The sequence below is a fragment of the Lampris incognitus genome, chromosome 2 (assembly GCF_029633865.1).
Source record: "Lampris incognitus isolate fLamInc1 chromosome 2, fLamInc1.hap2, whole genome shotgun sequence".
NCBI lineage: Eukaryota > Metazoa > Chordata > Actinopteri > Lampriformes > Lampridae > Lampris > Lampris incognitus.
In genome coordinates, this window is record NC_079212.1 from 18,000,333 (window position 1) to 18,142,890 (window position 142,558).

The window sequence follows — 142,558 nt, forward strand, 5'->3', positions numbered from 1 at the left end:
ACTGCACAGAATATTTGGTGGGTCCTGGGCCAAGAAGTGTCATCACGGGTCCCGGCATGAAAAAAAAAAGGGATCCACTATTTTAAGGTATTCTCATCGATACGTAAGTGGTTTTCACAGTATCGCTAGACAGTTGTTTCCCTGTTGCAGCTTTTTTTAAAATCCATTTTACTGCAATGGCAGTTACACATCTATAATCGCATTAATGTACAACTTATTTAATGCACAAATCTCCTTTCGAAGTTTTGTTGTCTTGGTATTACATGTAGCACTGATATTGGTGGATTAATGAAAGTGTAGAAGTGTAAGCCCTAATACAACAGGGCAAAATGACCAGTGCCCTCTCACCAGAGAAATAATTTCAAGAAGTCCTCCCGCAGTACAAAGACATGTGGGTCAGGTGAATCGGTCGTACTAAATTTTCCCTAGGTGTGAATGTGTGTGTGTGTGTGTGTGTGTGTGTGTGTGTGGGCCCTGTGAGGGTCTGCTGTGACTGCTGGGATATATAGGCTCCAGCATCCCTGCGACCCTGAGTAAGGCTAAGCGGTTTGGATAATGGATGGATGGATATTTAATGCACAGCATGCAAAAAAGGTTGATCCGTCAGCATGAGATACATTAAACTACAGATTATAGTAGGATATATGCAATAGCAAAATATTAGTCTTTTTTTCTCCCCAATTGTACCTGGCCAATCACCCCACTCTTCCGAGCCTTCCCGGTCGCTGCTCCACCCCCTCTGCCGATCCAGGGAGGGCTGCAGACTACCACATGCCTCCTCCGATAAATGTGGAGTTGCCAGCCGCTTTTCACCTGACAGTGAGAAGTTTCACCAGGGGGTCGTAGTGTGCGGGAGGATCACGCTATCCCCTCCAGTTCCCCCTCCCCCCTGAACAGGCGCCCTGACCGACCAGAGGAGGCGCTAGTGCAGTGACCAGGACACATACCCACATCCGGCTTCCCACTTGCAGACACAGCCAATTGAGTCTGTAGGGACGCCCAAACCAAGCCGGAGGTAACACGGGGATTTGAACCAGGATCTCCGTGTTGGCAGGCAGAGGAATAACCACTACGCTATGCGGACATCCCACATTAGTCTTTTTTTCTTTGCATTAAAATCAAACTTAAAAGCGAAAAAAACCCCCATCACATAAACAAAGAATACTCTACTAGATGTGGTTTTTATTCAACTCACAGTACATTCTACAGATGCACACGTGTTACATCACCTTGATACAACATAGTCTTGTAATACCTCCTCTTAAAAATGATAAATTGGTCCTAAAAATATAGAAAGGAACAAATTTAAAGTCACCAAAACTGTACATTATTAAAAATTCACTTAACACCACATTTGGTTTTATTTTGTTTTTTTTTTTGTTGCTTTTTTTGTTTTTGTTTTTTTTAAAAAACAAGAGTTGTCCCTTTTAAGCGTAACAAGGAACATCAAAAGGTATTTCCTATCAACCAATTGGGAGTTCAGTGTAAGAAACTAGTTTAAATAAACCCAGGTTGTGGAGAGTCTTCCTGTCGCCTTCATAAACACGCCAACCGTGCCGTAGAAAGTGTACATTGGCCCTTGTACAGCACAAAAGAAAAAAAACCCCTCAAATTTAAAAACGGAATGTAAAGCAGAACAAAAACGGGCATAATTTGATGCATGTACTTCAGTGTGAGACGCTCTTTGCAAGTCGAGCCTTTAACGTCACAGAGGATTTTCTTCTCTGACATAACCACCTTCAGATCTTGTCCACCAAGTAGGAAAACTTCCATACGGACTGAGAATTGACAAGTGGAAGAGGTCTACCCCGCGAGAGAGAGAGAGAGAGAGAAAAAAAAATCAATTTGTCCAATTTGCCCTGGAAAATGGAAATTCAAATGCTGAAACTTGAGGCTGCATACACACCTTGCCAGATTATCATGAGGTGCATTTCCCATGAACTTCATGTTCATTTGCAGACCCGAATTCATTTGCAGACCCTTCTTACTAAAAATTACAGTAACAGTTCAGTATTTGAAACACAGAATATACATAAATTATCAAGGGTTACAATTGTGGTAACGTCATTTCAGTCTGTGACGCATGTGTAATTACCTAATACTACGAGATTGGTTGTGATTACGTACTCTTTAACAAGGGGAACAGTCAAGTACAAGATAGAAACCCAGTCTGATTTTGACAAACACTAAATCCTCCAGTTTCAGAAACCAGTGTCTTTCACACAGCAGCAGAGGGTGTGTGTGTGTGTGTGTGTGTGTGTGTGTGTGTGTGTGTGCACGCGCGCGCGCATGTGAAAGCATGTGTATGTGCATGCGTGCAAATGAGTTTAAGTGGAGGTTATACAATGTCTACTCATGTGACAGTCCAAGAAGAAACACGTTCCTTTTTAAGTTTGTTGAACTGGCCTTTTCATAGATCATCTAGACATCTCTATTATGTAGTCTGTACACATTCACTACAAGCTATTGCTATTAAATAATCCCAGCTATTGTAATCTTTATATATATAGAATATATAATAAAAATATATTGAGCAAAAAAATTACTTCTAGGCATAAGACCACATTACATTACACTTCCATTGAACAGGTAAGATAGGGCCCAGACTCAAAGGCTGTAAAGAGTTTTGATCCTTTTGTGGCCGAGGGATGCCAAGCAGGTCCAGTACGCAGCAATAAAGCTGCAAAAGTGTGATCATCCCCCTACCCTTTAGACAAGACAGTCTAAGAGCCAAAATACCCAGGGTCTGACACACTGTGACTACCCCATGGAAGGGCTAGGCCAACGGTCTTGGTATGACATGAGACTTATGAGCAGACATGACAGGAGAATTCCATTCAGATGATGGGTAGCCAAGCTGAGGGTGAATAGAGACAAAGGAAAGGGAGAGAGCCAAGAGATACTCTCCCTCTCTGAAGGAGGGATGAGGGAGAGGTTCACACAAGTGGTGCTTTGGGCCTTAGAAAGGTGAGGCCAATAGAGGAAAAAGTAACAGACAAATAACCAAATCTATACATATATACCTATACATGTAAGAATACAAGTGGCTGGAGGGGGGCTCCAGACAGTCTTAGCAGTAATGGAGTGTTTATCTGATGATGGGGTGCAGGCACCAACAGTCTATGCCCCCTACACTAGGCAGTGAGGGGGTGGGGTGGAGGTGGGGTACAGACTCTTCATTTGTCCTTGTTCTCGTAGAACTCCGCCCAGCGGCTCTCGAAAAAACGTCTCATGGAGTGTCCAGCCATGCCCACCTCTGATGTGTCCTCATTGAAGAGCTCGCAGTTGTTGAACACCAGATGAGCATCTGCTGCAAATTCCTCACAGCTGCAGTACCTGTCATGGGGGGGACAATTTTGCTTAATCCCAATTCCGCTGAAGCGCTCAAGTTTATCATCCTGCATGAAAAATTATAAAACAAGACCGAGATGCGAGTGAGGCTTACCCCCCCTGCAGGAGCCGCTCTCTCATTGTTAGGAAGTCCATGGGGTTCTTGATGATGCGGCGGTAGCCAGGAACCAGGCGGGGGTTCACAGGTTCCAGGAAAGGCCAGGCGTCTGCATGTGCTTCCATCTCCATCAGGATGATCCTGCCAGGGTACAGGTGGAGACAGGGTGAGAGGTTAAGCTGATTTCATCGTCAGCATGACAGAGAAAACAAGCCTTTGTCAGAGTACCACAGACATATTATGTATGAACATTTAATGAGTATTTGTACTTGAGAAAAGTATTTTCAAATTTAAGTATCTTGTGGCTGCAACAAAGTGCAAGCTGCGTCAAATTAAATCTTTCAATACATGAATTATTTCACAATTTAAATATTACTATCCTGATGATTTACAGGGAATAACATTCATTTTGATACTTTCTATTGCAAGTGAATGTCAGATGGTAGGTAATGCACTAAGAGCCAAATCACAAAGGCTTTTGTACTTGCTCATTTTAGAGTTTCCTGTCAGGTAAAACCTTTCTGGGAAAATGATGTGGCATCTTACATGTTCAACATATCAGCCAAATGTCGAAAAATTAGGCACGTTTGAAGTAGAACCAAAGTTGTGGCTAACAAGCAGATTGAGCTCATCAACAAAATCAATAGCTAAACCTGAGGTTCAACTATATTTTCATTTGTTCAGAGATGGGGAAGGTGTTGAACCAAGAGCAGTGGCGAGTGATCCATTTTAAATTAAGCTCTGGGATTTAGAGTGATCAAACACTAATGCAATTAATGTGCATTAAGATAGGTCTCCTCAAGTCAAAACAAAATTGACAATCTCAAGGATCGTAGCTCTTAATAAATGTGAAAATGAAACCAATCGTCCTCCTGTATGACCAGGTGGATTTCTCACTTGACAAACAACAAATCCAAAGTCTGCAACTTAAAGTTTTATGCAAACTAAATGTGAAACTACATTTTATATTCCACTACATTAAAGAATCTAATTGATGTTGGGCGGGACTCACTCGCAGTAGGTGAGGTCAGGCTGGTTGCGTGTGGTCATACGACGACGTTTTGCTGGTGAGTATCCAGCGCCCCCACCATCTCCAGAGTAACGGGAGGACGAGGAGGATGCTGGTGCGTCCTTAAGCCGCGTCGTCATGCCAACAACCCGCCGCGGAGTGGTGTCTTCATCAGAGCTGTCGTCTTCGTATCTCCTCTTTTTCACTCTGGTCCTCTTTACGGACAAACGCTGGGTCTGCATTGAATCACTTTCCTCCTGGTGAAGCAAGAAAATAACAGATTAGAGACAGAGGCCAAGGAGGAACACTGGAACAATTAAGGCGCAATTGCAGCAGTAGAGAACATTTCCCAGAGGGAAAAAAAACGACAGGAAATTGCTCACAGATTTCAAACTCCTCCCTCCTTACCTGCACGACATTTACAATTGTCGTTCAGTGTTGTTAAAAGAGGTGGAAGAGGGGCTACTGACCGTGGAAACACAAGTGGGACAGAACCAGTCTCCCTCAGGCACCTTGGTGACCTTGGGCCTCAGGCAGTACATATGGCAGCCACGATCACAGCCATCACACAGAAGCAGGTACTCATCATTGTCTCCCTTCCTGCACACCTGACAAGTCTGAGAATACACATGCAGAAACCACAGGAAAAAGGAATACTTGAATAAAAGGCAAAAAGGGCACTTCTTTTTTGGCACTGTCCACCTTTATTTGATAACGATAGTTGAGAGAGAGACAGGAAAGGCAGGGGGGAGAGAGGGAATGACATGCAGCAAAGGGCCCAGGCTGGATTCAAACCCAGGCCGCTGCAGTAAGGACTCAGCCTTATGTGGTACGTGGGGCACCCCAGGGTAGCACATTTTTTACTCGTGTTTTATATTTCTCTCAGCAGCGTGTTCACACACACACCTGAGTGCAGGCAGATTATCCTCAGAGACAAAACAAGTAGTATCGAGGCCCTTACCACTTTGACCACGGATCTTTCCCAGGCGATGGCCCTCTCAAGTTGCAGAAGACACAGACAAAGCTGAGGGGCGCTACGGCAGCGATCCAGAGCCTGCCTCCATGTCCGCAGTCGAGGGGTGATCTCACTTTCTAGACTGGAGTGAAACAGGAGGGACACAGGAACCAGGTTAAAAAAATAAATAAATAAAATTACAAAACAAAAACCACAAAATTCATGCATGTATAGTTCATGCTCAACTTTATTATTATGTGCCTTGGAATAAAAAGAAATTCTTGTGCTCTGGCTCTCTCTGCCTTAACACAAAGGACACAAGGACAAAGGACACAAGGACACCCCCCCTCCAAAAATCAAAACACTAACACTACAAACCTACATAGACTATGTACACAATGAATTCATACATAATATACACAGTATACAGTACACAACAACACCTAACAAAAGTAGAGTTGACAGATTTCATCCCTGTAGTCCAGTTCTACTGTGTGTCGCTCACCTCATGACATCCATTGGATGCTCCTCCCCAGGCGTTGGGGTGAGAGGTGCAAGACGCATCACCTCGGTTGTGTTCCAGAGGGGCTCCTTTAGGTAGCGCCTCTCAATATTTCTCTCAAGATTGGCCAGGCGCAACACGCCCAGGTCCAGTGGGTGGGTGGCAATACGTGGCAGGTCAGACCATTCCTTCTTAGTTCGTACAATCCAGTCATCGCGGGGATCCGCGTCATGTTCATAGTACTGGAGGTCATCGCGAGTGGAGTCTGGCTCTGGAACGGTGTAAGGCTAAAGGGGTGATGGGGAGGTTGAGGCCAAAGGGGAACAAGAAAAAGGCAACAAGAGAGACTCTAAATAGAAGATGGATGACTTTGACAGTCAACTAGAAGTAATCATGTGTTATTTTCTAAAACAAAGAAACGGTGAATGCTCAAGTAGCACTGTAAGGGGTAATAAGTTTTGACAAGTGTCATCAAAATGGTTACTTTACCTGAAATTCTGCCACTGGAGTCTCGCAGTTAGCATCAGCATCACTCTTTAAACTCTGAGGGGCCACCTAGGGGAAAATGTATATCGAATGCTTTTTCTGTAATGCTGTTTGCACTTACTATGTTTTTGTTGTTATGTGACATCACTCCTCTAAAATACTGGTTGAAATCCATGTGCCATTAAAAGATGCGTCTATGCTGGTTTTTATTCCAACTAATACTTCATAAGGACAACTTTAAAAGCTGATTTGACTCGTAAATATTTTAAATTTGTTTTCAACCCTCTCTGGCGGAGGGAGCGACAACAATGAAATAAGCTGGTTTGGTGTTTGTTTGGAGAGAAAACATAGATATACATATGTCTTTATGCATGCTCAAAAATCCAGGTAAGGAAATCACAGACATTTCAATCAGTTCATCTAAACACATTTATTGGGAGAAATGTTTCATCACTCATCCAAGTGACCTCTTCAGTCTCAACTGACTGCAGGTATCCCCATCCTTATAAAAAGCACAGTGGCATAACAACTGAAAACAATGACCGGTTTCATATGCAACCTGCTGTGACCATTAACTAGAGTTACAATGGCCATGTGTACTATAGGTTGTTTGCATATGACGTCACGAACTACAGATGGAGGGCAGGAAGTGATTTTCTACATAGGAAGCACCATCACAAACTTTCGAAATGCCTGTTTGGTGTCATTAACTGAGAAACCACAAGGAGTTTTTACTGAGTACCAAAAGTTGTTTATGAGGGGGGGGGGGGGAAATGCAAGAAATTGACCGAAACGGTGGAAAAAAAATGGCTTGTGAACTGTCGTCTGCAGTCGGGAGGAGTGGAGTCGGATAACGCACGTGTGCAGTGACAACTTCGTCAAAAAAAAAAAAAATTAAAAAAAAATCACTCTACACAACATAAGGATCATGTCCAACATATCTTACTTTCTGTTTATACCGTTCTCTCATAATATTGTCTAAACTAGCACAGTTCGGGCTAAACTAGCTCCATCTCGTCCATTCTGCTTTTCACTTCCTGCCCTCCATCTGAATCTCACGCATCATCAGAATCACGTGACTGCAAACAAGCTATTCACAGAGGATTGGGGAATAGTTGCAATCACAGCATTATAAGATGGTGACAGATGTACTCTTAACCCCCCCTCGGTTCAGGGACTGTCGTTCCCTCTTCACATAGATTGCAGTAGATGGAATAGTAGACATGGTCATTGTAACTCTAGGCAACAGTGACGACAATTTGCATACGAAACAGAGTGTTGTTTTCGGTCGTTATGCCATTGTATTGTTCATAAGCGTGGGGATACCTGCAGTCAGTTGAGACTGAAGAGGTCATTTGGATGGGTCATGAAACGTTTCTCCCAATAAATATGTCCAGATGAACTGACTCAATTTTCTGTGGTAGATATACCTAGCTCTTAAATTCACCTGGTTGGACACCACTGCTTCGAATGGGCAACAGAAGCATAAGCCACCTTTGCCACCCTTTGGACATTTTCTGCAACTGCAACCTTGGATACATGGCCAACTAATGTTTTCTCCAACACGTTACTGCCCCTTTCAAAGACTGCATCCAGTTATTCCAGACCTACTGCTCCTCTCCTTATTGCTTGCTGCCATAATCTATAAATACTAACTCAAAGTGTTGATTCAGTATTTTTGAGCTGCCATTGAGGTCTCAAATTGAATTGACAATTTGAAGTGTCACTAAAACCTATAAACTTGACAGAGACGAGTTGTTCACCTTTAGATGAAGATCAGCAGCAATAACCCGTTCTTCCAGGTCCTCAACCCACTGGAGAGCACTGATGTCAGTCTCCATGGCTCTCTCCTGCACCTGCCAGGGCTGCTGCAGAGCCTCCACCAGAGTGTCTCTTTCCTCTGTCTTCAGCTTGAATATAGGATCTAGAGGAAGAGAACAGAAGGGAACAAATATAAGGCACAAAAATAATTAGGACATTTAGAGGCTTAGGGTTGAAAAATAAAATCAGGAAGTAGATGGGCTTGGAATAAAACACTCCATTTGATTCACCTGGTTCTGCTCAGTTGAGAGGGTCACGTCAAAATTATTTGTATAGCCCTAAATCACAATTCAGTCCCAGATGGCTTTACAATCACAATTACATTCTGGGCAAAGTATGACAGTCCCTATCCTTTGACCCTCGATTTGAAGGGTCCAACACTCACCATTGATGGGTTTGGTGCAAATCTCAGCCAGGCTCTCCATGTGTTTGGCCAAGTGCTTGTGGAGTACCTTCTCCCTGATGCCTCTTGGATGAAGGGCCTGAAGGGTGGCATAGAGCTCCTCTGGATCCTTGATCCACCACCAACCACGCACCATTGCTAGAAAACAAACAAATAAATATATTATAGACCACAATCACCAGACAGTCCTGAGCAAATAAAAAACATTAGCCAAGCTAGGACCATAAAATCCACTAGCTACACATCATGATTTGTGTTTCCCGTCTTTTTTTGTAAATGAGAGGTATGGAATGTTGTAAACCCGAATAACAAGATGGGATACTAAATTCCATTATATTAGCATTCTGTAACTATGACAGGCCAACACAGATTCATGAAAAGAAAACACTACCACATACACTACATTGCAAATCAGTCCCATAACCACCCCACTTAACCAGGGTAGAACTGCTTGAAGCTTACATGCCGGAATGGGCTTCACCACCATCTGTGTGAAGTACTGTTGCTCCAGCTCCTGGAACACAGTGTTGGGAGGGCGGCCTCGCCGTTTGGCTGCAGCACCACGTGCCCCTCTCCGGGCGGGACTACTACCTCTGCTGCCTCTCCTCCGCCTCCGACCTGGCCTGGCAGGGGTTGTAGGAGCTGGTGTGGCAATGGGAACAGGGACAGGAGCAGCAAGAACAGGAAGAGGAGGAAGAGCAGCAGCAGCAACAGCAGGTGGTGCAATAGCAGTATCCTGTGATTGCTCTGGGGTCAGCAGATTGACTGGAGACAGGCCAGGCAGAGGTGGTTCCGACTGGGGTGTGGTATTGTTGTTAACACAGAAAAGCACACAAATTTAAAATACAAGAGGTTTTAGGTTGCAGTTAATCTAGTTTATTTTTGGAGTGGACATACCTTCAGGAGTGGAGTGGTGAGTGCTGGCAGAGTACTCTGTGTCTGGGGCAGGAGCTTGGGTGGCTCGCTGGGTGAGGTAGGGATCTGAGGCTCGGTCAAAGAGTCGGAGTCACATGGCTCCTTTGGGAGCAGGTTAAACCACTGTCCCCGTTTCTCTGCCATCTCCTTCACGCTGTCCTCTGGTTGACTGCCATCTGGAGCATCACCTGTTGCTGAATTTGTGGTGCTAAGCTTAGTCACTGCATCCTGTGACTGGCTGAGCCAGCTCTGGAAGGCAGCCTGTGTGAGATCCTGAATGCCATTTGCCGGTGAGCCAGGCCCTTCTTCACCACCAGACCTGATACTACTTCGACGCCTGCGGCGGATCTTGGCCGTTCGGAGGTGAAGCTCCACTTCTGGTTTAATTTTGCGGGGGCGACCACGGCCTCGTGGCCTGCTCATGAGAGATGCTGTCCCAGGGAGGGGGTCTTCCTCTGAAGAGAAGGCCTGGGATGGTGCAGGGGGGGTAGCAGAAGTGGGAGAGGGGTTCATGGGGGTGTGTGTGGTGGGAGTTGGAATTTCCTCCACTTTGGGCTCTTTCTTGAGGAGGGTGATAGGCACCTCTGCCACAAGGATATCTCCTGAAGCTGTAAGATGAAAACATTAAGAAATGGCTTGCTGCCATCCTGTATCTACACAATAAGCACAGAGTAAAAAAATAAAATACAGTCTCAAAGTTTCACAGAAAGTTGAATCAGTTAATCTGGACACAAAGTTTATTGAGAGAGAAATGTTTCATCGCCCATCTAAGTGACCTCTTCAGTCTCAACTGACTGCAGGTATCCCCACCCTTATAAACAATATAGTGGCATAATGGCCGTAAACAATGATTGGTATCATATGCAAATTGTCATTGACTATTAATTAGAGTTACAATGGCAATGTGTACTATTCAGAGGATTGGAGAATGGTTGCAATCACAGCACTGTAAAATGGCGACAGATGTACCAAATTGCAATTGGTGATGGGGGACATTTGATTGTTGATGTTTACCATACGTACTGATCAGTACTGAAGGTTTGACTCGCATCATTCTCTGGAGCACCAACTATGAGTCATCAGGACACTGTACCACTGAGCTGACAACATCCCCACCAACACAGTGGGAAGGGGAGAAATCCAATATTAAACAAGGCCCTGTGGTTATCCTAATTGGGCGTTTGTCAAAGTCAGGAAGACGCCCAAACAGTGCACCAGCTGATCGAAGAGAGGAGAAGGACAACAGCTGCCTACAGGACAGTGGCCACTCTTTCAAGGATGAGGATGTGCACATCCATGATAGGGAGGAATGCTGGTTTGAATGGGGAGTCAAAGAGGCCACCTATGTTAAGAGGGAATGACCATCCCTGAACCGGGGGTGGGGGCTAAGAGTACATCTGTTGCCATCTTACAATTCTGTGATTACATTCATTCATTCATTTGCCTTCAGCCGCTTCTCCGGGGTAGGGTCGCCATTGCAGCAAGCTAGGTAGGGCACTCCAGACGTCTCTCTCCCCAGCAACGCCCTCCAGCTCCTGGGGGGATCCCAAGGCGTCCCCCGGCCAGATTGGACATGTAATTCCTCCAGCGAGTTCTGGGTCTATTCCGCAGTCTCCTCCCTGTTGGCCATGCCCAGAAAACCTCCAAAGGAAGGCACCCAGGGGGCATCCTAATCAGATGCCCGAACCACCTCAACTGGTTCCTTTAGACACGAAGGAGCAGCGGCTCTACTCCGAGCTCCCTCCGGATGTCCGAGCCCCTCACCCTATCTCTAAGGCTGAGAGCTCAGACACCCTACGGAGAAAACTCATTTCAGCCACTTGTATCCGCGATCTCACCCTTTCGGTCACTACCCAAAGCTCATGACCATACGTGAGGGTTGGAATGAAGGCTGACTGGTAACTTGAGAGCTTTGCCTTCCGGCTCAGCTCCCTCTTCACCACAACGGTCTGGTACAACATCCGCATTACTGCGGATGCTGAACCAATCCACCTGTCAATCTCCTGCACCATCCTATCCTCACTTGTGAACAAGGCCCTGAGATACTTGAACTCCTTTCACTTGAGGCTCATCCCCAACCCGGAGGAAGCAATCCACCATTTTCCGGTAGAGAACTATGGCCTCAGACTTGGAGGTGCCGAGTCTCATCCCAGCCATTTCACACTCAGCTGCAAACCGCCCCAGTGAGCGCTGGAGGTTGTGTTCTGATGAAGCCAACAAAACCACATCATCTGTGAAGAGCAGAGATGCAATTCTGAGGTTCCCAAAAAGGACACACTCCCCACCTTGGCTGCGCCTTGAGATCCTGTCCATGAATATCACAAACATAATCGGAGACAAGGGACAACCTTGGCAGAGTCCGACACCCACCGAAAACATGTTTGACATTGTTCCAAGAATGCAGACACAGCTCTCACTTAGGTTATACAAGGACCGGATGGCTTGTAACAACTGCCCCGGTACCCTATACTCCCGTAGTACCCCCCACCGAGTGCCCCAGGGTACATGGTCGTAAGCCTTCTCCAAGTCCAGAAAACACATGTAGACTGGCTGGTCAAACTCCCATGCCCCCCTCAGAACCTCTGCAAGGGTAAAGAGTTGGTCTGTTGTTCCACGGCCAGGACGGAATCCGCATTGTTCCTCCTGGATCCGAGGTTTGACAATCAGTCGGAGTCTCCTTTCCAGAACCCTAGAGTAGACTTTCCAGGGAGGCTGAGCAATGTGATGCCCCGATAATTGGAGCACACCCTCTGGTCCCCCTTTTGAAATATGGGAACCACCACCCCAGTCTGCCACTCCACAGGTACTTTCCCTGACATCCACGCGACACTGAAGAGGCGTGTCAACCAAGACAGCCCAACAATGTCCAGAGCCTTCAGCATCTCAGGGCAAATCTCATCCACACCCGGCGCCTTGCCACCGTGGAGCTTTTTAACTACCTCAGAGACCTCTGCCAGGGATATGGGTGGGGCTCCCCCTGAGTCTTCAGACTACCTCCTCCACTGAGGATGAGTTAGCTGGGTTCAGGAGCTCCTCAAAGTGTTCTTTCCACCGCTCGACAACATCTCCAGTCCGCGTCAACAGTTCCCCTCCCCGGCTGAACACAGCTTGAGTCAAGCCCTGCTTCCCCTTCCCGAGTCGCCGGATGGTTTGGCAGAACTTCTTTGAGGCCAACTGAAAGTTCTCCTCCATAGCCTCGCTGAACTCCTCCCACACCCAAGTTTTTGCTTCCGCAACCGCTGAAGCCGCAGCCCTTCTGGCCTCCCGGTACCTGTCTGCTGCTTCAGGGGACCCCTGGACCAACCAAGCCCGAAAGGCCTCCTTCTTCAGCTTGATGGCTTCCCTCACTGCCAGTGTCCACCAGCGGGTTCTTAGGTTGCCGCCTAGATAGGCACCGATGACCCTATGACCCGTGATTACAAACATTCCCAAATCCTCTGTGAATAGTACAGGTGGCCATTGAAACTCTAGTTTATGTTCCCACCCATATTTGCATATGAAACTGGTCGTTGGTTTCGGTCGTTATGCAACTGTATTGTTTAAAGGGGTGGGGATACCTGCAGTCAGTTTAGACTGAAGATGTCACTTAGTTGAGTGATGAAATGCATCAGTCAATAAATGTGGTATCCAGATGAACAGATTCAACCTTCTTTGATTTTCTTACCTGAATTATTGAGCATGCATCAAGACAACAAAGGCCTAAGCGTAAACCAGTGGTGATTCCGTTTGTGGCAAGAGTTTCGGAACAGTTGAGACGCGTATTTTCCAAACACCGTGTCTCAGTTGCTTTCAAACCCCAAAACACAATGCGCCAGAAAATGGTCCACCCCAAGGATCAGGTCCCCCAGCACAAACAAAGCAATGTAGTGTACGTTGTTAAGTGCCGGGAGGATTGCCGTGATTTGTACATCGGGGAAACCAAACAGACGCTGGCGAAGAAGATGGCACAACACAGAAGAGCTAACGTGTCAGGCCAGGACTCCACAGTCTACACCCAACTACAGGACAGTGGCCACTCTTTCAAGGATGAGGATGCGTACATCCTTGATGGGGAGGATCACTGGTTTGAACAGGGAGTCAAAGAGGCCACCTATGTGAAGAAGGAACGACCATCCCTGAAACGAGAGGGGGGCCTAACAGTACATCTGTCGCCATCTTACAACGCTGTGATTGCAACCATTTCCCAATCCTCTGTGAATAAATAGTACACATGGCCATTGTAACTCTAGTTAATGTCACGGCAATTTGTATATGAAACCGATCGTTGTTTTCGGTCATTATGCCACTGTATTGTTTATAAGGGTGGGGATACCTGCAGTCAGTTGAGACTAAAGAGGTCAGTTAGATGAGTGATGAAACATTTCTCTCTCAATAAATGTGTCCAGATGAAACTGATTCAACTTTCTGTGATTTTCTTACCTGGATTATTGAACATGCATTAAGACAGTCCCAAGGTTTATAACGCAAGAAATCCAACATGAGAAGTTAACATGTATTGTCAGACTCACTTAAAATCTCTTCTGGTCCCTCGACTAGAATTGCTCCAAGGTGAGGCAGAGCCATATATCTACGCCGGAACCGGTCCTGGCCCAAAGATATAGACCGCATGGAATGGGAAGATTGCAGAAGCTTCTTGCGGAAAAATGCTTGGCGCTGTGCAGAAGCAATGGAACACTCATAATTAAATGTAATAAATCGAAATATATAAAACTGAGTGTCTCTGTTAATCAGCTTTACCTTGGTAAGCTTATCTATCTGCCTTTCAAGTTCTGGAATGCTGGCGTTGGTTGGACTTTCACTCTGCAGACGAGAAGATAAAATGTTTACGGCTATACTACAGAAATTACTTACGACAGTTCACAACAACATTCATTAATACAGGCACACACATCACTGAGTTTAGGCTCCTCTTTTCGTGCACGGCGGGCCCCTCTCTCCAGGAGCAGGCCATTCTCCTCCAGGCTAATGTTCTCCTCCTCAGCCACCCTTGCACTGCGCCTCCTCTCCTCAAAACACAGTTCCTCCTCTGATCGTCCTGTACGACGCGCTAATGCTGCCTTCATCCTATGAAGAAAAAATAAAACAAATAAGGACCAATGTTTCACATGTATTCTTCTTTGATTAGACAGCAGCCATGCCATTACCAATTAGTTCTCACTGACATTTAAAAAGGAATACCAATTGGTCTTACTTGCGCAACTTCCCCTCAATGATCCACTTGTTCTTCCTGTAGGTCGCCATGTTCTCCAGTGTATTGTCAATGTCACTGAAACATAAATGTACACAGAGTGACTAAGTGATATTGTGGTAGTCACAACATTAAAAGTTCAGGTGCTCTCTTGCAGGATTCAAATACAAGCTCTTATTCAAACCTGGTGACAATACTGCTGCCATTGAGTTCTTCCACCAAGAAACCCAGGATGGCTGCCTTGGTGTCTGGGGGCAGGGCATGAAACGTTTTGGTCCGTAGTATGTTGCACACTTCAGTCTCGTAACCATGGGACTCCAGAAAAATCCGTAGTCCTTCTGAAACTGTACTGCGGGTCAGCTCCAGGTCTACTAGCTTCTCCCCCAGGATCTTTACAGACTGGAGGTGTGGATGGAAGGATGGAGTGGATAAGCAGGGGGAAACAAATAAGTTGCATTCTTTTCTGGAACAGAGTGTATGTTCAAATTCATTTGTATATACCTGGTAATAAGAGGGTAAGCCTGGGTCATGCAGTGCGGCCCCCAGCAACCTAAGCAGCAGGTCTTGGACTTCTCTTTGGCTTTCACCAAGGCCCAGGAGGCCCTCCTGCAGGGTGGTGAGGCTGGGCACGTCCTTAGGGATGTTGAAGCCCAGCAGCTTGCCATAACCATGAAGGAACTCAACCACAGCCAGGCAGTGTGCAAAGGCTGAGCCTGAGACAACCACACCAGGGATTCGAGACAGCTCTGGTAGATGCTGGGAGAGTTCAAAGGTCATGATCATCATTTCAAAGTCCCTGTAACCACAGTGATAATAAACCAGAGTAAAAAAACAGAACAGACTTAAAAAAAGATTTCCCCACTTACCTTGTGGTCAGTGAGGCACATGTCCTCGGTGGGCTTTTTCAGCTCTTCAACAATCATCTGCTGTCTCTTCCTCTCCTCCAGACGTCTCTGGGCCTGGGCTCTTCTCTCTGCAGCCCTCTTAGCTGCCAGTGCAGCCTGGGCTGCAGCCTCTGCCTCTGCTTGGGCCTTAGCTAGGGCCTTGGCTTTACTCCGAGCCCCAAGAACCCTCTTACCCTGGGCTATCCTCTCTTCATCTGTCTGCTGCACTGGGGGAGGAACCTCAGCTTTCACCCTTTTTCTACGTCCAGGCTTCTTGGCCTCTGTGGCAGATTCTGGGGCTGGCTGTGGGGTCTGAAGGGCCGCCTCATCCTTCGGCTCAGGTTTCACCTCTTGGTCCTTGGTCTCTTGATCCTTTGCAAGCTGAAAGCAAGGAGGAAAGAAAACAGGTGGTGGTGAGGGAGAAGTTGTAATGAAGACCTCAGGCAGATTAGTAATTTTGTTATGTTGACTGTTGCATTTTTTGCCTACATTGGATTTCTTTTTCTCCAGTCTGGCTTTCTTATTTTTGGCATCCTCCTTCCTTTTCAGCTTTGCCTATACAAGGATGACGGAATTGATGAGTTAAACATTTCTTATGCAAAACCTTAAAATGACTGAAGTAATGTATCAACATACCTTCCTCTTCATTTTCTTCTTAATTTTTGCAAGTTTCTCCTTATCCTCCTCTGTAAGTGCTTCTAAAACAAAAGGGGACATGACTTGATGCATGATCAATAATCCAGCTAAGGAAATCCCAGAAAGTTGAATCAGTTAATCTGAACACCAAGTATCGTGACTTCGTCAGTCTATACTGACTGCAGGTATCCCCAACCTTATAAAAAGTAGAGCTGCATAAGATTAACTGGCGATCGGTTTCATACGCAAATGCCATGACCATTAATTTGAGTTATAATGGCCACGTGTACTATTCACAGAGGATTGGGGGATAGCTGCAATCACAGTGCGATTCTGGCGAAGCGGATGGCACAGCACTGAAGAGCTACCTCATCAGGGCAGGACTCCGCAGTCTACACTCATCTACAGGTCAGTGGCCACTCTTTCAAGGATGAGAATGTGCACATCCTTGATAGGGAGGAAAGCTGGTTTGAACAAGGAGTCCGTCAAAGAGACCATCTATGTGAAAGGGAACAACCCTGAACCAAGGAGGGGGGCTAAGAGTAAATCAACATCTTACAACGCTGTGGCTGCAGCTATTCCCCGATCCTCTGAATAGTACATGTGGCTATTGCAACTCTTATTAATGGTCAAGGTATTTGCATATGAAACTGATCGCTGTTTTGGTCGTTATGCAACTGTTTTATTTACAAGGTTTGGGATATTCGCAGTCAGCTGAGACTGACAACATCACTTAGATGAATGATGCGACGTTTCTCACACTAAACTTTGTATCTAGATGAACTGATTCAACTTTCTGTGAAATGGGGACATGATTGGCGGCATTACAAAACTATTATAGACCAAGCTGCCTGTTCATGGATATCTATGTAGCATTATGAATAACACCATATGCAGCAATATACACTCTTTTATTTTCTCTGTCTCCTTCCACTCACCCTTGGCCTCTAGTCTCTTCAACAGCTTGGCATCAACCTTGCTAAGCAGGTCAGTCATCTTGGGTTTGGGCGGCCTGCCAGGGCGTCGAACCTGTCCTCCTCTTGGGCCTCGGCGAAGTTTCTCTTTGTCTGGATTTGGAGGGCGACCTCGCCGACCAGTTATGGCCATTATCATAGAGGGAACCTCCTCATTAGCCAAGAGCACCCACTTCATGCCCTGCAATCCACCAAAAGGGAATAATGAGTAATTTCTGCTCTTTTCCGATATGTGCATCATGTTGTAGAATAGTATGAATCCAAACTATCCTCTTTGAGGATAATTTAATGAAAATGTTGCACAGTTCAGACAGACCTCAGGGGTTTCTCTCTCCTCATAAAAGTCTCCAACAGGCATGCGTGGGCTGAAGCTAAAGTGCTCCCTAGTGACAATACTGTCCTGGTGTCTCTTCAAATACTGAGAAAGGTTATTAAGAGGGGAAGTGACAGAACAGGGAAGAAACAAAGTTATGATCATTGTATTAAACATGTCAACCTTTGAACGGTGATGAGAAGCACTAATGGTTTCAGTGATCCAGAAAATCTTACCTTGATGATTTCTGGGAACTGCTTCATCCTCCTACCACAAGGAGTGTAGTACCAAGTCTCGCCCTTCATGCGGTTCTCTATCCTCTTCACACGGATCTCTCTCTTCCAACTACAGTTAGAACCAGGAGTGTTCATGAACATTACCAGCAACCACCAATGAGACCAGTGTCACTAATTTCATTACAAAAAAAGGCGGGATTGAATATTTATGGATTAACTATGACAGAAGCAAGCTACAGGGATTTATTAGTCCATGACTGAATAATGAAAAGACATAATTACCCATGTAGTAGAGGGAACTGGACCTGCTCTTCTGTTGCAACCCTCCGTCTGTGAGCCTCTCCTGTTCCAAGGAAGCACACAAAAATGAAGACTTATTATATGTATCCTGATGCTATTTTAAGACCCATCGAAATCTCCATTTGTTCTTTGTTACCTGCTGTAGAACTGTCATCTCCATCATTGTCATTCTCATCATCATTAGCGGTCGTCTCAGCCTCCAATTTTGCTGCATTTCCTTCTTGGCCTTGTTTCTTGACTTTTTTGGGCTTCTTGGTTTTGTCAGCTGCCATGCTGGTACCTGAAGTACTGGCCAAAACTGCTTCAATGATTGCAGTGATCGAATCATCCTCCTCTGTAGGAGCCCCAGCCTCTCCACAGACACCTGATGTTTCTTTAATGTCAACTTTAATAGACTTCTTTCTCTTTCTGCCTGCTCCTTTCATCTTGGCCTCCTCTTGCTCTCCCCTGTTTTTTTCTCCTTCAGTATTTTCCATCTTCTCCACCTTTGGCGTTCTAACCCTGGGTTTTCTGGTTTGTGCCTGCTCAGAGCCCAAGGATACTAGAGAAAGGAAGAAGGGAAACTTTATCACAACATAAAACTAAACACCCCTAAAAATGTGATGTCTTTTGGAGCTTGTGGAATGTTGCCTACCTGGCGTAGAGGCCTTAGGAGCTCTGGGTTTCCGGGTCTTCCCAGGAGTTTTCATCCTTCCTCCAGCAGCCACCAATTCATTGTCAGTTGCTAGTGGTAGCAGGTATACAGCCTGGCTCTCGGCAGGGGTGCTGAGGGATATGATGTTTTCTTCTCTCATCTTGAAACCATGGGGAATCTCTGTCTCATTAGGAGTAGTCTTTATGGTGATAGGTCTTGCAGAGTCTGGTATGTCCTGTCCCTTGGGCTCCCACTCTGCTTCAGACTCTGTTCATAAAACCAGAGACAATGCTAGTGTTCACACTATGCAGATGTATAATGAGGATATGGATAAACAAGGAAGAACAGGAATCTACATTGAGATTAGGATCATCTCCATTTGGTAACAAAAATGGCAAGGACTAAAAATTAATATCTTTAAACGAGGGTTGGGAAGGGGTAAGAAAATGAGAAATAGTGAATTAGATATTGTGTTAAATATCTCTAATAAATGCATTTTCAATCCTTTTCACAATATCAGCCTTCAAAGGTTACCTTGATAAGATAACTGAGATGGCCCAGGTGAGTGAGAGACGGAGCCATCATTCTGAGACAGTTCCACAATGGATTCTTCTGCTCGAGAGGTGTTCAAGGAAGACTCCAACATCGACTCTCTGGTGCTTAAGAAACTATCCATGGTCTCTTCTGCCCGAGAGCTTTCCTGTGTCTGGGTGTCACTGAATGTGTCATTCATGGTGTCTACCAATGAGGAGTCAATGTGTGTTGGATCACACACATTGGATGATTCATCTTCAGTGTGTGAGGGATCATCAAATTGAAAAGCGTCTTCTTCCATGCGAGAGATAGTATCAAAGCCAGTAGATTCATCCATGTATGAGCAGTCATCCTCCACACGAGTGGTGTCCTCTATGCCAGAGCTGATATCAACTCTAGGGGTGCTGTCAAGTGTTGAATTACCTTCAAATGTTGAAGTTTTACTGAGTGACAGGTCACTGAATGACTTTTCAGTCATGCTGGTGTGTTCTGTCCCATGGCTGTGGAGCTGTGAGGATGCTGCAAGAGAAATCTGCTCTGCCATGGAGTCCTTGGCCTCAGAGGTGTCACCAGATCTGCTTTTCTCTGATGGCTTTTTGGCATCTGCCATTTTTTTATTTGTATTTTGATGAGCCGAAACAATGGTCTTCATGGATTTCTCCAGCAAAGTCCCTGCCGATTCAGTCAAGGATTTGTGCGAGTGTATTTCAGGTTCATGAGTCTGTGTCTGAGGAGCTCCAACACTGGGAAGTGTCTGAATTGTGCCCAATTCAGGCTGAGACAGATGTTCCTCTAGTTTCCCAAAAGAAGCCTTACAAGACTCTTTCCTATCCCAGTCATCACTGTGATGCTGTGGCTTAAGAGACAACTGTTGCAGCGCTTGAGGAGGAGAGGTGTTGGGAAGTAAAAGCTTGGCCAAAGGAGAGGCTTGGACCGCTGGTGCAACAGTCACTGCTGCAGGGGATGCAGATACCAAAGCAGGGGGTGCAGATACAAGTGGAATCCTTGAAGCTTGTGTGGCTGAAGGAGGTAGGGCAGACACAGGCTTGGCTGTGGAATCTTGATGGGCTGTTAGGGAGAGTGAATTCACCTCATCTCTCACTGGGGACACTGCAGATGAAGAAGTAAAAGGAGGACCAGAGTTCAGTGAGGGAGGAGTAGATGATATTTGAGGCTGGGGTGTGGGCACAGGCTCAAAAGATGTACCACCAATTGAGGGAGACTTTGACTCTAATGTGGGCATTGCAGATATCAATGAGCAAGCGTCAGGTGGTGCTGGGGTTGGAGGTCCAGATGGCAACATTAGTGGCGGGCTTGTAGTAACTAGTGAAGAACTTGTAGTTGGTGAAGTTACAGACACTGAAGGATTGCCAGATGCAATATGCAATGATGGATGTCCAGACATGTCACGTTGAGTTACAGATGTATTTGGAAGGCTAGATGTCAAAGGAGGTGGCCTGGACCCTTGGACCATCTGCTCAAGAGCAGATATGGGTGCAGAAACAGAGTAAGAGGGGGCAAATGGGAGAGCAGGAGCAGAGGCTGTGGGTGACAATGATGGCTTGGTCTGAGGAGTCATGGACACTCGAGGAAGAGCAGTGACTGAGGGGACTGAAGGCCTAGACAGCAGGGGTGGAGGTACAGATGACTTGAGAGGTGATACAGAAACAGAAGTGGGGGATTCCACAGAAGTATGTGTGCATTCAGCAGAGGAAATCTTAGAGGGTGGCGGAGGCCTGAGGCCCTGTACCATTAGCGGAGGTGAGGAAAGTCTGGGAGGAGCAGCGACAGAGGGAGAAGATGACAAACTGGGAGGTGTTGAGATCCGAGGTGGAGTCGATTCAATGGCAGGAGATGAAGCAATGGGAGGCCCTGGCACTGATAAGGGAGAAACAGATGCTGAGGAAGCTGTGGAGACCCGAGGAGGGGTTGATGCTAGCGGAGATGTTGAGACTGCTGCAGGAGATGTAGAGGCAGAGAGAGGAGACGACATGGAATTCGGAGGTGCATTCATTGTTGGCTCCCTTGCTTGGGTAGCCACTTCTGAGTGCGGGGCTGTTGGTTGCTCAGCATGCTGACGATAGTCACTAGTTGACCTCATGTGAGGTACAGGGGGTTTGGGTTGGTAACTGTCGCTTTTAGGCAATCTCTGGGCAGGAGGTGTCCTTTCCATTCCATTATAGCTTGTATCCACCTCCTTATAAGCTTCACTCATAGACCCTATGAAAAGAGAAGAACATAACGATACAAGATATCACAACATAACAGCAGGAATACAGGTATGATGAGGTTAGACAGGAGATATATATTCAGGCACCCCATGGTCTTGCAAATAGAGGATATGAATACTAACTGTCCTATTTCTCAGAAATGTTTGTTTGCCAAAAAGCGTCAGGTCCACAAGAAACAGACAACATAATATAGCCTGAGACAATCACTTGAGCTATAACATGCAGAGAACAATACAGCATGAACAGTGCAACCTACTGGTTAAATCTTGGTAGTACCACTACATAGATAGGCTTTACATACTAATGACTTTTATGGAGACTATAACTAACACGATATGCCTTGGTATTAACTTCATTATATATAATACCAAACTGTAGCTCTGTTCTAGTAACAAAGAAGGAAAATCATATTTTTGGAGTTGGGCTTGGTGATAACTTTAGGATATTCATATATGATTTTGACCATTTGATTGGATTAGCCTTGTCCCGATTAAGAGAGAAGTTTTAAGCTAAAAGTGGATTTGACTTCTAATGATAGGAACATTATAAGTCTGGGATAGTTTCACAGCTTGCCCACTCAAATTTGACCAATTTAATCTGCATATTGCTTGGAAAGAAGGGTAAAATTTAGACGGATTTTGTTAACATTGCTTTTAATTTACATTTGATATAACCTTGTTTTTTTGTTGTATTATGAGGTACATGCTACTGTTTGACCAGCTTCCTTGAATATAACTGACAATTTTTATTACTGGATGCAAGACTGGTCAAAGTCTGTGCTTTCCTTCATGTCTTCCATTCTAGTCTTTTGTGAACGTTAAGTTCAACTAGAATGGAATATGAATATATTTCTAACCATGCAAGATAATTGAACCAAGTTATCTGGTACAGAAGGTAAACTTTTTATAGAAAATATTTGATCATATTCAAAATAACCCTTAGATAGGATGAGTATGCTATGAATGGCCATAGTGGGCGATGACAGTGGCTATCTGAGCGACACCCTGAAAGTGACACTAAATAAAGGGAGAATACGTTGGAGAACAAGCAATTTCATTTTTATGAGGACATGTAAAGTACAAACAAGGAAGCCAGCAAAGTGTCATGACAGAAAAACCGACCATTAGCAGTACAGAATACTAGTGGCAACACCTAGATCAACTTTGACTTTTGTTTAGCCTTTTTGTATACAATTACAATAATAATAAAAAAAAAGTCGCACAAGGCTAAGTTTCAACATAAAGTCAGAACAGTTTTTGGCTACACAGGAGCTGTGCCAAAAAGCTTAAACACCTGAATTAGAAAATGATGCGAAAAAAATCTGCACATGTAAAATACTCACCTTGTATGACAGAGGATATCCCCATATTGCCAGCCTGAGGGCTTCTTTCCCTGCTGTTGCCCTGGGGTGACCCACTATCCTGCACTTTTGATGGGGACATCATTGGTACTGAAGACATCCCTATAGGGAGAGGACTGCCGGTGCCTGCTCTGCCCATATTGTGATGCTGTGGGCTACCACGTGGGGGTGTAAAATTCTGGCTAGTTGGTGGCATCATTTGACTTTGGCCTTGGGCCTGCGACTGTGGTGGAGGCTGGGGTTGGGCAGAAGGCAGAGGAGGGTGCTGGGGCTGGTAATAGGGCATCCCATTTGGCATCATGCCATAATGCTGCGGTTGCTGGTGCTGCTGATGGTGATGGTGGTGGTGGGAGTGGAGGTGTGGCTGTGACTGTTGGTGTGGGGGTGGTTGTAAAGACTGTTGCTGGTGATGCTGTGACGGTGCAATCCCAGAGTGCACCTGACTCTGATAGCCTCCATACATGCTGTGGGAATTATAGCCCATCTGCTGTGGGCCAGGATTGCTCCTGTTCCAGTACTGACCTCCAGTCAGAGACATGTTGGGTGGGCCCGCCACAGGGGTCTGGTGGGAGCTTCCCATGCCTCCATTTAATTGGTATTGTCCATGACCCTGGTAGTGGTGCTGAGACTGAGGCTGCATCATCCCAGGCGGAGGCTGCTTCTGGTGCCTCCCATGCCCTGGAGAGGGAGCCACTGCTGGACCATACTGAGCCTGTCCTCCCCACAGGTAGTCATAGCCCATGCTGCTCTGGTGGTGGTTGCTCATGTGGGGGTAAGGAGCTGTTGGCGGATGGGAACCAGACACACTGGACCCAAGTACAGTAGTGACGCCATTCACATTCATTTCGCCATTCATATCTGTCAAAGAGAAATCTGTTAAGGTGACTGTGACTTGCAATAGTAAACCACGATGGTGTTGAGAAAGAATTTGATATAAATGCCAACGGTGAATAGAAAATGAATGGGAAAAAAATAAAGTGAGAAAACAAACCAAAAATTACTTTCAACACAGGATTCATTTTTAGTTTTGGTTTTAGTTCAATAACAAAAGCCGAAAAAACTCACTTTTCCCCTGTTGAGGGAAACTCATGGAGGACCCGTTAGTATAGAGAGAATCCCCTGAGGAGAGTTTCAGTCCTGAGTTTGCCGACACTGGGGAATGGGTGCCATAGTTGAAATGGTTATTCGCCTCCATCTAGAAAGAGAAAAAAAACAACCCGCAAATAATTAATAAAAGTAAACTCAATCTTTCAACATCCGTGTTTAGTTAAAATAAAACAGATACTACCAAACAAAACCTTACAACCCATTTAATGAACACACCGATGCTGTGTATACACTTTGGACTGTTCTAAAGTAAAACTATTCATTAGTGTATTTTTTAAATTTAAGTTTATATAGATCATCGTTTTGCTATGACTACAACACAATTCGTGACATTAGATGTCTCATCGGACATGGTTTTAGCAATAGGTGGCTTGACAGAAAGCATCACTTGATCATAACATTACATTAAAAATGTCGCAGCTGGCTGGAGCAGATGCCCGGCCCGCACCTCCACAGTCCCGGCAAAGCCACTACGGACAATGGTGCGATAGAAAGCCCGTCTGTACCGTTGACGGGGCGCAGCTAACGAGGAGCAGCTCTCCCCCACCTCCCGTGATGAGCACACGGACAAGGCAGGGCCACAGAGACGGATCAAGCCGCTCTCTGCGAAAATACGCAAGCAAAGGTGCTGCCAGTGAGATTGGTATAGATCAGTCTCGAACTTTATCGGGTTATATAGCGACTCAGTCCCGCTGCCTCGTTATGAGATAACGAATGAGCTTCCGCCGACACAAATGTATTTCCACAATTTCAATAAGGCCTCGTTAACGACGCAGACTTAAGCTTAGCGCCGCGTTGCTAGCTAGCTAGCTAGCTGCGTTCTCCCAACACCAATTCACATATAGACTCGCCAATAAACTGTGGTGACAACTTCATACACGATACCTAAGCAGGGCTTGTACACTAAATGGATCGATGTTTATCTAATTCCCACGGCAAACACCAGCCCAAATGATGCCAGGCGTTAGCTTCAAGGTTATTTGGCTACAATCAACACATCACAACTTGGCTAGCAGACATTAGCAAGCCAGCTAACTGATAGTGACCTGATAGCGAAAGCCGAGACGCAAGCACTACCGGGCTAACTAACGAGAGCCAGGTCTGCAGGTACTGCAGATGTGGTTGTTTGAATCCGTATTTGCACATCATGAGAGCTGTCTAGAAACAAGAATGTAAAGAAACTCTTCTCGATCGAGACTTTTATTTAGGCTCGCTTGTTACGGCGTGCTCCTTTTGTTCACACGCTAGCTAACATAGCGGCCAGATGAACTTACATTGTTTACGCTACACGAGCAAAAGAGCATTTTTTGCAGAGCATCATACCCTCCGATAACACAGTCCAAACTTTCGCTGTTACTTCAGTTAAAACTGTCTAACCTTTAAGTCCGGGAATTGTAAAAGGCGCCCCTTGCCTTCAAACCTTCGACTCGGCGGATATGTGACTCAAGATGGCACGGCGATTAAATAATAAACAAGTAGTCGCTAACCTTTGGGTTTTAAATTAGCAAACATGGCTGGTGTGGTCCAGTCAGTGCAGCCATGATCGTGGAACAGAATGAGCAGTGTGAATTTTCCTGAAAATAAATATACATCCGGTGAAGTTAACTTTCACCAAAAAAGTCCTCATGCTGGAACAGTTAATAAAAATATCTGGCATTATTATTATCATCATCATTATTATGTTGTAATTAAAGCTATTTTTTTGGCTTTGCTTGACCAAGTGCTGTGAATTAAAACACGCACGTTGTTGTTATTGACCATTGTACTACAGAAAATGCAAGCAAAGATGATCGCCCAAAACCATTAAGACGTGGAAGCAGTTGTACTTCAGTTTTCAACTGGAAATAAAATGCAAGAATCCATACCGCATGCATGGTGTATGTTACGGAAACTCGGCGATGACCAAATATAATTTCTCCCATCCACTTTATCTTTTTATTTAGTGTGTTGTCTCAAAACGGATTTAGCCGGACCGATTTCAACACACGTTGACACCACTAACCCAAAGCTAGACAGATCTGATAGATCTACATGATCATTGAAAAAGAAAACTGCCACTAATGTATGTTAGCTTCTGGGAAAACGCAGTAAGAAAGTGGGCCTTAAGACCAACAAAACATGTAATACTTAATAGTTCAAAAGGACTGATGTAAATGTGCACTTAAAAATTACTTACTTTTACCCAATCAGCAAGTTCTCATGGAGACCTCAAAAGCACCCCCCCCCCCAATATGTTGAGAATCAAATAATATTAAGGTGGTGGTTGCTGTGGATAAAGCCTGATAAATTGCGATTCGCTGGAAAGCTGACACAACAGGTTTCAATGTTGTGGTGGTGGCCTTTGAAGGGACAAGTCAACAAAAGACCTTTAAAACTTCATACTTTTATTTTGATGTACCTCAGCAGCAAAACAGGATACCGTAATGCGGATTGTGAATAGCTTGTCAGAGACAACAGTAGGAAATTGGGCCCGAAGAGGAAGTCTGCTGTGTAACTCTCTGGTGACCACGGTGCAGTCAGGGTCCTAGCGTCATCTCAACAAAACCAGACTAGGGGCCCCGTTACTGCTCCCGCATATATCCATGGCCAACGTCTCCCTAATAGCAGGTAATGTCCCACGTCCAACTTTCAAAAATCAATACGCAACCAATTCCCAAGGAAGAATCAGCACATACATTTTACCACTACAGGTGATATCAAATACCTGTTAAGTATCAGTGCTAACACTGAGCAAATTTTTCATATTGAAATATAACTATAGTATTTATTCAAACCACCTATCAAAATAAGTATAAAAAGACGACATTTAAAATAATGAGTCTTAGACAGTTTATTAGAAAGATGTAGACAATAAAAAAAAAATCCACTGCAATTCAACATTAATTGAAGTTATTCTGCCTGTGATAGCCGGTCACGTTGAAATACACAAAAACCATGCTCTTACTTCTCTCCCCTAACATTTTATTTCAACAGTGCAAATATAATTTGGTCATTACACGTTGCCATAATGATTCCCTGACACTCCCGTTCCAACAAGACCAAAAAGGGAGGATCTTATTTTCTATTCACAAACCTTAAGGGTAGCAATGAACCAACCAGACATTTTTGAAGCCCAACTGAGCCTTAAGCCTCTTAAGTTTGTTGAAAAACGTTGTACCTAATCTCTGGAGTCAGATGTGGAAAACTGTTGGGTGGATATGGAGTTACTGCTGTTAGGATACGGAATTCGTTCAAATAATGAAAAATCAAGGATGTCAAGAAGTTGATGGCAGTGAGGATACAATTTGATATTTCTGCATGAATTCTAGATTACTCCAATTTTACAGACACCATTTAACGGTTAACAACAAAGGAAAAAGTGTAAGCCAGAAGGCTAAACTACAGAAACAATAACTTGTTTCCCGGATATCATATACACACACCATGGAAGGCTTAAGAGGAACATTGTCAGAAAATGCATCCAATTCGGAGGTTCACAGCTAATGTCTTCTTAAATCATAAAAATAACTTTATGAAGATAAACCACACTGACCATCTCACTTAAAACCACCACATAGGGTGGAACAGGTGGGAAAAAAGACATTTTTATATCATTTTTCATTTGCAATTTGTTTTTCTCTTAACATGTATTGCTCAGTTGAGGACAACTGTACAGTTTTTTTTTAAACAAATAATGTGTGCTTAGTTGAAGTAATCAACCGTAACAAAGGATACCCAAAAGGTGCAGTGCTGCAAATGGAAGTGGAGATAGCTGCTCTGTACAATACTATGCATATCAACCTTCAGTGGACTGATTGGTAGTTTTGGAAATGAGGCTATGGATTTAAATATGGCTACCAACTCATATGTACAGTTTTCACTGCCTTCAATTTCAAGATGTACAGTTTTTTTTTCTTTAATTAATCCTCCTGCCCTCTGTTGTTGCACCTCATTCTTGCTTTTGGAGTCTTCTATTCCAAATCTGGCATTTCTAAAATTGTGAAAAACAGGAGAAATATTAATGGTCACAAGCACAGTAGTTACAATCAACAGAAATTTCCTTTAAAATCTAAATTTAGCCATCAAGCAGTAATTGAAATTTGTGCTGATGCAAGGCCTCATCTTTGTTTTAATTAAAAAACACTTACTCTCATCATCACTATCTGCAGACTCATCCTAAAAAAGAAAGAAAAAAAGCAAAGCACATAGTTGATAAGTACGAGGTGTTGTACAAGTTTCTCTTTGATCTGTTTGTTTAGACAGGAGTACCCTAAACCACAGCCTTGATCTCAGACAGACAGGAAAACATAAATTTAAAGCAACACTGTGTAATTTTTCTATTAATTTAGCGAACGAGACGTGATAATTTCTTCGTAGACAGGAAGTGACACTCTCTACGGGGCATAATAAAATAAACAGGATTTTAGCTGAAGAATTTTTTTTTTGAAAATTCCATGTTCATTTTTATCATGTCTCGTAGATGGCATCATTTCCTGTGGACAAATAAAGGATTAATGTCTAATTTGCTAGTATTGCGACAATACTGCCCATGCTTGTCACACCAGACCATTTGAGGCAATAGTAGCTGAATTAAGCAGTGTATTGAATTGCCAGAGGTCTCAATTTGTTTTGTAGACATTCCAGATCTTAATGAATTGTCTTTCAATTCATTATGTATACTCAATAAGCCAGGTAGGAAAATCACAGAAAGTTGAATCAGTTCATCTGGACACGTTTATTTGGGAGAAACATTCCATCACTCATCACAGTGACTTCTTCAATCTCAACTGACTGCAGGTATCCCCACCCTTACAAAACAGCAGAGTGACATAATGCTCAAAAACGATTGGCTTCATATGCAAATTACCATGAGCATTAAGGGACGCTTCGATCAGGGTTTTTGGGGCCGATCACCGGAATCAGAATCGGCCGATACCGATCGCCGATCACAGGGTGGGTGGGTGGGTGGGGAGCTTCCATTTAAAGTGTTCTATTAATTGTGTAGCATTATTTATTATTCATAGCAATAAAAGTAACTATTCTTAACAGCATTGCAGAAATATAATTAAGAGCTGAGAAAGTATCATAAATTGACAACTGTTTATTTATTGGAAGACAACATCTCTTATTAGGTCATGTAGATTATGAAGAAACTGAAACCGATATAATAGCCTATGCTCAGTTAAAGAGCAGTATAGCAAATATTTTAGCCTTTCTATGGAATAAAAGCTAAATATGCTCAATACTATGCATCTCTTATTAGGTCATGTAGATTATGAAGAAACAAACCAATATAATAGCCTATGCTCAGCTAAAGAGCAGTATAGCAAATATTTTAGCCTTTCTGTGGAATAAAAGCTAAATATGCTCAACACTATGTACCATGTTTCAAAGCATAAGAAAGCATAAAAACCATTGTAGCCTATATAAGGCAATAAAAATCACTTCTGATAGACGGAACAAAATACAGGGCCTTTCTAAATTTAGGCCTATTACAATTTTAGACAATATCCACTTGTTTCTTAAGAAGCCAATGGGTGCTGACTTGACAGTTGACTACTTCCGCTTACCGGTTTTCTGTTTCTGGTTGAGTACCTCTTGCGCGAGTCACAGCTAAGATCATAACTGTGAGTCTACTGTGGCTAAAAAATCTCATTATCAACTGCACTGTTTTGTTCTGCTGATGGTGAGGCATCACTTTTCAAGTAAGGTGTTCTTCAGGACAATAAGTGGTTGGACAGGGGCTTTGTCCACACTGTCTCTGAAGTCTTTGTTTGACAGATGATGTGGAGTATTTGGGAGTGTTTGAGTCACTACAGCCCTACAGTTCACATTGTATTGCTGTTCTGCCTTGTGGTGCCTGAAGTTAATCTGAACCAAGGCGTTTAGGCTCAAGGTTCTTTGATGTCCCTGCATTCCACCTGCACTGTTCATCTGTACATACAAGTCCTGTCTTTCCACCGACCACTGCCTTCAGCATCTAAAATAATGACATCAATAGTATCTTCATAATTTCTCCACATACCATTAGGCATGAACATAAGTATATTAGATTACATTCAACTTTGTCATTGCACGTAATACAAGTACTGAGACAACGAAATGCAGTTTAGCACCTAACCAGACGTGCAAAAGAAGCAGTAAAGTGCATACCATATGTATGATATATTTTAGAATAAACAGTAAAGGTAGGTATGAATGTGCTAAGATATATATAGTCAGTGGTGGAGAGTAACCAAGTATATTTACTCAAGTACTGTGTTTAAATACAATTTCGCTTTCTTATGAAGTCATATATACTTACATTTGAGTCAGAGGGACCAAACCACTACTTTTACTGCAATATGTTAACTACATCAACCTCATAATACTTATGGACTTTTACTGTAGTAGATTTTTCATGCAGGACTTTTACTTGTAATGGAGTATTTCTACATTGTTGTATTTGTACAGTAAAGGATCTGAATACTTCTTCTACCACTGGTTTACAGTATCGTAACATATATATAACAGAATGGACAGTATGATCAGATTGATTTGAATTCAAAAATAGAACGGAGTTATTTGGATTTATGAATGCCTTCCACAGAATAGCGGCTGCATGACTTCCCTAACCCAGCAATGCAGGAACAGCCAACTGTCTCCATGACTCCACTTTCCTTCAGCATGACCCATGCTATATGTTTAGCTTTGGCTGGGCTCTACCGCTGCCTTCAGAAATACAAAGCCGCTGTTTTTTTTTTTTTAAACAGGACTTTACCTATTTTGTTACTGTGCAGGTAATTATATGCCCCCATGCTTTTGTAATTGCCTAATTCTTCGTCATCAACACCTTCAGAAAACACAAGGTAATAAACAATATTGACGTAGTCAACATCGGGCCACTGTCTCATGTCATCTACCCACTCTGTGAGAAGTGACGGGTGAGGCACTGTTACAGTAGTGTCCTCACGACTTTTTAAAACATCTTTAGTGTGTATCCACCTGTTTTTTGTCCATTTGTACCTCATCCATGGCTAAACCGTGGCTTTTACAGCGTCCCTGGTAGCTACGCAAACGTAAACAAGTGTTCAACTGCAAGAGCAAAACTGGTTTCTGCTCCGAATCATGGGTAAACTCACGAAGTCAGGAAAAAGGTAGCTAAAACGGCAACAAAGAAACGCTATAGCCATCCTTTATTCAAGCTGCTTATCCCAATCGGAGTCGCGGGATGCTGGAACCTATCCCAGCAGTCATTGGGTGGCAGGCACCTTGGACAGGCTGTCAGGCCATCACAGTGCTACATTTTATATACTGTACATATATTTTATATACACTGCTCAAAAAAATAAAGGGAACACATAAGCAATGCAATGTAGCTCCAAGTCAATCACACTTTTGAGATATCAACCTGTCCAGTTAGGAAGCAACACTGATTTGTGAATCAATTTCACCTGTTGGTAAATTGTCTAATTTCCACCTGGTGGAAATTAGACAATTTGCAAGACAACCCCGATAAAAGGAATGGATTTGTTGGTGGTGGCCACAGACCATTTGCCTGTCCTCATCTTTTCTGGCCGATCTTTGGTTAGTTTTTCATTTTGCTAGTGCCCTCACCACTAGAGGTGGCATGAGGCGGTATCTGCAACCTACAGAAGTTGCTCAGGTAGTGCAGCTCATCCAGGATGGCACATCAATGCGTGCTGTGGCAAGAAGATTTGATGTGTCTCCCAGCACAGTGTCCAGACCAGATAGCGGTCCTGCTGCGGGGTTGTTGTCCTCCTGCGGCCCCCTCCACATCTCCTGGCGTACTGGCCTGTCTCCTGGTACCTCCTCCATGCTCTGGACACTGTGCTGGGAGACACATCAAATCTTCTTGCCACAGCCCGCATTGATGTGCCATCCTGGATGAGCTGCACTACCTACAGAAGTTGCTCAGGTAGTGCAGCTCATCCAGGATGGCACATCAATGCGTGCTGGGGCAAGAAGATTTGATGTGTCTCCCAGCACAGTGTCCAGAGCATGGAGGAGGTACCAGGAGACAGGCCAGTACGCCAGGAGATGTGGAGGGGGCCGCAGGAGGACAACAACCCCGCAGCAGGACCGCTATCTGGTCCTTTGTGCAAGGAGGAACAGGAGGAGCACTGCCGGAGCCCTACAAAACGACCTTCAACAGGCCACTAATGTGCAGGTTTCTGCTCAAACAGTGAGAAACAGAATGCATGAGGATGGTATGAGGGCCCGACGTCCACAATTGGGGCCTGTGCTCACAGCCCAACACCGTGCAGCCCGATTGACCTTTGCCAGAGAACATCTTGGTTGGCAGATTCGCCATTGGCGCCCTGTGCTCTTCACAGATGAGAGCAGGTTCACACTGAACACATGTGACAGACGTGAGAGAGTCTGGAGATGCTGTGGAGAACGTTCTGCTGCCTGCAACATCCTCCAGCATGACCGGTTTGGCGGTGGGTCAGTGATGGTCTGGGGAGGCATATCCTTGGAGGGCCGCACAGACCTCTACGTGCTAGCCAGAGGTACCATGACGAGATCCTCAGACCCATTGTCAGATCATATGCTGGTGCAGTGGGCCCTTGGTTCCTGCTCATGCATGACAATGCTCGTCCTCATGTGGCCAGAGTGTGTCAGCAGTTCCTGTATGTCGAGGGCATTGATGCTATGGACTGGCCCGCACGTTCCCCAGACCTGAATCCAATCGAGCACCTCTGGGACATCATGTCTCGTACCATCCGCCAACGCGATGTCGCACCACAGACTGTCCAGGAGTTGACCGATGCCCTGATCCAGGTCTGGGAGGAGATCCCTCAGGAGACCATCCGTCGTCTCATCAGGAGCATGCCCAGACGTTGTAGGGAGTGCATACAGGCACGTGGAGGCCACACACACTACTGAGCCTCATTTTGAATCGTCTTGAAGAATTTCCACAGAAGTTGGATCAGCCTATGTTCTCATTTTCCACTTTGATTTTGAGTATGATTCTGAATCCAGACCTTAATGGGCTAATGATTTTGATTTCCATTGATCATTCTTAGGTTATTTTGCTCTAAACACATTCCTCTGTCTAATAAATAAAGATTTTCAGCTGAAGTATTTCATTCATCGAGGTCTATATTGTGTTTTTAGGTGTTCCCTTTATCTTTTTGAGCAGTATATATTCTATATATTTATCATAGATACCTTTTTTTTATATTATATATATTTTATATATATTTGGCTACAGCCAAATACTGGAAAGCATTCCTCAACATTTACATGTCTTTACACCCTACCATGGCTATTATTCTTTAGCTTAGCCTACTTCTTAAGCACGATGGCAAGTTTTTCCTTATAAATAAGCATTTCCGCAGTTTTGGAAGTCAGCCCGTTCCTCTTCCCATACAACATTCGCCACTGTGCTGCAAAGTCGCTCGCTATCTACACTTGTGCATGGTGCGCAGAGGTAGGCTCGTGTCGCTTCTGCGAGTGCGGGGAAGCGGCTTTTATTGTTCTGCCAGAAAGCAAACGGCTGTCCGCTTCATGGGATAAGTGGCTCTGACAAGTAGAGGTTCATCTGCAATGTTTGGTTGCTGGTATCACAGTCGTGTTCCACATCTTCATCCAGTAATTCAGCATACATAGCCTGCTAAGAGCCAGCTTGTGGTACTTTCTCTAGGGGCTTGGAGCTGCTCACCTCCTAACTGTTCTTATCAAACTGTCGTTCCTGGCCGTGGCCTGAATCGGCGGCGAGGATACCCGAAAACAGAACACGTAGCTGGGGCTTGAGTGTATCTTGGAAATATCGGTCTTTATACCTTTTTATTGACCAAAAAAAAAAAAAAAAAAAAAAAAAAAAAGAAAAAATTCGGTCTATTCTATGCATTTTCGTAGGTTAGGTTATTTGCATTTTTATAGCCTATCTTATTAAATTGCCCAACTCTTACAAGTGTTTCTGCTTATCTTTAAAGCGAAGTTCGATTTTAAGAAAATGACACATAGCATTCCTTTTACCAATAACCTACTTAGTTTTTTTTATCAGTCATTTGGCCTACATAACAGAAATATTTATGTAGTTGGCCTATTCGTTTTCTCACCTCGGATTGAGAATCATAGCAACTGCATACAGGCGCTCAGATCTAATGTCACTGAATTGCTTCTGGATCGCTTCCAACAAAGCGACTTTTGACGTTTTCACGCCTTGGGCCATCTCTGATGTTTTCTCAAGTAGAAGCTTTAAGAGCTCCAATGCATGGTATAACATTTGCAGCCGATGCAGTTGATGAGCTGATCTGCCGCGTGAGCTCTTTGAATGGTGCGAGCAGGGAAATCATATTTTCGATTAATTTCCGCTGATTGCCGGAGAACGTTGAAGGCAAGTCATAGCCGGCTGCATAGGCAGATATTGTCTGTAGCATATACAAAGTTCTATTCCACCTAGTAGATACATCTTACTGTAGTCTTTTTGTAGGCTGGCCCAGTTGTTGCTGAATACTTTGTAGTCAGGAGTATGCTAACGGGGAGCGTTTAAAATAACTGACGATCCGTCGCCCTGCAGCTATTATAGCAGAGATGCTTCACAGTGACAATACTCCCTCAGCCACAACAAGCTGGAGTGTATGCGCCATACAAGGTAGGCTGGGTAAATCTGCATCCTTCATGGCCTTTGCCATGTTCTTAGCGTTATCCCTTAGAATAGTGTGTACCTTTTCTCTCGGGATTCCCCAGGATCGGAACATGTCACTGAATGCGCTGTGTGACCTTGTGAATTCTTGTCAATGAAGAACAACATTTTGTTGTTTGAAGTTTTGATCATTAAAGTGCGCAGTTAAGGTTAACACTAGAACGACCGAGATTTCTCTCCTACCTAAAAGGACAATGGGCCGTCAAATTGACGGCCAGTTTTTAAACTCTACATTCTGTCAAGATAAATACCCAATTGAGAAATTAATGCATTGCATATGTTAGTATGTCCGTTAGGAAACGACTGACACCAAAATTAACATTTTAACAACTATAATACTATTTTTAAACAATGTAAACTTCAGAGAGACATGGTCAACCTTAATAGCAAGATTGAAAAAGTGAAAATATCACCTGAAAAACAAAACAGAAAAAACATATTGCTAATCTAACAAACGTAACAAGACCAATAAAATGTGAAATGTAAAAAAAGAACTGAAAATAAGTATTGAAAAGTCCCAAACAATAACCGGAACTTATAAACTACTAGAACGGCTGTGGGCGGTCATTTTGACCGCCACGGTTTTTAAACTGTATATTCTGTCAAGATAAATACCCAATTGAGATGTTAATGCATTACATATGTTAGTATGTCTGTTAAGAAACTAACTAACAGCAAAAGTAAAAATTTAACAACTTTAATACTATTTTTCAAACAATTTAAAATGGTTGCTGTCCAACGCCTGTAAATACTTTAATGCGTCAGTGGTAGTCATGGTGCGTCTGAAATGGCGTCTGTACTCAGACATGTTGGCAATAATCACAAATCACGTTTAGACTATTACTCTGCACTGGAGAACGCTTGTTTTTTATTAGGACAGAGCAATGAACTTCGACAAGGAAATGATGTGACCGACACACGTCGCAAATAGTGACATGACGCACACAATTCACAAATTACGTGCGGTCATTCTGACCGGTCATGGTCATTTGTTATTATCATAACCTTTTTTTGTGTGCAATTGATCTAAAACTCAGCAAATACATGCAATTTTAGGAGCATTCAGGGAGCAGCCAGTCTGTATCTTTTTTTTTCTTTCACAAAGTTATTAAACTTTGAACATCCAAAACGGTTATATGATCATCTTTGGTTGTTCTCGAACCCTTCATCTTCCACTACAGAAAGAGGCTGCTGATCAAGGTCAATGAATTCCATTTTTTTTGGCTGACATTTCTTTTGACTTCTTACTGTCGCTGCTATAGGGTTCCTGCCGTTTAAATGTCTCCCTGACAACTGAGTGATGGAAGACTGAGTTCCTAAAGGGTTAACTCGCTTTACTGGCTTTGCACTGGCTTGCCTTTCATACTCGCTGTATTCCTTGACATGACGAATTCTCAAATGTCTAATGAGGTTTGTGGTATTAAAATGTCGTTGTTGCGTTCCGCCGTGAGTGTTTTTTGCTTCACACACATTGCATATAGCAATTTATTGTCTTTTTCGGGCACCTTGTAGAACTGCCAGACCAGTGAATCAATTTTAGCGAGCTTCTTTTCTCGCACACAGGGAAATGTTTCACGTATTTTGCGTTATCCGATTGGCTCTTCTGATCGGCCTTTATAGAGAGGTCCGATCAAACTATTTAGAATGAAAATCGGCCAACAATGATCAGCAGCTGATCGATTGGCGCATCCCTAGTGAGCATTGACTAGAGTTATCATGGTATAAATGGTATTCTATAAATTTCAGAATTTAAGCTGAAACAATGTTTGGAAAATGTTCCGATTTCAAGAAAAATTTATATAGCTAAATGGAATGCTAGCTCCCTTCACTTTCTGCAATCACATTGGCAAGGCAGGTAGCAGTGTTAGTGCAACACATCTTTGACAGGAATAAGTTTAGTTACTCATCTGACCTTGCGATACTTATTGCTTAAATAACTGGTATGTCATGTCTACCACATTGAAAGAAGCACGAGTTGTGGTTAAAAATAGACAAGAAATGATATGGCACCACAACCCAGCATTTTCATGTCCAGGATGTGTACCACCAATAATGCATTGGAAAGATGGTAACTAATTGTCTGCATACAGCAACAGGCTGATGCAATTTATTTTTGACTACAATTTAGGGACCCCTGAGAACCTCTATATCATTTTGAATGAATAATTATAATTTTACCCAGATTACAAAACTAAACTTCTTTATTTGATGCCCAATTATTTCTATGTATGTTAAATATGGAGACCATGAAGGGCCCTCGAACAACACCTTTTGCGGTGCATCCTAAGTCAATTGAGACTACAGTGGGCCTTGGAGTTAAGTGTCTTTGTCCTTTCATCGTCTACAACCTCCCACCCCTAATGGCTCAATCATCCATTCACATATATACACACACATACATACTTAATGTATAAAGGTGAGTTTCAGAGTGGTGCAATAGTATTCCTCAATGACAGTGAAAAACAATTCATATTCTTCCCAAGATGCCCAATGTTAAAGGTAGAACAAGTAGGATTTGTCAGATTTCACGTAATCAAAGTAGGGAACTGATGTTCAACAGGCTATGATAATCATGTCATTTTTCATTGTTTAAAATTTGGCCTTTTTACTTAAAAGTATTATTTGGCTTTACTCAAAATTATTTCTTTCAGTACACACACATGACCAAATGTATGATAAAATAACTTACTTCGTCAGCACCATCTAAATCAGGTAGGTCATCCTCACCACCCATGCTGTTCATCATCTACAGTACCAAAACAAAGGGTCAGATGAAATAAACACCTGTAATATATTCATGTTAAAACTTGAATACCGCCAATTCTATAAAGGTCAAATTCTGAACCATAATGTTTTTCCAACTATTTCATGGTTTTAATACTTATTCCCTTGTAAACGTATTATATATATATATATATATATATATATATATATATATATATAAGTATAGTATTATATTTAATACTCGTTCCCTTGTATGTATGAGACATGCTTAAAAGGCAATGACATATAAAAGCAGTCTAAGTTATTGCAATTTATGTGGAAAATCAAAAAAGTAGTTATCCAGAAAAAAAGAAGCTTTAAAATGAACTGTTTGACACTTAGGTTTGAAACTTGATTCAAAATTGACCTCCAAATGCCCGATAATCAAGAGAAAAATGTAAAAAGTAAAAAAATAAAATGTACATGCTTTCTCTGACATAGTAATAACTGACAGTAAATCTGCTCTTCAGTTAACCTCATCAATATTTTACCTCTGTGTATATTAAGTGTGTTTGCATTTGGATTAAGAATCAGGCTGATGGAACTGGTCCTGTCGTGCAATTTTTTTTAAATAATGAAAACCTTGCTCTGTTCAAAGTGATCCCATATCACCAGAGACAACTAATCTGCCGAACATTTGACAGCCATGTTTCACTTCTATTTTGAATGAAAAATGTAGATTAGTGACTTTTCTTTCAATGAATTTTGCTCACGTCTGAGAATTGATCAAAGTTGCCAAGTTCCTCATCTGAGTCATCCTCCCAGTCTTTCCAGTTGTTGAAGTCAACACTGAGCCAAGTCAACTGGGGAAACAAACAGATAAACCTTCATTCTATTGTGACTCTGACTTATCTTTGGATCAAAAAGACAGAGCATTCTTATACTGTGTGAAGAGCGCCCTCCTTTCCTTCTTACATTAAAGTGATAGCACTCATGTGTATGCATAAACTGACCTTAGCCTTCTCTTTTGTTAGCCTGGGCCAAGCCTTGCCGGGCTCTGCTTTTCGTAAACAGCACAAAATTGAACGATCTGTTCGTTTATGTTTGGATTCCTGTGTTCCAAGTGTAAGGAAAAGACAATATGTGATCAATTTATTTCAGTTTACACAATGCATTCTACTGTACTGCCTAAATTTCCCAGGTCATAAAACAAAGCAGTTGTTCAGGGATTATAACTTACATTTTGATCAATGGCTTCAAAAAGGTCTATTTCATTCTCATGTTTGACATTATCAGTTCCTCCAATACAACTGTAGGGGGAAAAAAAGTAAAGGAACTGAGGTAAAAATAATATACATGGGGGGGCTACAGAGATAGACCAGAATAGGAAAATATTTTTTGGTATATGTTCAAATGCAAACATAGTTTGAGGCATGACACGATTTGCACCAAACTCACCTGAAACCAAACTTGGTTTTACCAAAGTTCACCTTGACCTCCTTGCTGTCTGCTACACAGAATTCGATGAACACAGAGTCCCTCCTATCGTACCACTTGGCAGTTGCTGGATGCCTGCAAAGAAAGTGGAGACAGCTGAATAACTTAATACCTTTTACTTATAACACAAGAGTAAGACAGTTATGAATAATAGCTTTTGGGATAATTTTGGTAACAAACTGCCATTTACTATTTATATTTTCACGAAAACCCAACGTCAACGTGTACTTTATTTACTTTAGAGCATAAGATTAAAATCTGGGCAAAAAGCAACGCAACGAAATTAGATTATTTCCATTTGTATTACTGAGCTTCAATACTTACTCGATTCAAAACCACATTATTTTGACTAACATGTAATGAAGACCACCTGCACTCAAGAGACAGATGGGTCAGTCTTCAGACTCAATATCTTCCAATTAAACAACATGTGTATTAAGTTTCCATACAAAATCCAATTAGCCAGAGTACTCTTGTTAAAATAACCACAAAAATGTCAAAAGTAAACGAGTTCTAAGAAAGAATAAATAAATAAATAAATGTTAAAAAAACAAGTATTTTCAAGACGGGTCAACGTTTTCTTTAAGGGCCACGTGTAGAGAACATAGCGTTAATCCAGCCGTTTTTATAACAGACCAGCGTCCAAATATGCACAATTAACATGCTTTATACACAACAAGGCATGGTTAGGATTAATGACAAATATTACAATTAGACAAAGTTGGTAAGTTGCAAAACTGGATGTGTTGTTTTACATAGAAAATTATAATCTATTCATGATCAATCCACGTATGCCTAATGATCTTCAATTCATCTCTATATGGAGCGACAATTATTTTAGTATATCTTTCTATATTACTTGAGGCGTGCTTTCATCATACGACCCACTATCATTACGGACGCAACATTATATTAAACGTGATGTTATGTGGAAAATCATATCTGCAAGCAAGCGACACGTTTGATGTACAGAGTCTTGAGGTTTGTAAATGAAAGCAGTCACACTTTTCTTGTTTCCGAAGTGACATTATCTGCTTGTCATTTACAGCCAGGCTAACAGGCCAAATCCTCTTAAAAGTTATCGGGTACTAACCAGGGCGATGGATGGACGTTGCACTTGAGCCTATAACAAAATAAAAAAATTTCCCCTCCCCTTCACAATTTTACAGGTATCAAAAATGACACAGGGAGTTAACTAAATTGAAGCCGCTAATTGAGAACTACTCAGGTTCTCGTCCCAAGAACACTGATGCTAACGGAATCGTTGCTTGCTACACGAAAAGAAACTCAATGAACACATGGCTACCTGAGGCTAAAAATGTTAGCCGCACAACGCAAGTTAAGCCGTGGACTACACTTGATCCATGTGGCATGAGAAAAAAATATGAAGAAAGTGTTCGCAAAGTATGTTAAACCCAGCCTTATAGAAGAAGGGTAAAAAACGCTTAATTTAATTTTGGAGCCGTTTGTTGAAACCACCCTCAGCACTGGTTTACAATTAACTGAGGCAAGGCCACCCTCCCGCCTTTGGCAGCGCATGCTCATGGATGGCTAACAGCTAACATACGCTTATAAATGGCTATTTGCTAGCTTACCGAAGCTGCTGAGCGACAGCTTTTTATTGTTAAGATGCGTTTGTCCTTTCCACCAAAACTTACATTTCTCTGGTATTTGGTGATCACCTTCTTCTCCAACACAAGTAGTATTCTAACAGCCGTGCTAGAAAAGCAATATCAAGAACGTCCACCCGATCAGCGTAGCTACTCCAATGCCTGGACCACTGGCTTTTTTGCGTATCGCTTAAACATAATGACGCCACTGACGCAACTTCCGCGGACTAGACGTTTCTAGAGTCTTCACCCACAGCTACTGTTGAAGCGAATGAGGCAGCATGTCCCCGCCCAATATGGTCTCCATGACGACGCAGTTGCCCTCAGTACACAAACCGCTTTTCCGCAGAGAACCAGTAAATCCTACTTGCTGTATAGCAGATACACACAAACAACTTGTACGGAGAGAATGCTTATAACGTGCATCTCATCTTCAATTATTCACACACACCATTCATGTACGTTCCTCTGCCATTTGTATTACATTTCGTTTCAAATGAGGCCCAGTGCCAAGGAAATGTTCAGTCATGATTCCTTTTTTTGCCAATAAAGTTCACAATGTATGCAACATGAAGGAAAAATTACATCAAAACAAATATCTGACATCCAGTTAATCATAGTTAAGAGCTGGTTTTCAAGTTTAGTTTGACGTACGGTATCAGTTACAAGTTTAATACTCATGAAATTAGGATTCGACAAAAATAAAACACTCAGAACGGGATTTCAATTTATCAAGCCACAACTTTATTTCTATCTTGGGTATAAATGGTATAAACAAGTGTAGATTAAATCAGCAACCTCTTCACCTTGCCGCCAGTCACCCAATTACATTGTCAACTCCTGCGAAGAGAGAAAAAAGTAATTTCAACCAAAGTGAAAATGAGTTTCTACGTGTTTTAAAAGACTGTCTCTTCTCAGGACAGAAAGGTTGGCTTCAGTAAACTCAGAAGAACGAAAGTCACTGCATCAATCATCACTGAAGAGTTTAGACCATTATTCACCACTGCATTTAAGGCCTAAATATTCTGTAGGCAACAATATGACACTTCTCAACTCTTACCATAATAGCATTGACAATGTCGTTGTTGTTGTTTTTCAGGGCGCGTACAGCCTTCGCCCGCGACACGTTGGCTTGTGACATGACGAGTTCAATGTCTTTAACTTCAACCCCAGTCTCATCAACCTATACAAAAAGACAATTTATCAGACAAAAGAAAGATGCGAAAAGTGACGTTTCTTTTGGTGTGATGTACACTTTTGCAAGTTTTTTAAGTACAAAAGAGACTATCTTCAGCGTTTCCACTCTAAAGGAAATCATTTTCCAGGATTAGTCAAGGATATAGTGACTTATATACATGTTTGCTGTTGCTCATGGGCCATGTAAGAATGATTCAAATTGGACAAAATGGCCAAACAGCTAAAAACGACGTAAATTAATGTCTCAAATAATTTGTCCTAAAACTTTGCATTGTACATGTTTACATGTAAAAAATGAACATACTAACAACAGGCTAACAATGTACAAAGTGTTGAATTCGCATAAACACTTGATCAAAGTCTCGTTTTTCTTCCCAACACATGCTGCACTGTAGAATGTTGAAAGGCGGCAGCTGGGTATCAACGGACACTTAAACGGGAGTCAGCGGCTAAAAATGTGCAATGTGAGCTCAGGAAAACATTAGAAAATGTAATCTGAGGCAAACTTTATAACTTTATAACCAGGATCGCTAAGGATGGGTATCGTTGATATTTTAATGGCACTACTACTCTTACTGATACTGCTTATCAAAGATGAATCAGTTCGTACAACGTTTATTGACAGATATGTTTCATCACTCATCTAAGGGACCTCTTCAGTCTAGACTGACTGCAGGTATCCCCACCGTTATGAACAATACAGTTGAATAATGACCCGAAACCAACGATCAGTTTCATATGCAAATATGGGCGTGCCCATTAACTAGTTACAATGGTTAGTACACTGGATGAATGAATGAATAGTATAGTACAATGAATAGTACCCTGGCCATTGTAACTCTAGTAAATGGTCAAGCCCATATTTGCATATGAAACTGATCGTTGGTTTTGGATTAGTTTCATTCTCGGCCCCTCCTGGCAAAAATTACGGTGTCTGTACAACACCCTGAACTCCTCAATGCTCCCCATGAGCAGCTGTTATCTCGCATCTTGCATAGTTGACATGCCATTGATGTATGAGTGTGTGTGTGAATTATGTAATTGTAAAGTGCTCTGAGTGGCTGTTGCAGCTAGAAAATCACTATATAAAATGCAACCTGATTGATTGATTACTGAGCATGCATAAAGACAGATACTGCTTATCAATCCAGTACTTTAACAATACTTTTATCGGTTCTTTCTTTTTCATTTTTAGAGTGGGGGAAGAAAAGAAAAAAACTTGAAACAAATTAAGAACAGAATTAGAATTTCTTTATTTTCTAATGTCTGGACAGAGCGTTGTTTTTAATCATGAATCCATGTTTGTATAATTTAGTTAAATCCGTGTGGGCTCCAGGCTGCTGGCATACATAAAACATACCTGAGGTGGATGGGGCGACGAGAGATGAACTACAAGCTAGGCAGTCGAAAACTGCGCATTTCTCTGATGCACTTTCGGTAGATGTTTCAAAAGATTGCTTGGGTTTCTGCACTTGTATGCAAAAGACTTGTTGCACCCGTGGCAACGAGCATTGTCGGCACTGACTCTAGTGAAGTATAACCAGATCTTTGACCATTCACGTCTATCTGCCATTGTCACTAAGAGCAGACTCTGTGGGTCTATGTGTGTGTGTGTGTGTGTGTGTGTGTTTGTATAAGCGTCAGAGAGAAGCAGAGAGCTGCCCCTGCCCCTCAGCTCGTACATACTGCAGGCTCAGAGAGAGAGAGAGAGAGAGAGAGAGAGAGAGAGAGAGATCTCTTCTGGATGGAATAGCGAAACTGCATCATAGACAAATAGCTCAACCTTATTGCAAATTAGAAGTTGGTGTGATAATAGGTGCAAGATAACATTTATGTAGCATAACGAAATAGGAAATTTAGTTTCTTAATTTCTCCAATACCAATAGCATAACTGTTAATGTCAAATCTCATCAATACTAGTCTTTTTCTTTTTTTTTGGACCCCCCCCCCTTTTCTCCCCAATTGTATCCAGCCTATTACCCCACTCTTTTGAGCTGTCCCGGTCACTGCCCCACCCCCTCTGCTGATTTGGGGAGGGCTGCAGACTACCACATGCCTACTCCAATACATGTGGAGTTGCCAGCCGCTTCTTTTCACCTGACAGTGAAGAGTTTTGCCAGGGGGCTGTAGCGCGTGGGAGGATCACGCTATTCCCCTAGTTCCCCCTCCCCCCCGAACAGGCTCCCTGACCGACCAGAGCAGGCGCTAGTGCAGCAACTGGAACATACACCCACATCCGGCTTCCCATCCGCAGACACAACCAATTGTGTCTGTAGGGACATTCGACCAAGCAGGAGGTAACGCGGGGATTCAAACCAGCAATCTCTGTTGGTAGGCAACGGAATAGACCGCTACGCTACCCGGATGCCCCAATATTATGGTCTTTAATTATTTGCACTGGTGCCCATTTAATAACAGGTTTCGGTACCCACTCCTAAGGATCGCATCACTATTTTCAGGACATTTTATAAGTTTTCAAACTTTCCAGGTGTTTTCCATGACTGTAAAAATAGTCCATAAATTTCCAGGATTTCCATGTTTTCTAGGACACATGGGAACCCTGATCTTACCTCTTCCTCTTCGCTTTCTTCCTGTACTGTTGGCGTCTGTGTGTTTTCCTGGATGTTTGAAACGGCTTCTCCCTGTACCTTGAACTTTTCTGCGGCAGCCAGCTGGGCTTGCTGAGAAAGATCTTCAATCTAAGGCACACAGACAGAAATTAGTACTACTTCCTTTAACAAGAAAAAAGCTCTATGGTTGAAAGATAATGTCATCTTGGAAAGAATGAGGCTGGTCCCCTGAAACTCTCAAAAGGCATAATTCCACTGCCTAATTCACAAAAAGACCAGGGCCCCGCCCCCCCAAAAAGGAACTCACATTTGACAGCACTAGATGGGAATTAGAATAAAATCTTTGCAAGCTAAACAAACCCTTGTCAGATACATACCTTAGCCTCACCAAAGACAATGTAGGTATCTGATGCAGGGCTCTTGTAAACGTCTGGTTTGGTGATGACGAACAAGATGTTCTTGGACTTGCGAATGGTGACCCTGGTGACTCCTGTGACCTGCCTGAGTCCAAGCTTTGACATTGCCTGTAGAATTTTTTTTTTTTTGGTAAGTGTGGCCAGATTTGACAATTTCAAACCTAAATTAACTCATGAAAATATGACTCACAAGAGGCACACCACCAAAGCAGCAATTCAGGTTATCAATACAGCTATCAAACAAACAAAATTACCTTTCGCGCTTTCTTTTCACTACGGCTCTGTTTGGCTTTGCTGACTGGTTCCTCATCTATTTCAGCAGCAGCTGCAAGCTGTGATAGGAAGAAAAGAAAATACAGACCCAAAACTTGAATTACAAGAGATATAAGAGTGCAGTTCAAAAATCACAATATCGCTATACCATCTATACTATTTCTCTTCTCAGAACATAAAGGTTGGCTTCAGTAGACTCAGAAGAACGAAAGTCACTGATTCAATCATCACCGAAGAGTCAAAGATCAACACCTTTTCATGACATTTCTGAAATGAGCAGATGTAAGTTTATCATGTCTGAGACTGAATTCTGTATAAAAAAAAATTCTACCTCAGAATAGATAAACCAGGATAGTTTTAGCTATGCCACTTGGGCCTGTTCTGGGGATGGTAACTGGGATTCAATACGCACCTGAGCCTGCTGTGTCTGTGTCTGTGCAGAATCCTGTTCCTCCAGTTCAGGTACCGACTCATCACTGTCTGACTCGGTGCCTGATCCTGCCCAAAGACATATAAGTTAGTTAGTTGCAAGGTACAAGCCATTTTGTAATCTGTAACATAGTAAATTCTGTTCTCATAACCTGTGTGAAACCTGAGGAATAAAATTAGGTAAATGAAAAAGGTCAGTACATTTTTTTTATTTAAAATGAGAACATGTCTCACTGAAAAATCCAGAGGACTGTGGGAAATTGCAGATAGAAGTTAACAATAATCTGCAGTAAAGTTACTTAATAATGTTTCTGCAAAAAATGCTAATCAAGACTTATTTCAATCAAAATATTGAATAGAATAACATCAAGTACATTCCCTCCCACTATGACTACTGACATAACTGACTTCATCATTACAAATATAATAAAAACAAAAAAGCCTGACTATACAAAAATAGAAAACAACATTTTGAGGATATCATTTTTGTTTCCATCCAAAATGATTTACTTGGAGTATTATATTAACAAATTCACCAGTATCTTTAAGATAGGCCAGTTTGACATCTGACTTGTAGCAAAGCTAGTAACTTCATCACAAGAAACAAGTTTTCTGAAACCTGATCAGTTTAAATAATTTACTTAAAAGTAGGGAAAAATACACAGATGGGACAAACAGGACAGGAAGAGGAAATACCCTTGTCGTTCTTGATCACCGGCTCCACCTTTGCAGGGGATTTAGCGAGAGCGGGGGCAGATTTGGGGCTTGACACAGGATCAGACGGAGTTGGACTGATTAATTCAACTTCAGGTTTAGCAGGGGCAGGTTTCGCAACAGCCTCAGCAAATGTAAGTTTGCGCGTTGGTGCAGTCTCAGGAGAAGACGGTTTAGGTTTTAAAGTTTCAGCTGTTGGCTTTGCAACCTTTTCTTGAGCAGGTTTAGCATCTGCAACTGGCTTGGTTACTTCTACCGGAGCAGGCATTGGCTTGGCAGCTGGTCTCATCTCAGCTACTGGTTCTGCAACCTTTAAAGGGGCAGCTTTGGGCTCAGTAGTCTTAACAGAGCTTGGCTTGGGCTCAGCCACTGCTTTGGCCTCAGTAGCTGGCTTAATAGCTTCAGCAGGAACAGGTTTTAGTTTAGCAGCAGGCTTGTCAACTTTTGCTGAAGCAGCTTTGGGCTCCGTAACCTTAACAGGAACAGCCTCAGCCACTGTTTTGGCAACCTGAGCAGGAGCCTTCTTGATCTCAGCAGTGGACTTGGCTGCCTCAACGGGAGCCTGCTTGGCCTCAGTGGCTGGCTTGGCTGCCTTAATGGGACAATTCTTAGCTTCAGCAACTGATTTGGCTGCCTCAATAGGAGCCTTCTTGGCCTCAGCCGCTGGCTTGGTTGCCTCAACAGGAGTCTTCTTGGCCTCAGTTGCTGGCTTGGCTGCCTCAACAGGAGCCTTCTTGGCTTCAGTTGCTGGCTTGGCTGCGTCAACAGGAGCCTTCTTGGCTTCAGTTGCTGGCTTGGCTGCCTCAACAGGAGCCTTCTTGGCCTCAGTTGCTGGCTTGGCTGCCTCAACAGGAGCCTTCTTGGCTTCAGTTGCTGGCTTGGCTGCCTCAACAGGAGCCTTCTTGGCCTCAGTTGCTGGCTTGGCTGCCTCAACAGGAGCCTTCTTGGCCTCAGTTGCTGGCTTGGCTGCCTTAACAGGAGCCTTCTTGGCCTCAGCGGCTGGCTTGACTGCCTCAACGAGAAGTGGTTTTTGTTCAGCATTGGTTTTGGCAACCTTTGCCGGTGTAGAAACTGGCTTGGTAGCTTCTACAGGTGCAGTCTTGGGCTTGGCACTCTCAACAGGAGCAGCCTTTTCCTCGCTAACCTCTACTGCCACCGGTTTAAGTTTTGTCTCAACAGCTATAGGGGTAGCTGCAAGAGGCAAAGCCATAGCTTCCATTTCAACAGTGGGTTTAGAAGGAGCTTCGGTGTCTTTTGTGTTTTTTTTATGGATGGGGGACACAGAAACTGGTACCTTGCCTGGCTTCTCAGGTGGGATGAGTGGAGGGAGCTCATCATCTACTGCTGCAGAGACACAGGCAGTGTTTACTGAACGTGACTTAACCTCGGCTGCTTTAGGAGGGTTGGATGTAAGAGTATCTGTAAAAGAAACTGGGGCCGCCGCTGCAGGTTTTGAGGTCACTTTAAAAGCAGGAGGAGCCTGGGAAGGCTTGGCAGCAGTGGGTGACACGGCTTTAGGATCACAAGGATTTGACTTAGGTTCTATGGGCTTATTCTCTGATGGGGTAGCCTTGGACTCTACCGGGTCAGAAGCAGGTGCCGGAACAAACACCTCTCCTTTTTTAGGTTTGCCCATTTTGCCAGCCTTGACCACTTTTGGTGTAGCACGGTTGCCCTGACTAGTGGCAGAAGGGCTTCCTGGTGAGGTTGCTAAAGGAGATTTTAAAGGAGAACATGGGGTAGAGGAAGGAGTACATTTTGGAGAGGTGGGAGAGGAGGAGGAGGCAGACATAGAGGAGCGTTTTCTTCGGCTGGGGACAGCCTTTGGGGCGGAGGAACCCGCCCCACTCTTGGCATCTTTGCCTTTGGACTTTGGGCCAGAAGAAGCCTTAGATTGCAGGGAGGCAGCTGGGGCAGGAGGTGTGGCTGGATAAGACAAATTTGTTTTACAATTTGTTAAAAAAAAAGAAAGAAAAAAAAGAAGATAAAAAGCTTTGCTCATGCAGGTTATGATGACCACAAGATCAAAATTTCCTTCATAAAGTTAGGAAAAGGTAAAGAACACTCCATCTAAACTTATAATGCAAGGCCGCACTCAAAATCCACACTCGGAAAGAAAACCTCACACTCCTTCACACTTTGATTAGTAGGGATGCTGAGGATGCACTGACAGCAAGAAAGGACATTTGTATTGCATATTTTTGGAATAAAACACAACTATGAGTTTTTTCTGTACCTATGATATCTATGGGGGTATCCACGCCAATAGGACATTTTGTAATTAAAGCTTCATAAAAATCATGGTCACGTGAAAAGAGCAAGAATTGTTTTGTTGCTGAACAATACTGCGACATGGAAAGCACCATTGTGCGCCTCTGAACCCTTTATTTCAACCAGCAACATGCTAGAAAAGCCACGAAAAAGTGGAAAGGTCTCTCCTTTTGAGAGTTTTCTTTCAAAGTGTATCATATGCTGTAAACCTTTAATCCCACAAAACTAAGTCAGATGTAAGCTCATCAAGTAATGTGTGGAATCCAAAAGGATTGCCTGATTTAATTTACAGGTCCCACACAGTGCTGGGCTAAGATGCAATCCCTGCATTCTCCCAAACATGTTGTTAGATTGTAGTGTTGCTGCGGCCTGCAAGATTGAAAGAACAGCGTTGGTGAGACGTACATAAAAATAAGTGGGTGATGTTGCCATGGTCATTATAGACAGGCAAAAAAATAGCAAGCAGTAGGAGATTCAAAGACAAACCTAATGATTTTTCTTCCTACAATACCAAGTTTTCTCTTTTTTTTGGACCCCCCCCCTTTTCTCCCCAATTGTATCCTGCCAATTACCCCATTCTTCCGAGCCACCCCGGTCGCTGCTCCACCGCCAGCCACTTCTTTTCACCTGACACTGAGGAGTTTCGCCAGCGGGACGTAGCACATGGGAGGATCACGCTACCCCCCCCCCGAACAAGCACCTCGACCGACCACAGGAGGCACTAGTGCAGCAACAAGGACACATACCCACATCTGGCTTTCCATCTGCAGACACGGCCAATTGTGTCTGTAGGGACGCCTGACCAAGCCAGAGGTAACATGGGGATTTGAACCGGCGATCCCCGTGTTGGTAGGCAACAGAATAGACCCCCCCAAAACCCAGTTATCGCAATTATTGTGTCTAACATTATCTGGTTCTTTGTGCAACTGATTATCTTAAGTTTATGCCAATTGTGAACATTCCAAATACTTGATACAATACTATGAGCCAAAACACCTTGGCTCATAGTATGTGTAAGGTTAACCCTTCCACAGAAAATGAAACATTAAGAACGCACAATGTTTTTTTTTTGACATTACACAAGTGGAATTTGACACATTTGACATAGCTCCAAGTGTTTAAGCAGAATTATATGAAAGACAACTGTGTTTAGGAGGAAACTAAACATTTGTGTCAAGAAGGCTCCAGTATCTAACAAAACCCACCTGACAAATGTCGGGTGGAGATGGATGAACTTGCATACTTAGAGGACACCTTTGACTGGATGGCCTTAGCAAGAACTTCTACGGGTTCTCTCTCAAGATATTCATTTTGAGTGCCCATGTCAACACTGGTAACTTCAGGCAGAATTCCAGGTTCTTGGCCAATATTCTTCAGGTCTGGGACAACACCCAGTTTCTCAGTGACATCTTCACTTGGATCTTCAGGGGCAGGCAAAGCCGTTGGTTCATCAGGAATACCTGCAGCCACTTTTACCAGTACTTCTGCAACAACCTCTTGAACAGTGCTTTCTTCTAGTGCTTGGCTGGTGGGTTCTTTGGCTTCAAAAGCTGACTCATGACCTTCAACTAACTTTTTAGTGGTGATTTCTTGAGTGGGTGTTCCACCTGAGGCAGAAACAGGAGCCTCAGCAGGGGATTTAGGTTCTCCAGTCATTGGTGTTTCAGCAGCAGTCACTTGAGGATCAGTGGTGGTAATTTGCTGCGACACAGGTGTTTCTTCAACAGCAGATTCCTCAGCCTGCTTGATCACTACTTTTGCAGCTACACCATTCATCTGATCAGCAGCAGTTGCAGGTTTTTCAGGAAGTGGTTGGGAGTTTACCTCTTCACGAAAAGAGGCATCAGGTTGCACTGGTTTTTCCAATTGGGATTCTTTGTTCACTACAGGAACAGCCATTGCAGGGGTGGTAGAAGAAGTCACAATGTTTGCAGCTGATTAAGGGGACAGGAGGAGGAGTAAGACCAGCAGCAGGGTGAAGGGTAGTCAAAGTAGTAGTGTGACAAAAAAACAGACTGAATATACCTCTAGCAAACACTGGTATTGTGCTCAACACAGTGACAGAACCAAAGTGTTTGTGAGCATGTTCGGGGATGCAGAATGAACACAATTTACAGTGATTACAGGGGAAAAAAAGGTTGGGTGTGTACACACAAAGAACACGTGCCCATGTCCCAGATATCATGCGGGGTCAAAATGTGAAATGAAAAAACAATAACTTCCCAAACCAAGTTCAACAGAAAAAAGAAAAGAAAAAAGTCTGAAGTTTAATATTTTTTAGATGCTAGGCATACAGCTTTAAAAAAAACAAAACAAAACAAAACAAAACTCAATATATTAAAAACAAGTGTTTATTTATAAGTTCATGAAACTACTGAAGTTACTAATTTTACTTAGCCTCCATGCAATTGCGCATCATCAATTCTCAATCCATTTCAAAAGGCCATTTAGCGAGCAACAGGAGCATAGAGTAAAACTGCAGTAATTGGACTCTGTGCAAATACATTTTGAGCACAAAATTATTACTGAATGGTGACCCCAAACTTGATGACTTTCGAGTAGAGTCAAGCAAGTTAAGACTGGATACTGGAAATTAAACATTAGATTGCCATGCTAAGTGCATCAGGACTCCAGACTAGCTTTTCGACGGGTTGCACGGATGCTATCAACTTTCTCAGTTGGTCGTACCCACCGGCACATGATTTGGTCCCACCCCCTTTTTTTGTTACAGCGTGGTATTAATCAATGACCTTGAATGCTGCTGAATAGTTGTCTTATTTAGCAAACCCTATTTTTGCACTGACGTAAAGATTGACAGTGACTCAAGACTTGATATTTGCAAAATATTTTAATCTGAATATTAAGTTTCTCTGCCACAAGCAGGGAACTTAAAGTTGATGACCATTTCATTCTTTTCTGCTGAGCAATTACTGTCAACTAACCGCTGAAAAATGGTAGAGAGGGACTAAGTGTTTTGGATCACGCATCGGTCCCTGCAGGTTTTGTGTTTCTTACTGTTATTGTGCAACTTCAAAGTTTCAAGCTTAAACTGTAGTGACCCGGTAACAAGTTTAGAGTTGCCTGCAATGGACAGGCCACATTGCCTGCAGTACACACACAGCATAGTGTTCACCTCGTACCGCAACCACGGGTACTGCATTAGTCTTTGTGGTTGAAAGTAGCAGTTTCTCTTTTTCACTGGCTCAGTTGGTCTCTCCCTGCCTGCACTTTCATCATCAGTGGTGTCTTAGTTGGAACCTCTCGTTGGCTCTCCCTCCCCACCAGCCTCCTCCCTTCTCTCCTCACTTTGCTTTTTAAAATAATCAGCTATAGACCACTTCATTTTTGGAACACAGCAACAGCTATATGGATTGTTGCCAAATTTGCCAATCATGCAACTCACACAAATGCGACCACATGAAATTTTGACTCATACACTCAAAAAAATAGTCACATATGCAACCGTTTTGGTCGCAATCTGGAGCCTGTTTTGTAATGTTGATGTTATATTCATTGTTTGGCACAAATAGTTCTCCAATATGAATAACACAATGACTTCCTCAAGTCTTACTGACTGAGACTAACAGGCATTAAATAGCCGAGGTAATACAGTATGGGGGCGGGGCGGGGGGTATAGAATACAACTACACTTCAATGACTAAATAAGGCGAAAAGTTTGGTAATACAATCACAAAATCAAATTAAATTGTGTTTGAAGCAAAGGCGAAATATTATTAAGAGTATTAAGAGTTCATTGAGTAAACAAGAAATGATGAAGTCACCATCTGTCCTGTGTCATTTCTAAACAGGTAAAACAAAAACATTTTGCATAAACAGAACAATCAATACAACCCATGCATCGTGATCCAAACCCAGTTGTCAGTGCCAAGTCCCAAACCATTGTGAGTAGGTGTGTATATATATAAAAAAGAGGTCCTGGATTACCCTTTCTGTGTGCACCAATATACAAAAAAATTACCTCGCAATGCTGAAAATTTCAAGAAATCAAGCCAAATTCACATTTTAAAAAAATGTAATTCTTTTTAGTTTGGCTCAGACCCATTAGGGGTCGCCAATTTAAAAAAATATAATCTGAATGATAAATCACCAGTCTTTCTATTAAGGATATCCCCAAGTGCCTGCTGAAAATTGTAAAGCTGATAGTGCCACTAATTCATGTCAGTAAGGAATGTCACCAGCATGCAGAGCCTCACATGCCAGGGGAGTGTCAAATTGGCCTGTTGGCATACACATTTAACCTTTTATGATGATTTCATCAATTAACAGGATAGCAACTACTGAATATAGAGAATGAGTTTTCTGACAAATTAAATATCTTGCTGTAGCAGAACAAATGCTAAAGCTTCTGCCATCCGAATGAGGAAAATCTGCAGGCACTTTTCGAATGGACCGAGAGCCCACCCCCTGTCCAAACAACAGGTGATAAAGGGTCCTACACAAGTGTTTCAAACATGTTTCGTTGCAGTCTATAGGTCTATCGTCAGTCTAATCGACTCAATGTATGTAGCTGGCAAAATCACAACACCTGAACTAAAAAAAATTATAAAAAAAAATCTAGGGTTGATCCTCTACCCAATACCAAGATTGGTGTGGACCTGTCGCTGGCCATTAACATTCAAGAAGTATTCGGAGTTCCAGGACCTCACCGGCACAACTGTTTAATATGCAACATGCAAGTTATGACAAGTTTATACGAACCAGTCTCTACTTGGGGCTGCTGCATCTCCTGCTCGGTGACTGGGACCGTTTCTGTGGCTTCGCCAGGCATGGTTGCTGACAAGGAATATCATTAGAGACAATTAATAGCGAAATACAATCGCGAACCTTTTTTAGTAGCTTCGTTCAGCATCTCTTAACAGAAGATGGTGATTTGTTCAAAGTATAGGTTGCCAACGTTAGCTTCTGTACAAAGCTGTCATAACTAGTCGGACAAGCTACAACTTCTGGCGTGAGAGGCCATGCTTTTTTACAGCTATCAGATGAGCTGTCTGTACCAAACTGTGGGGATAGTAGGTACGTTAGCTAACTTACTATCATAGTTGGCTGCCTGAACTAGGAGAGACACTAGCGACACAGGCTACTACATAGTCTCACAAGCCACGAAGCAAAATGTCCCACGGCAACAAGTACTGTTCTACTTATTTCGTTTACAGCAACCAGATAGTTGTCAAAGCAGTCATTCCAACAAAACCCGACACACACTGCGGCCTGGACAAGCTACATTGGCTTGACAGCAATAGAAAGGTGCCTATAGTCATGTTCCCCCATTTTGAGCCAGTAATCGGCGATACAAAAGCATGTATTTCATTAACAGGAGAATGGAACGGGAAAATGGTCCGTATAGGAGAAATACTACGTTGTGCTTTAACAGGATATATCGTTATTACAAGTGAGAACGTGTAGAATACTCAAAGATGATGTTAGATTGTTCGCAGACACTTACCGACTCAGGACACTATATCCAAGATGGCTGAGAGAGAAAATTTGACCCCCGCCTCGCGGGGATATCCAGTTAAACGCCTTCTTTTACTTCCGGGTCATTTTAACTGCGCTCTGTCGATTCCAACTTCAGGATTATTTACTATTCAGTATTAATATTTCAGCACTAGATATAAACACCTCATTGCAAGGGGCAAATATTTCCAACAATCGATTGCAAGTCAGTCAATCTCAGCTTGGTGGGAACACAAATATTTTCTTCGGCTGTAGGATCCCAATGTACAGACATTTAGACGTTGAAGAGAAGTTTCATGAAAATAGTTTGGGTCGGATTTTAAAAAAATAAATCATTCCTTTAGGAGGAATATTGCTCCAGTGATGGAATTATCAGGTGAAAAGTCGAGGGCATGCAAAGATGTGAATTTGTTGACTACCCATGTCAGAAAATGGGCAGAAACAAAGAAATCCTTATTTTTTTATGGCAATACCTATGGAAAACAAACCAGACATTACCATTGCAAAAAAGTACCAAAAGCCTTACATTAAAAGGCATAATTTTGTTAGTGAAAATAAAACATCAGGTAACTTTACACTGATAAATGTAATGAATAAGCTGAAATGAAAAAGCTGCAGGTAGCATATCATGATGCATTCAGAATCTTGCTCAAGCTCCCAAGGACAAGTGCAGTCATATTTTTGTGGCTAGTAATGTTCCCACTTTTAATGGTGTGTTGAAGAATTTTATGTATAAATTGATATGTCGATTAATTGACTCCAAAAATGTAATTATAACGCTCTTAACTGAGCCTACACAAAGTGACACAAGGTATTCCTCTTGTTTCATGGAAACACAGGAACAAATGTCTGCATATAGGTTTTAATCATTGTGGACTTGTGAACTGCTATTAGCTACATTTTTGTGCTGTTGTCCTGTCTTGTATTTTTCTTTTTAATGTGGACCTACCTATGTGTCTGAATAAAGTAAAATTTGATTGCTTGATTGAATGTATGAAATGTAAAAGTGCAAATCAACCACTAATCAGTCAGTGGTCCCTTAATATACCCAGATGGATGTCTGGCTCAAGTAAATAGACATTTCTATTAACTGATTAAATTCTCCTAAACCCTTTTTCTTAAATATGTACCTGGATACTTGTTTTTTAAAGATTCTCATTTATTTTCAAATTGATTAATGTAAAACCATACACAAGTAAAATAATATTAGGTAGACATACTGTAGGATTATAATTATACATAGAGATTGAACATCTCAGTTTGATATTAGACTGTCACTGTAGGTGTAGCATTTTACCAAAGCCAAAAATAGGAAGTTATCTTGATCAAGAAAAAAAAAGGACAGCATCTCCGCCACAGCACAAAACTCAACAATAAAAGAAAATTTCTATGTAACCTGTATCTGCCACAGTTGTTAAGTATGTGAACATTGCATTGTCCAAAGTTTATGGCATTCTGACAGTATATGAACCAATTCAGAAGTCCTTCTGAAGATCTGCAAGGAAAATAACAAAAATTATCAATTTTGTCATTTCACTTTTTCCTCTTTTCACCATGTTATTTCTCATCAAAACATACCACTCTTTCTTAGAAGTTCTCCTTTCCGTGACTGAGCCATTCCTTCCAGAAACTGATCAAAGTATTTCACGTACTTTGCCATGCTAGTTCGTTTGTAATCTGTGGAGAAAAGTGAGCACCGAGTTTGTCTTGATGCATGCTCAATAATCCAGGTAAGAAAATCAGAGAAAGTTGAATCAGTTCATCTGGATACAACATTTATTGACAGAACCGTTTCATCACTCATCTAAGTGACCTCTTCAGTATGACTCAGACTGAAGAGGTCACTTAGATGAGTGATGAAATATTTCTGTCAATAAACATATCCAGATGAACTGATTCAGATTTCTTTGATGAGCACTGAGCTCTCACTTTCACAGGCCACTATAATTTACAGAGGAAAACTTCATTTATTTTTCTCCCTTTTCTCCCAAATTGTACCTGGCCAATCACCCCACTGAGCCGTCCCGGTCACTGCTCCCCCCCTTTGCTGATCCGGGGAGGGCTGCAGACTACCACGTCTCCTCCGATACATGTGGAGTCACCAGCCACTTCTTTTCACCTGACAGTGAGTAGTTTCGCCAGGGGGATGTAGCGGGCGGGAGGATCACGCTATTCCCCCCAGCTCTCCCTCCCCCCTGAACAGGTGCCCCGACTGACCAGAGGAGGCGCTACTAGAGCGACCAGAACACACACCCACAACCGGCTGCCCACCCGCAGACACGGCCAATTGTGTCTGTAGGGACGTCTGACAAAGCCGGAGGTAACACAGGGATTAGAACTGGCGATCCGTGTTGGTAGGCGACAGAATAGGCTGTTATGCTACCCGGAGGCCCCCAGAGGAAAACTTCATAATAAATTGTATGTTCTTTTTTGCAGTACAAAAAAAAAGAGGAATGTAAAGGCGATTGATTCTGCTTCCTTTTGGATACCTCTAATCTTTCGTCTCTCTGCCACATCCTTCTCATTTTCGTTCTCCTTGGTATCCTCATTCTCTTCCTCTTCTTCACCCTGCCTTGGCCGATCCAATTCTGCACAGATCTGACTAGCGAGAGAGAGAGCGACATAGTGTCATTTTAATCATCAAATGTGTTGTGCAACAGAGAATATTCAGACTTAATTATTACTAACCTGATTGTGGGCACATCGAAAGGATCAAACTTGTCCAATTCCATTAAGTTAATGGGAACTGAAATGCGCCCTGAAGAAAAATAACCATAAAAAGGGTTTGGCTTGCTGTTGGTTATAGATATCAGTGATATCAACTTCATGACATATAATACATTTTCACCTGTTTTGGGATGAACACTAAAGGGGCTCTTCAGTAAATGGTTCACCCCTTTACTGACGTTTATGTCAAGACGTGGGTAACAGTACTGCAACATTATTTCTTGCTCAAAGTAGTGACCTTTCTTGGCCGTAGTCTGGAATAAGAAAGACAATTCTCCTGTTGATGCAAAATGTTCTTGACGTTCTGTAAAGTGTAACCAAAACAATTGTCATTCTGTGATCAAATCAGAATTACTGACCCGTTTGTTTTCAGCCAGGACCCTGAGTCGTTTCCAGCGCTTTTCAGGGTTTTTCTCAATCTGAAAATCCTGCAGCAGATCCCTTCTAACATGTGAAGACTGAGTTAAGGTCAGGACCAGTCAACTGCAAATGTTTCTATACATATTAACAATTCAAACTTTGGGTGTCCGAGTAGCGTAGCAGTCTATTCCGTTGCCTACCAACACGGGGATCGCCGGTTCAAATCCCCGTGTTACCTCTGGCTTGGTCAGGCGTCCATACAGACACAATTGGCCGTGTCTGCGGATGGGAAGCCGGATGTAGGTATGTGTCCTGGTCGCTGCACTAGTGCCTCCTCTGGTCGGCCGAGACACCTCCAACGCGCTATGTCCCCCTGGCGAAACTCCTCAGTCAGGTGAAAAGAAGCAGCTGGCGACTCCACGTGTATCAGAGGAGACATGCGGCAGTTTGCAGCCCTCCCCAGATTGGCAGAAGGGGTGGAGCAGGGATTGGGATGGCTCGGAAGAGTGGGGTACTTGGACGGATACAATTGGGGAGAAAAAAGGGGAAAATACAAAAAAAACAATCGCCCCCAACAAAAATAGAAATAATGCAATCTATGCAAAAGACTTTTACTCTGATACAAGATTCATATTATCACAGTGTCTACTACTACTACTTTCAGTTGCTCCCATTAGGGGTCGCCACAGTGGATCATCCGTTTCTATTTCTTCCTGTCTTCTGCATCTTCCTGTCACACCAGCCACCTGCATGTCCTCTCTCACCACATCCATAAACCTCCTCTTTTTCCTTCCTCTTTTCCTCTTCCCTGGCAGCTCCATATTCAGCATCCTTCTCCCCATATACCCAGCATCTTTCCTCCACACATGTCCAAGCCATCTCAATCTTGCCTCTCTTGCTTTGTCTCCAAACTGTCCAACCTGAGCTGTCCCTCTAATATACTCGTTCCTAATCCTGTCCTTCTTCGTCACTCCCAATGCAAATCTTAGCATCTTCAACTCTGCTCTGCCTCCTGTCTTTTCGTCATTGCCACTGTCTCCAAACCATATAACATAGCTGGTCTCACAGCCATCTTGTAAACCTTCCCTTTAACTCTTGCTGGTACCCTTCTGTTGAAAATCACTCCTGACACTTCTCCACCCTGCCTACACTCTCTTCTTCACCTCTCTTCTGCACTCCCTGTTACTTTGGACAGTTGACCCCAAGTATTTAAACTCATATGCCTTCGTCACCTCTACTCCTAGCATCCTCACCATTCCACTGTCCTCCTTCTCATTCACGCACAGGTATTCCGTCTTGCATACTATCGCAGTGTACAGAGGTAAAACATTTTTTTAATTTTTTTTCAGTATTGTTTAGCTCCATTATGTCATTATGCCATTATGCCCGCACCGAGACCTGGCCATCACCATTGACAATACCGTGGTGACGCCAATTCGGACTGGGAGGAATCTGGGTGTGATCCTGGATGACCAACTGTCGTGTGCTGAAAATGTTGCATCGGTTGCTCGCTACTGCAGATTTCTCCTCTATAACATCAGGAGGATTCGCCCATTCCTCACCGACGAGATGGCACAGGTGCTCATCCAGGCGCTGGTCATCTCCCGGCTGGACTACGGCAACTCCCTCCTTGCTGGCACCCCGGTGTCGGCCATTAGACGTCTGGAGCTTGTTCAGAAAGCTGCAGCTCGTCTGGTGTTCAACCGCCCTAAGTTCTTCCACACAACTCCCCTTCTCATGTCCCTACACTGGCTCCCAGTAGCTGCTCGCATCCAGTTTAAGACTCTGGTGCTAGCCTACAGGGCAGTGAAAGGAACAGCTCCTTCCTATCTCCAAGCCATGGTCAAGCCCTACCCCCCCGCCCGACCATTTTGCTCTGTTGTCTCAGGACGCCTGGGTGCCCCATCGCTCAGAGGCCCTCGTTGCCGATCAACCTGGTCATGGCTCTTTTCTGTCCTGGCCCCACAGTGGTGGAATGAACTCCCCACTGATGTCAGGACAGCGGAGTCGCTGCCCATCTTTCGGCGCAGGTTGAAAACTCACCTCTTAAAGAACTACTATCCTGTTACTTGTTCTTAGCACTTATTGTATTCACTCATTTAAAAAAAAAAATCTCATTCTTGCACTTTTACTTTAGCACTGGTTTTGCTCTTAGATGCTTGTTTAGATGCACTTATGACCTCTGATGACTAGTAGTTCTCCTGATTTCCTACGTTAAATGCACGTATTGTAAGTCGCTTTGGATAAAAGCGCTGGCTAAATGACTGTACTGTAATGTAACGTAATGTCACTGTGTGTGTTCTTGACTGAGACAAATTTAACGCAATAAAAAAGGATATCCTCAGGAACAAGTGCCAGCACTTTGTCTATAGATTCCTTGTTACCCAGTATGTCCTGTTCCTGTACTGCATATTGAGGAAAGTATCGCTCCACCACTGCCAGAGACTCTCTGCGGTATTGCAAAAAAAAATAAAAAAAATATATATATATATATTAGAGAACACCTTCAAAATTTAGGTTTGTGGACAAAGGTCTGTTAAGAGAGAATCATATCTTACTGGATGAAAGGGTGAATTGGATCAGTGAGTACAACCTTTCGCACAGTCTCTTCCCCACCCTATAAAAACAGAGACAAGTGAAATGTTCAGTCACAAAAATGCATACAGAATTAAAAAAAATTATTCTAAACGTTTAGATGTATTTCCCCATAGAGATTGAACAAAGTTATATATATATATATATATATATAGTATATATAGTATATATATATATATGTATATACACTACCGTTCAAAAGTTTGGGATCACCCAAACAATTTTGAGTTTTCCATGAAAAGTCACACTTATTCACCACCATATGTTGTGAAATGAATAGAAAATAGAGTCAAGACATTGACAAGGTTAGAAATAATGATTTGTATTTGAAATAAGATTTTTTTTACATCAAACTTCGCTTTCGTCAAAGAATCCTCCATTTGCAGCAATTACAGCATTGCAGACCTTTGGCATTCTAGCTGTTAATTTGTTGAGGTAATCTGGAGAAATTGCACCCCACGCTTCCAGAAGCAGCTCCCACAAGTTGGATTGGTTGGATGGGCACTTCTTGCGTACCATACGGTCAAGCTGCTCCCACAACAGCTCAATGGGGTTCAGATCTGGTGGCTGCGCTGGCCACTCCATTACCGATAGAATACCAGCTGCCTGCTTCTGCTCTAAATAGTTCTTGCACAATTTGGAGGTGTGTTTAGGGTCATTGTCCTGTTGTAGGATGAAATTGGCTCCAATCAAGCGCTGTCCACTGGGTATGGCATGGCGTTGCAAAATGGAGTGATAGCCTTCCTTATTCAGAATCCCTTTTACCCTGTACAAATCTCCCACCTTACCAGCACCAAAGCAACCCCAGACCATCACATTACCTCCACCATGCTTAACAGATGGCGTCAGGCATTCTTCCAGCATCTTTTCATTTGTTCTGTGTCTCACAAACGTTCTTCTTTGTGATCCAAACACCTCAAACTTGGATTCATCCGTCCACAACACTTTTTTCCAGTCTTCCTCTGTCCAATGTCTGTGTTCTTTTGCCCATCTTAATCTTTTTCTTTTATTGGTCAGTCTCAGATATGGCTTTTTCTTTGCCACTCTGCCCTGAAGCCCAGAATCCCGCAGCCGCCTCTTCACTGTAGATGTTGACACTGGTGTTTTGCGGGTACTATTTAATGAAGATGCCAGTTGGGGACCTGTGAGGCGTCTGTTTCTCAAACTAGAGACTCTAATGTACTTATCTTCTTGCTCAGTTGTGCAACGCGGCCTCCCACTTCTTTTTCTACTCTGGTTAGAGCCTGTTTGTGCTGTCCTCTGAAGGGAGTAGTACACACCGGTGTAGGAAATCTTCAATTTCTTAGCAATTTCTCGCATGGAATAGCCTTCATTTCTAAGAACAAGAATAGACTGTCGAGTTTCAGATGAAAGTTCTCTTTTTCTGGCCATTTTGAGCGTTTAATTGACCCCACAAATGTGATGCTCCAGAAACTCAATCTGCTCAAAGGAAGGTCAGTTTTGTAGCTTCTGTAACGAGCTAAACTGTTTTCAGATGTGTGAACATGATTGCACAAGGGTTTTCTAATCATCAATTAGCCTTCTGAGCCAATGAGCAAACACATTGTACCATTAGAACACTGGAGTGATAGTTGCTTGAAATGGGCCTCTATACACCTATGTAGATATTGCACCAAAAACCAGACATTTGCAGCTAGAATAGTCATTTACCACATTAGCAATGTATAGAGTGTATTTCTTTAAAGTTAAGACTAGTTTAAAGTTATCTTCATTGAACAGCACAGTGCTTTTCCTTCAAAAATATGGACATTTCAATGTGATCCCAAACTTTTGAACGGTAGTGTATGTATGTATAAAAAATGTATAAAAAAGCTGTGAATAGTAAGAATTTTTGTCTGGTCAGTTGGGACATAAATCAATTACAGCACATGCATTTGTCATGATACAAATCCAAATGATACAAAAATCCAAATGATACATGATATTTCATGATACAAATGTCTAAACAATAACAATTTCTAAACTTCAACAACCCTCAAAATTGATAGTGGATTGGGATCAAAAGCAAACCTGGGTCTCAGAAAGAAAATTAACGCCACTTCCCACATCAACCAAAAGCTCAAAGAAACTAAAAAGGAGCTGAAACGTTTAGTTCGTTTTGTCTGAATGTAATAGGCATGGCGTTCATGTCCAGTACCACCTATATTACACACTATCCTGGTAAAGGTAGAAAAAAAGAGCATCTATTTGTACAAAGATTCTACACTTCAGCAAAAAAAAAAAAAAAAAAAAATCTGTAGTTTTGCATACTCCCCATGGTTCAACTATTCTTCAACAAGAGATAAATAGTAAATACTGCAGAAATATTACCTTCACCAGGCTGAGGTACTCTGCCACAGCAGAGCGGGCTGCAGCAGAGAGCTTCCTGGCAGCATCATCACATACCCAGCAATGCACCCCTCTTCTTCCAGAATACACCCATAGGAGGTGTTGGAAACCAAAGTCCTCTGAAATATAGAAATCATAAAAATCATCATTGTCATTTCACTCCTTATACAGGATGGACACCACACACAGGTGGATGCTTATCTTCTACTACTACTACTTTCGGCTGCTCCCGTTAGGGGTTACCACAGCAGATCATCCATTTCATGTCATCTACATCTTCCTCGGTCATGCCAGCCACCTGCATGTCCTCCCTCACCACATCCATAAACCTCCTCTTTGGCCTTCCTCTTTTCCTCTTCCCTGGCAGCTCCATATTCAGCATACTTCTCCCCATATACCCAGCATCTCTCCTCCGCACACGTCCAAACCATCTCAATCTTGCCTCTTTCTTTGTCTCCAAACCGTCCAACCTGAGCTGTCCCTCTAATATACTCGTTCATAATCTTGTCCTTCTTCATCACTCCCAACGAAAATCTTAGCCATCTTCAATTCTGCCTCCTGTCTTTTCATCAGTGCCACCGTCTCCAAACCATACAACATAGCTGGTCTCACTACCATCTTGTAAACCTTCCCTTTAACTCTTGCTGGTACCCTTCTGTTGCAAATCACGCTTGATGCTTCTCCACCCACTCCACCTTGCCTGCACTCCCTTCTTCACCTCTCTTCTGTACTCCCCATTACTTTTAACAGCTGACCCCAAGTATTTAAATTCATACACCTTCGTCATCTCTACGCCTTGCATCCTCACCTATCCGCTGTCCTCCCTCTCCTTTACGCATATGTATTCCGTCTTGCTCCTACTGACTTTTATTCCTCTTTTCTCCTGTGCATACCTCCACCTCTCCTCAACCGGCACCCTACTCTTGCTACAGATCACATCATCATCTGCGAACACCATAGTCCAGAGTTTCCTGCCTGATTTCATCCATCAACCTGTCCATACTGGGCTATACAAATAAAATTGATTTGACTTCAACATTGCAAACAAGAAAGGGCTCAGAGCCAGGTTTGGCTTGATGAACCCATCCATCATTCTAACCATACACCTCACCACTGTCACACTGCCCTCATACACATCCTGCACCACTCTTACATATTTCTCTGCCACTCCCCGACTTCCTCATACAATACCAAACCTCCACTCCCAGCACCCTGTCATATGCTTCCTCTAAAGCCACAAACTAACTCCTTCTGACCTTCTCTATCAACATTCTCAAAGCAATCATTGCAACTTTAATGTTCTTTCGTGGCATGAATCCATACTGCTGCTCGCTAATCATCAGCTCTCCTCTTAACCTAGCTTCCACTACTCTTTCCTATATCTTCATGCTGCGGCTGATCAACTTTAAACTTCTGTAGTTACTACAGCTCTGCACATCAATCACCCTTATTCTTGAAAAGGACAGGCAGATACTTATCACTGAATCAAAATTATGGTGCACTCTGTACTCACCTCGAAGAGCTCGATCGAGGATAAGGATAGCCACCGTCATCAGTGTCCAGCACTTGGAGCAAATATTTGCAGCACTGAAATTAAATTATGGTATGTCTTTGCCGTTATCTATTTGGTGTAAAAGGTTTAGGTTTGGATTATAAAAATGTAAAAGTGTAAATCAGTCTGTCAGCATGCAAATTTAAAAGCTGGTCAACATATTGTAGCGATCGGGGGGAGACGGTCACTGGACTGATGGCTATGCGCTGGGGAAGTGCAAGGGATTCTGGGACGTTCGTGTTCAAATCATTGTTTATTAATGTTGTGTTTATGTTCTGATTATTGTTGTTCGGGTTGTTGGACTCGGACTAGGTAGACAACCATTTTAACGACTGACTGACTGTAGGACTGTGATTAAGACTTGTATGTTTGGTAATGACCTTGTCATGGGAAGCCATTGTTCGGCAACCACTGGGGAGGGGCAAAATAAAGGAGCGCTCCTGGGGTCGTGCTGTGTATGGGACAGAGGAGCTGCCATTCTAACTGAATTCTTCCCTCTTCTTTCCCGTCAGTTCCGTTCAGTTCTGAAGAAGTGTTAAGATTAAACAGCGCTCTTGGGGTCGTGCGGTGTATGGGACACGAGAGTTGCGATAAAGGGATCTCTATCTCTCATTCTTCGAGGCCAGCTCGCCACAATATGTTAAATAATACAGTTACCTGCAGCAGCTTCTGACATCGTCATAATCAGTCATGTCAATATCAAAAACCAGTTCTTTCTCAAGAGCCTGGAAGGTTCCAGATTTTACAGTGTTGTGCTGATTGGGCTGTGGATGACAACAATGACAAAGCAATGAGAAACTGTGCTGTAAGAGAGAGGGAAAAATTACAGACGACATCATCTTTTATTGACACTTCTTTTTAAACAATACAAAAGAAGCAATATCTCCTACTGTATAGTCAGTTTGGACGTTTTGTCGGCATAAACAGTAACCACGGAAGAACAGAGTAATGCACAAATAGAAACGAGCAGTCTTACCCTATGACTGTATACTGCACCGATGTCAATCTTGTATGGATTCATTTTTTGCATTTCCTTTTCCAGCTCATTCTGTGTGTTGAACGACTGGTAGCGAACGTAGATGTCATCTTTTAAAGTGAAGGAGAACTCTCGATTCTGGAAGTAGTTCTTTTGCACTGAAGATACAAAAGAAAGAAAAAAAGTTACCAGCTATTCTGCTGATGGTTATTTGACTGTCAAAGGTAGAGAATCCAACGTTGGCTACCACAAACCAAACAAGATAGTACAAGGAGCACAACTAATCAAATCACAAACATTTTTAAGTACATTCCATGGATTAAAACGCAATGTGCTCCACATGGAGTGAAAGTACTTGGATAAAAACAATTAATACACAATACCTAAGGCTTAGCAATAGACAAAGAAAAAAAGGGACAAGATGCCAGTGAAATAAATATATGTGAGGTCCAGTTGTCGAAATTTGATGTTTGCTGTCTAGTCTAACGCTAGTTTTGTCGGTTCTGGCTAGCTAGAAACCCACCTCCTCCGTAGTTCAACCATCGATAATATTGAGAGAATGGGAACAGTCGTCGGTAATAAAGCGGTAATAGATCTGGCAGAGAGGCCGGGTCATAATCTGAGGACAGCATTTCTGCAGAAATGTTACTATTTAAACAGTGTTTCTACTCTGGTTGACAAGGGGGGTTCTTTCTCGGCGCCTAGAACGCGCGCAAAAATCATGACAGACGGTTGAGCCAATAAAATACGGACGTGATAATGACGTATTAACGTCGCCTAAAAACATAAACACATCCGCTCAAAGAGTGAACGCTTGGACCGGATTTTTTTCTAAATGGTTTTAATGTTATATATTAAGGAACCATTAAATAGAAATACACATGGGCTGATTAACGGAAATATTTTTGCTGTATCCTGAAATTTCGATTTCGTGAAACCTCATATTAGGACTTTGACGGAAGTAGGGGAAAACGGAAGTTACCGCAGAGAAGAGGACAGTGGGATATGTAGTTGAGTAGCCCTGTTAGAGCACACATGATAAAACGTTTTACCCATCCGTCTTATGTTTTATAAATGTGATAATACTCTTTCATTTCAACATTTAATTCTATATGGTCCACTTAAAATTGATGATGATAAATGAGTCTCAACCTAGAACTGTGCTGGCTGTTGTAATGTTACTGCATATGCAATTACAAGTAAAACTGCACTCTCTTTCTTATACCTTTAGAGGGCAATGCAGCTTCACTCTTTGTTCCTTTCGAGGTCTCAGTGTTTTGTTTTTGTTTGTTTGCTTTTTGTTTGTTTTTTCCGTGATCAACGATTTATTGATGTCTATCGTTATGGACCCAGGAGACTGAACAGTAAAGTTTTCTAAAATATAGAATGGCCTATGAGACATAATAAAATACAAGTCAAAGTTTCCATTATCATGAATACAAATAAAAAGTTTTAGGTTGCAGTTCAATAAGGTAGGGAGGCCTTGTGTCACTATTCTGTAAGCAGGTGATATAAATATTTAACATGAATTTATTTTATTATGTTTTTATGTCTGCCTATACCTCGCTGGTGGATGGCAGTACTACGCCTAAGAATAAAATGCATGTAGTCTCTGCCATTTTTAAGTCTTACCAATGCAGTATTGCGCTCAGAAGAAAGTGAATTCCCTCAACCAACCATGGCCATAATTAAAGAAGACAATGCAGCTTTGTTGTTGTTTTTTTCAGACATCTTATTTCTCCGCTGGATTGAATTGCTGTTACTGGCTAACGATTAAGGCCTGAATTAGAGAGAAGAGGACAAGTAAAGCAAAATTATGTTCTGTGCTCCTTTCTGCTTTGCTACAAGTCAACAAGAGTCCTTGTCAGCTTTTGGGATTGCACTTTTGTTGAGTAACTACCACCCCCATTACAATAGCCTACCGATCAGAACATGGCTGTGAGAGCACTGAATCCCAATCGCAATGCAACTTTGATGCATGCTCACTCACATTAACTGTGTGTCCTAATGCACTGAAGACCAGGTTTGTGTCATTTAATTGTTCTTGAGTATTTCTCTGTATACCCCCCCCCCCACACACACACACGCCACAAACTCTAAATGTCAGTGTGGCAGGTTAAGTAAGGTGAGGATTGGTAAATCTAGGTCAAACAGTTATATGGAGGAACTTGTTGACCAGCATCATGGGTCAAAGAAAAAACTTAACAACAGGAGTCATCATCACTGCATGTTAGGAATACCAGAGTGCCTCCATATCGGAGTACTGTCACCCTCCATCCGGAATACATTGGTGAAACATCATTGGTGAAACGTCACATAAATCTCTACAGTTATGTGTTACTGTAGTGATTTAAGATTGAATACATGTCCAAATAAGGCACAGTTGTAGATAATATAGATTACTTTTGCTAATATTGTTGCTGTCGCTTCCACTTGTACCTTTACCACAATCACCACCACTACTACTACTACTACTACTACTACTGCTACTAGTACTACTACAACTACTACTACTACTACTACTATTTCTAATATTAAAACTATTACTAGGACTTGTGGTAATTAAAATAAATAAACAAATGAATGATTGTCGGAACGGTGACACAGTGGTTAGCGCAGTTGCCTCACAGCATGAAGGTCCTGGTATGAACCCCAGGGTTGTGCAACCTTGGGGGTCATCCCGGGTCGTCCTCTGTGTGGAGTTTGCATGTTCTCCCCACACAGCCACACCGATTTAACCCACACACCCACACCGATTTAACCCACACACCCACACCGATTCACCTGACCTACATGTCTTTGGACTGTAGGTCAGGTGAATCGGCCATACTAAATTGTCCCTAGGTGTGTGTGTGTGTGTGTGTGTTTGTGTCGCCCCTGTGATGGCCTGGCGGCCTGTCCAGGGTGTCTCCCCGCCTGCCACCCAATGACTGCTGGGATAGACTCCAGCATCCCCGCGACCCCGATTGGGATAAGCGGCTTGGATAATGGATGGATGGAAACAAATGAATGAAAAATATTTAAAGGTGGTGTTAAAACATTTATTGACACAAAAAGAAAGAAAGGAAGAGTATAACTGCTCAGCAAAACCATATAACAGTATAACTTCGATAAAGGAACAATCATAAGAACACAGAATAGCATAAAAGTGAAGTATAATCATATATATTCTATATTTGAGAATCAGAATGCAACCATCAAAGACCTCCATCCTTCCATCCATCCATCCATTATCTATAATCCAATTCAGGGGAATAAAGACAACACTAAAGAAAAAGAAAGATTATCTGGGAAATGATCAATAATAATGAAAAAAAAATCTCAAGGAGACTGAAAAGTGAAGGTGATGCACACTGTTCAGACAACATAATCAGACTTAATCCCTTGAGGACGCAGAAACCCAACAACGGAACAGGAAAGTGATATATCAAGTATGTGTGTGTGTGTGTGTGCGTGTGTGTGTGTGTGCGCGCGCTTGTGTGCACGTGTGCTCGCTCAGGTGATAGTGGCTGCATAAGTGAATGTGCCTGTGGGACATACTTAATGTACATAATATTTAAAATGAGACAGAGTAATGTGGGACATGAGGACAGTGTCTGCCTTTTCCTTTTATCAGGAAGTGATGATTTCCATTTCAAAGCAACACACAACACATCCATAGCATCAAAGAGTGGCAGCGGAGTGGTTCTTCTGTTACATTCTACACAATTTAGCATGCTCCAGTTCCCCCCCAAATAGCTGACTTTGTAGAATTCTCTGTTGTACTTCAAAATTATAAATCCACTTTCGTCTATTGGCTGTTGGCAGGCAGCCTACTGGACCTATGTGTGCAACAGTCAGCACATGCTGTATATGGTGGCACTCATGTGTTAAACATAAAAACATATGTATTTCTAAAAATCAATTTCACATAGCAGATACAGCGTGCATCCCCCGGGGCAGGATATCACACCTGCACGTTATGCACAGATATATGCGCTGATATTAAACACTAACAACATGCATTCCTCTAAATTCAAAGTAATACTTTAATTTCAAGGAATTCTTGAACATTTTGTCCCATTGAGGTCTTTTCGTAGGTTGTATCAGTTTCAGCACAACATAATTCATATTTCATGAAATGACACGAGGAGACAGAAGCGGCCATGCAGGTCACGGTGCCACAGGCAATGAAATTTTCCAATTTAATAGGTAGGTCACTTGATTTCTCGGTTACAAGCTCACTAAAATACTAACTTAGAGGCATATTTCTGAAATGTTATTACACCAATTATTTACTGGGTGCGTTGGAGGTACACCGATAGGATCGGGCAGTGGAGAGCCAATCTGTCCACTGTTTCTATTGAAATTTGAGATGTTGACTACTCCATTATTTCACATTGGAGCCAATGGAGAATGTGTCACAGCATGTACCTCTGAAGGCCTTGAGAGGCTAGAACAGAACATCTGGTAGCAGTAATTACTTGGGGTTAGCGGACTAAAACAAGTTATTGGCAGTTTGTGCTCATCAGAGAAACCAGAAATGAACAAAGAACTATATACTGAAATAAATGAATAAATAAAAGCAAAACTACATATCTCGGCAATTGACATGCGACCACACTGTCCAGTGTGTCTCCCTGCTGTTCACTCAATCCATGGACTCCAGTCCCCCGCCACCCTGACTGGTACAATGATAATGATTGGAGAAAATATATAAAAATAAGTATAAAAATACATATGCTGAAACAAATGGATAAATAAATGCGAAAATGATAATAAAAATATTACAAAATAAAGCATTATATTTGGGTGTTTCTGTCTTGTGATGTTTTGGGTTGTACAAATATTCTGTCTATATGTTTTTTTTATTTGTTAAAGACGACCTCTTTAATGTAAAATCCTGTAAACACGCTTTTTTTTAAATTTAAGAATTTTAATGAATTTTGATTCACGCGCTTCGTAAACTATCCACAATAATTTACGCTTCTATCGGTCTGTTTTTGAACGTATTTTCAAATTGTGCTTCTTGTTTCTCTTTACACTCCCACATTTATTTAGTTTGTACTTTGACCACTTTATCTATTATTTTGGCACTCGTAGCCTCCACAAAACAAAACGGCATCTCACAAGAACGATGCTGACTATCGATTTTTATTTGCGTGTGTGTGTCTGCGTGTCCCTTCTGGCTCTGGTGTTGTTAATAGATTTAAGCCATTTTCGTCTTTATTCTGGGTGAAAGTACCCGTGAGGATGCAGCGCTGTAGCCGCGTGCGCTTATCGTTGATTGGTCGGCGCGCAACATTATAAAGTCCCGCAGTCGTTGCCTCACAGGACAGTCTGCACGTCGCCGTCCGCGCAGACGCACAGAGACACTCACGGTATTTGAGGATAAAGTTTTTTTTTCTTCCCTTTTTCATTCAGATTCACTTTGTTTACAGCGCTCCTCTTTTATCTAGCTCCGCCATGAAGGAAAGAAGATTTGCCCAGCCTTTCGTTGCGAGGTGTAAGCTGGTGCTGGTCGGGGACGTCCAATGCGGTAAAACAGCGATGTTACAAGTCTTTACCAAGGACTGCTACCCGGAGGTACGCGGTGACACGCAGACATACTATACAGACCACATACAACACCTCTAGACTGGTACATGTATATTATAAATCGGCGATGCTATTTACAACTTTTGATTTTCGAGCTGGAAAAAAAAAACAGTCGCCAAGTAGCCTGTTGGAAATTGTCTAAGAATTTGTTCATTTCAGGGTCAAGCAGCTTTCTGTAACCTGTCTTAGTATAATGTCAATCTGCCTGAATTGGTGCTTGTGATTTAGAGTAATTAGAATCCTCCTCATCCTTGTGAACGTTTCCTTGTCCGTATCCAGACGTATGTCCCCACAGTATTTGAAAACTACACATCATGTCTGGAGCTGGAGGACCAGCGTGTGGAGCTCAGCCTCTGGGACACGTCAGGTGAGGCGATCCCCTCCTGTTCACCTCTACACAATTCAAAAGAAATGTGGATGTTGCGGTGTCGATTCATTTGCCTGATCTTGGCTAAAGAGGTGCTTCCCATTTGAAATTGGCGACCGAGGTTTGTGTTCAAGTAGTGAATTAAAATGTCAGTTCCAATAACAGAGTGATTCTTTACCCTCCTTCTTGAGGACACTTGTTTCCACAACCGGTACATTAAATTTTACCTTCATATGCATTTACACACACACACACACACACACACACCTATATATATATATATATATATATAGAGAGAGAGAGAGAGAGAGAGAGAGAGAGAGAGAGAGAGAGAGAGAGAGAGAGAGAGAGAGAGAGAGAGAGAGAGAGAGAGAGAGAGAGAGAGAGAGAGAGAGAGAGAGAGAGGTACATATGCCCTGTGATGGTCTGATGGTCTGGCGGCCTGTCCAGGGTGTCTCCTGCCTGCCGCCCAATGACTGTGTGTGTGTGTGTGTGTGTGTGTGTGTGTGTGTGTGTGTGTGTGTGTGTGTGTGTAAACGCTCATGAGTACACAGGTACAACTGCATAGACTACTACAAGCATGATATACAGCAGGACTTACATGCACAGATAGAGACCAAGACTTTCAGTGTGGTATTTGGTGGAGGGGGTGAAATTCCTGCCAAGGCGGGCTTTTCTCTAGACTGTGGACCTATACCTATGACCAGATGGGAGTAAGTGAAGAATGGGTTGAGGGGGTGTCTGGGGTTATGTGCTATAGTGAGTCCATTGTATGTGATGGCAAATAATAATTTGTGAACTGTGCTACAAAACTTCTGCGTACCTCCCTTCTTCCTGCCAAACAGTATAATATATGTAAAGAGACGGTAGACAGCTGCAAATGAGGGGTTTCCTAGTCTATTGTCTTACTGTTTTCTTTACCTTGAGAGATTGTAGGTGTTGTTGCCGTGTGTTTTGCTCAGAGATCACTATCTGTCGGTCCTTCTCAGCGCTCTTCTGCAGCCGTTCACCAACCTGAGCATTGATGAGACAGCTGTGTGTTCTTTCGGCCAAGGTGGCATAAAAATAAATGGCACACTTGGGTAAAAGATGATGGAGATGGACTCTGTCAATCATTTTAATGTTCTACTTACAGCAGGTTGGGTGGATAAATTTTAATAATATTTTCCTGTATACATATTTTTTTATTTTCCCACAGACAGCTCTGGAAGAAATATTAGATTTCCATTCATATCAGTGTGGAGGGCAAGGTGGCATAGTCAGCAAGGGAGACCATCCCTCAACTCTGAAGCCTGGATTTAAGCTCCTGCTGAAGTGTCCTTGAGCAAGATGTTGACTCTTAATTCTGAAATTTGACCTGTCTTTGTAGGGAGATGAGAGCATTAGCATTATGCATTGTCATTGCAGTGCTCTTAGGAAGTCATGGTAATTGATATATTGTCGGGGGGGGGGGGCTATAACAAGTATTGCAGGGTGAGCTGTATAGTATAGTGCAACCATTCTCTACAAAGGTGTTTGAAAAAAATCCCTGAAAAAAGAATATGTTTCTCAAACAATTTCCCCCAGCACTTGTAGATTACAGAGCTTTATCTCTATGGGACTATCCATGGAGGTTTTTATTCTAATTCACTGTGATTCTCATATCACAACTAACTGATATATTAATGTTTTAAGGTAACTATCATGATGGGTGGAATCATTTAAATGACTAACTGACATATAGTTATGAAACCGTAGTACATCCGGAAAAAAAAAGAAAGACAACAACAAACAAAAATAGCATAAAAAAGGCAAGTAGGGTCAGCATCCCTCATAACAGCACTGGCAAGAGGAAATTGAGCAGTGCCATTTGGCCTGCATGGGCATAGCTTCACAGGGAAGGGGTTACCTTGGACAGTGTGTGTGTGTGTGTGTGTGTGTGTGTGTGTGTGTGTGTGTGTGTGTGTGTGTGTGTGTGTGTGTGTGTGTGTGTGTGTGTGTGGGTGTGTGTGTGTGTGTGGCTTACAGTAGCTGGGAACAGAAGGCACAATTTAGGGCTGGGCTATCAAGCAAAAGGCATGGGCCCCCTCATCGCCTTATGGTTTCCACTGCTAGAAGACATATTATGTAACTGAAAACCACTCCTGAACTGGTGTTGATGTGTCTCTTTATCTGAACAGATTTGAATCTTTGCTGGACCATCATTCTCTCCAGAGAAAACATTGCATAAGATCTATTTACATTTTCACCGCCAAACACACAAAATATGCTAGCATCACCTCTCTCATCAATCTTTTCTCTGTCATTCTCTTTGTCATTCTCCTCACAGCTCTTGTCTCTTTTCCTTTGCCAAAGGTTTCTTAGAATTGCTCAGGTGTTGCAATGCAATGACAAGATGCAGTGCCTATTGCACATCGGTCTTATGTGTGTTGATGTATCAAATAGTCACAGGCCTTCCCTCCATCTCATGATAATGTAAAACTCAGGAGATTATTTTAGCTTTTACTCTCCATCTTTGATCAAGAAATGGCCGGCCTTATCCGTCTCTACGTGTAAGAGGATTAGCCCATATCAGCCCACCTCCCTCTAGGTCTCTTTCACTCCTTGATAGCGAGGGTAACCTCTTTGGATCAATATTTTATTGGTCAACTAACCCATATGGTGTGTTGTGTGTGTGTGTGTGTGTGTGTGTGTGTGTGTGTGTGTGTGTGTGTGTGTGTGTGTGAGAGAGAGAGAGACAGTGATTGTGTTTGCATTTTTATGTTTTTGGATATGCGCTTGTGCTTTTGTGTGTGTCAAGGCAGGGGGTAGGACATGTGTGGGAGGTGTTAGTTTCTAGAAGTTGTGTCCATCCTCTCTGCCTCCGAGCCCTCCCTCGTTCCAAAGCCTTACATCAGCCTGGACAGTTCTGTGCCAATGTGGGCACTGTCTTCTATTCGGCAAATAGATCACGGCTATATGGCATAAGTATGGATGTGAGATATGGAAAAGAAGATGCTGTATGCATGTAATGTATGCTTTTCAGAATTGAGAGCATGTACGTACAGTCATAGCATCAAAAACCTACCAAAACAGCATAAGGCATACGCCAAGCAGAGGGCATGAGACAAAAACAACCCCCAAGGCAAAGTGGAGGGTAGGAAGAGAAAATAATCTCTGTGTATATAGAGAAGACAACAGAGTATTACAGAATACCCTATTATACATGCCGGTTATTGTTACATTCGAAAAAGGGTGCAGCTCTTCTCCATCACACTGTATTATATTGACATGTTGTTTTTGTTTTTTTTGAGATACTTTATTGATCACTGTAGGGAAATTACACTCTTCATTTAACCCATCCTAGCTTTGTAGCTAGGAGCAGTGGGCAGCCGCCATGCAGCACCCGGGGACCAACTGCAGTTCGTCTTGCCATGCCTTGGTAAGGGGCACAGACAGGAGTATTAACACTAACATGCATGTCTTTTTGATGGTGGGGGAAACTGGAGCACCCGGAGAAAACACACCGCAGACACGGGGAGAACAGGCAAACTCCACACAGAGGATGGCCTGGGATGACCCCCAAGGTTGGATACCCCTGGGTTCGAACCCAGGACCTTCTTGCTGTGAGAAGATCCTGGGTTGCCCCGTATGTTCATGTAGATATATGTTACCTATCTATCTATAGCGCAGTTTTTCATAAAAATAAATTTTGTCCATTTCCTCCATCCATACCTTAACTGAAATGTCTCCTTTGGTTTTCCAGTGTTAGTGATACAACTAGTGATAAGTGCTGTTTTACTCCACGAGATCTGGAGGACATTTTAAACTGCATTAATTTGGTCTCTATACCAGTGATGAGTTCATCACTGTTTTTATAAAAGTGAGACCCGTGGCCCTGACATTTTCCATCACAGAGCATGAATAAAGCATCTGTAAGAAAGTGCCTCTGGTTTTATCACACCTCCAGCACAAATCAGTTTCTCAGCCCTAATTTTGCCATTTTACACAGATTTCAATAGCCATATTAGTCGTAATTGTATAATTTATCACATGTGTCTGCATTTCTAACGTTGTAATTTTGATTAAAAAAAAGTAATTTTTCCTCTGTTGCATCCTTTCCTGATATTATTGCATTGTGGAAAAGTGAGTTTCTGCTTCAGATTCAGTCCCCAGAGGATACGAGTAGGAAATTAAATCTTAGTGTCTTGTGCGTGGTGAGTGATTAGCTGGCTGAAAACCCCCCAGAACAAAACCAAACCAAACAAAACATAATAGAATGGTGATATCCTGTCAGAGCACTGGAGCCTTCCTGTAACGAGACCTTTACATAGTTGCGTAATTTTATCAAAACATAAGCACAATATGCTTCCTTCTCAGCATTTAACAAATATTAATTTACCGTCTTATCATCTGGTATGTGACACCATAATGGGAGGAGCATGCTTGATACAGATAGTGAGTCAGTACAATGTAATTCAGGATTATCAAACTCTAATGAGGGCATCATGTCATGACTGGTGTGTTAGTAATGGAAAAATTAGAAGATAGTTCTTGGTGGGTGTCCTGGTAGCATAGCAGCCTACCAACACTGGGATCGCCGGTTTGAATCCCCGTGTTACCTCCGGCTTGGTCGAGCATCCCTACAGACACAACTGGCCGTATCTGCGGGTGGGAAGCTGGATGGGGGTATGTGTCCTGGTCACTGCATGAGCGCCTCCTCTGGTCGGTCGGGGCACCTGTTCGGGGGGGAGAGGGAACTGCGGGAATAGCGTGATCCTCCCACATGCTACGTCCCCCTGGTGAAACTCCTCACTGTTAGGTGAAAAGAAGCAGCTGGCGACTCCACATGTATCTGAGGAGCCATGTGGTAGTCTGCAGCCCTCCATGGATCAGCACAGGGGGTGAAGCAACAACTGGGACAGCTCAGAAGTGTGGGGTAGTTGAACGGGTACAATTGGGGAGAAAAGAGTGGGGGGGGGTAGTTCTTGGCCATTGTGTGTGGTCCCAATATCTTGCAGTATCTGTTTTGGGAGAACTTGTAACTTAATTGCAGTCTTGCCAACTACTTCTATCAGTTTCATCTTGATGCTTGACTCCAGCTCTAGTTAATGCCTCACACTTGACAAGAATGTTTTCTGAATTTTGAAATGTATATTTAATCAAAATGTGAACTAAATGTCAAATCCCCTGTGTTTGAAGGGCACTTTTCAAGGAAATACCTATTCTTGATACCAACACCTGAAAAAAAAAAACAATTATTGACTCTCATTGTGGTTAATTTTTTTTTGCCACCCAATATGGGCAATGTTATTAAACCAAACAACCTGGATTAACTAGGCTGTGTTCTGTTCTGTTCTGTTCTGTTCTGTTCTGTTCTGTTCTGTTCTGTTCTGTACTGCGCTGTACACTAACACTAACTGAAAAATCATTAAAAAAAAAGTCTCTCATGATGCAGAAATCTGTGTCCTTCTCTGGATTTCATGGTTTTTCAGTTTTTCCACCCCCAGCAAAATGTTGCTGTAAGCACACAAACAAATGCACTGGTGTGATACATATAGAGAGGTATGATGTGCCTTGACTCGATGTGTTGATTTGATTTACTGGGTAAAATTTTCTCCGTGGGAAGGCTTGGGGCTTATTGAAATGATTTCTCTCCTTTTGCCTGGGTGAGAGTAGGTATGTGTGTTTGCGTACTGTGTGCATGTGAGGATGATTATGATATGGAGTCATGATAGTGTGACAGTGCTAGATTCACACACTACCTCCGTTGAATGTTGCTGCAGTTCCCAGTTTTGACGGGGTGATATTTGGGTATTTGTTGACCTGAGTGAGGGGAAAATACTTGCAGTGATCATTCTTAAAGCTTATTAAAGGGCTACTGTACTTCAGATGTCCCCATCCCCAACAAGTTTAACATTAAGTAGGTTCAGATTCTGTACTTCTTTCTGACCCAGAAAACCAAAATTGCAGCCTTCGCCATCATACGCTGTACCTGTCACAACATACTCTTCAACTACCAGAACTGACAGATCCTAAGCTCCGCCCTTTTCCTCCCAATGCTATGGTGGCTAGCAGCGGTTGCTAGCCACCATAATAGCCTCAGCCAACTCTCCTGAGCACTGTGTGCCCAACTTGTACATATCAATCAGGACATAGTAGATCCAAAGTTGTGACAAGTTGTGCTTGGGGAACACGTAAAAGTGACAGTATTCTGATCAAGTGGATAGGGATTTTTTTTTTTACTCATCTCCAAAAATGAAAACAAATTGCAGGACTATGCTAGGTTTCTAATAGTGGAGGCTACAGCAGGGCCAAACTACCTCTGGCAGCAGACAAGGTATAGGCTGTTACTCTAAAACAGAAATTAACTTTTCAGTACCAAATTAACAATAGGTAATAATCAAACTTGACTGGCAACATAAGAGCAATATAGATTGGTGATGCAGATATATTTAGCCTCAACTGACAACTAAAGGGGCTTTCCCCTTACATTGCTAGTGGAATGATGTAGCCTCAGTTTTTCTCATAGCTTTGTTGTCGGTAATGATTCGATCTTGTATTCTGACATTTTGTGAGTGTCCTTCATTGGCACGGAGGCCTTGCTGTTTACTTCTTGCAGAAAGGTTTAGAAATGATCAAACACAACTTGTGGTAGCCAGCTAAGTGGTATGTATAGCTATATTGGACAATAATGAAATGATCAAGATAGCGACAATAACTAAGGTTTAGTAGAGACTTAGATCAGGATCAATTGTGTCTCTTAACCTAATTTTTCCTTTTCATGTTCTTGCATAATTAATTGAACTTGTGGTGTTAAACACCCTTATCACTCTGCATGTCCCTCTGTAGGTTCGCCGTACTATGATAACGTGAGGCCCCTCTGCTACAGTGACACAGACACAGTGCTCTTGTGCTTTGACATCAGCCGGCCAGATACTGTGGACAGCTCTCTGAAGAAGGTACAAACTGCATTGTAAACATTAGGGGGTGGCGGTCACTGTAGAAGATCGTCGTGTTGACTCTACAGTAATCATGTTGTTCTCCTCCTCCTCTCTAGTCTCTTTTTTCTTGCTTATCTTAAACATTGTTATCACTAACTATTAATCCCATCATCTACCTTGTCTTTTCAAGAAAAAGTACACTTTCGGGTGTTCGGGTAGCGTGGTGGTGTATTCTGTTGCCTACCAACACGGGGATCACCTGTTCGAATCCCCGTGTTACCTCCGGCTTGGTTGGGCATCCCTACAGACACAATTGGCCGTGTCTGCCGGTGGGAAGCTGTAGTGGGTATGTGTCCTGGTCGCTGCACTAGCACCTCCTCTGGTCGATCAGGGTGCCTGTTCTGGGGAGAGAGGGAACTGGGGGGAATAGCGTGATCCTCCCACTCACTACGGACCCCTGGCGAAACACCTTACTACTGCCAGGTGAAAAGAAGTGGCTGGCGACTCCACGTATATCGGAGGAGGCATGTGGTAGTCCGCAGCCCTCCCTGGATCAGCAAGGCGGGTGGAGCAATGACTGGGACAGCTTGGAAGAGTGGGATAATTGGATGGGTACAATTCGGGGGGTAAAAAAAGGGGGGGTACACTTTCTACCAGTGTGGTGATAGTCCTGTATCTTTTACCCCTGTAGTGGAAGGCAGAGATCCTGGATTTCTGCCCCAGCAGACAGATCCTGCTGATAGGCTGCAAGACAGACCTGCGCACAGACGTATGCACGCTTATGGAGCTTTCCAACCTTAAGCTGACTCCTATCTCCAATGAGCAGGTTTGTTGAGTGAAGCTTTTTTTTCTTCTCTCTTTTCGGGGTCTCTGTCTTGATTTATATGTATGATACATGGTTACATTTTTTTTTTTACAAACATCCATTGTTCCTCACTGAAGGGCACATCCTTGGCCAAACAGCTCGGAGCAGCAGCTTACCTTGAGTGCTCTGCCTTCACCTCTGAGAAGAGCATCCACAGCATGTTCCGCACTGCGGTCTTAGCCTCCATGAACAAGTTCCACCCAGCCACCAAACCAAGCCCCGTCCGACGCCTCTCCAAGAGACTCTTCCATCTGCCCAGCAAGACAGACCTCCTTTCCTCCACCTTCAGCAAGGACAAGGCCAAGACCTGCTCCATCATGTGAACAATGATGATGTTGCAATGTGCGAAGGACTGCGGGATACAGGGAACTTTTGCTGGTTCAGCAGTGGGGTGCAGGAAAAAGGAAGGTGCAAAACTATCTCTCCTTTATAATATCGTCCCCACTCCACTGACACCCATTTAAAAAAAAAAAAAAGACTACCACACTCCATGTTCTCAACTATGTCACTGACCTTTCGGAGTAGATCTGCAGACATCATTTTGACTCAGAAACATGGAGCATAAAACATTGAATTTTAAATATATTATATGTAAATGGAATTAAGATTTGGATTCACTTTGCACACCCGTACAAAGAGGGGCGCAGCATGCACTTTAAGGTGTGGACCTGTTACAATAGTAATGGATCTACCTCTTAGGGCTGCACAGTTATGGTAAAAATGATAACTCTGATTATCTTGCTAAATATAGTAATCACGGCCTGCTACCCAATGACTACTGGGATAGGCTCCAGCATCCCTGCGACCCTGAGAGCAGGATAAGCAGTTTGGATAAAGGATGGATGGATAGTAATCACGATCATTAAACAAAATTACTTGTCTTGGTTTCTGGAGACAAAATTAACTTATTGCGCTTTTGCAATTCATAACAATGGACATATCCATTGTTTTCACTTAACTTGTTCACACCTTTTTCCAAAAAAAGCTCTATGTTGGGCTTCTCTCCTATTTCACAACCCTTTGCTCGTAAGGGTGTACTCAAAGGTTGACTGATCAGACATAATGGAAGGGCTTGATTTAACACACAGGGACTTTCTTCAAGCCCTTCAATATCACTAAATTACACAGTTTGTAATGGTGGACACTTAAAATCCTGATATCCAATTACTTATGATTCGTTGGTTCTGCAGCCCTGTTACTTGTTGCTTGCTTGTGTGAGAGCTTGAACAAGGTCAGTTCCCCCTCCTCTCTTTTCCATCAAGTGGTTGCATACAGTACATAACCTGAAATTGTATAAATGTTAATCTTTGCGATCTTGGCTGGATGATGAGATGAACTGTAAAGTGTTGACAGTGAGAGAAAATGACATGCAGGGACCTGTGACTTGTGGTATTTAAAACAGAAGTCTTCGAAAGACGTTTTCTCTCATTCACCCTTCACAATAGTCCTTTCTATGAAATTGAATCTGTCAATAAAGGGGTGCAGATGGGGGTGGGGTGGAGCATTTGTGAAGGTCAAATAAACCTCAGCACTCTCATGGGCCACAAAGAGTTGAGGGTGTATATGCTGTAAGAAGAAGGAAAAACAAAATAATTTCAGGGCCAGATAAAGAATGAAGAAACTTGTTTTTGTCAGACCTCTCTTCATTTCCTGTCTTAATGTCTTGTTCTTTCATGTCTGTAGCTCACTTGTTATTTATGTCAAGCCTTGGTTTTAGATCATGTGATGGATCATTTTTCAGGTTCAGGTTCAGATTACTTTGATTGTTACCCGTAGGTAGATTTGGTTTGCAGTAAGACAAGGCATCCATCTTGACTCACATCTTACAAACAACACAGACAACAGACTAACATGATAAAAGTGCAATGTTGCTACAACTTGTTCATTAGCGTGATAGCTGCTGGAACGAAACTATTTTTGTACCGCTTTGTTCTATACATTTGGACTATAACCCTCCATCCAGAAGGAAGAAGGCCAAATTCACTGTGCAAATGGTGGGAGTCATCATTTAAAATGGAGCTGGTAATCTGCTGTAACTGTCTGGTGTACAAGGACACTGGGTTAAGATGTGACACGCCAATCAGCGCACTAGACCATTTAACAATCTGATTCAGAGAGTTTCTGTACTTTTGAAGAAAGGTTTGCACACCATGACACCAAAGAAAAAGATAAAATCGATTCAATAAAAGCATGAGAGAATTAAGTCATCATGGTTTTGTTAATGTGGAATTGGACAGTTTCCTCAAACAAAACAAACGCTGGTGCCCCTTTTGGCACACGGCTTCACAATTTTTTTTCCATTTTTTTCTCTCTTTTTCCCCCCCTTTTTTTCTCCCAAGTTGTACCCCGCTCTTCCTAATTGTCCTGGTCGCTGCTCCACCCGGTCTGCCGATCTGGGGAGGGCTGCAGACTACCACATGCCTCCTCCGATACATGTGGAGTTGCCAGCTGCTTCTTTTCACCTAGCAGTAAGGAGGCGCCCCAACTGACCAGAGGAGGCGTTAGCGCAGCGACCAGGACACATACCCACATCCGGCTTCTTTCCACCTGACAGTGAGGCGTTTAGCCAGGGGGACGTAGCACGTGGGAGGACCACGCTATTCCTCCCAGTTCCCCCTCCCACCCCCCAAACAGGCGCCCTGATCGACCAGAGGAGGCGCTAATTATGACTTTATGTGTGTGGGGAAGTTGCTGACGACCGAGCCGTGGCTGGTCTCTTTGTCCTGGAGCCAACTAACAACAACAGTCATTTGCATACTTTAAAATAGTCCTATTTTCACACCTGTTCTGACACATGTTTGTGTAGAGGATAAACGATAGGGGGAAAGCACACATCCTTGTAGGGAGACAGTGGAGGAGCAAACTTGGTCAGACGGAATTCCATTCGCCTTCAGTCTTTGTGTCTTATTACTGTCGCGGTTTTTCTATAGCCCAGATAACTATGGATGGAGGCGGGGACTTTTAGGTGCGACAAACCGGGCTTCACCACCGTTAGCTAGATAGCTGCGCCAATGCTAGGGCTAGCCTGCTAGTTAGCTAGTTAGCCGTGTGCTAATGGGTTAGCAAGCTCACCTTGGGACCAGGGCTGGTGATGGAACAGGGCGGCTGAGCTCTAGGCGGGGCGGGAGATGGATGGCTGCTCTCCGGGGTGCGTGTCTCTCTCTCTCTCTCTGTACTCTGGCTCCGGTGTGACCGGGTGAATGTCTCTCTCAGTCTCTCTGGGGAAGCTCTTGGGGGTAGTCAGCTAGCTACAGGTACCGAGGCAGTCTGCTGCTAACACTACCACTGCTAGCCACCGTATCTACTGTCTAGCCCAGGATACGCTAGGTTTCCCTGCTCTATCCCACGCTAAGGTGACAGTCTACGATATGGTTACTAAACAGTTCTGGCACTTTGTCTCTCCCGCGGTGTCTAATATAGTTGCGTCTGTGACAGCGCGAGCTAACCTGTGACTGGTCCTCTAGCTGCACGAGCCCAGTGCAACATTCCAAGTACATCCCCAGGCATTTCCCACTACACTGCCCCCCTCCAGCACTGTTGAGTCCCTTCAACATAAATGAACAACAGACTACAAAGATCAGTCTGATTAATCTAACACGATAAATGGGACAGAACACCCGCGAAATGAACTAGGCCCGGAACAAAGGGCGTCAAACAAATGTGGGTGGTCGCTATCAATACTGGACTCTTGTGACTAGCCTAGTAACCCCCAAGTCAACTAGTCACGTCCGTCAAAGTTAGTCTAGGAGCCAGGCGGGCCTCCGGACTGGCCGGCCCCGTCTGGTGGGGTGCGGGAGATGGGACTCAGCAGCGTCGGCTTCGTCTCCTTCTGGGTCAGGGGCGTTGGACTGCCCGCCCGGAGCACAGGCTGCTGTCCCACGATGTTGGGTGATTGTCGACTCGCCTGAAGAGTAGCTGGCAGCAGTGTGTTGGAGCGGCTGGAACCGAGCCGGGGAGCCTGGTGTGCTGGGTCCTCCATCGTCGTTTGCGTGGAACAGGTCCTCCAGCCGGAGATCAAGGTCTTCATCGATCTCCTCCTGCTCTGTCACTCCTTCGTACTCCTCTGTTCTCTGCGCCCCCGGCTCCTCCATGTCAGCAGCGGGAGGACCTCCTTCAGGTGTTTCCTGCGGCCCTATGGCTGGTGCTGGAGCAGACAACAGAGCATGGCGCCTCCGCTGAATCCAGACCGGCACGTCGTCTGAGAGGTAGGGTAGCAGTCGATCGTGGTGGAGGACTCTCTCCTTACGACCTTCCTGGACTCTGTACAAGACGTCTCCCATCTTCTCTGTGATGAGGCCGGGACCTCTCCACCGTGGCTTCAACTTTGGAGATTGACCCTTCTTCCTGGTGTCGTCCCGGACATACACTAGATCTCCAGGGTGAAATGTGCGTTGTCGAGCACGTAGGTCGTGGTCCTTCTTGTTCCTGAGCTGGGCAGCACGGAGATGCTGGCGCGCCACTTCGTGGGTGTCCCGCATGTTCGCCTCCAGGTCAGCAACGTACTCGGCTGGGGAAGTGCGATGAACGTTGGCTTCCTGCACCCTCAGGGTGAGTCCTTGCGGCTGGTTGACTTCTCGCCCAAGCATCATCCGGTTTGGTGTGTAACCCGTACAGGCATGGGGTGAGCTGCGGTAAGCCCCGGCGAGGAGGTGGAGGTGTTGGTCCCACTCGCTCTGGTGTTTCCCCACGTAACAGCGGATCATTTGCAGGAGAGTTCGGTTGAACCTCTTGACTTGACCATTCGACGCAGGATGGTAGGGGGTCGTTCTGGTCTTGGCCACCTGGAGAAGTTCACAGAGCTCACGAAACAGGGCACTCTCGAAGTTGCGTCCCTGGTCTGTGTGGATCTCCAGGGGTACTCCAAACCTGGAGAGGAACTCCTGTAGCAGCTTCGGAGCGGTGATCTCTGCAGTTTGCTCGGGGATCGGGGCCACCTCCACCCAGCGCGTGAACTGGTCCACCATCACAAGGATGTATCGGTTCCCAATCTTGGATACTGGGAGCAGTCCAACCACGTCAATGTGAACCCTGTCCATAGGAGCGCCGGCCTGGTACATCTGCAAGGCAGCTCTGCCTGTTCTTCCAGAGGATTTACACGCCTGACATTCAGGACAGCGTCGGACGAACTGGTTCACACTGTCAGTCAGACCAACCCAGTAGAACTCTCTGCGAACTCGATGGTAGGTCTTCTCACGGCCCAAGTGACCGGACAGCAGGGCGCAGTGACACAAACGTAGGACCTCTTCTTGGAGCGCTGTTGGAACAATGAGACGGAGGATGGATGGCGTGTCAGCTCCTTCGTCCCAGCGGTAGTACAGGACTCCATTTCGCCTTTCTACTTGCGTCCAGACCAACCAGTACTTCCGTGCAGCAGGTCCTTCCAGCGCCATCTCCTCCTGTGACGGTAGCTTTCCCTCATCCTTCCACTGGTGCAACTTCGCTAGCACGGCGTCTCCCCTCTGGCGCTCCGCTAGCTCGTTGGTCGAATACTGGGCTAACCAGTTGATAGCAGGTGGTTCACTCTCTTCAGCACCATTCTGATGTTCATTGACAGGTTGTGACATCGTTAGGCCTCCTGCCTCTCCTCCTGGAGCCAATATAGGAACGCCCTCTTCTGCCGCTCCGGAGGTGTTCTCTTCCGAGTCAGTTCGACGGATCGCTAGCGGGACCACATCATCCACATCGTCGCTGAACCTTGCCCAATGGTGGTGTTCACGGTGACAGTAGGAGCAACCTCCACAAGGCAGCGAGTCCAGACTCTCCCCATCATGATAGCAGTCACAGGCGGGTTTGGGTGACCTGGACAGCGCGTCCGCGTTGCTGTGCTTGACTCCTGGCCGGTGTTCGATTTTGAAGTCGTACTGGCTCAGCTCCTCGATCCACCTCGCCAGCTGGCCTTCTGGGCTCTTGAACCGAAACAGCCAAATCAAACTGTTATGGTCCGTCCGGATGATGAACGACCGGCCCAACAGGTAGTGGCGAAACTGCCGTGTGAAGCGGACTACAGCCAGAAGCTCTCGGCGTGTGACGCAGTATCGCTGCTGTGTGCTTTGCAGATGTGCACTGGCGTAGGCTATGACCTTTTCTTCTCCTGCTTGCATCTGTGACAGGACAGCTCCGACGCATGTGTTGGACGCGTCAGTGTCGAGCAGAAACAGTCCATCTCGAGTGGGGTATGCCAGAAGAGGTGCCGTGGTGAGTCTTGCCTTTAACTCCTCGAAGGCTACTTGTTGTGTGTCGCCCCACTTAAACTCCTCCCCCTTTTTCTGAAGTTCGTAGAGGGGGCTGCACAGATGGGCAAATCCTCGCACAAACCGTCTGTAGTAGTTACACAAGCCGAGAAAAGCCTGGAGCTCAGTGAGGTTTCTTGGGGTCCTCCAGTCGTTCACAGACTTCACAAGCTCCGGGTTCGGGCTGACTCCGTCTCCGCTCACGACATGCCCCAAGAACAGGACCTCCCTCCGCAGCAGGTGGCATTTAGATGGCTTGAGTTTGAGACCGTACGCCCGGATGCGCTCCAAGACCTTCCCCAGGCTCTGCAGACCCTCTTCGACTCCACGCCCCAGCACAATGATGTCGTCGAGGTATACAAGCAGGTGTCTCCACTGTAACCCTCTCAACACCACCTCCATCGCACGTTGAAATGTGCCGGGCGCATTGCACAGCCCGAAGGGCATTCGGGTGTACTCGAACAGCCCATAGCGTGTTATAAAGGCTGTCTTTCCACGATCATCCGGGTGCACTCCAATCTGCCAATATCCACTTTGCATATCTAAAGTCGAGAATACAGTGGCCCCCTCGAGGGTGTCCAGACACTCTTCGATCCGCGGCAGTGGATATGCATCTTTGAGAGTCAGGTCGTTGAGTCTTCTATAATCTATGCACCACCGCACACCTCCGTCCTTCTTTCTAACTAACACCACTGGAGAGGCCCATTCCGAAGTGGATGGTGTAATCACTCCGGCCTCTAGCATGCTCTTCAGGTGCCGCTCCTCTTCTTGTTGAAAGCCCAGGGGCGTGCGCCGAGCCGGTTGTCGGACAGGTTGGCCTTCGCTAGTGATGATTCGGTGCTGGACCGCATCGAAGCGCCCCAGGTCCGCGTCACTGGCCGCAAACACGCCCTGGTGTTCAATCAGGAGTTGTTGCAGGGCCCTCCGCTGATCCTCATCCAAACCTTCACTGGCGGACTCATACAGGGACGACAGATGGTCAGGCAGACCCATAGTTGGTGACGACTCCATCCGTCGGACTGTGGCTGGTTCATTTTTTTGGCTCATGTCGTCCTCTTGTGGGGCCTGAAGCTCCTCTTCCGCCTCCACTAGCACGCCGAGGCAGGCTCCTTTCTTCAGCCTAACTTCTTTCGGCATCAGGTTACACAGTCGCACAGGGACGTGTGGGGCAACGTTGACCAACACACTGCCAGATGAAACTCCCTCGGTGAGGCCAGCAGGCTCCAGGACGGCGGAGATACCTGCCTTGGGGCTTTCCACCACACCCCAGACGTCCTGCTCGCTCTCCGCTGATAGTGTCAAAGAGTCCTGCAGCAGTACGCAAGAGACGGCGTACTCCCCCACGGACGTACCCACGATAACTGTGGCCACTGGCTCCCCTTCGACGTAGACCTGGCCTCCCCCGGATACAGTGACATGAGCGGCCAACATGAGATCTAGGCCCAGGAGGAAGGGGTCGCGGATGGGCACGACGAACACATCCCATTCGATGGTCTTGGGGCCCAAGCGGATGGTCACCCTATACTTCGGGGTTTCAGCCATGTCTTTACCCTCTTCAGCGTTACGCAGAATGGCGATTCCAACGCTCGGCTGGTCGGCCAGATTTAATCGTTGGAATGTGTCTCGGGACATCACCGTGGCTTCGGCCCCTGTGTCAACGATGCACTTCAGCTGCAGGCTGTTCACGGTGATGGGAATGACGAGACTGGGTCCATTCCCCGAGGCTCGGCCGAGATTGACTGATGGCTGCTCGCTGACCTTCCTCGGAGCCCTCGGGCTTGGTGACCGTGAGTTACACTCTCGCTTGAAATGGCCCTCCTCTCCACACTGGTAACAGGTCCCTTTGCTGCGGGAACTTGGGCTCGGGGACCGCTGCGCGCGTTGCCCCGTGTGCGCGTAGGTAGCCCGCTCAAGTGTCCTTCCCCGTTCCACTCCTACTTGTTCTTTGGCCATGTACCGCTCGATGTTTAAGAGCACCTTGTTAATGTTGTCGATGCCACTGGCCAGGGTCTTGAGCTCGGGGGTGCTCATGCTGTCTCCTACCGGCGGAGGACTTGGAGAGCTATCGCGACGCCGCTCGTCTTCCCATGCTACTCGCCGGATTCTCCCTTTTCCTTCAACCTCTCGCCCCAGCGTCGCTTTAAAGTCATACTCGCGTGCCTCAACCTTCCTGATTGCTTCAGCTAGTGTTTTGGGTTCTGCCCCCAGGACTTCATACGCGATGTTTTGGTTCTTCAGCCCGCGCAGAAAGGCTTCTGCAGCGTAGGCCTCCTGCAGTGTAACACCAACCTGCGGGTATGCCAGTGTGACAAGTCTCCTCACTTCCTCGCCAAACTCATAGAGGGTCATCTCTCTGGCCTGCTTAACCTCGCTGAGTTTACGGCGCGCAGTTCCCTCAGGCAGCTCTTTACCGTAGCGGCGGCGTAACTGGGTGATGAGCGCGTGGTAGTCATCTTTTATCGGAGCCGGCTGCGCGATGACAAAAGACATGGCGTTGTCCCTCAGTCGGAGATACAAGGCGTCCAAACAGGTCTCGTCGGTCCAGCCCCTCTTTCTCGCCATCCGTTCGAATGGTCCAACGATACTATCCCAGTCGCCCTTACCATCAAAAGTGGCGAGGAGCTTGATGTCATTTTCGTGTCCTCGGTCGGGACCTTGTGAGCTTCGGTTGCCGCTCCGACTTTGAAGGTCTCCTGTCTGGCTCTGTTGACCTCTAGAGGAACCTGCCTGCCCTCCAACGCTGTCATCCAGCAGGTTTCGGCCGCCGTTGCTGTCCAGGGACATTTGGCCACCCTGCATCCCGTCGGGGGGTGGTACTGCAGTCGCTCCATTTTTTCCACCATGACCGATCGGAGTGCTGGTAAGTGGTGTGGGCTCACTGGGTCCATTTCCTGTATAGCGCAGGGCTGCTGGGGCCGCTTTGCTGCTCGGCCTGGCTGGCGTCTCCTCGTTGCGCCTGTCGCTCAAGTTAGCCACTGCGGCCATAGCTGCTGGCAACAGGTGATCAGCGCCGTCTCGCTGTCTGGCCCCTGGGTTCTCCCGGGCCGGGGTGAACTGCGAGAGTAGGCTCATGTCTTGCACCGTTCTGCTAGTTCGTTCTCCGAGCACAGCCCCTGCCGACCCTACACCACTATCGCTTTGAGGGCTACTAGGAGAAACCCCTTGCTTCACTACTTGAGCGATGGGCGACAAACCGGGAGGCTCACCTTGGATATCTGAACGATGACGGGCCCAATCGGTGCACTGAATGGGAGGTGTGGGGGGACGAGATCGCTTAGCCACCGCTTCCGCTAGTCCATCGATACGCGCTGTGAGGGCCTCCATCTGCATCTCTATCTGGCGTTGCATCTTAACCTGGGTCTGGCGTTCCATGTTTTCCATCTGGCGTTGCATCTGAACCTGGGTCTGGTTCATGGTTTCCATCTGCGCCAGGAGGAGCTTCATCCAGGCGTGCTCTCCGGGGTCTTCTGTCCCCACACCAGCACCATCCAGACTCAACTCAGACTGTTCTTTTACATTTTCTTTGTCCTGTGACATTTTTATTTTTCCACTGATTTACGTGACTACTGAAGAAATTACAGTGCTTCACAAAATGGCTGACTCACTCAGTTGCTAGCTAGCTATAGCGATGCCGCCAAAAAGCTGCTAAATGCTGCTTTGAAATGCTGCAGAATGTCAATGCTAATTAGCTAGCGCCACTGGACGTCCTTTTGTGCACTTTCAGGGTGAAACTCGGTGAAAAACAATATCCTAACAGTGTGAATGGCGTTGAGAAACTAATGAGTCTTTTTATTCACTTTTTCGTTTGGGTTCCACTTCATAAAGAAGTTTCTTATTCACTTTTTTCGTTGGGGTTCTACTTCACGAAGAAGTACAAAATGGCTTCTTGCTAGCTGGGTTAGCTCACAGTGTGCAGGCTGAATTATGCCGCCATGTGACCGGGGCAGGATCCTCCGGTGTTGAGATTATGGCGAATCCCAACCTTTTATCCCACTTCTGACACCACTTGTCGCGGTTTTTCTATAGCCCGGATAACTATGGATGGAGGCGGGGACTTTTAGGTGCGACAAACCGGGCTTCACCACCGTTAGCTAGATAGCTGCGCCAATGCTAGGGCTAGCCTGCTAGTTAGCTAGTTAGCCGTGTGCTAATGGGTTAGCAAGCTCACCTTGGGACCAGGGCTGGTGATGGAACAGGGCGGCTGAGCTCTAGGCGGGGCGGGAGATGGATGGCTGCTCTCCGGGGTGCGTGTCTCTCTCTCTCTCTGTACTCTGGCTCCGGTGTGACCGGGTGAATGTCTCTCTCAGTCTCTCTGGGGAAGCTCTCGGGGGTAGTCAGCTAGCTACAGGTACCGAGGCAGTCTGCTGCTAACACTACCACTGCTAGCCACCGTATCTACTGTCTAGCCCAGGATACGCTAGGTTTCCCTGCTCTATCCCACGCTAAGGTGACAGTCTACGATATGGTTACTAAACAGTTCTGGCGCTTTGTCTCTCCCGCGGTGTCTAATATAGTTGCGTCTGTGACAGCGCGAGCTAACCTGTGATTGGTCCTCTAGCTGCACGAGCCCAGTGCAACATTCCAAGTACATCCCCAGGCATTTCCCACTACATTACATTACATTACATTACATTACATTACAGTCATTTAGCCGACGCTTTTATCCAAAGCGACCTACAATAAGTGCAATTAACATAGGAAATCAGGAGAACTACTAGTCATCAGAGGTCATAAGTGCATCTTCTCTCTAAACAAGCATCTAAGAGCAAAACTGGTGCTAAAGTAAAAGTGCAAGAAAGAGATTTTTTTTTTAAATGAGTGAATACAATAAGTGTTAAGAGCAGGTCAAGAATCCAACCCACAAGATTGTTACTTAAGTCAAATTGTTCTAAAAGCCTGCTGGTTCAAATATGGGGTTGAAATGTATGAAAAGCAGTGGAAAAATCAACAATAGAAGTCTAGCATGACACCTTCAATGATATAAACATCACAACAATCAAATAGTTAATCACTTAACTAACATTAATCAAAACATTTCTCACCTTTGATCTCAGTCTTCAGCACATCTTTGATGTCACTGTCCAGCTGCACATCATGTTCTAGCCACTGGAAGCCAAATGCTGGGTCCAACACAGATGCTATGAAGTAGGCATTGGTGAAAGGAAATTTGGTGGGGCCTCTTCCTTCAGCTGGCTCACATCCTGGTATCTTGACTGCACTGAAAACCTCTGCAAACCTTGTTTTCAAGGAGCTCTCCAGAGCTCTCCCCAGAGGCCCACAGTATCTGGCTTGTCCTCTTATTTCCTGCAGGTGACAGCGCAGAGTGAGGACACAGCGCACAATCACACTGACAGTGACAGTAGTCTCACCCTGAGTTAGGTTGGTTGCCTCTAAGAACAGATCAAGAACTTCGATCAGTTCTTTAAGCTGAGCATACTCTCGCGGGGATAAGATAAGGCTTTTGTGCCCCTCTGATTCCAACACACTGGACAGCTTTTGCATGTCTAAATGCACATAAGCCTTCACCTGCTTCAGAGTGGAATTCCATCATGTGGCATTCGCTGTTGGAATTGTTGCATCACCAAAACACGCTTCAAAGCCGTCTTTAAACGAGGTGCCACTGTGGAGGAGGTTGGCTGCACGGGATAGCTTTGCTAGGGTGCTTGACAGCCCACTGGTGTCTTTCAGACCATCTTTTATGACCAACTGCAGTGAATGTGTGAAGCATGATAGTCTCTGCATCTCACAGTTCTCAGCCAAAGTGTCATTGACTGTCTGTTGATCTTCTGGCATCAGGTCTTGCCATATTTCATCATCCTCCTCAAATGTGCTGGGATCATGAGCTTCAGCATCACAAGGATCCTCTAGGGGAAAGCTGGCCTGGAAAGCTTTTCTCATGTTGGATGCATTGTCAGTTATGACAAAGTTGATCTTGTCCTTAATCAGGTATTCTTCAGCACAGCATTCAAACATCATTGCAATCTTCTCTCCTGAGTGTTTCCCATGCACTCTTTTGCAGGAAAGAAGATATGACTGAAGGCTGAGTTCCTGTTTTTTTTATCCATTGCCACTGTGTGTGCTGTCACTCCAAGGAATGACTGCATCTTTCGTTCACTCCAAATGTCTGTGGTAACAGCAACACTCGATGCTTCTGCCAGCTGGCTCTTTATCTGTTCTTTCTTGACTTCCACCATTCCTGGAATGGTCATAGAGGAAATTGTGGATCTTGCTATGGGCCGGTACTGAGGGTCCAGGACATGCAGGTAGTGCTTGAAGTCCTCGTTGTCAATGATGGAGAGTGGCAAGCAGCACTTAATGATTAGATCTTTTACAAGGACATCACTTATAGCCTTCTGACGTGGATGTTTGAGGTCGTACATCCTTTGCTGTCCATCATTTAAAAATGATGTGATCATCTTCTGACCTGGAGCAGCTGGCATCACATCTGAAGCAGTGGAGGCACGGTATTCTTGGAACCTAGGGGAAGATAGGATACACACTTTAGCTTGCTGATGCCAAACTGTTTCAAGTAATCTTTCTCACAGCAAAAAATGTGTAACGTTATAGCTATAACAATATGCAATAACAATACAAATGTTACACATTATACACATAGTGGTTTGAACCATAACCAGTTAAGTTACATATTTAGTTATCTATATAACTAACATTACCATATTAGTAGATTAACTAATGTAAGCTAGCTGGATAAATGAAAAGTATGAGAAAAGATACATAATTTATGAGACTAACAGGACAGGGATTAATTAGCAAAACCCAGTCATTTAATTATTGATTTAAGTATGTTACATGCTACCTAGCTGAGCTTTAACTCTCTATCCTCCGTGAGTCTGTATGTTTACTCTGTATGGGTCAGGGAGGGTGTCATTTTGTTAGAAGACAGAGCCAGTTCATAGTACTGTTCAAAAGCTACGTCGCGCATGTCTATTTTTAGAATTTGACACACCCAATGCTGCATATATGCAAAGAAAAAATCCCCATATTTACAGTAGCCTATGCGGTGTCACGAATCACGATACGGTTCGGTAGTTTTCGGTACATCGGGGGGGGAAACGCCACATCCGTCAAATCTTGTACCGTCTCCAGCTCTCAAGAAAACCAGTGGCGGCATCCACATTAGCTTTCTTCAATTAGTCCATTTAGCGAGTAATAGCCTACAATTATTTTTATTTGCATTGTAAAGTTGTGCACATTTTATCAACATTATTTGTGGATGCATATAGGCTAGACTTCTTCCTTCTCCGCACTTGGAGAATATTCATGGCGGAGACCTGCAATGTGCGGATTTGTTATTGCTAGTTAAGATTAATGCTAACATGGTAGTTCAGTGTGGTGTGTTTTTTCCGTTAATTGTATGCTACTTGGTAATTAGCTAAATGATAAATAGGAAAAATCAGTTTTAATCTCCCTATAACATGAAGACGCTGCGTGTTACTTACCAACTCATCATTAGTGAGATCGATGGCACGCTCGTACCGAAAGCGAACCGTACTGTGACTTTTCTGTGCAATGCTGCATTAGCATTCTAACAGTAACGTTACTTAACTTACCTATACAATTTCACTTGGTTCTAGTGATATGATATACCCGCCATACCACCGAACCCAACGGTTCTAGTGACATGATATACCCGCCACACGACCCAACCCAACGGTTCTAGTGATATGATATACCCGCCACACGACCTGACCCAACATCTTGGACCAGTGGTTGAGTTACTTCAGAGGCTATTGTTACCGTAGCTAGATAGCTAGCTAGCTAACGTTAACTGATCACCATCAACTGACTGCATATCACTTACTTTTCTGGGTGCATCCTTGACAGATGTCTGTTGAAGTTTGAGGTTGTCCCGGTCTTCTCCTCAATAGTTCGTTTACATATCGAACATGTAGCAGTGATCTTGCTGGAATTTGTTGTAAAATCGGTGTAAGCAAAGAGCACAATTCGGGGCGTCTCTTTAGGCATCTTCGCGCTACTGAACATGACGGTATGCACGCCACGTGAATCCGCATGTAGGTGGAACACACGTGCCTGCCCTTACACGAAATTGAATAATGTTACAGTATTAATATAGCTATCAATATATTTTAATAGGGCCTATTATTTTAAAAAAAATCTAACAAAAACAGTCTTTATCAATTAAAAAGTCAGAGTCCGGGTCTCCAACTTCCGAGTCCGAATGCAGTAAATTCGCGAGTCCGAGTCCAAGTCCGAGTCATCAGTGCTCAAGTCCAAGTCGAGTCACGAGTCATGAAAATCAGGACTCGAGTCGGACTCGAGTCCGAGTCCTGGACTCGAGTACTACAACACTGAGCATGAGACCCATTTCCCTCCAAGTGTTTAAAGAGCAAGTTAAACAAAGTGACTGTGGCATCTTCTACTCCTCTGTGTGGCCTATAAGCAAACTTAATGGGATCAAGTGCATGCTCAGTTTTCCTTAACATTTCTGACCTTACCAGTTTTTCAAAGTTTTTCATAAAAATTGATGTGAGAGCAACCGGTCTAACCGGTCTAAAATCATTAAGAGTTTTGTGGCAACTGGATTTGTGAACAGAGACTACCACAGCATCCTTCCAGACCTTAAGTACACGCTGTGCCTGTAAAGACTTATTAAAATGTAGTGGAATACAGGACTCGGATCTTGTGCACAAGATTTGAGTAAAAGACCACAGATGTTGTCAGGTCCATGACTCTCATTTACGCTTACCGAAAGGAAGGCCTTTTCAACATCCTTTTGGTCGATAACAAAGTGCTGATTGTCTTCAAGTTTGTGACTCAGTACCTGACTTTCCTTACTAAAACCAAAAACATCAAAATGAATATAACAACGATTAAGGGCATTAGCAAACTAAGTTTCTGAATTGAAACCATCCAAAGTGACATGACTGTTGTCCTTTGGATTCCGGAGGCCTGCTATAGTTTTCATGCTAGACCAGGCTGAGCCGAGGTTATTTGCAGCCACCTTGTTCTCTAATTCAGATTTATAATTCTGTTTTTCTCTTAAAAAGTCTATTTTGGGGGTCGCCGGTTTGAATCCTCGTGTTACCTCCGCCAATTGCGTCCCTACAGACACAATTGGCCGTGTCTGTGGGTGGGAAGCCTGATGAGAGTATGCACCCTGGTCGCTGCACTAGCGCCTCCTCTGGTCGGTCGGAGTGCCTGTTTGGGGGGTGGGGGGACTGGAGGGAATAGCGTGATCCTTCCACGCGCTACGTCTCCCTGGTGAAACTCTTCACTGCCAGGTGAAAAATAGTGGCTGGTGACTCCACATGTAATCTATTTTCAGCTCCTTGATAGTCATATGCAGATCAGAGGCTACTCCCTGTTTAAAAATGAGTTTCTTTTTCTGTCTGCTGATTTAATGCATTTGGTCACCCGTGGTTTGTTGTTAGGGTAATTTTTTGTTTTCCGTCACATTGGAAACCAGTTTATCTCACCAGCACCAAAAAAATAAAAAAATCTTTCTGATAGATTAAAAATTGATTTTATTTTACCCGAGCCCACTTGGAGGGTTTACTGATATGTCATAAAACGATTCTTAGTTTTATTTAAAAAAAAGAAATAACTATCTTCCCTGCTTTTTAAGGAGAGATGTCCACTTAGCTTACCTGCTCAATCTTATTCTTCTTTCGGCTTAAGTTCAACTTCCACCTGTAATACTGAAAGAGTGAAGTACCGACCAAGCCTCCAGGTAGCTGAGTACAGCTGCAATAAGCTGAATTTTTCCACAATGACAACATCAAGTTTCTGTTTCCAGATTCCTCTGCTGCCATTTCCAACCTGAGACTGCGCATTATCACCCCAGAGCGAGGGAAGCCGAGGTGAAACAGGAAGAAAATAGGCTGGACCTGTCTTTACATTGAAAGTACTCCATTATTTTTGTTATTCGGGTTTGCTCAAAAGTGTTTGGGGACGCCCTCAATCTTTACAACAGCTTATCTGGGTGTTTCTAATGGCTTGTAGCTGCCTTTGCTTGTTTTCATAGTTGTTGATGTCATTGTATTTGCTGGAGTCTGCTGGCATTAGGTACCGTTGACAGCTCGGCTAATGGAGGTCTTGATGATTTGTAGGTTTGCACAGAAGCCCGGAGTCCTTTGGATGTACAGAACAGTGGGATTTGATGTGTTGCCTAGCAACAGTGCGAACAGGCGCAGGCATGAGACGGGGCTCCTGTCTCCCAGATAGGAAGAGATAGAAAAAGATGGATCTCCGAGAGGGTGCCTCACCTTTCATTTGTAGCATTAGACACAAACCGCAGCTGAGGTGATGGCAATACATTTCAGGGAGCAGCGGACCATATTCAAGATCTCTGTGTGGTTTTGAAGACCCCCATGCTGTTAGCAGCAACTAGTAGGTCTTTGAAAACAACATCCCGTCTGAAAAACAGATGCTTTCAAAACTGTCTGGACCCCGCAGTCTTTTTTTTATTTCACATCTCATTCCTGTCTGTGGCATCGTGGTACGCTATTCAGACACAATCCACGTTGTTGAATATTCATCCAAAATGTCATTCTTTTTTACCTGGCTCATTTTCTTCATACAGGCTTTTCCCCTACTGTACATATCCTTATTTGTAATGCTGTTTCTTGGAAAGCTCCAAAAAGAATGTTATTGAAAACAATTAGTGTGTGAAATAGCCTACAGTGGCTTAATTTGTGGACTTGATTCTTTATTGGCTATTGTAATAAGACCATCTTGTTCATTGAAATCTTTATTTGAATAAATAAGATTCTTAAGATTTTATTTTTTTTATGTCGATTTCTTTGTGTCAAACCCAATAAATTTGTGTTGACATCAATGAGGCCTTCAGGTGGTCTGTTGACCATCTATGCTAATTATAGTGTGAAAGGAACATAAACCGGACAACAAGTTGCACCGGAGTCTAAGTCACACTCAGCAAAAAAAAAAAAAAACCTGTTGTGAGGGGGGAAAAACATATTTAAGTCGCTTCGGTGTATAAGTCGCATTTATATGGCGGTACCATAGAAATCGAACAACAGTAGAAAGGACATTCCCATTCAAATCAATATAGCAAGATGGTCAGAGCGGCGGCCATTTTTATTTGAACCACTGCTATTGCAAAGAACTGTGACCATTGTAGCAGACTAACTTCTGCATAATTTTCCATATAAACCGACTTGCAGCAAGTCGCAGACTCACTGAAGTAAGGTTTTGCAGTAACGAGCAAACGAGCAGTGGAGTGGTACGAACATTTAAGGACCCACTGACGTGTGCTGTCATCATGACAACTAACAAAAATCACCATTTTCTTTTGAACTACTAAAATGACCACGCAGAGTTCAATGTCCGTCATACTCCCATTCAATTTCTATGGGTGCTACAGTGTTTTCAATGGAATAACAAGATTAAACAGTGCCATCTAGTGGCCTTAGTTAAAATGCAGTGTATTTGTCCGACAAAATTCCATTGTTGGAATATAAACCGTGGGACCAGCCAGACGAGTGAAAAAAACAAAAACAAAACAACAGCGACTTATATAGTCCAGGAAATACGGTAGGAGAAACACTGCATTGGTCCTCATGGTGTTAGTTTTTGCATTCAGCACTGCCAGACAACCGCCTTCTTAAGTTCTTAAGGAGGTCATGTCAAGTCAGCTGCTATCAGTTTCAGGTACTCGGGAAACATTCTTAACGGCTTGTTCATTACACTTTTATTTGAAATATACCTTGAGACATTACACAATATGTATGTACTGCCTCGTCTTATCTTTGAGCAGGCCGTCATTGTGGTGTTCCCAACACAGAATATTAACCAGTGTGGGTTGGTTGGTTTTGAATGTACACATTCAAATGTGATTGGTGCTGAATGAGGTGGAGGTCAGCTATTGGTTGTTCCTGAAGAGTATATAATGCAGAATCGCTTTCAGGGCGTCCTCTTGGTACTCCGCTCTACTCGGGATAGCTAGGTTGTTACAGCGTAATAATAAATATACTACGTTACTGTCATAAGTCTGCCGTGTGCACTTTCCAGTTATCTACTTAAACAGTTTTAGAACAGTATTAGTGTTTCATACACGACAGTTTGGCGACGAGGATGGGATGTTTAAGTTGGAAGTCACAGAGTTAGCATGTCAAGCAGCTCCAGCGAGGCAGAAGTAAACGACGAACAACCAGGGAGACGTTCGGTGAGTGAAAGGACCGTCGAACAGAAGACGGCATTCGGTAAGCCAGAAGATTTCCACTTCGAGGAAAGTGAGGAAAGTTTTGATAGTTATCGCCAGCGGTTAGAGCAGTACTTCGCAGCAAATGGATTGGACGCTCGAGATGAGAAAACCAAAGCGGTATTTCTTACGGTGGTAGGAAAACGGGCACATAGCTTGCTGATGGATTTGTGTGCACCAGATAAGCCATCGGGTAAACCATATGAAGTACTGGTGGGAATGCTAGAAAAGCACTACATCCCGAAAACCAACTTTATTGCCGAGAGATGCAAGTTTCACGGAAGAAACCAAAAGGAAAACGAAACAATAAGTGAGTACATTGCAAGTTTGAGAAAGTTAGCAGCCACATGCAAATTTGGATCATTTTTAGATGAAGCACTGCGTGATAGGTTTGTCTGTGGAGTTAAGAGCAGTGAGCTAAGACATCGGTTACTCAATGCTGCTCACACAAAAGACTTAACGTTACAGCTCGCAGTTGAAATGGCGCTGTCTTTTGAGGTAACAAAAGGCAACAGTGCGCAACAGTTTGCACAGAAAGGCTATAAAGCTAATGTGGTAGAAAAGAAGGCTAACATAAAGCATAGAGAGGCTACGGTAAAGTCTACAGCTAATGGAAAGCCCTGCTATCGCTGCAATGGAAAAGGCCACAGACCGGATGAATGCAGTTCATGGACGCAGAGTGTCACCAGTGCAAGAAAAAGGGACACATCGCAAAAGCATGCCGCTCACCTAAAGAAGGAAGCTATGGCAAGGCATCGAAAGGGACCATGCATTTGGAATGTTGCCACGCTCTCAAGCACGGGACATGTACAAATTCCAGCGCTATCAAAGCAGCAGGGAAGACTTGGTTGCAACGCTCCTCAGCACGTGGACCAGAGCAACGCTCACAGTCTTCGGGCAGATGGAGAGCCTGTCCAGCCGCAGCTCTGCAGTGACAGAGACGACTGCTGTGTGCCGACAAGGTGCATGGTGGATGCTGTACAGAACATTGACACTGGTCAGACATTGGACAGTGGAGGGGCCGAACTTTTTGCAATGGACACGGGTAAAGGTGACATTGTGAAACCCTACTATGTGTATGTCAGTGTAAATGGTACAAGGGTGAAAATGGAGGTAGACACTTGCGCAGCCGTGTCAGTGATATCTGAAACTCTACTTAAGTGCAGGTTTAAAGATGTGAAACTTAGTCCTGAAAATTGTGTGCTGAAAACCTACAGTGAGGAATCATTGCCGTTGATAGGAAAATTCGCAGCAAAAGGTGAAATGCAAGGAACGCTCCGAAAAGCTAGAACTACTAGTCGTGAAAGGAAGAGGTCCTGCATTAATGGGCAGAGACTGGATTAGTCAATTAAAGCTAGACTGGTCAAGAGTCAACAGAGTGGCTCCTGATACAGTGGATGATGTGTGTGCCAGACATGCATCAATGTTCAAACCTGAGGTAGGCAAGTTAAAAGGTATTGAAGCCAGACTACATGTAGTTCCAGATGCAGTGCCCAAGTTCTGTAAGCCTAGAAACGTGCCTTATGCATTAAGAGAAGCCGTAGAGAGAGAACTGGCAAAATTGGAAGCTGAAGGTGTCATCTCACCCATTAATTACAGTGAGTGGGCAGCTCCAATAGTTTGTGTGCCTAAAAAGGATGATAGTGTGAGAATATGTGGAGACTACAAGGTCACCATCAATCCATGGTTGAATGTGGAACAGTATCCACTACCCAAAACCCAAGATTTATTTGCTAATCTAGCAGGAGGTCAGCAGTTTACCAAATTAGACTTGTCGCAGGCTTATCAGCAAGTTCTGTTAGAGGACAATTCAAGACATTACCTAACTATCAACACACACAGAGGGTTGTATCACTACAATAGGTTACCCTACGGTGTTGTTAGCGCCCCTGCTATTTTTCAAAAGATTATGGATCAGGTTCTTCAGGGCATGGAAGGGGTCATCTGTTATTTAGATGACATCTTAATTACTGGAAAAGATAAAGAAAGGCACCTGAATAACTTGGAAGAGGTGCTTAGTAGACTTGAAACTTACAGTCTCAGGGTTAAAAGCGAGAAGTGTGCATTCATGCAGAACAGCGTTTCATACTTAGGGCATGTCATTGATGCCAGGGGCATACATCCAATGAAGGAAAAGACAGATGCTATTCAGAGGGCTCCAGTTCCCGAAAAATGTAACTGAACTCAGGTCATTCTTAGCTCTGTTAAACTACTATGGGAAGTTTATCCCTATTCTATCTACTCTGATTCATCCAATGACAGCATTGCTGTATAAAGATGCAACCTGGGAATGGTCAGAGAAATGTGCATTTGATAGTGCAAAGAAGTCTCTTCAGTCAGATAAATTGTTAGTACATTTTGATGCAGAGTTACATATCATACTAGCATGTGATGCTTCTCCTTATGGAGTTGGTGCTGTAATCAGCCACAAAATGAAAGATGGAAGTGAGAGACCTATCGCATTTGCATCCAGAATGTTAACTAAAACAGAACAGAATTACTCTCAACTGGAAAAAGAGGCACTGGGTCTTGTTTTTGGAGTTATGAAATTCCATGAGTATCTTTATGGAAGGAAATTCTTTTTATTGACAGACCACAAGCCACTGTTGAAAATTCTGGGGCCTAAAACAGGTGTGCCAACACTGGCCGCCGCTAGATTACAAAGGTGGGCTCTAATTGTGGCAGCGTATACATATGAAATCCAGTACAAGAAGTCAGAGCAGCATAGCAATGCTGATGCTTTATCAAGATTACCTGTGAAGCCTGACGTAGATGTGGTGTCAAACCCAATTTACAGAGTGTCTTACCCGGAAGACTTACCTCTTACTGCTAGAGAAATAGCCAAAGAAACAGACAGAGATCCTGTGTTAAGAGTGGTTAAACAGTTGGTGTTAACTGGATGGCCTAAACATGTACAGGATGAGTCACTGAAGCCTTATTTTCAGAGAAAATTAGAGCTTAGCATTGAGGATGATTGTTTATTATGGGGTTACCGTGTGGTAGTGCCTGATAAACTAAGAGACAGGCTATTGTCGGAATTACATGAGCACCACTGGGGAATAGTTAAAATGAAGTCCCTTGCCAGAAGTTTATTCTGGTGGCCTACATTAGATGACAGTATTGAACGTGAAGTGAATCAGTGTACTATTTGTCAGCAGCAGCGTAGTATGCCTGCTACCGCACCGATACATACATGGAAATGGTCTTCGAGTCCATGGGAAAGAGTACATCTTGATTTTGCTGAGGACCACAAGCAGATGTTTTCAGTAGTGATGGATGCCTATGCTAGATGGCCAGAGATAGTTCCCATGACCACTACTGCTTCATCTAAGACAATTGAAGCAATGAGAAATTTATTTGCAGCTTATGGGTTGCCTAAAGAGGTTGTAACTGATAACGGACCTCAGTTCGTATCGCAAGAGTTTGAGTCATTTTTGACTAAAAATGGAGTAAAACACATCAAGTCACCTGCATACCATCCTGCAAGTAATGGTTTAGCTGAAAGATTGGTCCAAAATCTTAAGAAAACCCTTGCAAAGAATAGAGCCATTGGTGGTATGACAATTGAGCACTGTGTAGCAAATTTTCTGATTGGGTATAGAAACACACCCCATACTAAGACAGGAAAGACCCCAGCTGAGCTATTTCTGAGAAGACAGGTGCGAACCAGGTTGTGTCTTATCAAACCAAAGTTCTCTCAGAGAATGTGTGTTCCCAACACAGAATATTAACCAGTGTGGGTTGGTTGGTTTTGAATGTACACATTCAAATGTGATTGGTGCTGAATGAGGTGGAGGTCAGCTATTGGTTGTTCCTGAAGAGTATATAAGGCAGAATCGCCACCAGGGCGTCCTCTTGGTACTCCGCTCTACTCGGGATAGTTAGGTTGTTACAGCGTAATAATAAATATACCACGTTACTGTCATAAGTCTGTCGTGTGCACTTTCCAGTTATCTACTTAAACAGTTTTAGAACAGTATTAGTGTTTCATACACGACAGTCATTTACTGGAAACGGTTCATTAAGCCTGTGTACCAAGAGGGCTACAAAAATTGATAGAAATATGAAACCTGTAATTTATTCAATATCAAATTCTTAATTTGAAAGCCTTTAACATTTTTTTAAAAAAAAGCACACGCACAACGATGAGAGATGTAATTATGAGAAAGAAAAAAAATCACACGTAAGTGGTCTCTTGATCTCTCGCGAGGGTCTAAGGACGGTGTCATGTACTGAATGGTGTACTGTACCTGTAAGAGGAACTCTGCGATAGAGATAGGTAACTAGGGGAAGACATTTTATGTAACACAGATCAGCAGTTGAGACGTCAGTAGAAGAGTTGGGGTTCAAAACAGATGTCCGTGACTTGATTCCGATAAACCTAATTAAAACAATTAAGGTAAAGGAAGAAGTTACAAAATATAACATTGCCGACGAGAAGAATTAGGAAAGCACAAGTAAGTGAGCTTACTTTCGACATGGATAAAGTGAGTATTCCGATGTTTCAGTGCTTCAAAGATCCAGCTACATTAGGCCCAAGATGGCTGACTTCGTTCGAAGGTACTTAACGTCAGCGATGATACACCAGCTGCAGCTATGCAGCGCAGGAGAGCGTTGCTTTTACATTATACGGGGTCAGAGGTACAAGATATTTTGTCCGCCTTGCCTAACACCGAAAATACAGCCGATTATGATGCGGCAGTGCAAGCTTTGAATGCTTATTTTGTACCGCGAGTTAATATAACTTTTGCGCGGCAGTCGTTTCATACACTTAAACAAAAACAAGGAGAGACAGTACAGCAATTTTCAACTACACTCAGGCAAGTGACTATAGAGACTGTGCGTTTAATGCCGACGCCAACACTCAAATTCGTGACGCGGTAGTCCCACGATGTTCATCAAGTTACGTGCGCCGCAAATTTCTGGAAGAAGGGCGTGACCTCACTCTCGCCCGTGCGTTGGAGGTCGCATCGCTCTGTGAGAAGATTGAGGAGCAGATGTCGGCGCCATCGGGGGAAGAGATTGCAAAGACAGGGAATGAAAGCGTGAATCGCATAGGGCAAAAACCCAACAAAACAAAATTCAAAATTTAGTCAGAACAGCGTTTTGACAGATGTGGAAATGCAGATCACTGGCAAAGATCTGAAATGCCCAGCTAGAGGTCAGAAGCGCCATAAATGTAATGGTAATGATAATTTCTCTAAAATATGTAGGACCAAGAATATAGGGGAACAAATAGTCAATAATGTGGAAGAGCAATCAGATTATGCTTTTGTGGTGTGTGATGACTCACTGCAAAATAGACTGGATGTTTGCCTGGGTGGAGTAACCTTAATGATGCTCGTAGACTCTGGTGCAACCTGCAGTGTAATTGATGAGAAAACATGGGGGGAAACTGAAGTCAGAACACATGAAATGCCATTCCTATGTCCTAGAGACAGAGAGAAAATTTTATGCTTATACATGTAGCCAGCCATTAGCAACAAATGGAGCTTTCAAATGTGAAACAAAGATCGGCGATTCCACTGAATATGCGGAGTTCATTGTCATCAAAGGAGATGGTGAGCCACTATTGGGAAAGGATACAGCAGTAAAGCTGGAAGTGTTGAGAATTGGCACAAATATTGCAGCAGTTGTAGCTCTGAAACAGTCATTACAGGCACAATACCCAGATGTGTTCCAGGGTGTGGGAAAACTAAAAACCAAGCAAATCAGTCTTTACATCAATCCTGACATTCAGCTGCTAGTGCAGCCCTTAAGGCAGATACTGTTTAATCTGAGGGGACCTGTAGAGAAAAAAATAAAAACTGTTAATCTTGGACATCATTGAAACAATGAAGGGACCTACTCCATGGGTTAATCCTGTAGTAATCGTGCCAAAAGGCCACTCCGAAATTAGACTTTGTCTTGATATGCAGCAAGCAAACCGTGCTATCATCAGGGAACGATACACCATACCTACAGTAGATGAAATCCTGCAAGACATGAACAGGCCCATGGTGTTCCGCAAACTGGATCTTAGGTGGGGTTACCACCAACTGGAGCTGACACCATCATCACGCCAGATCACAACATTTGCCATCCACAACGGAGTCTATACATACAAACGGTTGATGTTCAGAGTGTCTTCAGCCAGCGAGCAATATCAACATGAAATAGCCTCTGCACTAGCTGGAATAGAGGTAGCTGAAAACAATTCAGACGATGTCATCGTTCATGCACCAGACAAAAAGACACATGACCAACGGCTACATGCTGTCATGAAACTTCCGCAGGAGTGTGGAATCACTTGTTGAATCACAATGTCCCCCTGGTGAAACTCCTCACTGTCAGGTGAAAAGAGGTGGCTGGCGACTCCACACGTATCGGAGGAAGCATGTGGTAGACTGCAGCCCTCCCCGGATTGGCAGAGAGGGTGGAGCAGTGACCAGGATGGCTCGGAGGAGTGGGGTAATTGGCCAAGTACAATTGGGAGAAAGGGGATAAAAAAAAATGCTTTATCTGTTATAGCTATGACAACTGCATCACTTCTCTCTCGTCTTCTTTCCCTCTCTGTGTGAATGCTGTGTGGAAGCCTGCCTTGCCTCTTGTGTGCATGTGAAGTCTGTTATCTCTGCAGGGCCCTACTGAGCAGAGCTGGGTTTGAGTCACACGGTCCTGCTGGCTCTTGACTGCATCTGTGAGGTTCCTGATGTTGTCTTTGATGGACACAGGTTCACTAAATTTGCCTTGCACTCTCTTTACAAGTTTACTACCCAGCACATTTAAATTTGCTAATGTTATGTATTAACTGTATGTATTCTACATTACCTTGCTCTGTATGTAATCTGTGGTGTTACATTATAATTCAGTTATTTTTGTGTATTTTTATGCATTCGACCACCTATTACATGCATGTCTGTCCATCCTGGAAGAGGGATCCCTTCTCTTGCTCTTTCTGAGGTTTCTTCCATATTTTTCTCCCCAATAAGGTTTTCCTTGTTGAGTTTTTCCTCATTCGGGTCAGGGGTCCAAGGACAGAGGGTGTCATGTCCTATACTGTTGTATGTATGTGATAAGTTAAAACGGTAGTACACTAATAGTCTGCTACAAGTTCAAAAAGACAGTGGATTCATGGTTTGAAATGGCTTAAAACCCAGTAAAAACTCATATTCTGTTAAAAAGTCATTAAGATGCTTTAAAAAGTCTTTCTTTTTTTATTCAGTTCTTCATTGTTAAAAGTCCTCAAAAGACAAACTATTGTCATACCATCAGTGATCTGTACAACTGCAAAGTAACCTTAATTGGCTAACCTGAGATCGATTACTCGTGCCTGCCTTTGTGCAGTAAGGGGAGCGCTCGTGCTATTTTCTCCTCTTGTGACAAAGCATTCAGTGGAGAAACACTACGCCGAGTCACTGTCTTTCTCTTCCCCCTCTTCAGGGGTGCAACACAAAGTCCTTCAGGACTACCTTGTGAAGTTGGGCTGTACAGATAAACTTGACAATAGTACTAGCAGACGCCATTAATGATAATATTTGACCGTCGAACGTAATTTGCGGTTGGATCCTCAGGGACTAGTTTAAAAAAGCCTTGGCTGGGTGACCTAAAGTTACATGACAACTGTAGTTTATCCAACAGTGTCACAACACGCCTGTCGATGCAACTGAAGCATGAACACAGCCCCCCCCCCAAAAAACACACATCACAAATCACACACACACACACACAGTTGGTAAATTCATCATAGTGGTTTACTACAGTCACCACCGTCTCGCCAACATCTAGCAAAATTAAAACTAGGAGGCTCTCCATTTCTATATTCAAAAAAGCTGCTTTACTAGTTTGCCCATTTCTCTCTCGCTCTCTCTCTCTCTGTCTCGCTCACTTCTCTAATGTAAGCATCCGTCTCACTTCATCCCCCCTCACAGTATTTGCTTGGTCTTTCCCTCGGCAGATTTCGGTCCTTATCAGGATCTTGCCAGTAACGTCATGTTGTCCCGCTCTGTTCACTGATAATATGACACGAGTAATGCAGCTAAATGTTTGAGATTCCTCAGCTATCAGACACAGGACACACAAATGACTCGCTCTTTATCCTTCACCTTTATCCCTCAAGGAGACAGAAGGACTGAGAAAGGAACGTCCCTCCAGCCTAAACGGAGCCATGTTGAGGCGCTGACTTTGTGCTTTTGGGAGCTTCAGGGAAATCAACGGAGGCGTCACCTGTCTGGCATGGATTGTTTCTCCTCTCTCCTCTTTGTTCCACCTGTGAGTTTCTTCAGTGGTCAAGCAAACAGCAGTTTGATCATCGTTTTGATTGATTGATAGATTATATTACATACATGTTAACTTTCCATTTTATTATTCTTTCTCCTGTCTCGCTCTTTCTGACACACACACACACAGATAGACTGACACAGACACCCACACACATACACACACACACAGAAAGACGCGCGCGCACATGTAGACAAGAACACATGCACACACACAGAGACAGACACACACACACACAAGAACACAGACACAGATAGATAGACAGAGACAGACAGACACACACGCACACAAGAACACACAAACACACACACACAGATAGATAGACAGGGACAGACAGACACACACAGAGACAGACAGACACGGACACACACACACACACACACACACACACTTGGAAAATCACCCAACGTGCATAACATGTCTTTCCAAATTAGGCAAATGTCTGCCAGAAGGCATGTGTAGTCAGTATCTCCCAGACATGGCTATGGTGCATGGTTATGGTGCATGGCCACAGTGGATGTGGCACTGAGGACAATAATGCCGTCCCTCCCCTCAGCCGCTAACTGCACTATTTGGATTAAACTGTTTTGCTCCCAGTGTTGGCTTTTGGTGTAGACTAGGTTTATGTCTGAGTCAGTTCACTGCCTTGTTTATACTTCAGCATGCAGTACGCCTGTTGCAGGGATGGGAGCTTGCACCTCTGAATTCATCATAAAATCACAACCATGTCTTCGAGGATGCTATATGTGGTATTATTCAAATTGCAATCATCAATCAATCACTAGAGGTGTATTTGTCGACCTGAGCAACGCCAAGAGACAAAGTGATCTGAGCGGTCTAGACAAACGAACCTACAGTATTACCCTTCTCCCCCTGAATCAGTAAGTGATGGAGGTAGAAAGTGACCCAACTAGTTTGTCAGGGAATATTGGGAGCCATCCATCCATTTTCCAAACTGCTTACCCTGCTCTCAGGGTCGCGGGAGCCTATCCCAGCAGTCATTGGGCGGCAAGCGGGGAGACACCCTGGACAGGCCGCCAGGCCATTACACACACACACACACACACACACACACACACACACACACTTTGGACTGTGGGAGGAAACCGGAGCACCAGGAGGAAACCCACGCATGCAGACACGGGGAGAACACAAACTCCACACGACCCCCAAGGTTGGACTACCCCAGGGCTCAAACCCAGAACCTTCTTGCTGTGAGGCGACAGCGCTAACCACTGTGCCACCATGCCGCCAATTGGAAACCAGGGGTAAAAAAAAAAGATTATGAAAGACTTGCACTTCAGCAACCTGTAAACCTCTTGGGGTGTCGGAGGAAATGAACCCCAATGCCGCATGGCTCATAAGCACGTTGTGTATCAGACATGGCAGCGCAGACGCACATCCAAAAACATAACACACATACGCAAAGGTTAACTCATATCCACACAGGCTGTTAGACATAGCACCGTGACAGCAGGGTAGAGAAGAAACAGTTTGGGGGGAGGGGGGGGTGCAAAGCTGTGCTGTCTGGTTACTGATGAGCTATCTGCCAACAGCAATATATATTCACTTACACACATACACACACAGAGGCATATTGAGCTCTGCCACAGCTGCTATGGCAGTATCGTAACTCTCATCTCTAGGTGTAAAATGGGGTTGTGTGTCATTGGGTACAGTTGGGAAAGGAGAGAGGGGGAAGAATGACACACTGCGGTGTCTGCACCCGGGAAGCATCCTGCGCGGTCACAACAGTGTCCTCTGCAAATGTACTTTTTTTCTCCAGATGTTGTACATGTTATTTTCATATATTTTGCCTATGTTTCTATGCATATATATTTGTTTTTCTAAAACATTTCTTGGCATTCGATAATTCTCTGAATTATATATCAATGCTGCCGTGTTGCTCTGCTATCTCTGCTAGCTCCAAAAAGACTGACCAAGAGACCGGACCAGTGCCGAAATATAGAACAGAAAAATTCAAAGCAGCATCTCTCTGTTTTGAAGTGAAGTTCAGTGATTCTTTATTTATTCTGTCCTTCACTCTCTCCATCAGAAGCTGTTTGTATGTAATGGGTTCAGGCAGCCACATAGCAGCATTGGTCTGTGTTAGTCTGAGTGCTCTGGGCTACCCAGCGAAGCACACAGATTTCACCAGACATTATGGATCAAGGCTTTTCTGCAGGCCCCGAGCCCCCAGGATGAAGTCATATTAATATTAACCATTCAAGCCACATTTGCATTTTCATATGCTCACAATAAGAATCAATATTTAGTTAACACGACGAGTTTTCACCATGATTAAATCATCACACACACACACACACACACATATATATATATATATATATATATATATATAGTTCTTTAACCAGGTTTCTTTGATTTATATGCCCTACTGTGTCTATCAAGCAAGAGCAGTCCCATAACGATTCTCTTTCATCTGTGTGTGTGCTGTGTGTTTATGAGTGTGTGCTGTTATGGGCAGCCATGCATGAGTATCTACATGGAAATGTGCATGAATGTGTGTCAGAGTGTGCTCCGTATACTAAGCAGTTTATCTTGTCTGCTTTGCATATTCCCCCTGGTCCCGCGTGCAGAGAGGTGAGCGGTGGTCCTGTAAATTTATTTACACATACATGCCTGCACTTGGCTCAGGTCTGTTGGGGCAATCGCCCCCCCCCCCCCCCCCCCGCCGAAACCCCACGCGTTCACCAAAGTTGCCCAGACTCCCCTTGTTTGCCCCATTCTTGTCAAACCCATCCCCCATCCTCCCCCATACTGCAGAACCCCTCAAAATCTCCATTTACGATTCTGCTCCTGCTTGCCATGTCGTCGTCCCCCCCCTCCCGCGTACACACGCCCTGTTTGGCACACCCCGAGGGCACGTCAGGAGTGCACGCTCTCCTAGCTGTTTAATTAGACAGTCACACTTGACATGGAGGAGCATGCGGGGGATGGGAGCTAAGGGTCGGGCACAGGAGGGGTGGATATCTTGATTATTGAAGGGAAGGGGGTACTACTCACAAATCTGACACAGTCACATCTGTGCTTTTGAGTCCATGCAACGCCAGGAAGAGTTATTTCCAAGGATGTGAGAGTTTTCCAGGAATCAGGAACATTGCCATTTCATTTCATGTACGTAAACGAAATATCTTTTTCCCCAGCCCACAGCAGTGCAACACAAAGACAAAAACACATACCCAAAACTTACAAGAACAAACCACAAAAACTAAAAATATACGTACACTACCGTTCAAAAGTTTGGGATCACCCAAACAATTTTGTGTTTTCCATGAAAAGTCACACTTATTCACCACCATATGTTGTGAAATGAATAGAAAATAGAGTCAAGACATTGACAAGGTTAGAAATAATGATTTGTATTTGAAATAAGATTTTTTTTACATCAAACTTTGCTTTCGTCAAAGAATCCTCCATTTGCAGCAATTACAGCATTGCAGACCTTTGGCATTCTAGCTGTTAATTTGTTGAGGTAATCTGGAGAAATTGCACCCCACGCTTCCAGAAGCAGCTCCCACAAGTTGGATTGGTTGGATGGGCACTTCTTTGAGCAGATTGAGTTTCTGGAGCATCACATTTGTGGGGTCAATTAAACGCTCAAAATGGCCAGAAAAAGAGAACTTTCATCTGAAACTCGACAGTCTATTCTTGTTCTTTGAAATGAAGGCTATTCCATGCGAGAAATTGCTAAGAAATTGAAGATTTCCTACACCGGTGTGTACTACTCCCTTCAGAGGACAGCACAAACAGGCTCTAACCAGAGTAGAAAAAGAAGTGGGAGGCCGCGTTGCACAACTGAGCAAGAAGATAAGTACATTAGAGTCTCTAGTTTGAGAAACAGACGCCTCACAGGTCCCCAACTGGCATCTTCATTAAATAGTACCTGTTAGAGCCTGTTTGTGCTGTCCTCTGAAGGGAGTAGTACACACCGGTGTAGGAAATCTTCAATTTCTTAGCAATTTCTCGCATGGAATAGCCTTCATTTCTAAGAACAAGAATAGACTGTCGAGTTTCAGATGAAAGTTCTCTTTTTCTGGCCATTTTGAGCGTTTAATTGACCCCACAAATGTGATGCTCCAGAAACTCAATCTGCTCAAAGAAGTGCCCATCCAACCAATCCAACTTGTGGGAGCTGCTTCTGGAAGCGTGGGGTGCAATTTCTCCAGATTACCTCAACAAATTAACAGCTAGAATGCCAAAGGTCTGCAATGCTGTAATTGCTGCAAATGGAGGATTCTTTGACGAAAGCAAAGTTTGATGTAAAAAAAATCTTATTTCAAATACAAATCATTATTTCTAACCTTGTCAATGTCTTGACTCTATTTTCTATTCATTTCACAACATATGGTGGTGAATAAGTGTGACTTTTCATGGAAAACACAAAATTGTTTGGGTGATCCCAAACTTTTGAACGGTAGTGTATATACACATATATATATATTGTAACGTGCATGGATATGTAGACACGTTGGTCCTTGACTAACGGGTCGGACCCTTTAGTCGACTGGTTAACGTTGTCGCTTGCGGAGCGGGAGACACGGGGTTCGCGTCCCGGCTGTGGCGGTTCCCGGACTGCCCCCCGAATTCAATACTATATATATATATATATATATATATATATATATATATATATATATATATATAAAAACACAGATACAGGGGGGAAAAAGTTCCTGTATCTGTTGATATTCCGCTCCTCATTAGTTGAGCACTTATAACACCATTGACGGTTTTGGGGAAAAAAAACTATATAATTCACTGTCCAAGAGAGCGAACGCCAGCCAGGATTCATCCATTATCCAAACCGCTTATCCTGCTCACAGGGTCGCGGGATGCTGGAGCCGATCCCAGCGGAACTGCCGGTCTGCATGGGCTAGAACTACAAGAAAACATACATCCAAACTAACACGTGTAAACTACTAATAACACACGTTAGTCCCTAGCTAACGGGTCTGACCCTTTAGCCGAGCGGTTAGTGACGTCGCCTTGTGGTGCAGTACACCCCGTATCGAATCCCGCACCGGGCAAGAAAATAACCTGGTTACATTAGTGGCAGCGGTGGGATCCGGAAGTGTGCAGATCCTCAGAAGTCTCTTCGGAGCGCGGGAATAACAAAGCGCGAGGGCGCGCTTCCGGGGAGGGTGACGACTGTAAACTACTAATAAGACACGTTAGTCCCTAGCTAACGGGTCTGACCCTTTAGCCGAGCGGTTAGTGATGTCGCCTTGTGGTGCAGTACACCCCGTTTCGAATCCCGCACCGGGCAAGAAAATAACCTGGTTACATTAGTGGCAGCGGTGGGATCCGGAAGTGTGCAGATCCTCAGAAGTCTCTTCGGAGCGCGAGGGCGCGCTTCCGGGGAGGGTGACGACTGTAAACTACTAATAAGACACGTTAGTCCCTAGCTAACGGTTCTGACCCTTTAGCCGAGCGGTTAGTGATGTCGCCTTGTGGTGCAGTACACCCCGTTTCGAATCCCGCACCGGGCAAGAAAATAACCGGTTACACATGCATATCTAAAAAAAAAAAAAAAAAAAACACTGTCCAGGAGAATGAACGCCAGCCAGGATGAGTGTCGGAACTGCCGGTTTGCATGGGCTAGCAGTTAGCTGAGCATGCCCCGCTTCCGCGTCCTGTCAGACCGCCCTCGGTGTTTCCTCTTCGGGCACAACTCCGGGCAGGGCCGTGGTCCCCATGCCCACAGGACGCAACAGACCAAGCTCTCCCAGCCGATCCAGCGCCAGCTCTCCCGGACATCAAACAAAGACACAAACTTAAAACGCAGACGTGGACAAAGACACGGTACTGGGTGAGGCCGCCGCCATCTTCCCACGCCGGTACAAGTTTCTTTGTGTCTTTTAAATATAGTCATTTGACTACTTTCAATGAAAAAACCGTGTGACACAATTTCTATATCGGTAATGTTTTTGCTCTGGGTGTTATCGACAGATAAGGACTTACTGATCAGTAATTACAACCTTGGCAGAAACCAGTTCAGCATCCAAATAGTATGTCGGTAAGCTGCAGCCCCGATCATCCACTGAAAAACCTTGAAATACGTTTGTTGGGAATAGGATGCGTTTGCAATAATTAAGTTTGTGTAATATGTCCATTGTACTCTATTGGAAAGTCACATGGATACGATCAGGTCTATCATCTGATCACTATCTCCAATATGCACGGGCCACATCCACATTATTTTATCATCCGGTCGACATAACACAGAAAACTGACTCAATAAGGGTTATGAGGGTTATAATAAAGCACTGTTGACCCATTTAGCCCCCTGTAATCTGAAGACTCCAACAGGGACTATGAACTTTGCCCACTTATAGAAGTGGCATGCATATTTTTTCCTGGGTGTGATAATTATATTCCCTCCTCAAGGCAGTTCAGCTATTTTATATCAGCTGTCAGAGTTGCTCCCAGGTGGTACAATGAAAAACCACGGTGACAAGTTTCAAAATTTGCCATGTGTTGTAACCGCAAGTTGGTTCATGTAATACTGTCACATTTCTGTCGTTTCAACCCTCTGCCCATCTTTACTGGACTATTTGCATTATTTTTAAAGCAATTTGGAATAAAAATGAGGACAGAATGAGGGTGAGCAGCATTTTTGCATCAACTCATTCCTTACTCAACAGGACATATGAAATAATTAGTAAAAAGAAAATCCATCAGTTTGAGGCAGGAGTAGCGTATTTGTTGTGGTTACACCGCCCCGAGCTGCCTCCCCGGCACGTTCAAGCCACTCCCCCAGCTCGGACGTGCCGAAAACATCCGAGCGCTCGGCTCGCGCTCTGAGGAGACGAGCGCTGCACTGCACCAGGTGTTTGCCATCATCCATCAGGCACACCTGTGGCAATCAGGCAGCCTTCTACAAGAAGCCTCCCAGAACGTCTCTCTGTGCTTCGACGTACTGAACCCTGCGGTGACGTTCTGACAAGCCCTCCAGCGTTCCTTGCATTCTGTTTATTCCCCAGTGTTTTATCTTCGTGTCTCTGTTTCCTCCCAAGACTCTCCCTCCGCGATTTCCACGGCTCCCCTCGTCCCCAGCGACCCTCACGTTTTCTCCCCGGACCTCTCCTGCGATCTCCCCCCTTTGTACCTCTATCTGGACCCCTCCTTTCGAACTCGACTTCCCGGATCTCGGACCTGGACTTTCTCGGACAACCCCTCTTGGATCACGGACTGGACTTTCTCGCCAGGTGCACGCACATTTTTTCAACACCTCCTGGTCATTTACATACCGCACCACACATTGGCTAAAAACACTCACACATAGTTATTCACGCAAACCACGGGACACCACACATAGTTTATTCACACATCCCACTAACAGAACGCCTTTTTTCACCATACATTTCCCTCCCACAATAAAACCTCCCTTTGTAGCTTTTGAAGGCATCTCGTGTCTGTCTGTCTTGGGTTTCGCCACACGGGTCAGGTTCTGGTGCGCGAGCTTAACAGAACGTCGAAGCCATTATGGACCCAGGCAAACCCAAGGAGCGGACGGTCCCTGTGACGCCCCAGAGCTCCGTCCCCCTAGAGGCAGTAGTAAGAAGTCACAGTTGCCAACTTGCCTCTCAGCTCAGAGCTTACTACTGCCTTCACCCGTGTCACCGGAGAGATCAGCGATCTTCAGTCAGGCTCCCAGGCCGCGACGAGCGCGTTAGATGCCCTCACCGCGCAGATCGCTGCACTCTCCACAGTGGTCTCCAGGATGAGCGACCACCCTGCCCTGGCCTCGGTCTCTGCCCCCAGCTCGGCCTCCGGTTTCCCCGTTCCTGGTCCCGACGTTCCCCCTCCGAGTCAACCCCCGGTGCGAGCCCAACCTCCCCTGCCCCAAGGCTTTCGGTGGGGAGTTCGAGCTGTGCAGGGGTTTCCTTGGTCAGTGTGAGCTCCTGTTCAAACACCAGCCAGCTAGGTATAGGACAGGAGAGACCAAGGTAGCCCTTGTCATGTCCCTCCTCACCGGCAAAGCCCTCAGCTGGGCCATAGCGGCGGTAGGCCATACCGAGCAGCTCGCCTCGGACTATGGTGCCTTCCGCCGCGAGTTCAATCTGGTGTTCGACCACCCAGCTGACGGGCAGGACGCTGCCGGCCGCCTCCATTCCATCCAACAGGGAGCCAGGTCGGTGGCAGATTATTCCCTGGAGGTAAGGATACTCGCGGCAGACAGTGGGTGGGATGACACTGCGCTCAAGAGCGCGTACAGGAGGGGGCTGAGCGAGCCCATCAAAGATCTCATCGTTCGGGACCGCCCTGCCTCCTTCAACGAGCTCGTCACCCTCGCCCTCCAGATGGACGAACGGCTGCGGGAGCGGCGCCAGGAACGCGCCCCGCGCGCTGGCCCCTCCCATAGACCAACCCCCGTCCGTCCTACCGGTGCCTTCCCTGGGTCAGCGTCCCGTGGGCTTTCTCCACCCTCACACTCCCCCTCGCAACCCTGGGTGGCTTCTGGATCCAGGCCGGAGGAGGAGCCCATGCAGTTGGGTCGGTCACGGCTCCCGCTGGAAGTTAGGGAGCAGAGGATGCATGGCCACCTCTGCCTCTACTGCGGGAGGTCGGGCCACTATATCAAGGCCTGCCCGACTCGCCCAAAAAGACCCGGCTCACTAGTGAGGGGTGTCCTAGTGAGCCTGACGACCCTTCCTCAGCCCCAGCCCAAGAAGGAGCACAACCACCTTTTTCCGGTCACTCTCACCTGGGGTAACCGCTCACTGTCTGTTGGTGCACTCCTGGATTCGGGGGCGGACGAGTGTTTGATGGACACCTCGCTGGCCCGGCAGGCCGGCATTCCGCTCGTCCCCCTAGACACACCCCTCACAGCCCAAGCCCTAGATGGACGTTCACTTGGTAAAATCACACACAGCACTGCTTCCCTCACTCTTTCGGGTAATCACGTGGAAGCTATCCGTTTCTTGGTTTTGCGCGCCCCTGGTGTTAGGAAGACCGTGGTTGGAACGGCACGATCCCTACATCTCTTGGTCTACTGGGCGGATTTTGGGTTGGAGCGTTGCGTGTCATGCCAACTGCCTTCGCTCCGCCCACTCCCCGTCCAGCGGCCTCAGACCCGTGCCTCCTCCCACGGATCTCACTGGTGTTCCTCCCATTTATCACGATTTAGCCCCTGTATTTAGTAAAGAGAGTGCACTTTCCCTCCTCCCTCACCGTCCCTATGATTGTGCCATAGATCTCTTTCCCGGGGCCGCCCTTCCCACCGGTCGGTTGTATAACCTCTCCGTCCCAGAGAAGGAGGCTATGCGCAATTATATCAGAGTCCCTGACCTCAGGAATCATAAGGCCCTCGTCTTCCCCGGTGGCGGCGGGCTTCTTTTTTGTGGCAAAGAAGGAGGGCAGCCTGAGGCCTTGCATAGATTATCGAATGTTAAATAATATCACGGTGAAAAATAAATATCCACTCCCCCTTATGAGTTCCACGTTCGAGCCACTCACTCACGCCACGTTGTTCACGAAGCTGGACCTGCGCAGCGCGTACCACCTGGTGCGCATCCGGGAAGGGGATGAATGGAAGACGGCCTTCAACACCCACCTAGGGCATTTCGAGTACCTCGTTATGCCCTTCGGCCTCACCAACGCCCCGGCCGTCTTCCAGGCATTGGTCAACGACGTGCTCCGGGACATGCTGAACACGTTCGCGGTGGTGTACCTGGATGACATACTCGTGTTATCCAGGACTGAGGAACACCACCAGCATGTCCGCCTGGTCCTCCAACGGCTGCTGGAGAACAGGCTCTTCGTGAAAGCCGAGAAGTGCGTGTTCCACTCCGCCTCCGTGGAGTTCCTTGGCCACATCGTGGAGAAGGGGCTCGTCCGCACTGACCCCAGGAAGACCCGAGCGGTGGAGGAGTGGGCACGGCCCACCAACAGGACGCAACTCCAGCGCTTCCTGGGGTTTGCAAACTTCTACCGGCGCTTCATCAGGGGGTTCAGCCGTGTGGCCGCCCCCCTCACTGCACTCACCTCCGCCCCTTCTCCTGGACCTCGGAGGCGGAAGCCGCCTTCTTGGCCCTGAAGAGGCTGTTCACAACGGCTCCGGTGCTCGCCCCCCCGGACCCGTGCAGACAGTTCATCGTGGAGGTGGACGCATCGGACACGGGCATCGGAGCCGTCCTCTCCCAGCGGTCGGAGGAGGACCAGAAGATCCACCCGTGCGCCTTCTTCTCCCGGCGTTTCAGTCCTGCGGAGAAGAATTATGACATCGGCAACAGGGAGTTGCTGGCCGTCCACGCCGCCCTAGAGAAGTGGAGACACTGGCTGGAGGGAGCAGGGCAGCCGTTCATCGTATGGTCCGATCACAAAAACCTGACCTACGTACGGACGGCTAAGAGGCTCAACCCCAGGCAGGCGCGCTGGGCTCTCTTCTTCAGCCGGTTCGACTTCACCCTCACCTACCGCCCGGGCACCAAGAACGTCAGGGCAGACGCCCTCTCCCGTCTGTTTCCCGAGGGGTCCCCAGACACCATCCTTCCCCCGGCCCGGGTGGTGGGTGCCGTCACCTGGGCCATCGAATCAGTGGTGAGAAGGGCCCAGCGCGCCCAGGCAATGGACCCCGGAACCGGCTATTTGTGCCTCCCTCTGTCCGGCCCCAGGTGCTGGAGTGGGGCCACTCCAGCCATCTTGCCTGCCACCCCGGTGTCTACCGAACGGCGGCCTTCATCCGCAGGGGTTTCTGGTGGCCCACCATGGAGGCAGACACCAGAGAGTTCGTGGCAGCCTGCACCACCTGCGCCCGCAGCAAGGCTCTCCATCGCCCTCCAGCAGGTCTCCTGCGCCCCCTTCCTGTCCCCGGCCGACCTTGGTCCCACATTGCCTTGGACTTTGTAACTGGCCTCCCCGTGTCCCAAGGCAATGACACCATCCTGACCATTGTCGACCGGTTTTCCAAGGCCGTCCATTTTGTTGCCCTCGCCAAACTCCCCTCTGCAGCCGAGACGGCGGACCTTCTCGTCTCCCACGTCGTCCGACCTCATGGGATTCCCCTGGACATTGTCTCTGACCGTGGTCCCCAGTTCACTTCGAAGGTATGGCAGGCCTTCTGTAAGGGGATTGGGGCCACGGTCAGCCTCTCCTCCGGGTATCACCCCCAGACCAATGGGCAGGCAGAGCGGGCCAATCAAGCCCTGGAGGCGGCTTTGCGTTGCGTTACCACCAGCAACCCCGCCGCCTGGAGCAAGTACCTGCCCTGGGTGGAGTACTCGCTCAACTCCATGGAGAGTTCGGCTACCGGTTTGTCCCCCTTCGAGTGTTCCCTGGGCTATCAACCCCCTCTGTTCCCCCATCAGGAGGTGGCGGTCCCGTCCACGAGGGCCCATCTCCGCCGATGTCGGCGCGTTTGGAGGGCTGCTATGTTGCGAGCTACAGAGCGGGCCCGGCGCAGCGCCAACCGGTGGAGAGTGCCGGCCCCAGCTTATCGACCTGGCCAGAGGGTATGGCTCCTGGCCCGGGACCTGCCCCTCCCTACCCTCAACCGGAAGCTGGCTCCCCGCTACGTCGGTCCCTACACCATCGACCGCATCGTCAACCCTTCGGCGGTGCGTCTCCATCTCCCTACCTCACTCAAGATCCATCCCGTCTTCCATGTCTCGCGCCTCAAACCGGTAGCCACCAGCCCCCTGTCCAAGCTCCTCCACCCCCCAGGGTCCTCGACGGTGGTGACATGGTCTGGGATGTCGACCGTACGCCGCCGGGGGCGTGGGTACCAATACCTGGTGGACTGGGTTGGCTATGGGCCCGAGGACCGCAGCTGGGTTCCCCGGTCCTACCTGGCCGACCCTGCACTCCTGGAGGAGTTCTATCGGGCCCACCCCAACGCCATCGGACGGTCGCCAGGTGTCTCCCGTAGGAGGGGGGGTCCTGTTGTGGTTACACCGCCCCGAGCTGCCTCCTCGGCACGTTCAAGCCACTCCCCCAGCTCGGACGCGCCGGAAACATCCGAGCGCTCGGCTCGCGCTCTGAGGAGACGAGCGCTGCACTGCACCAGGTGTTTGCCATCATCCATCAGGCACACCTGTGGCAATCAGGCAGCCTTCTACAAGAAGCCTCCCAGAACGTCTCTCTGTGCTTCGACGTACTGAACCCTGCGGTGACGTTCTGACAAGCCCTCCAGCGTTCCTTGCATTCTGTTTATTCCCCAGTGTTTTATCTTCGTGTCTCTGTTTCCTCCCAAGACTCTCCCTCCGCGATTTCCACGGCTCCCTCGTCCCCAGCGACCTTCACGTTTTCTCCCCGGACCTCTCCTGCGATCTCCCCCCTTTGTACCTCTATCTGGACCCCTCCTTTCGAACTCGACTTCTCGGACCTGGACTTTCTCGGACAACCCCTCTTGGATCACGGACTGGACTTTCTCGCCAGGTGCACGCACATTTTTTCAACACCTCCTGGTCATTTACATACCGCACCACACATTGGCTAAAAACACTCACACATAGTTATTCACGGGACACCACACATAGTTTATTCACACATCCCACTAACAGAACGCCTTTTTTCACCATACATTTCCCTCCCACAATAAAACCTCCCTTTGTAGCTTTTGAAGGCATCTCGTGTCTGTCTGTCTTGGGTTTCGCCACACGGGTCAGGTTCTGGTGCGCGAGCTTAACAGTATTCATATCAACACAGTGGAAACAGTGTTCAGAAATGTGTGTTTGTGTATATCAACTAACTAATCAATAAATCAACCAATCAGATTTTATTTGTATAGCACTTTTCATACAAAAAAAATGTAACACAAAGTGCTTCACACAATAAAATATCCCCCCTCACAAAAAATAAAAGTACCGGCAAATTTTATAAGAGTACCGAAGAGTTTAAAACTGAGTTAATAAAATAAATAAAAGTGCCATAAACACTTGTAGCGCTATCTATCCCTTTTAACTGTCAAGGACAACGCTCCTGAGTTCTCTATACAACTCGGTATCCAATAAACTATTGAAGTATGTTAACTTCGCTTTTTATGTGTTTAAAGTATGTTCTAAAGGCTCTAAATGTCTGTGTCATCTGGTAACTCCAACTAAAAAGGTTGACTACCCCTTTAAGGCAATCTAACATGGTCTAGACACCTCAATGTGTCACCGAGTAACTTATATTAAAATGGTGGACTAGCCCTTTAAGGTTGTCTCAACATGTCACTTACCATAGCCTAGATACCACAGGAATAAACACACATGAATAATCCACACTCACACAGGTACATAGAATTATATATACAAAGGTATTATGAGTAATAATTATTAGAATGAATGAAAGTGATAAACCTCAATGGCTAACAAGCATCTGCATTCAGATATACACAAATTAATCAGACTAACACAGCATACAGCTCAATAACCCTATAACTAAGCTGGCAATAAAATAAAAGAAAGTCAACCCCCAGTCGCAGGCCTGTTTCTTTATCGGGTACGTGGGGACCCTAAACAGCCCTCTTCGCTCCCCTTGGAAGCCCGCACATCCAACTTGTACTCACAAAGAATGCTCCTCTTCGTCTCGCGCTTCTCACCGCAGCACAGCAGCGAACGTCAGGCAGGCAGCCATCCTAGCTAACTGGCTAGTTAGCCGTTAGCACCATCTCACGGTAGAACCGGGCGCTCGCCTCGGCAGCACAACACGGCAACAGACGACTCCTTCTGCGTTCCTCGATGGTCGCATGAACCCACCACTACACTGTACTGATAACGTTACTTCGCTAAACTAGAAGACGGCCCGACTCACTGTGGGGCAAGCCCCTTACCGCATCCAGTCCATTCGCACGTCTTGCTGTGCTAGCAACGAACACCGACTGGCTAGCTCGCTCCGTAATGTCGCTGGGTCCACATATGGGACTGACGAGTAGTCAGTTTGTCTCCAAAAACCACACAAACAGTTCCCGGGATGGGTCTCGGTCAGACACCCTCACACATCACTGTTCACTAAACTTCAATTACATTTCTCTCACCGCAAAATAGCATATAACAACTCGACATCAAACTGCTCCGTTTTGCTCACACAAGGGACGAGAGACCTCCTTCCCTCCGTCCAGTCTGCTCGTGCTGACGTTTCCCGCTGCCCTCTCAACCAATCACATTCAAGGTAAGGTATTCTCTCCACAGCCAACCAATCACAACAATGGTAAGTTTCAACACGAAAGTAAATGCATTTCACATTGGTAAACAACTGTTTTGCAGAACAATATCAACAATATAATATATTCATATTCAAAAGGTATACAAAATAACAAACATAGGCCAAACTCTTATCTAATAGTGCAATGTCATATATCTAAGGCCTATAATTTAACCACAGGGTTACACCCTCCCCCTACTGAATGTGTGAATGCCCTCATTCACCTAAATCTAACTAGTAAGGTCTCTGAACATCTGAGGGTATAAACTAAGTGTGGTGCACTAACTCTTTCCTATCCTGATAGTGACACCTCTGTGTACTATAGTTATAGGCGTATCTCTGCCTTTTCCTGGCTCATCATAGGTAAGTCTTACGACTGGCTTCACTAACCTCTTCGGCCTACCTACTGGTTGTCTTTGGGGACTAGCTTCCTCATCTACACTGCTAGCTTGGCCCTCATCTATGTCAGACTCTGACTCTTGAGCTAACTCTTCTTCAGCCTCATTCTCCCTCTCTTCTTCTTCTTCACTTTGGTCTTCGTCATTGTTGTCATCATTTGGGTCTTCGTCATTATTCTCTTCAGTTCTAGCACCAGGAGGTTCCTCTTCCTCCTGAGGGATAACTGCTTGTTCCCGTGCAGCTCTACACTTGTTCAGGACATCTTCTGGGTAAGTGCTGTAGGGTCTTGGTATCGGTCTCTCGTACTCAGACTCTGTAGATGAGTCGGTCAAGCCCTCGTCACTATCCTCTTCTTCTGTACTGACTGTTTGAGACTGTTTGGTTTGTTGCTTCTTTCTTGTGTTGGCTCTTGTCTTTGGCTTTGGTGGTGGTCTGTGGTCGCTCTCTTCTCTTTGCATTCTGACTTGCTGCCCGATAGGTAAGAGATGATCTCGGTGCAATGTTCTGATTCCTCCGTGTCCATCCTCCTGCTTCACTCTGTAGACAGGTAAGTTTGGCATCTGACTCACAACCACATGAGGAATCTCTTTCCAGCGGCTTTGGAGTTTGTGCTTGCCTTTGAGTCCGAGATTCTTCACCAACACTCTGTCGCCGGGTTCCAGGGTTTGTGATCCCACCCTGCTGTCATAGGCTGTCTTGTTCCTCTGGTGTGTTTTGTCGGCTGTGGCAGAGGCCAGTTGGTATGCCTTCTGCAGATCTTCTTTGAGTCTAGCCACATAGCGTGAGTGGTGACCGACATCATAGCCATCGGGAGACGTCCCGAAACACACATCCACGGCCAGCCTTGCCTCTCTCCCGTATAGTAAGTAGTAGGGCGAGTAGCCGGTTGCATCAGACCTACTGGCATTGTAGGCATGCACAACGTGGGGCACTTGCTCACTCCGCCGCCTCCTCTTCTCTGGATTCAGTGTGCCTAGCATGGACAGCAGGGTACGGTTGAACCGTTCTGGTTGTGGATCTCCTTGTGGGTGGTAGGGAGAGGTCCTGGACTTTCGTATCCCCATCACTTTCAGCATTTCTCTGATTGTCTGGCTTTCGAAGTCTCGGCCTTGGTCTGAATGGATCCTTGCTGGCAGACCATAGTTTACGAAGAACTTCTCGTTGAGAACTTTTGCGACTGTGAGTGCCTTCTGGTTCTTCGTTGGGTAGGCTTGTGCATAGCGGGTAAAGTGATCAGTGACCACTAGCACGTTGCCAATACCCTTGCAGTCTGGCTCCACGGAGAGGAAGTCTATACAGACTAAGTCCATTGGCCCATTGCTCCGGATCTGGTGGAGTGGCGCAGCTCTCTGACAGGGACTCTTCCGTGAGACACACTTCCCGCAGTTTTTGACATACTGCTCTGTCTCTCCTGCCATTCTCGGCCAGTAGAATCTTGCCTTCAGCAGGTCAGTTGTTCTCTCGATGCCTAGATGTCCCATATCATCGTGTAAGGACTTTAGCACGACACCTCTGAACACGGCAGGCAGCACCAGCTGAGAGGACTCTTCTCCTGATGGTCTCTTGCTAATGCGATGGAGTAGGCCGTCTCTCAGTTGTAGTCTGACCAGCTCCCTTTTCATCTGGCTCACATCTGGATTGGCTTCCAGATCCTCTGGCCATTGGCCGTGTTTCAGAGCTTGGATCGTCAGTCCTATCGCAGGATCCTCTTTCTGTGCGGCTTTAAGCTCGGACCTGGACACCTGTCCTAGCGCACTCACATCCACGCGCGTGGGGAAGGCGTAGAGCTCAGGGACACTTTCAGGACGAGCTCCTAGCTGTTCAGCATACCTCGAAGATGTCTTTGGGGAGCTCAGAACGCTTACTCGTCGACAGATTGACTGCACTCCAGCTTGTGAGATGGTCTCCCAGTCTCTTTGCCTCTCTTCACCCCTCTCTTGCCTCGACAGCAGGTCGGCGTCGATGTTGCTTTTCCCAGGTCGGTAGCGGATGTCGAACTCATAGGTAGACAGATCGGCCAGCCACCGATGCCCTGTGGCGTTGAGCTTGGCTGTAGTGAGTACGTACGTGAGGGGATTGTTATCAGTTCGTACTGTGAATCTGGCTCCGTAAAGGTAATCATGGAACTTGTTTACCACTGCCCATTTGAGGGACAGGAACTCCAGTTGATGGATGGGATAGTTCATCTCAGATGCGGACAGCTTCCTGCTGGCAAACGCCACCGGCCTCAACCCCTCTGGGTACTCCTGGTACAGGACGGCTCCCAATCCCGTTAGACTGGCGTCCACATGAAGGACATAGGGCTTGTTGGGATCAGCAAACGCCAAGACGGGCGCGTGGGTGAGACAAGTGATGATCTGGTGGAATGCTGCAGTGCAGGCCATGTCCCATCGCTCTCCGAAGGGTTCAGACTCCTTCAGGTAGACTTTCTTGGAGTCCTTCGCAGCTCTCTTTCCATGCTGTTTTGGGGCGTATCCTTTTGTCAGCTCGGTCAGGGGCCTGACGATGGAGGAGTAGTTGGCGATGAACCGTCTGTAGTATCCGCAGAAGCCGAGGAAGGATCGCAGAGTCTTCAGGTCAGTAGGCTGGGGCCAGGTGGTGACTGTTTCGATCTTGGCTTGATCAGTGGCGACACCGTTAGCAGATACGATGTGCCCGACGTACTTGACTTTGCTCTGGCCAAACTGACACTTGTCCAGAGAGATCTTCAGCCCCGCCTCTTGCAGCCTGTCGAGGACTTTGACGAGCCTCTCCTCATGTTCCCCCAAGGTCCTTCCGAAGACTACCAAATCATCGAGGTAGACGAGCACTTCCAGGAGATTCATGTCACCCACGGCTTTCTCCATGAGCCGCTGGAACGTGGCTGGAGCTCCGGTGATCCCCTGGGGTATTCTCTCGAATTGGTAGAACCCCAGTGGGCAGATGAACGCCGTCTTCTCCTTGTCTTCCTCCTTCATGGCGATTTGATAGTATCCGCTTCTTAGATCCAGTACGCTGAACCACTGGCTTCCAGACAGGCAGTCCAGTGCCTCGTCAATACGAGGGGTTGTGTACTGATCGGGGATGGTTCGACTGTTCAAGGTGCGGTAGTCGATGCACATCCTCACTTTCCCATTCTTCTTCCGCGCGATCACTATGGGTGATGCGTAGGGGCTTCGGGACTCCTTGATAATGCCTGCTGCTATCAGCTCTTGCATATGTCGTCTCACGTCATCAATGTCAGCTGGGGCGAGGCGTCTGGACCGCTCACAGAAGGGTCGCTCATCCGACATCCTGATACTGTGCTCCACGCCTTTGGCCAAGCCAACATCCCATTCGTGTAGGGAGAAGACATCCGCACGTTGTGTGAGCTTCGTGCGGAGTCGCTCCTTCCACTCCTGAGGGTAGTGGCGAAGTCAATCTCGCTGGCATCCCACTCCACTGAATTTGGTTCTTTTTTGTGGGTGGAGGTAACGACATCTGTGGCATACACGTGACCCAGTACTGCTCCAGCAGGTATGGTGGCTTCTTTGAGTGACTCATTCCGCAGCAGGACTGTGAACTGTTTGGGGTCAACATCATAGCTGGGCACTACTATTGATGTCAGTAGCACGCCGGCAGGGAGGGGTTTGGTAGGAGAGTCATCCATCATCAGGATCTCTTTCTCCACTGGCTGGGTGAACTCTACTTTTCAGCTAGCCGCACGGCTGGCCCCAGGCGGTAGAATGAGCGAGCCTGGACCTAGCCACTTCACATATCCCACCCCCTCGTCTCCATCTTCCGTATCGTGTAGCGGGAGGTTTGGTCCGGTCTTTGTCCCAGCATCCATCTTCTTGACTCCAATGGTTTGGGCGAGGTGCACACCCACCATTTCTCCATACAGACGTGCGAGACGCTTAGGTAGATTGGCCTTGGCGTTGGTCCCCACAATGATTGGTGTTTGCTCTGGGCCTCTCGGTGTCGGGCAGATCAGGGCGAGCACGGAGATCGTCTCAGGGGCACCAGTAACTTTCTGTGGGAATTCCATCTCCACCACAACGTATCCTCTGTAGGGGTAGCTGGACTCACTCAAACCCCAGATGTCTAGGCCGTCTACTGGGTAGATGGGTACATCAGGTATGTACTTCTTGTACCAGCCTTCAAAGATTATGGTGACCTGAGAGCCACTGTCTAGTAGGGCAGTAGACAGATGTCCATTCACCTTCACTGGCTCGAAGGATGGGGCTCCAATTAAGCCTGTTGGCAGGTTTGGGCCTCGCTGTACATCAACAGCACTTTTCTTGGACGTGACAGTCACGTTACCAGTAAAACTATCACTGGGAGGCTTCTGGCTCGTGACTTGGCCTCTCTTCCGTGACTGGATCAGCTTCTGAATCACCTTGCCCTGGTTCTCAGCGTTTCGACATTTAACAGCGAAGTGGCCGCTTTCACCACACCGGTAACAGAAGTGTTCATCGGAGCCACTGCGAGGCCCTTGGGGCCTGTGACGTACAGGGCGTGTCGTCTCCACTGTCATAACTGCTGCTTGGTTCTCTAGGGGACTGACTTGTCGGTGTGCGAGTTTATGCTGCAGCTGCTTGACTTGCTTCTTTAGGGCTGACACTTCAGGGTCCTGCCAGTGTTCCTGTTTGGCTCTGGCGATGTTAACCTCTTCAGCGACAGAGGGGCCCTTTGTTGACATGGTAGCGAACATTGACCTTAGCTCCTTGATCTCGGCTTTCAGGTTCTGGATCTCGTCCTGCTTGCTATTATCATGTTTGGCGTGGATAGTCTGCACTGAGGGGTTCAGTTTACTCCGAGAGGCTTCATACTCTTCCTCACTGCGGATTTCGCTGAGCAGATCCACGAAGTTGGGAGGCTTGTCCGTCCTTTCTCTCAGTCTGAGCCGGATGAGCATCAGATCAGCCTCGATCCCGCCTCGAAGTAGCTGCTCTACACGGGCACGGTCAGCCCGGTCGGCTGGAAGTCCACCCTTCTGCACTACTTTGGTGAGGGAACTCTCCAGGCGTCTCAGGAACTCGGAAAGCTTCTCTCTGGGTTTCTGCTGTAGTAAGCGGAAGGAGAAATACAGATCTTCCCCTGACTCTGCTGTTCCGAACGCGCGCTCCAGCGCTTCCAGGCACATTGCAGGACTCATGTTGGGGTCGGACACTCGCACAGCTTTGACTGTCTCCAATGCTGGCCCTTTGAGGCTTTCCATGATCCGTCGCCTTTTCTCCTTGCCACTGCAGTCACTCTCTTCAACCATGAGTTGGGCTTGCTCTAGCCAGTGATCAAATGGCTCTTCACCAGCTGGCGTGGGTAGGTTTCCTGAGAAGATCCGTAGTCGCCGGAAGCCACCACTGTCTGAGGAAGGCTTGGAGGTTTTATCGAGTAGGACGCTGACCACTCGTAGGAGTGCTTCAGTGGCTGATAGGGTTTCGGCTGCGGGTGGAGTAGTGGCGACGAAAGCCTGCAGGTCCTCCTCTGTCTCGCGCTTCTCACCGCAGCACAGCAGCGAACGTCAGGCAGGCAGCCATCCTAGCTAACTGGCTAGTTAGCCGTTAGCACCATCTCACGGTAGAACCGGGCGCTCGCCTCGGCAGCACAACACGGCAACAGACGAATCCTTCTGCGTTCCTCGATGGTCGCATGAACCCACCACTACACTGTACTGATAACGTTACTTCGCTAAACTAGAAGACGGCCCGACTCACTGTGGGGCAAGCCCCTTACCGCATCCAGTCCATTCGCGCGTCTTGCTGTGCTAGCAACGAACACCGACTGGCTAGCTCGCTCCGTAATGTCGCTGGGTCCACATATGGGACTGACGAGTAGTCAGTTTGTCTCCCAAATCCACACAAACAGTTCCCGGGATGGGTCTCGGTCAGACACCCTCACACATCACTGTTCACTAAACTTCAATTACATTTCTCTCACCGCAAAATAGCATATAACAACTCGACATCAAACTGCTCCGTTTTGCTCACACAGGGGACGAGAGACCTCCTTCCCTCCGTCCAGTCTGCTCGTGCTGACGTTTCCCGCTGCCCTCTCAACCAATCACATTCAAGGTAAGGTATTCTCTCCACAGCCAACCAATCACAACAATGGTAAGTTTCAACACGAAAGTAAATGCATTTCACATTGGTAAACAACTGTTTTGCAGAACAATATCAACAATATAATATATTCATATTCAAAAGGTATACAAAATAACAAACATAGGCAAAACTCTTATCTAATAGTGCAATGTCATATATCTAAGGCCTATAATTTAACCACAGGGTTACACACTGATTAATTAAAAGTAACAACAGAGCAGAATATATAAAAATAGCAAAATATATAAAACACCCACACACACTATGAATTTAGCTGTAGGCTGTTTTAAAAAATAAGGTTTTTAACCTGCTTTTAAATGTGTCCATTGTGGGGGTCTCTCTCAGGCCCTCAGGGAGGGCATTCCATCTACTTGGGGCGTAAATAGAAAATGCAGCTTCCCCTGCTCTAGACCTAGCACGAGGGATGGTTAAAAGACCACTGCCATTGGACCTGAGCGTTCTGTCAGGTTTGTAAGGAATTAGCATGTCTTTTATATAGTGTGGTGCAAGGCCATTTAGCGCTTTCTATACAATTAAAATAATTTTAAAATCAATTCTAGTTTTGACGCGGAGCCAATGCAGAGATGTAAGAACAGGTTTAATGTGCTCATACTTTTTAGTTCTGGTGAGAACACGTACTACCGCGTTTTGAATTAACTGTAGTTGGCGCACAACTGATTTTGGAAGGCCGGTGAATAGCCCATTGCAGTAGTTTAGTCTACTTGCTTTAAAAGCATGGATTAATGTCTCACAGTCTGATATTGATAGAAAGCCCCTTAGTTTTGAAATGTTTTTAAGATGGTAGAAGGCTGATCTTGTGAGATGATTGATGTGGCTCTTAAAATTCAGATCACTGTCTATGATTACACCAAGATTTCTAGCTTCACTTTTGCACTCCAGAGACAGAGAGCTGAGATGAGCTGCAATTCTATGTCTCTGAGTCTTTGCACCAAAAATAAGTATTTCTGTCTTGTCTTTGTTCAGTTGTAAAAAGTTATCTGATATCCATAAATTAATATCATCAATACACTGAATTAGGGAATGTATGGGATCTAGGTCATCAGGAGATAGGGATATGTACTGTTGAGATATGACACCAGTGTATTTGTATGACTATGTGTTACTGTGTACTATTTTGTTTACGACTTTGTTTGTCCACAAGTGGGCGGTGTTGCGCTTGCATGCGCGGATTGATTACGTCACTGAGACGCTGTTCATTTTCTTCTTCTCCCAAAACGACCGTATAAACGAAGGCTGCATTTTTTCCCTCCAGCAGAAGTTCGGTAGTCAGTACGATTCTTTATAACGGTGTAATAATCCACTTCATCTGCGCAGAGATAGACATAAAGTATTAGTCTAGTCTTCTAACATGTACAGTTGTGAACCATCTGCATAATTATGGTAATTTATTTTGTGTTTCTGAAAAACATGTGCAAGTGGGAGCATATAGAGATTGAATAGTAGTGGTCCAAGAATCGAACCTTGGGGTACCCCACACATTATACTCACTTTGTCCAAGGAAAAGTCTCCAATAGACCCAAAGAACTGCCTGACCTGAAGGTATGTTCTAAACCAGTTGAGAACTGGGTCAGAAAGGCCGACCCATTTTTCTAATGTCTCTAGCAAAATATCATGATCAACTGTGTCGAAGGCGGAACCGAGACCCAGGAGCACAAGAACAGACAATTTATTAGACTCTGTGTTCATATGCAGATCGTTCACAACCTTGATAAGTGCTGTTTCTGTGCTATGGTGAGTTCGAAAACCTGATTGATAAATACCTAGAAGGTTGTTAGATATTAAATAGTTATTAACGTGAGAATAAACTGTTTTTTCAAGGACCTGTAGTTGGCAATAACTGTCGCATCAAGGTTACTCTTCTTCAGAAGTGGTTTAACGACAGCTGTCTTAAGTGTTACAGGAAATATACCTGCCTGAAGAAAGTAGTTAATACTTTCTAAATATCATGTGCCAAGCAATTAATTTTTTTTAAACTGGAGAGGATCCAAGCAGCAAGTGGACGACCTGAGCTGCCTAATAGTATTGTCTAGACTTTTAAGGTCTCTAGAGTGTCAAAGTGAGACATGGCGCCAGTGATATTTCTGGATCTTGAGGCACTGATGTTCTGTCTAATGGCAGTAATTTTGTTATTGAAGAATGTAGCGAATTGCTCACATTTTTTCAATGGACAGCATCTCTGATGGGTTTGGAGATGGTTGACTAACAAGTCTGCCAATAGTAGAGAAAAGCACTTTACTATTGTTAATATTTTCATTAATTATTTTAGAGAAAAAGACTGTCTAGCCTGTATAATTTATTTGCTGTACTTGTTCAGTCTATCATTGTAAATTTCATGGTGAACCTGAAGTTTAGTCTTTCTCCACTGTCATTCTGCCTGGCGACAGTCTCTCTTAAGCTGCCTAACAACCACTCCATTTCTCCAGGGGGCTTTTTGTTTTTCTATGTTTTTAGTTTTAACAAGTGCAATGTTGTCAAAGATATTTCGTCTGTATATGTGATATACAGACGGGTGACAAATTAAAGGAAGAACCTGAATACTTGACACCTACAGTGAGGGGGTCCGGGGTCTCTGTTATGTTGTGAGGGACAGTTACCTGGCATAGTTTCGGTCCATAGTTTCGGTCCACTTTGCAGGGTCTCTGCAAATCAATATAAAGTTATTCTGAGTGATCACCTTTATCCTATGATGAGACATTTCTATCGTGATGGGAGTGTTCTCTTTCAGGATGACAATGCCCCCATCCATAGGGCATGAAGGGTCACTGAAGGGTTTGATAAGGATGAACATGAGGTAAGTCATATGCTATGGCCTTCGTGGTCACCACATCTCAACCCAGTTGGACACCTATGGGAGATTTCGGACGGACGTGTTAGACATCGCCATCTGTATCCAGCGGTTTTTACAGTGTTTTGTCTAGGTTTGCCCACCACAGCTTACTGAAGGAGAGTTTGTCTCTGAGAGAAAAAACTCTTCTCTCTGCCACCAGGCGGTGGTTTTGTACCTCAGTCCCCTGCCTTGCTCTCCTATATGTGTAGGATCATATTTGGTCTTCTCCTTCTGAAACAGTTTCACCTTCAGAACCGCTCCTCAGTCTCTCTTGATCTCCCCTTGGATGCAAAGCCAAGCCTGGAATACAAATGAGTAACATCATGCCTGTCATGCCGATATCGGAGCATGGCCGCAGCAAATGTTTCTTTTCATCTGCTTGCATGAGCGTGCATGCAGCCCCTCTCCACCATGTGTGCGTGCGCGTGCACCCCCCCCCCCCACACACAGACACGCGCACACACACACTGTAGAAGAGTTTAGGTTACAGATGAGGCGATTTCAACATTCTCTATTTTCTGTGTCTGGGCAGTGTTTATTTGCTGTGTATCATATGAACAACGACAAAATGGCTGAGAGGGTTATTGCATTGTGACATCATCCACAATAGCTCGCTGGAAAAAAGAAAAACGATGGAGGTGCATTCCCCGTGCCAATCCCGGACAATATGACCCCCTGTGGTCATATGTCCTCCCACCGACCCCGTATTGGCACGCCCACCGGAAGCGCTATTCCTCTTTGTAAGTCGAACCATCTCCAACTAAATGAGCACCACACCTGTGGCCCGGGTAGGAGGAGAACGGCTCTATTCTCAGCCATTTTGTCGTTGTTCATGTAGCCGGGTGGTAAATCTGTTAAATATGTTAAAAGATTTTCCACTTAAATTTAGTATAGTTTAACTGTTAATATATGTAATTGTTACACTGTCAAGCCATGTAAAATGTCATTTGATGTATTTAAATTGTGAGGCAGATTGTGAGTGTATTTTTATAGTTTTGGTTGTCATTGCATGTTTTGACCAGTGAGTAGCAGTGGCGGACTTTTATTGTAACTCCGTGCAAGTTATCCAAGTGCATCTTGGGTATTCTTTCTTTTTTTTCTTGTGTGGAGCGCCTGAAGATTGCGGTGTGACAGTGCTCTGACTCCGTAGTAAGTAAGGGTAAATATCTTGTGAAATATACCTGTAACATTATTCCAAACAATATTGTATGTCGGTAATTTGACAAGATGGTTTGATTTAGACGCTACTGGAGTTGATGTTCGGTGATTTTGGGCGCGAGCCGTCGACCGCTGTTCGCCATTGCAGGCATGACAAGGTAATGTTGGCGTGAATAAAGCCACACCATGCCATTGTATTTGGGATGTAAAGGTTTTATATGCATTTTAATTCTGTTTAAAGGTAACTGACAGAGTGAGAAGTTGCGCGATCTTCAGGAAGTTCCACATGTCTTTGTTAAACCCTGTTTAACGTACATAGTCCACTGCCGTATTTTGCACCGTATTTTGTATTTATTATTTCCCTTTTTTTAAAATCATTTCTGTTAAACTTGCCACATCTGTGAACATTTATGAGCTGTTTGCTCGAAAGACACAGGAATGTATGCACTCAGTAAAACGATCTGCATTCGAAGGTTCAAGCAATAAAATTAAAGCTACAAGAACCCCGGAAGTAATTGTGTCCTGTGTGGTATCTAATTCCACGGGCTACATTCATATAACTAGGGTTCGCTTCGCGAACCCAAAGTTACATTTCACGTACTCCAAAATGGCTGAGAGGGTTATTGCATTGAACAACGACAGGATTCGTGCCTCCGTTCCCTAGCCGTCCAATGAACCCTTCAAACCCCTGGTGGGAAGGGGTACGCGTTCTGATGAGAGCATCCTAAGAGGCCTGCTCCAGAACAGCGTCGGCAACCGACCGCACCTTAACGTGCCGGTAATAATGCCGTAAGAAAGTGGTCTCACCACTCCAAACCGCCGCCTGGCGGATGACCTCCCAGTCGATACCTGACAACACAGCTATCGACGTAGCAGTCCCTCGGGTAGAATGCGCCTTCAGCTTAGGAGCTGTTTTACCCGCTTTGGTATACGCCTCCGTAATACCATCCACCAGCCAGTGTGCTAGCCTCTGGGTGGAAAGGGCATAACCTGGTTTGCTCACTCTGTAGGTCAACAGCAGCCTGTCAGACCTACGAATATCTGCTGTGCGCCGCATGTAAATGCGTAAAGCCCGTACAGGACACGAGAGGTGCAAGCGTTTCTCATCCCTAGTCACCGGTGACGGATGAAACGCGTGTATCACCACCGGGGCCCTACTCGTCAGGACAGACACAGTTTTGGGCACGAAGCTGGGGTCTGTAAAGAGCGTGACCATCAGATCACCAGAAAACACCATCCCCTTGATGGTGAGTGCAGTGAGCTCACAACCCCTCGCTGCGGTGGTAAGTGCCAAGAGCACAGCCAGCTTAGCCGAGACATAACGCATGTCTGCCGTAGACATGGGTTCAAAGGGATCTTTCTCTAGTGCGCGCAGAACAAGGGAAGCATCCCAAGTTTCAGCTCTCGTAAGCTCCTTAGCTGAGAGCTTCTTAGCACCCAACAGGTACTGCGTCATGAGCGGGTGCGTGAAAACCGTGCTACCCTCGATCTTCCCCCCGGAAGAACGTGAGAGCCGATACACAGACTTTGACCGAGGAGAAAGAACATAGTCTATCACTCCTACAGACCTCCACAAAAGTCAGTATAGGGCCAATCCCTACTGACAAAGGGTCCATGTCGCGTTCAGCGCAAAATTGGTCAAATCGATTCCAGTACCCCTGGTACCTGGAATACGTGGAGTCTTTACGCCCCGCTAAGATGACACGAATCACTTGCGCACTAAGTCCCATAGCTAAGAGCCTGGCTTTGTAAGCATCCACGCCGCTAATCGGGAGCCTCCTATCCAGGGGCCCTCCCGTAGCAGCCTTCCTGCTTGCGTGAGCGCGTCCGCCCACTCCGGGACGTCGAACCGCTCGCCTACTATCCAGGGCACTATTCGCGGAAACCACGGGGTGCTCGGTTCGTACGGGGCCACGAGAACTAACCGACCCCCTGTGCGCTCGAACTTGACCACCAGGTCTAGGAGGCACCTGCGCGGGGGGAATGCGTAAAGCATCTCCTCGGGCCATGGATCTAGTCCAAGCGCGTTGACCCCCAACGGCGCTAGGTCGGACGGGAGCATCGAGTACCAACGAGGGCACTTGTAATTGAGTTTCGATGCGAACAGATCCAGTTGAGCTACCCCGAACCTCTCCCAGATCATAGCCACTATGGCTGGGTTGAGGCTCCAATTGTCCGCATGCGGGCCGCCTCTCGAGAGGATGTCCGCTGCTTCATTGTCCTTCCCAGGAACATGAAGCGCCCTGATTGATAGCGCGTTGCTGTTGACCCAAATCCAAATTTGCATGGCCAACTCTCTGCAACGCTTGGACTTCATACCGCCTTGGCGGTTGATGTAGGCCTTGGCCGTCATGCTGTCTGTCATTATCAGTATGTGACGGCCTACGAGATCCTGAGCGAAATGCTGGATAGCCAGCCAAATCGTCTCTGTCTCGCGCACGTTGATGTGGACATTCTCCCCAGACGGCCACACTCCTCGCGCTGTTTTGTAGCCAAGGATGGCCCCCCAACCCGAGAGGGACGCATCCGTGTAAATCGTTACCTCGGGTCCCCTGGGGCCCATAGGGACCCCAGACATGTCCACGCAGGCTCTGTTCCAGTGGTCTAGGTCCTGCGCTACCACGCACGGGACCAGGATAAGATGGTTGTTGTACCGGCGTTCGTTGCCGTATTTCAAGAAGTGAACTGCGAACCACAATTGCAGTCTCCTCATGAACAACAGACCTAAAGGAACAACTTGGTGAGCCGATGCCAGAAGGCCCAGCAGCCTCCTGATCATCCGATAAGTGACATATGTCCCCGGGACGAAATGTGCTAACGTGGTCCTGGTGGAATGCCATCTCTCTTGCGTAAGGGTTGCGCGCATGGATACCGTATCCAAACGCAGACCCAGATACGTTGCCTGGCACGAAGGCCATGGCGCGCTCTTCTTTATGTTGATAGTGAAACCCATGTACTCCATGAATTCCATCAACTCCTGAGTATGGAGTATAGCTTGTTCCGGCGACCGGGCCAACACCAACAGGTCGTCTAGGAACCATGCCAAGCGCATACCTTTGCGCATCAACACTCCGAGCGCTGCTTTCACACACCTTGTGAATGTCAGAGGAGAGAGGCGATATCCGAACGGGAGGCATGTGTACTGGTAACACTGACCCCGGTAACAGAACCGAAGATACTTTCTGTGTCTTTCCGCAATCGGACAATGATAGAAAGCATCTTTTAAGTCGACCGAAGTTAGCCAATCGGACTGTGTCACCATTGACAGCAGAACCGGTGTGCGTAGCATTTTGAAACTGACCTTCTCTACATACTTGTTGAAGGGTTTCAAATCTAGGATTGGGCGCATGCCCCCATCCTTCTTCGGGACCAGAAAGTAACGGCTGTAAAACCCGTCTTCTCTTTCTAGGGGAGGAACCACCGTGATTGCCCCTTTCGAGAGTAACTCTGTGAGTTCGTTGTCTAGGATTTGTGCTTCGGCCACCGACCCCGGTTCCGTATGCACTATTCCCAAGTACGGGGGTACAATACCGTTCTCGAAAAGTATTTGGTGTCCGTGGGCTATCTGATCCAAAACAGAAGCCGACGGGACCAATTCCTTCCACCTGTGTAACATGCGTGACAGAGGTCTCGTTGCCTCCTGTACCTTGCTGTTCAGGTAGCGCGCGTAAGTTGCGCGTAAAGGGTCTGGGGAAGCCCCGCCCGCCATGCCCTGCATCCATGGGGGGGGGGCTTCGTCCTTGTAAAGGAGACCCAGATGGGGGAATTGGCGTTTTGAACCTTTCCAAATTACCATTTGACCCATCAGAGAGACTAAACATTGTCGCATCATAGTCCCCTCCCAGGGGCTCATTTGCGCTCATGTCATTATTATCCAATATTTCCAGCAGGGATGTTATTACATTGTTATCATCATCTTTACCTAAAGATTCAGACAGACAATCAGACTTGCGTTTCAAACCTTTTAAAACGCAATCACCATCATCACCAACATAAAAACTTTTATTCACATTCACAACCTTTGGAATAGAACAAGTAGACTGTGCATCAGAAACCAAAATAAAAGGCGCAGTGTTTAGCCCTGCGCACGCTGTGTCCCCTGAACAAGCGTCTATATCGCCGGAGACGGCTCTGGAATCAGTCTGTTGGTGTGGGTCGTAACATCCTGCCGAAACACGTCACTTGGCAGCTCCCTTCTTGGAAGTGTCTGTGCTGTCTGCCTTGGCCGCTGGATCTGTGGAAGACTGGGAGTTTGGACGTGAGCCCTGTCCACGCCCGCGCCCCACTTTACCACCTCTTTTTGGATAAGTCTCTCTCCATTTCTGCTTGCGCGCAGGCTTGTCCCCCTGCCCTGTGCCCACCGCGGGCTTAGGGGTAGGCGGGTTCTTCATCATCGGGAGAAGCTCCTTGTGCAAGGTTTCGCGCTCGGCCCGGGCGGCCTTGTATTTGCTGATAATGTCCGGGGTCGTTCCAAACAGGCCCTGGTTCCCCGCGCAGGAGTGGGCCATGCACTCCTTGCAGAATTCCTCTTTTACCCCGGCTGTCTCTAGCCAGAGACGTCTGCGCGAAAGGGTGGAGGCAGCTGCGCTAGAACCGCACTCTAGAGCGATGGAATACAGCCGCGATCCCAGGGAGTCAGCTATGCGTTCCATTTCCAAGATGTACTCACAACCTGCTTCGTTGGCCACTACGTCACCGAACTCGGCCCCGTCGATACCTGCTGTAGCGATGGCGGCTTTGCTTTGCTCGACGTTTGATAGGCTGCAGAGCTTGCGCATGTACGCCGTTATCATCCCAGCCGTTGAGACGAGTCCAGCTGCGCGTGTACTGGCGTGCCATGCATCACACGCGTAACGATCCACCTGTTGGCCCCACTGCGAAGGGTGTTTGGGAGTATCGCGAGACCCCACCTTGGTGTTAAGGTTGAACGATAAAACGTCCCTCTCTGGTTGCGGAATTTTCCAGTCTTTGTAGTTGAGGTTCCTAACCTCGACTGCTAAGACGTCAACCCCCTTCTGACTGAACTTTGAGGACGATTTAAGTAGCGGATCCGCCTCCGCCCGCTTAAACGCTCGTTCGATGTGAGGATAAGGTGGTAGAGTGGAGTCCCTGACCCTCTCTGCCATTCGTGGAAAATTGGCTACCACCGGATCTTGAGGATTGCCCGGCTCGGTAACGATGTCGGCAGACTTGACCGCTCGCGCGAACAGATCGCGGAAACTGGCGAGGAATGTTTCGGACCCACGTTGCATGGCGTCGCCATCTTTGTTTGGTTGAGACGAACTTGGCTGGTCGTCTTCCACGCCCTGATCGTCTACTTCCTCAGGCAGTGAATCCTCGGGTTCCGCACCCGCCGAATAACATGCCACGGATTCACCAGGGAGAGATAGGATCTCATTGATCCAGTCCTCTCTAACTATACCGGATGGTGGGATAGCCTCTGGCTCCGGAGGGATGCTAATGCTAGCCGCCGTCCCGTGACTGTAGCTAGGAAGCATCGGAGGGATGTTGCTAGCCTCCGCCCAAAGGCTATAGCTAGGTAGCACCATGCTAGCCGCCTCGTTAGCAGGTGCAAAGGGATCTGCAAGTCCCCATCTTTGACGGTACAGGGCAGCCCACCTTTGGCGCCCCGATCCTCTGATGGTTTTACAGAAATTGCAGTCGATCCCATTACGGTCTACATCCCTCAAGTAGCCCGTGTAGTGAACATGCGGGATATGGGAGACACAGTCCGGATGGGGGTCCCATCGGAGCGTCGCAGGTTTAACACACCCGCACCAAGCGTAGAATCCGGCCACATCGACCGGATTAACGAACATCTTGGCGATAAAAGGTAAGCTAACTATAAGTTAGTATCTAATATATCAGTATATCACTAGATTACTTGCGTATTTGCAGTTTTCCTCTTAGTCCCAGCGAGAGAGAAACAGCCATCGACCGATCTCATTTAGTTGGAGATGGAAAGAGGAATAGCGCTTCCGGTGGGCGTGCCAATACGGGGTCGGTGGGAGGACATGACCACAGGGGGTCGTATTGTCCGGGATTGGCACGGGGAATGCACCTCCATCGTTTTTCTTTTTTCCAGCGAGCTATTGTGGATGATGTCACAATGCAATAACCCTCTCAGCCATTTTGGAGTACGTGAAATGTAACTCCTGCATTATGATAAAGAGGCCTTTACAGACCCAAATCAAGCATCTTTCAACTCATTACCACTTTTATTTAGAGCCTGTCTGACTTTCACCACCAGGACTCTTCTGTCTAACCTAAAGGTGACCACACCTTTTGCAGTCAGCAGAAATCACCACTGATAAGTTCAGTCAATTTCATCAACGAGTTTTTTTTTTGAGTGTGCACCACACTACGGAGCCCCTAAGGGGACATGGGCGAATTTTTTTTTTTGTGTTAACTATCTCGTGCTCACGAGATACTAACTGGTGCGGCTCACCAGTTACAATCACGTGCGCACGAGATAGTTAACACAAAAAAAAAATTCGCCCATGTCCCCTTAGGGGCTCCGTATGCACCTTTTATGTAATATTGTTGATCTTTAAGTTTTATCTTGAGTTGTCCCCTATGCTTTCAAGTCAAGTAAAATACACATTCATTATGTACACCGAGGACACATCAAGCATTCATCGGCATTGAGGACGTACAAGATACGAAACAGGCAGCTCACTCAGTCTGCACAGCCCTGCAACAGAGTTCAAGTTGTTCATCAACAACTGCTGCATACCTGTCTCTGTCTCCCCATCAACTTGTTACTCCACTTTATTGGTAGAGAGTAATACATATATGTAGAGGACTTATCAATTTTTGATTGTCAAACAATGTAACTTAAAAATATTTTCATTTGTAAAAGTTATTAACCTACATGTGCTGACTAAAAATTCAACAAAAACCATAACGAAAAGTTACTGCCTGCCGCCCTAAATTGAGACGCCTTTGCCACCTTGTGTCTGAAAGAGAAAATGGAAGGAGGCAAAAAATTACATACCTATCAGCCAAAACATTAAAACCACTGACAGCTAAGTGAATAACATTGATTATCTCATTACAATGCCACCTGTCAAGGGGTGGGTTATACTGGGCAGCAAGTGACCAGTCAGTTCTTGAAGTTGATGTGTTGGAAGCAGGAAAAATGGGCAAGCGTAAGGATCTGAGCATCTTTGACAAGGGCCAAATGGTGATGGCTAGACGACTGGGTCAAAGCATTTCCAAAACGGCAGGTCTGGTGGGATGTTCCCAGTATGCAGTGGTCAGCACCTACCAAAAGTGGTCCAAGGAAGGACAACCGGTGTACCGGTGGCAGGGTCATGGGTCCCCAAGGCTCATTGATATGCATGGGGAGTGAAGGCTAGCCCGTCTGGCCCGATCCCACAGAAGAACTACTGTAGCTCAAATTGCTAAAAATGTTAATGCTGGCTATGATAGACAGGTCAGGGCACACAGTGCATCACAGCTTGCTGTGTATGGAGCTGTGTAGCCGCCAGTCAGAGTGCCCATGATGACCCCTGTCCACTGCCGATATTGCCTACAAAGGGCACGTGAGCATCAGAACTGGATCATGTAGCAATGGAAGAAGACGGTCTGGTCTGATGAATCACGTTTTCTTTCACATCATGTGGATGGCCGGGTGCGTGTGCGCCGATAACTTGGGGGAAGAGATGGTACCAGGATGCACTATGGGAAAAGGCAAGCTGGCGGAGGCAGTGTGATGCTCTGGGCAATGTTCTGCTGGGAAACCTTAGGTCTTGGCACCACCTACCTAAACTTAATTGCAGACCAAGTACACCCCTTCATGGAAACGGTATTCCCTGATGGCAGTGGCCTCAGGTGGTTTTAATGTTTTGACTGATCAGTGTATTTAGGCACCAATATGTTTATGTATGTGCCAAACAACAGGGTCCCCGGGGGGGGGGGGGGTCTGTTGAGTGCGCTGCAAAGTCATGTCGAGTTCATGGAGTGTTTTCATAAGGGCAGAATTGGCGTCGGAGTTGGAGATGGAGAGCAAAATTGGAAACGAGAATGAGGACACGAGAGGGTTAGAAAACAAGAAAAGGAGGAGGAATCCACCAACTTACTCAAGTGACTCTAGTCAGTCATTTGGAACAGAGGAGACGTATCTCGTTGGTATGATAGCCGTGACAAGACAAGACGGGATTTTCAAGGACCCACATGAGGACAGAAAGTTTACACGAGAAAACTTGGAGATTTACGATCGATCAGGATAACTAGAAGTGGGATGGTTATCATTGATTGTATCTCAAAGCGTCAGAGCGATAGAGCCCATAAGATCAAGGTAGTATTTGGAAGTTATCTGTATGGGATTTGCTTCCCACTAGGATCAAAAGCAAAGAAGAAGGGAGTGATAAGTGGCATTCCACTGGCAATAGAGGATGAGTCATTTCAGGATGCTGCAGGTGTGTGAGAGGCAAGAAGAATGATTCCTAGAAGAGGAGAAGGAGGACAATAAGTCTGTGTGTTTGACTTTTGGGGGGGAGTTGCTGGAAAGAGTGTACCTTGATTATGTGAGTTACAGGGTGAGGCCATATAAGAGAGTTCCTCCCAGATGTTTTTGTTGTCAAGAATATGGACATGTTGCAGCAGTATGTAATGGAGTGAGAAGATGTGGGCAATGTGGGATGACAACTGCAATGTGGAAAATTGTAAAGTTGATAAAGTGCAAGATGAGTGCCTGCACTGAAATGGAAATAATGATACGGGGTCAATATAGTGTGTGTTTGTGTGTGTGTGTGTGTGTGTGTGTGTGTGTGTGTGTGTGTGTGTGTGTGTGTGTGTGTGTGTGTGTGTGTGTGTGTGTGTGTGTGCGCGCGCGCGCATGCGCGCGCATGTGTGTGTGTGTGTGTGTGGGGGGGGCCCTGTGATGGCCTGGCGGCCTGTCCAGTGTGTCTCCCTGCCTGCCACCGAATGACTGTTGGGATAGGCACCAGCATCCCCGCGTTCCTGAGAGCAGGATAAGCTGTTTGGATAATGGATGGATGGAAAACGAACAAGATGAGAGCAGAAAAGGGGTTGTCGTATGCTGAAGCTGCTAAAAGAATAGAGAAACAATGAGAATGATGTGAGCCAAGAAGGTAGGGAGGAAAAGTCAGTCAACAAGCATGCTGGGTTTTGCTTTTGTAAGGACCAGATGAAGTTTTTGGCCTTTTTGGCACTTGTAATCAATTGTACTGCAGTAGAAAGAAAATCTGAGAGAACTGACATAAATGTAGCTGTAGCAAGGACATTTCTGGGTGTTGTAGGAGTTTCTGGAGAAGGTATGCATCAGCTGCTGAGAAAGGCTTTTAGTCCGTCTAATAAACCTGTGAAATAACTAGTTTAACTGAGAAGACGAGTTTTTTTTTTAAAGTAAATAGACGTTCTGATCCACTCTCCATTCCAGTTGGTGTCGGTAACGCACCAAATCGTTGTTTGCCAACCGCCAATAAACCTAAAGTGGAAGAAGAAGAACAAGAGGCGGAAGAAGAATACGAAGAAGAAGAAGAAGCCAAAGAAGAAGAAGACGAAGAAGAAGAAGAGGAGGAGGAAGGAGAAGGCGAAGAAGAAAAAGAAAGCGGTTATTATTCTATCGGGAAATGTAGTTTGATTAATATTTAAATCCTCGGATTGCTTTCTTGTGAAGAATCACTATAACTACAATTCCCACAAAGCACCCATTCTGCTTATGAAATATGGCGTCTTCTTAAACGAAATCGTGTTTTCTGTTGATAGCCAGGCAACCAGGGTATGTATTTAGGCTGTTCTAGTTTTATTTCCACCCGTATCTACACGATATATGTTCATATGTATCGTTTGAATTGCATGGTTTTCCAGTCATTAGCTAATCTTGAAATAACCTGTTAGCCAATTTGCTAATCGCGTTAGCCACTGGTGACTGCGCCCGTCACTCCAATCGTGTTATTGACGTTTATGGTTATTTGCTTTTCCTCTATTAGTTGGTCACATTTATCATGGCGTTATTGTTCGCTAACCGTTGTGGGTGATATTAGATATAGCCCCACATAGGAAAAATAACAGTATCATGACGCTTGCTCTAGTTACTACCTGACAACATCGCCAACGCTACCAACAGTTTGCTACTATTGTGTTTTCGTTGCAAAGGTTTATTAACAATTTCAGACTATGAACCCGTTAAGCTCCAGGAGTCTTTCGTAAAACCGCAGGCATAACAGGAACGTAACACGTTACTAATCTATCCTACCTGGATGTGACTATAGATGGCAAGTGATTCTACTGAGAAGAAGGACGCTGAGTCCTCGGGGACCAAGGAAAGAGAAAGGAAACGAAGTCGATCAAGAGAACGAGATCGTAAAAGTTCCCCTTCACGAAAGCGTCATCGATCCCGGGAACGAAACCGCTCCAAATCTGCAGAAAGGTAGCGGAAATTATTTATAAATGCAAGGCAAAAACTTAAAATTTCTGGTCGGTTTGTTTCTGTTCACTGTATGGCAATGTTAATGTTTTAAGTAGTCCAAGACCATGTTTAGGTCTGTCTTTGGTAAAATATAACAACATTTTAAAAATCTGAACTTGTTATCACTGTCATCTTAAGAGATCGACGCACTAAAGACAAAGAGAGGGACAAAGAGCGTGACAGAGACAAGGACAGAGAACGGAGCCGCAAGGACAGAGATAAAGATGGACATAGACACAAGGATCACAGCAAGAAGTCAAGGTGTGTAGATTGGCGTTTAATTGCTGCACTTTATAATAACCAGAGGCCATGTGTGACAGACGGTTGGGATGTGTGATCAAAATAAGCCAATAACATTCATCAACATATGACACAATATACTACCATTATAGATATAGTTAATTGTTTATTAAAATGTTTTTGTTGGAGAACATATGTGTTTTTTAATGTTATCACTCTTTCTTAAAGAAGTATATCACCAAAATCAAAGGATGCCAAAATAAAGAGGGAGAAGGATATTAAACTAGAAGAAGAGGAAGAAGAGAGGAAAAAGAAAGAAAAGGTACTGTTCAAGGTAAGTTGAATATTTGATAACATTGAAATATTGACTCATTGGATATTGTTTTGTGTCTTTGGCTTTTGTTGCTTTTGTCTAGGTTCAACCGCTGTCCCTGGAAGAGCTTCTTGCCAAGAAAAAGGCAGAGGAGGAAGCTGAGGCCAAGGTAAGATTGTTTGAGGATAAGTTACCCCATGTATACATTTTCTTTCCTTTTTAGACCATTAATTTTATCCTTTGCAGCCCAAGTTTTTGTCTAAGGCTGAGCGAGAGGCCGAGGCGATAAAACGAAGAGAGCAGCAGACAGAGGAGAGAAAGAAGATGATTGAAGAGGAGAGGAAGAAGAGAAGGGTGTTTCAAGAGATTGGAAGAAAAATGCTTGGTCTGTATGAGGCATAGACAACCTTTGTCAACCTGTGAATATTAATATAGAGGCAGAAGCATTACTGAAAATCTCTTTGTCACAGAGGACCCCCAAGAAAGGGACAGGCGAGAGCGAAGAGAACGGATGGAGCGAGAGAGCAATGGGAATGAAGAGGATGATGGACGACAAAAGATAAGAGAGGAAAAAGATAAAACCAAAGAACTTCAAGCCATCAAGGTTTGTCTTTAGAGAAACTACGTGTTTGCTAAGACCCAACCTAATGGTGGCTAGGCCTAACAGAGCAATATGGTTCTCATAGTTCTTTTTCTATGGCTTTTGTTGCCTTTGTCCAGATCTTCAAAATAAATCGCATAACTTTCAGGAGAACCCTTGAGAAAGTTGCACCTAAATACCAAAGTAATTTGTTTGTTACAGCTCTTGGATGTGAAGCAGATTTTTTTTCTTTTTTGAATTTTTAGTGTTTTCCCTTGACACATTAGCTGTAGCGATATTTATCTGTTTTTAAATAACAAATTAGAATGTGAATTGGGTTATTTGTTTCATCGCTCATCTAAGTGACTTAGATGAGTGATGAAACATTTCTCCCAATAAACGTGTCCAGATGAACTGATTAAGGTTCCTCTGATACATGATGTATGTTTTTCTTTTAGGAGCGCTACCTTGGTGGGATCAAGAAACGTCGGCGAACACGTCACCTGAATGACAGGAAATTTGTCTTTGAGTGGGATGCCTCTGAAGACACTTCAATTGACTACAACCCAATGTGAGTCCTCATGCATGTACACCGTGTGCCACTTGAATATGTATTAGTTTAAGGCTATGTTTTTTCAGTTACAGCATTACTTAAAACCATACAATTTACCTGCTGCTTTTCTAGTTACAAAGAAAAGCATCAGGTGCAGCTATATGGCCGAGGCTTCATTGCTGGCATTGACCTGAAGCAACAAAAAAGAGAGCAGTCTCGTTTTTATGGTGACCTGATGGAGAAGAGACGCACCATTGAGGAGAAGGAGCAAGAGGAGTAAGTATTGCATAATGTTCGGGAATAACCCGCCTTGTGTATGGATTTATAAAGCTCTCCTTCACCTCATCTCGGTACTGAACTGACTGACAGCCTCTTACCTCACTATCCAAACTGTCATTCCCTGCTCTCCTCAGGACAAGACTGAAGAAGGTGCGCAAGAAGGAGGCCAAGCAGCGTTGGGATGACAGACACTGGTCTCAGAAGAAACTGGACGAAATGACGGACAGGGATTGGCGTATCTTCAGGGAGGACTACAGCATTACCACCAAGGGAGGCAAGATCCCCAATCCAATCAGGAACTGGAAGGAGTACACATTGCCCCCACACATTCTGGAGGTCATCGACAAGTGTGGCTACAAGGTCTGCTTTCCAAAGCATCATACCAAATCTAAATTTTTCAAGAGACAGATACATAGTGAAAAGATAGTATAAAAGAATAGTTCTGTGGGGACTTGATCCTTATCAGGTGTTTATCTTTGACAAGTATATGCTTTTCCCTAGCTCTAATTAGAGGTAGGACACTATTTGAGATTTGGCAACATCAACATGTTTAATTTTGAATAGTTTGTAGTTGCATTGATTTTCAATCAAAACGTTATAGATGACTCTTATACGCACTTGATTTAACTCCTTTGGATAACCATGACCTGGATGAATGAGAACATTCACAGACATGACTCTTATACCATTGTTTGTTTTCTTTGATTCCAGGATCCCACACCTATCCAGAGACAGGCCATTCCCATTGGCTTACAGAATCGTGACATTATTGGCGTAGCTGAGACGGGTAGTGGTAAAACAGCTGCTTTCCTCATTCCTCTGCTTGTGTGGATTACCACCCTACCAAAGATC

The 142,558-nt window shown here is 45.2% G+C and overlaps 8 protein-coding genes and 2 non-coding genes across 11 annotated transcripts in view; 2 read left to right on the plus strand and 8 right to left on the minus strand.

Annotated features, from left to right (window-relative positions):
• Positions 1 to 1,170: 1,170 nt before the first annotated feature.
• On the minus strand, positions 1,171 to 25,386 carry baz2a (bromodomain adjacent to zinc finger domain, 2A). The gene is made up of 30 exons (XM_056298835.1): positions 25,314 to 25,386; positions 23,895 to 24,024; positions 22,812 to 23,687; positions 19,239 to 21,458; positions 18,705 to 18,971; positions 18,207 to 18,611; positions 18,053 to 18,113; positions 17,771 to 17,879; positions 17,538 to 17,639; positions 17,186 to 17,402; positions 16,248 to 16,309; positions 16,101 to 16,166; positions 15,594 to 15,992; positions 15,229 to 15,483; positions 14,912 to 15,126; positions 14,731 to 14,805; positions 14,429 to 14,603; positions 14,277 to 14,339; positions 14,048 to 14,192; positions 9,522 to 10,147; positions 9,087 to 9,420; positions 8,607 to 8,762; positions 8,164 to 8,324; positions 6,404 to 6,469; positions 5,918 to 6,201; positions 5,419 to 5,554; positions 4,928 to 5,074; positions 4,461 to 4,714; positions 3,446 to 3,589; positions 1,171 to 3,336 (listed from the first exon to the last, which is right to left on the minus strand). Exons 2-30 carry the CDS (start codon positions 24,022 to 24,024, stop codon positions 3,177 to 3,179), a joined length of 8,310 nt encoding a protein of 2,769 aa, XP_056154810.1. The 5' UTR covers positions 25,314 to 25,386; the 3' UTR covers positions 1,171 to 3,176.
• Positions 25,387 to 26,748: 1,362 nt separating this feature from the next.
• Positions 26,749 to 40,580, minus strand: LOC130106844 (prostaglandin E synthase 3-like). Its single transcript, XM_056273110.1, has 8 exons — positions 40,428 to 40,580; positions 38,731 to 38,844; positions 38,513 to 38,582; positions 38,286 to 38,384; positions 38,046 to 38,135; positions 37,259 to 37,315; positions 28,064 to 28,091; positions 26,749 to 27,906 (listed from the first exon to the last, which is right to left on the minus strand). Coding segments are annotated over exons 1-8 (480 nt in total). The 5' UTR covers positions 40,430 to 40,580; the 3' UTR covers positions 26,749 to 27,886.
• A 520-nt stretch (positions 40,581 to 41,100) lies between these two features.
• On the minus strand, positions 41,101 to 53,771 carry LOC130134224 (nascent polypeptide-associated complex subunit alpha). The gene is made up of 8 exons (XM_056302163.1): positions 53,714 to 53,771; positions 52,969 to 53,043; positions 45,248 to 45,333; positions 44,817 to 44,894; positions 44,524 to 44,670; positions 44,147 to 44,275; positions 41,440 to 41,562; positions 41,101 to 41,219 (listed from the first exon to the last, which is right to left on the minus strand). The coding sequence occupies exons 2-8, from the start codon at positions 53,036 to 53,038 to the stop codon at positions 41,205 to 41,207; spliced, it is 648 nt and encodes a 215-aa protein (XP_056158138.1). The 5' UTR covers positions 53,039 to 53,043; positions 53,714 to 53,771; the 3' UTR covers positions 41,101 to 41,204.
• Positions 41,289 to 41,362, minus strand: LOC130108629 (small nucleolar RNA SNORD59). The gene has a single exon (XR_008809939.1). It is a non-coding gene; the product is annotated as a small nucleolar RNA SNORD59 (small nucleolar RNA).
• On the minus strand, positions 44,999 to 45,072 carry LOC130108630 (small nucleolar RNA SNORD59). Its single transcript, XR_008809940.1, has one exon. It is a non-coding gene; the product is annotated as a small nucleolar RNA SNORD59 (small nucleolar RNA).
• On the minus strand, positions 45,343 to 48,783 carry LOC130134193 (nucleolar protein dao-5-like). The gene has a single exon (XM_056302160.1). It carries the CDS (start codon positions 47,978 to 47,980, stop codon positions 45,902 to 45,904), a length of 2,079 nt encoding a protein of 692 aa, XP_056158135.1. The 5' UTR covers positions 47,981 to 48,783; the 3' UTR covers positions 45,343 to 45,901.
• On the minus strand, positions 49,344 to 50,220 carry LOC130134208 (uncharacterized). The gene has a single exon (XM_056302162.1). It carries the CDS (start codon positions 50,146 to 50,148, stop codon positions 49,441 to 49,443), a length of 708 nt encoding a protein of 235 aa, XP_056158137.1. The 5' UTR covers positions 50,149 to 50,220; the 3' UTR covers positions 49,344 to 49,440.
• Positions 53,772 to 54,879: 1,108 nt separating the features above from the next.
• On the minus strand, positions 54,880 to 64,974 carry prim1 (DNA primase subunit 1). The gene is made up of 13 exons (XM_056274690.1): positions 64,807 to 64,974; positions 64,284 to 64,441; positions 63,965 to 64,071; positions 63,269 to 63,342; positions 61,738 to 61,874; positions 59,370 to 59,428; positions 59,149 to 59,260; positions 56,811 to 56,900; positions 56,573 to 56,705; positions 56,413 to 56,482; positions 56,214 to 56,326; positions 55,303 to 55,401; positions 54,880 to 55,219 (listed from the first exon to the last, which is right to left on the minus strand). Exons 1-13 carry the CDS (start codon positions 64,913 to 64,915, stop codon positions 55,200 to 55,202), a joined length of 1,281 nt encoding a protein of 426 aa, XP_056130665.1. The 5' UTR covers positions 64,916 to 64,974; the 3' UTR covers positions 54,880 to 55,199.
• Positions 64,975 to 69,728: 4,754 nt separating this feature from the next.
• Positions 69,729 to 78,317, plus strand: LOC130107847 (rho-related GTP-binding protein Rho6-like). Its single transcript, XM_056274625.1, has 5 exons — positions 69,729 to 69,848; positions 70,140 to 70,227; positions 77,038 to 77,147; positions 77,821 to 77,955; positions 78,072 to 78,317. Exons 1-5 carry the CDS (start codon positions 69,729 to 69,731, stop codon positions 78,315 to 78,317), a joined length of 699 nt encoding a protein of 232 aa, XP_056130600.1.
• A 60,671-nt stretch (positions 78,318 to 138,988) lies between these two features.
• ddx23 (DEAD (Asp-Glu-Ala-Asp) box polypeptide 23) overlaps positions 138,989 to 142,558 on the plus strand; it is a 6,855-nt gene continuing 3,285 nt past the window's right edge. The window contains exons 1-11 of one of the 2 annotated variants that reach the window (XM_056273516.1): positions 138,989 to 139,051; positions 139,545 to 139,702; positions 139,880 to 140,002; positions 140,213 to 140,303; positions 140,398 to 140,463; positions 140,541 to 140,679; positions 140,765 to 140,898; positions 141,333 to 141,445; positions 141,560 to 141,703; positions 141,841 to 142,066; positions 142,418 to 142,558. The exon at positions 142,418 to 142,558 is cut by the window's right edge and continues 5 nt beyond it. In XM_056273516.1, the coding sequence (XP_056129491.1) occupies positions 138,992 to 139,051; positions 139,545 to 139,702; positions 139,880 to 140,002; positions 140,213 to 140,303; positions 140,398 to 140,463; positions 140,541 to 140,679; positions 140,765 to 140,898; positions 141,333 to 141,445; positions 141,560 to 141,703; positions 141,841 to 142,066; positions 142,418 to 142,558 (1,395 nt within the window). In that variant the 5' untranslated portion in view covers positions 138,989 to 138,991. Of the gene's footprint in view, positions 139,052 to 139,544; positions 139,703 to 139,879; positions 140,003 to 140,209; positions 140,304 to 140,397; positions 140,464 to 140,540; positions 140,680 to 140,764; positions 140,899 to 141,332; positions 141,446 to 141,559; positions 141,704 to 141,840; positions 142,067 to 142,417 lie in introns of both variants that reach the window. The other variant, XM_056273515.1, reaches the window with a different exon arrangement.

Bases quoted from the DNA above. Each gene is read 5' to 3' on its own strand.
- baz2a (XM_056298835.1), bottom strand. From the start codon at position 24,024: ATGGAGGCGAATAACCATTTCAACTATGGCACCCATTCCCCAGTGTCG. The intron at 6,202-6,403 runs GTAAAGTAACCA...TCACCCCTTTAG, and splicing joins CTCCAGTGGCAGAATTTCAG to CCTTACACCGTTCCAGAGCC. The intron at 4,715-4,927 runs GTCAGTAGCCCC...TTGCTTCACCAG, and splicing joins GTCCCACTTGTGTTTCCACG to GAGGAAAGTGATTCAATGCA.
- LOC130106844 (XM_056273110.1), bottom strand. The intron at 38,385-38,512 runs GTAAGTTATAAT...CTTGGAACACAG, and splicing joins TTGAAGCCATTGATCAAAAT to GAATCCAAACATAAACGAAC. The intron at 27,907-28,063 runs GTAAGTGTTTTT...TCACAATTTTAG, and splicing joins TGCAGATAGTGATGATGAGA to AAATGCCAGATTTGGAATAG.
- LOC130134193 (XM_056302160.1), bottom strand. From the start codon at position 47,980: ATGAGCAAAGCTTTTTATCTTCTTTTTTTTCTTTCTTTTTTTTTAACA.
- LOC130134208 (XM_056302162.1), bottom strand. From the start codon at position 50,148: ATGGCTGTTCCTGTAGTGAACAAAGAATCCCAATTGGAAAAACCAGTG.
- LOC130134224 (XM_056302163.1), bottom strand. From the start codon at position 53,038: ATGCCTGGCGAAGCCACAGAAACGGTCCCAGTCACCGAGCAGGAGATG. The intron at 45,334-52,968 runs GTTCGTATAAAC...GTCTTTGGGCAG, and splicing joins GCAGCCCCAAGTAGAGACTG to GATCAGGCACCGAGTCAGAC. The intron at 44,276-44,523 runs GTATGTATCTGA...TGTGTGCCTTAG, and splicing joins TTGTCTTTGGTGAGGCTAAG to ATTGAAGATCTTTCTCAGCA.
- prim1 (XM_056274690.1), bottom strand. From the start codon at position 64,915: ATGCTGTCCTCAGATTATGACCCGGCCTCTCTGCCAGATCTATTACCG. The intron at 64,442-64,806 runs GTGGGTTTCTAG...TTGTATCTTCAG, and splicing joins ATGGTTGAACTACGGAGGAG to TGCAAAAGAACTACTTCCAG. The intron at 61,875-63,268 runs GTGAGTACAGAG...TCTATATTTCAG, and splicing joins CCTCGATCGAGCTCTTCGAG to AGGACTTTGGTTTCCAACAC.
- LOC130107847 (XM_056274625.1), top strand. From the start codon at position 69,729: ATGAAGGAAAGAAGATTTGCCCAGCCTTTCGTTGCGAGGTGTAAGCTG. The intron at 70,228-77,037 runs GTGAGGCGATCC...GTCCCTCTGTAG, and splicing joins CAGCCTCTGGGACACGTCAG to GTTCGCCGTACTATGATAAC. The intron at 77,148-77,820 runs GTACAAACTGCA...TTACCCCTGTAG, and splicing joins TGGACAGCTCTCTGAAGAAG to TGGAAGGCAGAGATCCTGGA.